This window comes from Sesamum indicum, linkage group LG9, assembly GCF_026168435.1.
Source record: "Sesamum indicum cultivar Baizhima isolate 11 linkage group LG9, ASM2616843v1, whole genome shotgun sequence".
Lineage (NCBI taxonomy): Eukaryota > Viridiplantae > Streptophyta > Magnoliopsida > Lamiales > Pedaliaceae > Sesamum > Sesamum indicum.
Genome location: NC_142665.1, coordinates 23,682,641 through 23,804,465, shown reverse-complemented (window position 1 = coordinate 23,804,465; position 121,825 = coordinate 23,682,641). Strand labels below are relative to the sequence as shown.

Sequence of the window (121,825 nt, the reverse complement as noted above, 5' to 3'; positions counted from 1 at the left end):
AAACTTTTATTTATTAGGTTAATTGTAATTAGACCCCCTTTAAAAATATAAACTTATACTTTCCCCCCAGAAACATATTTTGAAATTACATTTACACTTCTTCTGAAAATTCTCTATTTATAGCTCATGACTCCTTTCAATTAGGATTTGAACAAAAAATGCTATTTATTCTCTATTTACACTTCTTCTATTTATACCTCAATTTGTCACTTGTTATACCTCATGACGTCAGCAAAAAATATTATATTTTCGTGTATATTTTTATACTTATAAAGATATGAATGTAATATAGATACATAGAGTGGTTAACACCCACTAGAAAAAAAAAAAAAAAAAAACTACTATACATTACCTATAATGATAGTGGTTATGACAAAAAGTATGGTAAATGACTACTTTAACTATAACTAAATAAAATCGATGCAGAAATTAATTTTTTCATCATGAAAAAATTATTTGCCACAACTAAGAACCATAGCCAAAATATTTGCCATGACAAGGCTGCAACTCGCCTGCATGAAGCCGGAATCACTAGTAATCGCCGGTCAGCCATACGGCGGTGAATTCGTTCCCGGGCCTTGTACACACCGCCAGTCACACTATGGGAGCTGGCCATGCCCGAAGTCGTTACCTTAACCGCAAGGAGGGGGATGCCGAAGGCAGGGCTAGTGACTGGAGTGAAGTCGTAACAAGGTAGCCGTACTGGAAGGTGCGGCTGGATTACCTCCTTTTCAGGGAGAGCTAATGCTTGTTGGGTATTTTGGTTTGACACTGCTTCACACCCAAAACAAAAAGAAGCAATTAACTGTAGTTAATTGTTATATTTTTTCTAGTGACCTTTATAAGTACAAAATTATAATATGTGATAATATTGAATGAGGTGTAAAACTAAAAATTTAGAATTTTTTTTTTTGCTAACATCAGTATTTTTTCATCAAAATCCTAACAAAAAGAGGGACATGTATAAATTGTAAATTTTCAAATGGGGGTGTAAGTGAAATTTTAAAACTTCTTATGGGAAAAGTGTATTTTATATTTTCGAAGGAAGTTTAAGTGTAATTAATTTTAATTTATAATTAATATACAATTATACAATATCTCTATATAAAACAAAAAAGAAAGATTAATGATAAAAGAAATCAAGTAACTTTTTTAATATTATCACTATCTCAAACTTTTATTTTGACAAAATAATGAGTTGTATAATTTTTCACTCAAAATTACGCCTCGTATTTGACTTTTTTTTCCCCTGAAAAGACTTCCAAATTTAGATTATATTTCTTAAAATTAAAACTATTATTTTAAATTAAACTATTGCTTAAATTAATTGGAAGTACAACGAATCTTTTAAAATATGTTACAATTAAAATATTTTATTGTTATTTAAAAAAATACAAATACCCTGTATAAGTAACGATTATTTAACAAAGACTATATACAATAAACTGTCATGAGAAGGTATATGTTCGACGATAATTAATTTTAAAAAAATATTTGCGACTTTTTTTAAATAATAATAAAATAGTAATAATTAAAATAAATCTTAAAAATGTTTGCTGTAATTTAATTCTGAAAAGAAAAAGAAATAGATGGAAAAGAGGAGGGTAATTTGGGGAAAAAGAGTTATTGGTTAAGGTGAGAGAGGAGGTGGAGGTATTGGAGTCAAGAAAGGAAAAGGGAATAATGGCAATAAAAAGAAAAACTTTCCAGAAAAGTCCAGTCCAAGAGTACGGGAGATGGCCCACTCTTTCCCTCCTTTCTTCTTTCCAGCAACCAATCCCTATCGCACCCCATCTATATTTATTACTCCTCCACTCTCACTCTCTCCGCGCGTCCCCCCACCCCCCAAATTTATATTTCAAAATTAAATAATCACAACCTTGTACTTAATTTCTAATGTAATTGTGCGGGAAGAAAAAAAATGAAATAACCCAATGTTTTATTTATATTTGAGATGGATCTGAATTTAATTCTCGATTAAACTGACATGACGGATTCGAATTCAAAAACATTGTAAAGAAGAGCATAATTTCATGTACATGACAAATTGAAGAAATGTGAGGGCATAATTAATTACCAAGGCTACAAAATCATGTGAGTCGCAGGTGGTCAGTGTCCAAATCATGAAGTTGTATACATACAAATCATAATTTTCCCCATAAAGAAATTGAATATTTTAACTAACTTAGTGCAATTTTCTTCCAACCTCCTAAATAATTTTATGTTTCCACTGTAAGTAATAATACACTGCTATTTTTGTTTTTGCTGAGTTCGGGTGGTCTCTCATTACTCTTGTCTTGTGTTGTGTACAATTTTTAGATTATTGAGAGGGACATTCCATAAGTTTTACATAGTTGGTGGAGCAAGTAAACGTTAGGAAATTAATTAACATTAAATTTGAACTCATCTTAATTTTGACTCAAACCACGTAATATGTTGTCGTATCTGCTAAAAAAATTAATAAATATTATATTTATACGACTAGTTTCTTCTTGAATTGTCAGTTATTTTATAAAAGATGAACACTTTATAAAAAGTGAAATTAATAGAAACCTTTTCGTAAGAGAATATATGACATGTTGATTTAAAAAGAATATATTAATTTGATAACCACTATTTATTATAGACCGAGGAATTAGAGTAGCTATTTTTGATAGACAGAATATGAGTTGATAAACTAAAATATCCTTACTAATACCTATATTTATTTTCAAATGAGCATCTTAGTTAAATTTTCTATTTATGAATATTTAAATTTAATTTATTTTATTAGTGTTAATGAATCTTTCTTTTTATATTTTTTCTATTATATTTTAAAATTAAAAAACAAATAGCGAATGAGCTGTGGTTGCTAGTTTTTATTAAATATAAATAAAAGGCGAAAAACGTGATTGTGGAAGTATTTTCTTGTGGTATGACCTCACTAAAAATTCAAATTATGTATTAATATTTGAAATGAATGATATATAAATCCTTTTTATATTTATATATAAATATATTAGTGAGTGAAAAGAGGTGGTGTGTATGTTTCAGATATATTTGTCTGTAAGCAGTGGGCAGTCATCAATCATCAATCATCAATCATCATAGGAAGGAGGCGTGAAGGGGGAGCGCGTATGTGTATGTGTTGCGAGGAGAAGATTGAAATTTGAGTAGAAAGGGAATAAAAGGCGAAGCCAGCTCACTCACCCCAGCTTCTCATAGATTTATACATGGATTCGCTGCATATCATTTCATCATCCTTAATTCATTTAACCACAAAAAACAATTGCTTATAAATCCTAAAATATTCCTTCACATACGAAATTTGTAAGAAGAAGAAACTACGACAACAACTGGCCCTATGTCTGGTCCGGGATAACATACATATGCCCTAAATTCATTGGTTGTTCAGACAAAAATATCCGAATTCCCACATCAATTTTACCAAATAAACCCTCTACTCCCTCCAAAAAATAATATATATATATATATATATATTCTTATTCCTTCCCTGAAGAAAAGAAATAATTTTTATATATGTATATATCTCTTATATATGCATATGTGGGGTGGGGTGGGGTGCAATTCCAATAATGGAAGTGGGACGAGGGTATGGTTCATTAAGTGTTTTCCCCAACTGGAACCGAAACCTTAAGGTGGGTCTCACCCTCACACTCACCTCTTTCTATATTTATAAGAATGGCCATCTCTTTTTCAACGCATTTTAACCTACCTATCATCTTATCCACACATTTATTTATATATCTCCCATCGCATAAATCCACCAACTACCTTCATCCCTTTGTCTTCTACTCCTTCTAAATCCCTCCCCAACAACAACAACGTTTGTTTCATCTCTCATATAACAATATTTATCATGCAAAAATATTTAGGGATACTTACACGGTATGTTTTTTAGATTTTGTGTAATTATACCTAAATTTTATGTTGGTTGCAAAATGACATCTAATATCTTGATGTTTGTATAAAAAGATCATTTCGTTCGTTAAAATACATCGATTTGCTACTATTAAAGAAAAAAAAAATGAATGAAAATCTATATTTTTTCTCAATTGACTTATTGCAGGTCATTCTTTTTTTCTGACAGATGACCCTTAAAAGGTGAAAGCGTACCTTATCACATGCATTAGCGTGAAAAATGTATATGAATAATTTGATCAGAGAAAAATTTGTTTGATTTGCAATAAATTAGTAATAAATCAATCAAAGATAAAAATATATTTTTATCCAATTTTTTCTAATATCGACAAATTTTATGATTTTTGATGATTGGATGGATCTATTCGTTAGACAAAAATAAAATCAGGAATATTACATGTAACTTTTTAAATTATAAAAAATTTATGTATAATTACACCAATTCTCGATTATAAACTATAGCTGAGATCATAAAATATACACACTATTCATTAATACTTGATCCCCTATAAAACCAGATGGAATTTTATTTTATTTTCAGCTATTAAACTTCACTAATCGAAACATTAAATTTGGAACCGCATTCTGTTCCAAGTTTTAGTACTGAAAGGCTATTCGCTTCCGCCCGTACGGAACTGGGCCAATCAGCTTTTTTGGCTTTCGTCAAGATATGATTGTTCGTATCTGTTTGCATGTAAAATGTTTTTTGTGGGCTGCCTGATTCCGCTTTTCCATCCCTAATTAATCTATTTCTAATTTCTAACATGCTTCATTGTATTTACTGGTCTTATAGTTAGGGTTTTTTTTTTTTTTTTTAATTTTTTAGATTGGAATTTTACTTTGTAATAAAAATACTCATTGTATATTGCTTTCTAGATAGGTTTTTGTTTAGACAGAACATGAGCTTTTTTCAACTTGTACATAAACGCTTAGACACAGACGGTGTTTACTTATATAAAAAGAAAATAATTTATTGTAAATATGGGATTCTATGATACTAATTAGTCTAAAACTACACCTTCGAATACTAAGTTCAATACCGCCCGTCACCTTAAATCAATCGAAGACGAGTACTAGGATACAAATATGCACAATTTTAACTCTTTCTAAACTTCCTACCTCTATTCCTATAGTCTATTTTTGAAAGTTTTAAAATTTTAAGTTTAGAAAAATCACAACAATTCATGTAAAAATGAACATAATTGTCTGCGGCTCGAGATCATATGACCTCTTATAATTAGTCGTTCCCAATGTGCAAAATGTCTAAAAATTAGAATAAAGAGAAGATGTGGTGTAGACACAATAATAGACAACAGGTCTGGTATGTAATCCCGTGGGTTGGTAATAAATAAGGTATGTTTGATTGAGGAAGGTCCCATCGCGTACGTTGTAATGCCTCAGAACATCAACAGACTTTCTTCCTAGATATGGCATTCAACTTGTACTTCAATTACCCTTTTCATCTACATGTATGCATGCACAACCATTTTATGTGAACCAAAAGAAAATAAACACTTGTGTCGGCATACGCTAATGTGTACCAATCCAAACAGGACACAATTATTGGAGTCCTTCCCAATTATGCCACTCCATTTATGAAACAATAACTATGGACCCATTTGGAATAGTGTTATTATTATTTTGAAAAACAAAAGAAAAAAGAAAAAGGGTTTGCCTTTTGTTGGTTGTTCAAAAATTCTATTACCAATTAGAGAAATTGTGGCCAGCCGTTATATACAGTGTGACCAAAACGATTGAAGTCTCGTGCTTCCCTAGTGTGTGTATCGTGTTGTTTGACTCCCTATAACAAAAGATTAGTCGAATTTGCAGGAATTCAGTCGATATCCACCAAGATGAGGTGTTGGGGGTTAGGGGAGTGTTCATGTGCCTGCAAAACGGATTTTATAAAGTTTTAGAATTAAATTTTAATAAATTATTTTTGGGAAAAAAAAACCCTTGCAAGTTTATGAGTTGTGAACGTCTATATTTAATAGCTTAGCAGACCTATTTTACATAGGAAAAATCGTGTTTTATATCCCACAAGTTGATTTGGTATTTTGTGATTTTGGCCGTATTACTTTTGAATTCATCATATCACATCCCGCAACTACACAAGAAATTACAATTTCAGTTCCAACTCTTAGTTTCATTAAATTTTTGATAAAAACGGCTTTAATTCCCATCAAGACTTAACGAATCTCATGCCATACACATGTTGTTCGTCAGAAATCTAATGGAATTAAAATTTCAGACTAAAATTACAAATTCTTTGAAGTTATATAATGCAATGTGGTTAGTTAAAACATAAAAAATCACTAAAAAACTAATTTATGGGGACTTAAAATACAATTTTTTCACACTCTTATTATAATTAATAGCCGAGTGATGAGTACTGTAATTTAAATTTTTACATACCAAATTATTACCTATACGTACCTCCATTCATCAAATTGAGGTATAATATATATGAATGTAAATCTTGCCATATGTGTTCTTTCTCTCTCTCTCCACACAGAACAAAAATCGTCTCGTGTATGTAAAATTTTCAAATCGAAAATTTAACAAGATGGGGAAGAAAATAAAGTACATAACAAAAAGCCAAATTGAAGATTGCTACTTTAAGTTGTAATATTATATAGCATCTTTCGCCCCACCATTCATCTCATCTATCTTTATTATCTCTCACGCAAATTAAATAAAATTTAAGTTCAAATCTATTTCCAATATAGTCCTATACTTTTGTAAATTGAAAGATTAATTTTCCTCCAGTGTATAATTTTCTGGGTCTGCAGATGTCGCTCATAGTTTGTCATTCAAGAAACCATTAAAAAAAAAAAAAATGGTAGCCAAATATATGCTATAGGGATGGGAGTTTATAACTCAAATTCAATAATTTCTAACAATTAGACGAGTCCGGGCACCAGAATTGTATAACTCATTGAGAATTGTTAACGGGAACGAAATTAAGATTTTTTAGATTGAAACTTTTGCTGATGAAACGTTCAACATTACAAGAAAATGACTCAATACCTACGAAAAGAATTAATTCTAAAATTAAAATTGAGCTAATTAGCAAGTAAAATTCTACTATGTCGCAAGGAGCACATGTCTTTGCTATTAGGCTCATTTTCTTGTAGCGCAATCAGCTCTTCTAACCAAGTAAACAATGACTAAATTGCATTTTGTAACCTGTATATTTAGAAGGGGGTGACATTTTAAAGTTGGTTACGTAAAATGCAATTTAGCCCACATCATTCACTAATTTCCGGTTGTTGCTGTATTGCTCGTGTCGTTCCCTTTCTTTTAACTTACATATTAATTTCTATTAAAAAATTGAGATAACTATATAATAAAAATGGAGCGTCCTTTGAAGCAAATGGGAGGGTGTAAAATTAATCAAGAATGTGAAATAATTCTGAATATTGTACACTGACAAAATTAATTATTGGGAGGTCCAATTAATTTTTTAGGGCTGAGCAGCAGCAGCAGCAACTCCAATTTCTGTATGGTGTCGTAAATACTGGTCCAGTACGTGCTTTTTATGGGCATCGCTACCTTCCCAAAAATGAGCTGTTTTCTTTCAAATTTCAACTGCATTTACGGATCCCTATTCCCTCCCACCACCTCCACAACTTAGATCTCTTTTATTTCCGCACCAAACCTCTTTAGTACAAGCTGAATTATTCCGCCAGACAATTATGTGTTTTTCTCTTACCAAAATTCTCTCTGTGGTTTAAATATCCCCCCCACGTGTCCAATTACAATACAAACCCCTTTCAATTCACACAAGTACGTTCCCATTATTTTTGATGGTGTGAAGGACAATAACATTGTCTATTATTTTGCCTAAGTACATTATTATACCAAGCACAATTAATTCTTCATAATTATCATATATATATATATATATATTAAATTGCGCGTATGACCATGCATGCAGGGGTCGTTGTTGCCCTTTAAAAACCCTAATAATGAAAGTAGTCTCATTTAATGTTCTCCTTCTTATGTATTATAACTATTATTTTGATTTTCAACAAGTATTATGCTCAACGGCAATGTTACCTAACAATCTCAACGGTAATTATTATTATTATTATTTTTTTACATAAAACAACGTGGTAATTGATTCATGTACCTACTAACCAAACATGCAATAATCAGGAGTCTATTTGTTACAATTCCATTTTAGGTATTTCGAACATATTACTTTATGTATGTGTAAGGAGTTAGACATGCATATGAATACCCAATGTCAGGTCGTGAAAAAATTTAAGTTTCCATAACGTTAGAGAAGCATGTGAATTTAGCAATGTTGCCTGGATTTGAATGGATGGAGTGGTGTGTGTATAAATTGTGAGATTCTCAATGCGTGGACCACCCATGCAGCTTGCACACACATGGATTATCAATTAATTAGTTGGTTGCCTAATGGGTGCAGACTGTAAATTATTTGATATCTCAGCTACCAAATGCACCATCAAAGCACACACACTATTCACCTGTATACTTAATAATGACAAAAAAAGAACATCCCTATACATTTATTTGAACATCATCTACACGATGAGCTGTGAATCATTAGACGGGATGTAATGATTTTTTACAATGAAATGTTATATCGAGTATATATGAGTTAACGTTTGACAGCCCGCTTAAACATCGCACATGAGCTGTTGTTAAGAGATTTTATAAGTAAAGACTTGGCCAATAATGAGAAGGCCTAAAAAAAGAATAAACGTAATGGAAGCATGAAGGCTTTAGACGGAAATCAAGTATATGGTCCCAAAACAAAACCTCGACAAGGACAACAGCAACGTAGTCACTAATGGTTGGGATATTTGAACCGGAGATATATAGGTAGCTAGTAACGTAGCTCCAAACAATGACATGAATTGAATTGAAGGGTGAGAGATGTGAGTTGTTTGGTGCTGAGGTAATAAACATGGAGATAACAACCTGACTTGAGAAAAAGCAAGCGCACAGAGATGTAACCTAAATGTTGCTTGTTTCCTATCCATTTTGGCGTAACAACAATCCCAATCCCATTGTTTTGTCAACTTGGAAAAGGAGAGGGCAAACAAGTACGCTAGGGGACCATCGACAGACTCATTAATTCCCACACAATGTGGGGTGGGGGTCCGACTCATCTCAACCCGCCAAATATGATTTAATGATTGAAGTTTTGGGTTGCACTTGATTCATACGAGGATGTAAGCTGTTTGGTTAATCACGACTTGGGATATGGGACTGGGCCCCTCCCCCCCCTTCTCATTTCATATATATATATATATAAACTAATAGAAATAGGCATATGTCCAAAACCCTTTACTCATACTAGATCTGAGCTATTCTTTGCAACTAGTTCATTTCTTCTATATATAAATAGTTAAGTTGCAACTTGCATCATGCTTGCTGAATAAACTAACATGAGATGCAAATTTAACTATGGCTTTTGCCATTGATGATTAATAGTACATATGGTCGCGATGTGTGGGTTGTTGTATCGGGTTTGGATCGTTTGAATCGGGTACTTAATTAATTCTAGTTGTATAAAATGTTATTTAATTATGAGATTTTGATTAATTTGTTTCCAAGTATATAAAAAGAATTTGAATTAAAAAAAAGAGCTATAAATAAATAAGATATAATTCGAATCCAACACTCATAAGTCAAGTAGAACCCTAGATCTGACTGATCTAAAAATGACACCGGTCAGTCCAAAAACATTTGGTTCAGAACTGACTCACTACTCCTCATAGTTGGTCCTAGGCCTTTAAATGGTTTTAATTGAGCTCATTTTTAAACCCAAACTCAGACCAGCCTTGATGTGCCTAATAATTATTTAAATTAATAGTGTTGTTTTATGAAATGAATAAATAGTAAATAAAATCAAATAAAAAATATGACTATAAAAAATACTTAAGACTATATAATAATAATATATAATTTGACTAACAAATTTACAATAATAAACTTAGATAATAACATATCCAAAAAGGACTTAAAGTAAACTTTGAAAAAAATAAACTAAGAGTACTGATAACATAATGTACTAAAACTCTAGAAGTAGAATAATAAAGATAAAAAATATTAGAAATTTCAAAAGTATAAAAAATTACTAAAATAGTCAACTTAGGTGGCGTTTATTACACCTGGTTAGATTGAATTAGATAATTAATTAATATAAGTCAATCAAATATTTACATTGAGGCTCGGGACAATTCGTTGTGCAGCCTCTATAACTCAATCCCCCAGTGGAACTGTGTTAAATAATTGGCAAAGAAGCCCGATCTAGTAAGGGTGTAAAATATCCATTTTGCCCCATTCTTTTTCCCCAGCCCCCATGTTTTCTCCCCCTCCCCCTTGTGCCCTCTTCACCAACCATCGCCCCCCGGTCTTCTTCCCTCCCCCTACCGTCTTCTCCCTTCTCACCACGTCGCCAACCAACCCTGACCCGCCGATCGTCTTTCCTGCCGCCTCCACCTCCCTCTTATTCTCTCCACTGGCCCCCTTCCAAACTATTCTGTTGGCTGATGTCTGTCGTCTTCACTACACCCCCTCCCTCCCTTATTTTGAAGTTTCAGAGTTCTTCTTCAAAGAATTTTGTTGTTCAAAAGAAAAAGAATTAATCTTACACAATTACTTTTTATAAATTTATCTTTCATATAAAAATAAGAATAAATAAGTAAATTGCAAGTTAATCTTCATACCATACATGCAAGTAAACATGAAATTAGATAATTTCTACAAAACAATCAAACCAAATAAACTCCATATAATTAATTTTGAATTTTCTTTTATCACACTTATTAATAAATTGTCATGCAATCCAAATAATTCATACTTGAAGTAAAGGCCATATTAAATTAATAAAATAAAAATTATATATCGTGTATTATTAAAAAAAAAAAAAAGCTTAACATGCCAGGATCAGGACTAGGAGGTCTTAGATCACTGAATCGAACTGATCAATACTTGGAATCAGCCCAATCAAACGAGTGTGGTCAAACTAATGCACTTTTTTATTGAATGAATCGATCGTGAGTGAAGCTGCGCAACCCAACTTTGTGTGCATCTTGAGTTGGAACCAACAACTTGCACTAAATTATCCAATTCTAATTGAGTCGGGCCAAAATCCAAATTATTTGACCCAAAAGCCCATCTCTACTACACTAATACAAACAGTGTTACAGGCAATAATTCCCGGTAAACGTGTATCTACCAGAAGCCCTGCTTTGAACAGGCTTGATAGGGACATGGGCCAGGAAAAAACAAATCCCATATCCAACTAATTGGGCTTGGTCTATTGAGGCCGAAGCCCAAACAATAATCTAGACTGGACCTAACCAAAAGTTAACTCTAATATTAGAATAAAGTGACTGTTATTTCAGCTGAAGAAAAAAAACAAAAAGAAAGGCCTACTTTTTTTTAAAATATATTAATTTATGGGGTATTTTTTATATTATATATTAATTAATAAAAAAGTATTTATTTAAATCAAGGCCGTCGATCCAAAATATCTACATCTATTCATAGATAACTCCAAAATACACCCATTACCATTTTGTAAATTTCTTTGAAGAAAACAAAAAGTATAATATAATAAAGTATACATATAAATATTCAGTTTTGTAGCCTAAATTCAACCAACCAATTGCGTTTACTCCCAACAAGGCTTCGAACACTCCGTCGGAGCCACTGCCATTACTCCACCGCCCACCTCCGTCCCTTCCTCCACCACTCCTTCTTCCCAAATTACCAAAATGACCTCGATTTCCAGGTTGGAACTTCTCTCCCTCTCTCTCCTCCACTCTGCCTCCACCGCCCGCCGCCCCCATCAGATGCCCTGCCGCTTCATCTGCCGGCCCGCCCCGAAATTCTCTCCTCTCTCCATTCTACCCTCTGCGTCCAACCAAATTCCGGGTCCTGCCAGTCCCGTATCCGTCGCAGCCTCATCCACATTACTTGCCAACTCTGTTCCTGTAATACGTCCTTATCCACTTGACTCTGTTTCATTTAACCCGTATTTAGAATTGCTCAGGATGTTCGTGTGTCCCCTTTTGAGTAATTTTGTGGTCTGTTGGGCAGCCAAGAAATGGAGTTTATACAGTGGGTGATTTTATGACGAGGAGAGAAGATTTGCATGTTGTGAAGCCCACCACAACTGTGGATGAAGGTTTCATAGTTTTTTGTGCCAGATTATTTGGAAACAATTGATGCTTGTTAATTTTTCCTTTTCTCGTATTCATTTATCTATTCGTGGAGCAGCGTTGGAAATGCTTGTAGAAAACAGAATAACTGGTTTTCCCGTGATTGATGATGACTGGAAGTTGGTAAGTTTGCTTTATTTTCCCTGTTTTTTTTTTTTTGTTTTTTGAAGCATTTCTAGCATTTGTCACTGCAATTGAAGCTGTCCATCTCTTGGAACAATATATTTACTGTTAGTAATTTGTTGGTTTTCTTTTCTGGACTGGGAGTGAAGTAACTTCAAATGTTTTCATTTTTCTGATGACTGGTGGTGTTCCAGGAAAAATGGTTTCAGCAGAACTGAATTATTGTTGGACATATTGCATTTAACACTTAAAACAAGTGAAACTGGGATCACTATACGAAGTTTATTATCAAATGATTTCTTGGTGCGACCGAAGGATTCGGGACCCATTCTGCTCTAGTAAAAGCTGTATGTACCAAACCGTGAGTTAAACCTTGAAACATAATAGTTTTCGGACTGATCTGGCAATCATAATTAGACAAGATGAAAGAACTCTTAGTGAAGATGATCTGCTGCATTGTTTCTTTTGTGTAATGTGTACTTTACTTGCATGAGATGGAAATCAAGCTCTGCAGATGATGAAATGAGTTATTGCTGCTAATATAGGGCCACTGGTGATGATGCATGAACTCATTGAGTAAGAAGGTAGACTTTCTTTCTAGGAAATATTGTAGAAAGTTGAATTTTAAGACGCAGAGATAAGTCTCTGAAAAAGAAAGACCAATAGGGTACGAATAACATTATTTAGTCACATATGGCTGTAAAGTCTTCAATATCATTTCATATGTTATTATTCTAATGAAAAGTAGAAGATTTTGACCCCAAGATTACCCTGTTTCTCATTTATAAAGTCTTCTTTGCCACTCTTAAATAAGATTTAATGTTTTGTAATTCTGAAGCATTATTAAACCGGTACATTCTGCAGGTTGGTCTAGTGTCAGATTATGATCTATTAGCACTGGACTCCATCTCAGGTGCTGCCCATTTTCATTTTCAATTCATATACTTAATTATAACTTTGCATTGTGTCATCTTGGAGAATTACGAGGTCATTTTTCCATTTATCTTCATGTTAACTTGTTAAAATTGCCACCAGAAACTCCTTCTGGACTGACCATGTATGATTTATGCAAGTTGAAGATGAGTTGATATGTTCCTCAGATTGACCATCTTGTCAATCCTACATGTGTTGCTATGATCTATTTCCTAAATACTTTCATATACATGTTTGCCAAGACACTTTATGGTATATCAGACTTTAGAGCAGCAACTGTGGAATTGACCATGTAAGGTTTAACAGTTACACCTAGTGCCTATTTTGTTTTAATTGGGTATATTAACTAAAACCCAGAATTTGAGAGACCATACAGGGTGGCTAATAATTGATGACAATTTTATGTTTTGTTTCCACTGTAGAATATAAAATCTGCTATGAAAGTCACTTGTGTGTATAGTCATTCTTATATGATTGAATGCATGATTAACCCTGAGGAACCTCATAGAAGTTGAGAATTGACAATTCGCAAAACTAATGGTATAGTGAAAAAGTTTGCTTTGCACCATCAGTTTATCTGGTAATGTCTTTATTAGGTCCTTTGACAGGATGGGTGTCAATGTATAAAAGGCGCGAAGAAATTTATGTTTCTTTAGTTCATGCATTGATCTGAAGAAACATTCAAAATTCATTAACTCTGTGCATACTTTGTCTTGCTTATAGACCAAGACAATCATTTGTTAACATGAGAAGAAATGCGTGTCACCATCAGGTACTGGAAGGACCGAAACAGGCATGTTTCCTGAAGTTGACAGCACATGGAAAGTATGTTAGTGAATCTCTTCTTGAAGTGCTCATGTTGCTCTTTTTATACCATTGTTAATCATATCATGGTTCTCTCCTTCTATGTTTGAGGTGTCAATTACAAAATTGATATTTCTGAGGGGAATAAAGGGGATGAGGAAAAATGCGAAAAACTGACAGCACTATGCTTATTATTGCCTATCTTCACTATTTAGCACACTCTGCAAGAGACAAGAAGTAATTTAATCATGTTTCTGTATGTTAAGATCTAAGCATTTTGTTAGTAACATAATTGAAAGTCTTTTTTCTTGTTTCTCTATGTTGACTTGTATTTATCCTTAAACACTGACTTTTCTAAAATTACTAAAACTTGAACTCTTGGGAAAGATAGTTCACTATAAGGTTGAAGGAAATGATGACTGAGGAACCCTCCTAGACTATTTCTTCACACCATGGCAAATCCATTCATTTAACCTCCTGTCCTTGATTATGACATTGGAAATATAGTGAGGTTAGATGACTTTACATAAGGGACATGTGTAGTTGGCTTGTATGTGTTCTTAGGATTGCTTGTAATGGTTATATGTTTCTTCTAGCTAAGTACACAAATCCTCCCCTCTGTTACTTTTAGGTTGCAGAGTCCAAAGAAATATGTAATGGAAGACCAAAAAGACCCCAAAAAACTTAACATATATGAAATTATCCATCAATTTTAAATGATTAATATAAAGTTACTTTTTCAATATGTGAAGAACCAAAATTCGACTTTGGAATTTTTTTCAAACTGTACATCTCTTAAATGGGACATCACCTACTATTAAAATAGACATTCCACACATTAGTGCGATTCGAACCCATGACATATAATTGCATGTGTAGAATACATATAATTACAGATCCAGGTAAAAATAATGCTCTCAAAATAACTTCTTTTGATTTTCTTTTTTAACTAGGATTTGTTACCTTGTACTAAAGAGCGTCTTTCTAACAACCCTTAGTCTTTCAATTTATTTGAAAACTACGTGTCTGAGAATTTATAAACTATTAATCCTTAGGAAGGTAAGAATCATTTTTACTAGTTGTTGGAGCACACTCAATTTGTGTACATACTCAAAGTTTTTATTGTATTTCATTAAGTAAATGAAACGAGAAGGAAGATCAAATGAATAATTGATCAAAATCGGTAAAATGAATTAACTATAAATGTGTAATTATATTTAATTATATGAAAGAGAATAAAATAAAATAAAGAAACGATTGTAATTGATAATTTCTTAAATAATTTTTATTAATTATAAATATGCATTAATAAGATATTATTTATAGAAAAAATTGAAGTGATGGTAATATGTTGTGTAAGAATAAGTATGCTTGAGCGTATTTTAGTCAATATATATTTTGTCAACCAAAGGTAGTTACTTTAACCCCCTCACACTTAATAAATAACTTGTAATTTGTGGCACACCGTATCTGTGTGCAAGTTCTATAATACTATTTAAAATAAAATGTTTATTAATAAATAAAGTATACACAAAATAATATTAATATTAGATTTATAAATAATTATGTCAAAAAAGATACATAAAAAAGTAAAAGAAGTAACTATCAGAAAATAGTGGGGGAATGGGAAGTTACATGAATAAATTAAGAAAAATAAATTAAAAATATAAAACAAACCAGACTGAAAAAGGAGATACACTAAAAAGGTGCTCTCCCGTAGTAAGTGTGGCACATCTTATGTATGTCCATAATTTTTAAAGATGAATTATAAAAAAAAAATTATATAAATTGTATTATTAATTTTTGTAAAGTAAAAAGGCACCTAAAAATATATGTTAAGAGAATAAGTTATTATAAATATTTTGATTTATAAAAAAATATTGACAAACAAAAATAATAAATAATGCTAAAGAAATAAAAAAAATGCATGAGAAAAAAAAATTAACTACCAAAATGTGGTTATGGAAATTCTTGATGATAAATGGAGGAGTTAAAAATAACTTATTAATTTAAAAAATTTAAAAATTCAAAATTAAGTGAGAAACCAAAAAGGTACTTTCACTTAATAATAAAGTATAAATAATATAGATGTATAAAGATCAATTTTATTTGTCCCTGGCATTACCTTAAAAAATCGATTTCATAGATATACGGATAGGGGTATTTTTTCTTTAAAATAAGATTTTATTAGAAATTTTGGCCAAATAACACAAGAGGGCAGGTAAATGCAAAATACCTGACTAATACCATTGATAATTTTACCAAGTCCTTGCAAAGTACATCCTCATAATCAAACTTAAAAGAATGGACAAATTGTAGTTGTTAGATGCCCTATTCATATTAAAGAGCAACCTAACAAAAGCTGCAGACTTGAAGACTGCTAATGTTTTGGCAACTGTTTTATCATGTGTCTGGTGGTTTTAACGCTACAAAGTATTTATCACTTACAAGGTTATTCTAGACTGAAGTTGGACTGGATTCGATTGCCAGTCCTGCATGCACATGTGAATTCATTCACTGCTGATGATAAAACATATCTGTTAGTATATAACTTGTTCTGAGTGGCTGGTGTAGATAGTCTCTATAACACACGCACATGCACGCGCGTGCACACACACACGCACACATGTGTGCATATTGTGCTGATGACGTAATGCCGCTTTATCCTTAAAATTGTCATGTCTGTGGTTCTAACTAACCCACTTCCGCAGACATTCAATGAAGTACAAAAGTTGCTTAGCAAAACCAACGGACAATTGGTGGGTGATTTGATGACACCAGCTCCAGTTGTGGTTGATGAATCCACCAATCTCGAGGATGCTGCGAGGTAATCACTTTTCCTTGATTTTTGCGGCTTGTCGCGATTCCTTGTTGCATTCCATAAAGTAGGAACCAAAATTTTGAGGCGTTTCTTGTCAGGTTGCTGCTTGAGACAAAATATCGCCGCCTTCCGGTTGTGGACGGTGACGGTAAGCTGGTGAGAACCTGTTACGTCATTTTTTTATGCACGTTTTCTTTTTGTCACAATTAAATTCCTTTCATGTTGATATATATGCTAATTATCTTGATCTTTGAAGGTTGGAATTATCACTAGAGGAAACGTCGTAAGAGCTGCCCTACAAATCAAACGAATGATGGAAATGGCATAAGCATTTGGAAGTGTCCAATTCGATCAAGCATATAGATTGAATGTGACGTGCTGAGGTACTTGTTCCAAACTGGTTTCGGGGAGAACTGCCACTGCAGAACTTGAACAAGCAAGATTAGCCCATCAATCTTCTTTTTTAGTGTATATTATCTTGAAACCTACACATGTACAATTTTGGCATGCTATTAAATTGTGAGTTTAAAAATCTATGCATGTGAAGTATTATTTTTGGAAAATAAACGAAAACAATGATGGAAGTAGAAGTAGACAGTTGTGTGTAATTATTAATATCGACCTGCTTAGTTTAATTATGAGGCCTTAATGATGAGTTCACCATAATTACATTAGTTGGATTTATCATCAACATCTGATAGCTGGTATCTAACATTTCTATTCATCCATGATTTGGCCGGTGGTTGAACTGCAGAATTATTGCTTTGTTTATTCTGTAGCTTATTATTTTACAGGGGTTTCGTATTGACTCTTGGTTTCTCATACATCAATCATCAAACAATGTCCAATCAGGATCGTATATCATAGATTAGTGTTGCATCTGGTATTGCACTTTGTCTATGCACCTCCAATTCCAATAGCACGAAGATCCTGACTGCAAGGAAGTCGGTCTGCATTATGGTATCATGTACCAAAACTTTTGTACATTTTGTCATCCGCAAATGTGATGATAAGATGTATTTCTTGAGAATTGGTGTGAATTGAAGTCTCAATTTCTCCCAACCCAATTTTCACACTGCACGTTGATGAACAATACTTGTCTCCCATTTTCTAAGCTCAAATCAAATCAATTCTTCTGGTGGGGTAGTGCGAAATTAGCCTTCAAGATTCATATTCGACCCACATTCTTGCGTATGTACATGTCTGTCTGAACACACGTGTGAAAATGTAAAATGACCTTGACTTCAACATATACTCGTTCTCATTTCAGCAAAGGAAGTTCAGTTGACATATCCAGATAGAATAAATGTCTAGTATAGTAATAACTAATAAACCAGGACTGCCCACTCAAATTTCTCTCTCTCTCTTCAACATGATCGCAGAGGCTATTATTATTAACAACAAATAATGGGACCAAAGGGTGTGGACTCAACTCTAATATATATACATATAACAAACAGCTAGTAATTAACCTCGAATTCATCATCAATTGGGGACCTCTATTTTGACATTAAACAAATCATCAAGTTTGTCTGAATCGAAACGAGCCCACCCCTAAAGCAAAACCTTACATACATTCACACACGCATACACACTGTACATATGACTCTGTATCTCAATGCTAAGTAACCACTAAATTGTACACGAACGCATGTATCACATAAACACATGCCATAGATTAGCTACAAGTTTCTCGCCATGAATTGATGCTTCATATTTTACAAGGTAACAAAGCAAATGAGTCTCTGTTAATAAAAATATATAAGTTATTGATGTAGCAATTCTTTTTGCCAACAAGGTTTAGTTTAAATGCCAAAATCCATGCATTATAAACATAATATAATGGTTTTCAGCTCATCATTACCTTGATTTGTGTCTATTTTGAAAACGAAATTGAGGTTTCATAAATATAAAATAGCTAGTCCTCAATTCATACGATTTTCATAACGTTTCGATTTTAACAACAACCAGTTGTTCTTAATAATTGAAATTCATAAAACACGTATAATTAATTTACTTATATTATATAACAAGTATTTAAAATCCATTAATATAAATTGAAAATGAAGATTATATAGTGTAAAAGCAGGCATGGAGTGCGGGTTGTCGGATTGGATGTTGTTGCTTCATTTTTCATTAAAAGATAATATTATATATTTTATTTAGAAAATATTTATATACATATGACGTATAAATTAAATTTTATATATAAAAACTGGGATGATAAGTTGTAGTAGTAGTGCAAGTTGAGGATGTGATTTGACATGGAATTCTTTCTCTCGGTCTGTCTGTCTGTGTCCGAGTCTCTCTCTCCCACGGCTGCCCGCCTCTTCTCTGCGGTGGCGCCCACTCTTCTCCTCACATTCAAATTTCACCGGAAACACAACCAACTATATATAAATAATTCATGCTAATCCAAAATCTCCTCATCCAACACAAATTCTAATCTAATATCTTCACTACCCAAAATTTTTACTTAAATTAAGTTTGATCCTATCAAATGAATTACATAATAAATATAATTGATTAAATCACTTACATATTTATGATATAATAAAATTTTGGTTTAATTTATAGTTTTTCTGTTTCCATGTTACAATAATTTATATTTTTATTAGTAATATAACAAAATGAAAAATACATACTCACAATTCACATTTGGTGTGTGTGCTTTTTGCCAGTTGCAATTTGCAACAAATATCCACTTGCACCAAACTCGAGCAATGGTAGGTCCCTTAATTGGTGTTCCCCGGCCCTCCTCCTCCTCCTCCACCACCACCACCACCACCGCATCCAATCATCACATGCAAGCATTCTGTCTTGTTAATTCTGATCCAACCAACATCAAAAACCTCTTTAATTACTACTAACAGATTAGATATATATATATATATATATATATTCACATTACTTGATTTGTTCAACATTACAGCCCGCAACAACAAAACTGTTCTATCCAAGAAACATGAAAATTACAAAAAGAAAAAGAAAAAAGAAGAAGAAATTAAAAGTAGAAATTACTAAGATACCTAGTCCTGACTGCTGCGAACTACGAGGTGCATGATGTTACCATACCACCCCTCTGACGACATACGCTAATTAAAGAGATTAATAATTATAATTACTGGTTAATTGTCTCAGTTCTTCACCAGTCCTCAGCACTCGGGTCTTCGGGCTCCGGCTTCTTATTCAGATCAATCTCGTCATGGAACCAAGAGGGTTTCATTGACAGATCATGATTCATTGCATGGGTCCCCTGAGCCGTGAAGCCGTTGGTCTGGAGAGCGTCCACTCTCGCGCCCACCTCCGCCGCCTTCTGCCTTATGGCGTCCGCCGACAGGTCCTGCAGCACCCCGCCGCCGACGGTGATTTCATCAGGGAAGTTGAGCTTCGCAGTGGGGCCGCGCAGGTAGTACACGGCCGTGTCGTAGGCTCGCGCCGCCGCCACGGGGGTGGAGTAGGACCCAAGCCAGATTCTTGATCGCTTGTTGGGCTCCCTAATCTCAGCCACCCACTTGCCCCACTTGCGCATCCTTATACCTTTATATGGCTTGTCGCCCCTCCTTCTGGCCACACCTCTCGCCGCTCCGCCGCCACCAGAAGCGCCGCCACCCTCCATTTGTCTCTGGAAAACCCACCTCTTGATGTACTAGTATAGAATAATGATTTGTTCTACAGGGGTGCCTGTATAAATAAGAGAGGGGGCATCAAGAAATGACAAAAAGAGAAACGAGAGGCATGCTGTGCAGTCTGGATTTTAGCGTTGGTTTGGTAGTCTGCGGCTTCAAGGCTAAGGCTCTTGTCATCTGGGCGAGAGGCCACGTTTGTTTTCCCCTAAAAGCAAATTTTATGAGCCAAAACTAACTTACAAAATGCACCGACACCCACCCACAACCTCTCTCTTTTCTCTCTCTCTCTTTCTACAATCTCACACCCCTCCTCCACTCTTGTTTCTCTCTCTACAATATATACTTGCATATACATATATATATATATATAGAGAGAGAGAGAGACCTGTAGTGTACGTTTGAGCTGCTATACGTATGTGTGTATTTATAACGTCAGCCTCTCTATAATTTTAGTGTGTAGGCTAGCTAGGATAACAGTGTAAGAAAAAAAAGCATGGGCGTTACCTCACAAGAAAACACACGGTGGTTGGCCGCCATGGCCGTATATGGTATAGCTGAGGCTGAGGTAATTGCAGGCGGGCGGAGGAGATGCCCCACCTCTCTACAATTGGAAAAACCCCCTTCTGGATTATAAAGGAGCTAGTAAGTGGTGTTGTTTAGAGAGAGAAAGTGGGAGGATGATGATTAATGAAAAATGAGAGTTTAATATTGGGTAAGTAGTTGTCATTAGTTGTGTGGTGGGGAGCCTCAGAATTGTTAATTATTTTGTTAATCAAAGATGGCGCAAGTGATTATTGCTATCATTATCTGTCCTTCCTTTCCTATTAGAAACGGAAGAGGGGGAGGGGTTAGGGGTAGGTCGGTGGTCGGTGGAGAGATAAATACCGTTGTCACTGACTTTCCCACCCCCCTATTAACCATTTCATTCATTCTTATACTCTTTTTTTTTTTTATCTTCAAATTCTTATATACCTAATTAATTCTAAACTTTGTCAAGAAATCATTTACATTATTTTTGGATCCAGAGATATACATTTAAAACTAAATCTTTTAAATTTATCCATTAAAATTATTTGGATGATTCAGCATTACAAAAAATTCAGAATTCTTGAATTTTTATTTTAAATTATATGAAGTCATTTGAAATCAATCTTTCCTCCAGTCCAATCCACAAATCCAAATCTTGCATCCAAAAATAGCCTTAGATTAAATGTCTTTGTCTTACAAATCATGTTCTAGACAAAAAAGAAAAAAAAAAGTTAATACGCATGCACATAACTTAGTTTGTTGGGGCATTATTTAGGTTTTATTTTTAAATAAAGACGTGTATAAACTTGGTATCATATATTGAGGATTTCAGTCTGATCGATCCAAACATAAGTATACACAAATTCTCCATATATATATATATTTAAATATTTTTACAATACAATACTAAAGATATCATAATATTTAAATTTATGAAAAAACTGATTCCACATCACAGATAATTAAATTATATATATATATATATATATATAACGTATGAAAAACTGTTAGGAGTGTGTGTCAGGAGAATCCAATTTCGGCTATATTTAGATTTTTAAGATTAGCAGCAGGCTGAAACGCAGTCGTTTGGTGAGGCAGGATGAGGGTCAGTGTGGGTCTTCTCACGTGCGGTCCCCCACTTGTCAATTTTAATATATTTGCTTTTATTCCCCACTCCTCTTTTAACATATTACTATTCCGTACTTACATATTTCCTGTTTTTTAGATAGTTTTCAGGTTGGAATTGTAGTAGCCCATTTTACCACTGTATTTATTATAATTATTTTTAATTTATGTTAATATTATAATTAAATATCAATATATTAATATAATTATATAATTACATTGAATAATAACACATACGGTACCCTTTTTTAAAAAAACAATATCTGCAGTAAGTGGAGTGTTTAGTCTGTGAATGGATCAGATTTTGGTTAAAATATGAACTCACTATCCATATGGGATCCAAATATATAATTACTGCAATTATCTTAATTTATTTATTAAATTTGAGTCAATAAGTCAGTAAAGTCTTTTATATCTGTTGATTTACATATTTAATAAAATAATAAGCTATTACAGAGTTATATAATGTGAGAAAAGATATTAGCATATTAGAATTTTGAATTTATAATTTTTATCGTTATGCTAAGATCTCATCACTTGAATACAAGTTATGACTTGAATAGTAATTACCACTAAATTTTTGAATTATTCCTCGGATTATAAATATTATGATAAATTAATTTTGTTTATTGCAGTAAATTAAATATTTGTCCTAAGACTTAAATTTTACAATAAGATAATCAATAGTATTTTTTATTGTTTTAGTTATACGCTAATGTTTTGTCTCAACTGAAAAATAACGGCTAATAGCTACCACGTAATCATAACAAGAAGAAATTACATCTGTGTAAATAAATTTGAAATGATAATTTTCTAATTGGAACTAATATACTGCAATATATATATATATATATATATATATATATATCCATGTGAGATGATGTAGAGAATAATTAAATTAAGTTGGAGGGTGGTGTTAATTTTGCAGGTAATTAGGATGAGGAGATGATTAAATAGAAATTAATGAAGATTAATTAGAGAATGAGAATGAATTATGATGATGATGATGAGTTGGTGATGGATGGCATATGAAGCTTAGGAGGACAACTTTCATCTTGATACGTTAATTCAAAGGTCAATCCCATCACGTGCCATATAATCCAACTGCTTACAAATTAGATATTATTAGGATTTGGATAGCTTTTTATTTTTATCACAAATTAAGACTTACTCCTCTCTCCACTTTCTTTAATTTTCTTATGTAAGAAAATATTTCTTGACCGAAAATTTTATATTAGCATACTATATTTGAATTTTTATGTGTTTTTCTCCATGTAATTGTTGATTAGTTTGATTTTTGAGCATTCACATGATATAGAAATTATGATTTTTTTGGCATTTTAATCATATAACTTACTATAGTAGTAATTTAGATTTGTATGATTTTAATTTTTACAATTTCAGGACAAAATTGATCAAAACTTTCAAAGTTGGCCAAAAGTATGATGTCAATATTTGGCCAACTTTGAGAATTTTGATCAATTTTGTTATAAAATTGTGAAAGACTATTTTACCACCCTAATAAGTTTTTTATTTTTTAAAATAAAAGCATTGAACTATTGTTTTTCTGAGTAAATTGATTAAGACCACATCAATGTCAAATATCTATATCTAACAACTACTAACAATATCGATGAGATTCGAATTCATGATCTTAAATCATGGTGACTCAACTTTAACAAGTTATAGGATTAGAAATACAATTAAACCTTAATAAAATATGGACTATTTGAAGCCAATTTTTTGCAAAAGAGTCCTAATAATGATGGGTCTATAATATTAAAATAAATTATACGAGTTGTGTCTCGATTGTATATTGTACTTTGTTTTCAATAAAATGATTCAATTAATACAAGTCCAATATAATTAGATTTAAAATTGCAATAATTGTTTTAAACAAAAGGGTGGGTTGTGTAGCCAACTCCCACCAATGTAAAATGTGATTCTTTGACTAGGATGAATCATTTATCAATTTGTTTATACGTACTTACAAAATTATTAATTTAATTTTAATTTCTACCAGTTGTCTACAAAGATCTCTCTACGCATTTTCAAAAAAACAAAAAAAAAATCATTTCAAGAAATATTTATGCAAAATTCAGAAGAAAAATAAAAAGAAAGACTTTGAAGAAATAAAAATCAAGATTCCAGGTTTAATTAATAATTGGGGAATCCGAGTCCAAACCCTACTGTTGGGCACGTATTAATGGCACGAATTAGAGTAATGGTTGTGAATTATTCAAATGATTTAGATAATTCTTTTGGAATATTATTAGTAGGTATATATTATTATTGTTGTTGTTGTTGCTATTATTATTATTTGCATCATGGATAATTAAAATTAAGAAAGCTGACTATCTCTCATAATGCCTTCACAGCCAATTATGGTGTTTCATTTCCATCTTATGAGTTATACCTAACAACCCCTTATAATTATTTAATCCATAAATTCTTATAACTATAAAAAAATATATGATAATAGCATAAAATAATCTAGCAATATTTTAAAAAATAAAAGTTATGGCTGCTCATTATCCAAGACTTTTTGTTAGAAGTCTGGTATTCAAATCTTGAATTTGTGTGTGTGTGTGTGTGTATTCAGTACGAGAAAGAAAAAAAGAAAGAAAGTTGGCTGGAATCGAAATAGTCGAGGAGAAATTCATGGTGGAAAAGGAAGTAGTGAGGGTGACGTCAGTTATTAACAGGGGGCTGCTGCTTTTACAGGTCACACTACGACATTACACTGCTAAGGTTGGGGAAATCTGCACCAAATCTTGGGACTAGACAATTGTTTAGTCCCATAATTCAGACATCACCCATCCCACTCAATTACTGGCCACCGTAAAACATATTTTCTAGGTGGGACTTCATTTCATTAGATTTCAACTAATCAATCCATTTATTATGTAGTTAATACATAAAAAAAAAAACAAATAAATGCAATGCGAGCTAAATAACAATTTTCTCAAATTACTGTTGAACATTATTATACTTCTTATGAGTTTAATTTTTTATCGTAAAAATTTAATGGGACTAAACATACATTATGATTTATTTGTGTTCTGAATGAATCAGGATTTTAATACTTGATACGATCATATACAGTGCAGTGTGTCTATAAGTTGGTTATAGAAAATAACATAACTTGTATGATATTCTTTTCTTCCAATCACTATTTTTCAAAAGTAATAATGAATTTCATTTTTTTCTTTTCAAATCGAACCTAATTCGAATTAAAAATAAAAATTATTTTTAAGGAGGGATGAGGTAATAAATTAATATTGGCGCCCAGTTAATAGTATGTGAGTAGAAGATTGGGGAAAAAGGAAAGTCAAATAGTTGGTGAAGAAAACAAGAGGGCACAAGCACAACATTAATCATCTTCGGCCCCTTTTCTCTTCCTACATTTTGACAAATTCGAGGCATCGTTGTTGTACTACCCATATTATATTATGTATCTGCGTAGAGAGAGATGTTGGCAATGGCCAACAAAACACACATTTAGTTATCAAAATTACTACCAAAATAGCGACATCATTCATGGACTAACATACGACAAAAATTTGCATACAACCAGAATTGTTAGTTGAAACCTAGGAGAGGCTATGCTTCTTTTCTTTTTTTCTTTTTTTTTTAATAAATATAACATATTTTTATGTTCTGAAAATAAAAGATACGCTCGAAATAGTTCAAGAAATGTTTCCTTCAAAAAGTAATTCTATTTCTCAATCATACTATCAATTTTCAATGTTTTTTAATTTTCTCAAATTCTATTTTTAAAACCCAATCTTTATTTATGTTTTCAGATTTGAAGCCAGTGGACCAAATACGTTATCGTTACAAGAAAATGTTTAGACACAACTCTGTAAAAAATTTTACAACTAACTCGGCCAAATACATATGTACTATTTCCACATGACATTCCTCAAGAGAATCCTTTACATGCATTTTTTCGGAAAATGCTTTCACAATCTGGCAATGGGAAGAATCCAAACACAGTGTCCAAGCAGCATATCACTAGAATTCTGAAACGGCAGATTATTTACAGTAATTGTGTGTATAATCAAAGAACACATCTTGTAAACAAATGCAATGCAGTCGATATATTTTGAGCAAACTATAGCAACACGGTCTGAAAGACCACAACCCATATAAGTTCAGACATGTCTAAATCCTCTTCTCTATCAGACATGCCTAAATCTCTTAATAATAATTCAGGAGGTTAAATTACAAACAATATCTGCTACTGTCTAAATTAAGCCATTCTATAGTTGGAGAAGTATAATTAAGTACAAAGCTACAGTAAACAGCAGCTGGTGCATTTATCTGATGAGAGATTTGCTCTCTTGACCAATCACGCACAACAACCAGCTCAAGCCTTTTCATTTATTATCACCCGCTTGTTACCTCGATTTCTTGCTCCGCAATCCCATTCGTGATTTTGCAAACCTAAATTCTGGGTTAAGCAACTGCCTTATACTCACATAAAACAACAGAACCAAGAAGCTAGTTCTAAAGCAAGCAGCAGCCTGAAATAATATTAGGAAAAGAAAAGGCAGAAATGGTTAGACGAGCAACTTGCTCAAAAGGATACTCCAACCGCATCCCTTCACCAGACGTTGAGGAATAGAGTACTGTGCCTTGTAGATGACCTAGAGCCTCAGTTGAACATGCAGTATCCTGTATAATGGGTATAGCAATTTTCAGTTCATGCCAAAGAAAAAGGAAAATAAAGGAGAGCAAAGATAGATCCCAAGTTCATGCTAAAAGAATAAAAATAAATAGAATAAAAGGATAGCATTGGATAGACCTCTCAAGAGCATGATAAAGTCATGAAACGCATATCAAAAAATAATTTAGTATTGATCATGAAAGATAAATGTTTAAGAAAAGATGGAGGCAATATACCTGAAAGTCAACAAATGCAACAGGAGCTCCATAGGTGCTTTGCATCTTCAATTTTAAAAATCCACGACATCTATAGAAGGTCAAAGAAAGTAAACAATTGTAAAATTCTATCTCTATCACCATCCAGGTTGAAAAGTGTACTAGAAGAGACTTCCAGAAACCTTGAAAACACTTGCATCAGCTCTTCCTCAGAGCAGGTTGGACCGAGATTAGCCACGAATAGTGTTGGGCATGGAGTATTGCTCTGCATATATTGTGGGAAAGACAAAACTTTATGCACACAACTCAACCTTGAATTAAACCAGATATGCAGATCCTCATGAAATACCAATACAGCAGCATAAATAAACAAATGAAAGCAAAATTCAGATAGAAACAATCACCTTTGTGCCAACACAAGAAAAAGCAAAAGAATCAAGTTGGGCTTGTACATGCACTTTATGAGCTATTGAGGGGCCAACTAAATTTAGTCAGTGAGCGGCTTGAATATTTCAGATTCCTTATTGATTCTTGTAAATATGATTTGAGCTCTAGCATCATGTAAGCTTGACTGAGCAGCCAAGCTTTTATGAGCTTAGACATAACCACATTTCGAGTTGTTTAAGAAAACATGGCGTCATCAGCACTCTCTAGTTACTGTAACAAAAACAAACCAACAATTGTTTGTGTAGTTTTGCACAATTCCAGTAGAATGCATTGTTCAATTTTTTAGGGGAAAAATATGACAGTTGCTCTAACAACTCTGGATGAAATAATAATTTTGTATAATGCCTTCAATTTGGACAATGTTACATCTGATATATGAGTGACTTTTAGCCAAGTATGAACAATAAAAAAACAAAAAGATGACAGCTGAAGTGAAAAAAATGACAGGATATATCAGCCAAGAGCTTCAGTCAGATAATTAAATCAGTGAAGAATTCATCACAAGAAGTGGACTTTACCGATTTGTTAGCAGCCTCACTCCCGGATCCACCTTCAACATTTCCAAGACTGTAAAAAAATAAATAACTATTAGAAGCACCACTCTATTATTTTGGCCTACTAGACTTAACTAAGTATTCTAACTCAGAAAATAGGGCACGTCTCAACTGCTTCTGTTGGCCCCCGACCTTTCAGCTAGAAGTAGTCAATTTTATTGTTTTCCTTTGACAAATGCTATTAATAATCATTAAACATAAGTTCAACAGACATATAGAAGTAATCACTTCCCAAGTAGTAGAAATGTGCATGAGTAGTGCAGATGACCTTTGTGTGGAAGGATAACCAATCGTGTTGTAAGCAGAATTACCCATTCCAGGCATGTGAACGCTCCCAACACCTGCTAGTGCCCAAGCGTGCAAACATGTGTAATGTGAGCTCTTAGAATATTGTGTCCTCCATGTGACTAACTAGCTAGAGCCTCAAAAGAGATCAATAAGTACCATTCAAGAAGCAGGGTGGGTAAATGAATAGAGCAGACAAAGAGTGAGATCCAAGTGTAGATAGTCTTATATACATTGCACATTTAAACATAAGGGCATAAATTACCGGGATCATGGCTCCTCGAGAAAGCAGTAGATCCTTTCAATCTTTTTTCTGAACCTTGTCTCTCATCATCTGATTGTGAGAATCAGAATTCAGAAGATTAGCCACTAATAAAAACACAACAGGGGAAACAAGCAGAAATGGCAAAAAAATGATTCAAGGTGTAAGTTACCTGCTCTCAAGCGCTTTGATCTGGAGTTGGATTTTGCTAGATCAATATACAAAGTTGAACCTTTTTCAAGGTCAAACACCATCCCCTGAAAAAGGCCATTTTCAAAATTTCTACTGATTGTGATCCTTAATTAGTTTTATGTAAAAGATATAACTAACAAAAAATTAACTTGAGTTTAGAGTTGCACAATCCCATATGAAGAAATAGAAGACCAGGAAAACACCTTAACCTGCAGCTGGTAACAGTGAAGCAACTGAAGAGGCTGAGATATAACATTCCAGACACATGTTTTTACAAAGGGAATTTGATATTTGGCTTTTTTCTCATGCTATTATAAGTTTTGCAGTTAACTATTATTTCCAACTTTTGCTCAGGGTCTTATAACTTCACATTGAGTGGAAATTTACCCAAATACTGTCTGCTAAAACTTCACACACTTATCAGGAGTTCAGAAAAGTAGCATCCTTCCTCAATGTCATAAAGTTTTTCTCTCTTTTCAGTAAACAGTCCATGCAAAACTTCCTGCTATAAAAACGAAATCCTAAGAAAAGAGGAAAACCCAATAATTAACATGTTCTGCTAAACTCCTCAAAAAGCTCCCCTTCCACAACCCCAACTAGGGCTTTTTCTGGCAGTGGTTCCATTTTCCCATCGGTAACTAATTCTCTATTTGACCATCGGACAGATATCCAAACCAATCATCAGCTATACATGAAGGATCTTACATATACATGTGCAGGGACGATTATACTAATATCCACAAGGAAAGCATGTCTCAGAAATGGGAAATATAATATTAAGAAGATTGCATTCAAGTACTAACAAGACACTCTTAGGAAGTCTTACATTGAGCGCATGCAATGCCATGATTGCTGTCTGTTGATCCGCAAAAGTTGCAAAAGCAAATGGCTGAAAATGCATATATCTCACACATTAGAATGCATAAGAAAGTACAAGAATTTATGAAACAATTGGAGGTTTAACCAATCAACATAAATTGTTCATCTGTTGTATGTTACATGCTGTCAATTCAAACTTGAGAGGCACAGAAATCAGTTTAGAGAACAGAAGCCCTGAACAAGAAGGAAGTAAAAGTTATTAAACAAGACTTACAGCTCCCAGAACTTTACAGATACTAAACAATGTCGATTTAGAGAAGCCATGCTTTTATAATTCTACAGCTTAACCCTGCCTTACATCAGACACAAGCTTGGATAATCTTAAAAGCCATTGATCTTAGTAGCGGAAAATTATGGCCTCACCCACAAAGCCATTTTTTTCCCAAGGCCCCTCCACTTGGAACCAACACAGTAGAAGTATGAGGTCAAAAGTTTAAAATGCCATATACATATGCGAATGCATAGCAGAACGGGGGTTGCAAATTTCCAGGATAGTAAGTGAACTTCATTTCAGCTCTTTAATACATTTTCTTCTTTTTGTTTCACATACCCTTAATTCCATTCACACTCTAGGAACTAAAGAATAACGCCAAAACCTAATTCCACAATTTCATTCTTCGAGCCTGGCTCCAGCAACCAAAAGTCAGGAAAGACAGGTTGAACAATCATAGTTAGCTCGCCTGAGCTCCACTTCTTCTATATAACACGAAAATAAGAAAATAAAACAAGCTAGGTAGGCTTAAAATATAGTGCGGATACGTACAATCCCGTGCCTACCTGATTGTTAGATGAGGTTGGGGGACGGAGATTAGAGGACTGGTATCCCGGGAATTCACGAAAGAGATTGTAGATTTCTCGCGGTTTGACATCCTCGGGGAGACCGGCCACGAAGAGCGTCCGCACTTGATCATGAGAAGACTGTGGGTAAATGGGGGGAGCATAGGCCACGAACTGGGGCTGAACGTGAATAGGCTGAGCCACCGGGGAAGGCTGCGGGTGCCCCGTCCCCGGAGGAGGCGGTGGAGGTGGCTGATAATAAGGGTGGTGGATTGGAGGAGCGTAGTAAGCAGTAAGGTCGTCCATGGAGGAGGGATGAATAGGTGACGTGGACGTGCCCTAGGATCGGAGACGGAGACCGGCTTCCTGTGCTGTGAAGGCGAAGAAAAGGGATGGAAAACGAATATTTTAGTTTTGGGCCGATCAGGAAAAAGGCCCATATGAAAAGATGAATGATGGGCCTGGGCCATCTTAATTAAATTAATAGTTTGAATACTGCAAGTCTTTGAAATTAAAACAACAAATTAATATGGTTTGGGTTGATTCAGTAATTAAGAATACAGTAATGTGCAAAAGCATTGAAAAGTCTCATATTTGTTAAAAGGTTAAATATATATATATATATATATATATATACCAATCTCGAAATATGCCTTATATCATAAACAGCCATTAAAGTTTAAAAAAATCTACCTCACTCAATGTCAATAATTCGTTAGACTATGCTAATGTAGCACTTAATTAATTGATAGATCAAGTTTCTACCTTTTCCATGAAAAGTAATTGCCTTGTTTTAGTCAGCTAAATAATTCGAAAAATCTCATATTTGTTGAAATTATTATTTATCTTTAGACTCAAATCATATCAAATAATGTATGTAATTGCCTTTTCTAAAAATTCAACCCAAGGAACCAATTCTCCTACTAATAAATTCAACAGTATATCTCTTGGGTTTGACAAGTGTAGATGTAGAATTGTTTTATATTCATTTAATTAGTTAGAGGAAAATATAATGTAATCTGAGTTGAGAATTAAAGACAAAATTTTCAGTTATCAGCATCAGAGGTGAAGAAGCAAGGGGGTAATGCTAATGGATGGTTCCATCTTCCAACATGGGATGTTTTCCACTTTATCCTAGGCAGAACGCACTTGAACTTTTCATAAAGTAAAATAAAGACACAAGTCTACCAGTAACAGCACTATCAGACATGAAACATAGCAACTCTTACTCTTAACCCTTATCAGTACACTGCATATTCATTCAGAAGGGGAAGGATGTTCAAACTAAATGTGGGCAGAAATTGATCTATTTTGCAGATACAATTTTTCTTACAGGTTAATTCCCTAGCAGAGTTGGGATTGTCTGACTTGGCCTATTGGATTGACACCAAAGTCTAAGTACAAGATATTAGCATGCAGATGAAATGAATAAGCAAAAATTAGTGCAAATGTAATTTTACAACTTAAAAGACACCACCCCAACACAATCAGCTATCTGCTACCATTTTTCACAGTAGGAAGAACTACATAACTTTAAAGCAACTCGTTTAGCCCAGACCGTGATCTCAACGCACTATGCAGGTTCAGCTATTTATCGCTAAAACACACACCAACATTGCCTTGCAATCCACTGTGGTATGCAATAGTCTTTTGTCCAGATAAAATACTTTTTCACAAAGAACTTTGCCTGAGACCTAAACAACAATCAGAAAACTGAAGAAATTTGTATTCAGACGAGAGGTGGATACTGCTTGGCCTGGCTTCGAACCCTCTTGTTGTATTCAACTGAATCCTGCATCCATTAGATGGTTCGGAGTGTAAATTTAGTCATTACATATCAATGTTGGAAGTTGGAACTAGCTTTCTATCTATTACAATAGCTGGAGGCTGCTTTTACGCTCGGTTGGCAAGGATCAATGTAAAAAGGATGGTTTAAGTTCAGGAAAAGCTCTCATTACCTGGATGAAAAGATGGTATCCCTCAGTTTGTGCTGGATCAGAAGCATTTGGCTGAACCAGCAAATCCTGGATGCCAACCAAAATTTGCTTCACTGTAATTGCTGGGCGCCACCCCTGGCCAGAATAAAATGAAGGTTTTTATTATAAAGGAGAGCAGCAAATGATTGGCCACTGTGCAAGGAGCATGCATGAACTTACACTATCTTCATTGAGGATTGACAGACAAACAGTTCCTGATGGGTACACATTAGGGTGGAAAAAGCCTTGTGGGAATTTACACTTTGGTGGTTTGCTTGGATAATCTTCACTAAAGTGCATTGTGAGCGGATAATAACCACCCTCCCAATCAGTCTGCAACAACAGGAGAATTAAACATACAAGCTAACCAAAGTAAAGAACAAATTGTGATAATGATGCTATAAACACTGCATTGTAGCTAAATTCTATGGAACCATAACCTCAACTAAAAAGACAATGACTGCTACCCATTCTCGGAAAAAGTGCCATTTATCCAAGAGAAAAGATAATAGCAACTTCCAGAGATTGGAAAAACAAGTACAAAGAAGAAACAGGGGCGTCCCATGGCCACTGACTAGGCAATTGAGCAACCAAAAAACCAAACTGAAACCAATTGCCAAATTACTTAGAGCCAGTCATTCCGTAAACATTGGCAACATTTGACTTACACTAGAACCTCTATCTCAAACTAACCTTTGGCTAGCGCAATATATCAAAATACCTCTAAGAATCGGGATCTTTTATTTTCGATAGAGAACCTGAACGCTTTCCCTAATGCAATCCCACATGTTTGTAGTAAACAATATAAACCAAGAGCTTGTGAATTTGATAACTAGCCTTTTCTAGGTGAGAGAATTTTGGATCTCAAATCATTACATCTTTGAAGTGCACTTGTGAACTAATTGGATCTTTGTAATGCTCTAGTATTAACTCTAAATAAAATTAGACATCTTCATGATATTGAATGCTAAATAGGCACTCATTGCATGCAATAATCACATATTATCTATAATGAAGTAAACAAGGTAGAGAACAACTCTATCATACTACAACAGAACTATTACACAAATCAAACAAATATAAAGATATTCAAGCTCTATAACAAGCCGTCGGAACGTGATAGTTCATCCAATTGATATGGTGGTAAAAGAACAGGAAGGTCAAGGTGAGGCTGAATATGGTTTCTCCCACCCTCCGACTTTAACCTGTTGGCACTTGAAACACCATCATTAACTCTAAATCTTTTTTCCAATAAGTTTTAGTAAGTGAAAACGGTCACTTCGGAACATGGTTATCACTGAGAAAGACAAGTCTCTTATCAGCATGGTAAAGGGAAGTCCCTTAGCCCCATGGTGATTTAGGCAAGAACAGTTTGAGGTCCCAATTCTCCAGCAGAATGCTGGCAATTGGAGTTTGTTTTCTGAAATAAACAAAAACAAATTGTTACCTTGATACTAAAGGACCGTCTAAACATTGCATGCAAATGCTTTTGTCCATTATTGATGTTGTGTAACACTCCATTAGTAACTAAAGCAACTTATGATTTAACGACTGATTTAAAAAGCAGATAAAAGAGACTATGCATCATAAGTCTTGTAATGTATTCCCTATTTGCAGACTATGATTATCTTGTATATGATGATGCATTCAATTTTCCTATGGAAAATGCTCTTAATCAGTTAAGCAACCGCGGAACAGAGCAAAACCAACATCTTAGATTCTTAAGGCGCACAAAGTGCACGAAGCACTTTCCAGTACTATCATTCAAATGGGATAAAATAATATACAATGAATGTGTCAAAACAAGCAAAACAAAGCCCAAACCGCTAACAAATAAAAAAAATAAGTAATGGGGATTTAGGTAATTACTTATAAACATCTAGTTGGAACTTATCTAGCTGCCACAAGATAGAGTAGATAACCGACACTCCAAAAAACAAACAACCTTTTCTTTCTACTAACCAGTGTTTTAAAACTCAACCCGCACCACCCGACCGCTGACCGGTCTATAAAATGGGTTGGGTGAAAGGCAAAAATCTATGGGAGCCAAAAACCGTGTTTTTTTTAGAGAACCGGCCGACCCGACGGTCAGACAGCCGAACCGGTCGACCCGGTTCCTCGGTCATGCAAACCGGCCGGGTCTTGGCCTATTTTAAAAATAGGCTTAAATCCTAATTTGTTCCCCTTTCTTCATTTTGGGTGTGGCTTGACTTTTATTATTTGAATTTCTTGTATTTTTATACTACATTTGTTGTATTAGGTTATTACATATCTACTTTATGTTACTTAATTATAAGCATATATTACTAAAATATTAATTGTAAAGAGAAAAATATTTAAAAGACAAATTTTTTAAGTATATTTATATTATTTAATTATTAAAATTATTTTTTATTTATTTTATAATTATTTGTTACATGTATATGGCGTCAACGGTTCCACCTCGGTTGGACCAAAGATTGAACCAGTGACAAGTAACCCGCTGAATTTTCCGGTTTGATGACCGGGTGTTAAAACATTGCTACTAACATAGCAGTAATTGTGCACAATATTGATTTCATCCGGAAAGGTATTCAACAATTAGCAACCACTTCAGTTAGCCATATGCCTTTAAATCAGGTTCAAACAAATGACGCACAAAATTTTACTTTTATGCTTTCAAAAGCAAACCAAAGATTCTAATGAAGTTCACACCTATGTACCCTTAACCAACACAAATGCATCCCATAATCAAAGAATCAATAATAAGGATAAGTTACTGAGAGCAAGGTTGAACAGTAAGATTCAGAAATACTTACCCCGGGCTTACCAGGGATAGTGCAATGCCACACCATCAAATTCACAGTACCATCAGGCAGGGTCTCTGGTTTAGCCACAAAACCCTTCAAAAGCCCCGCAACAACAAATTTAATCAGAAACCATCAAGATAAACAACAAAAGGAATACAAATCACCCCAGAAAAAGAATTTAAAAAAAAAAAAAAGGAATTTCCAAGAAACGTGATCGAACATGGGGATGATTTTTCCGCCAGGCTTTGCGTTCCTCCGTGAGTCGTCCACGAGCAATCCCTCCAGACATTCTTTCCCAAAAATTCTCTCTCTCTCTCTCTACAATACGAGCAGCAATCCTTCTTTGAAGGTGTTACTCGTACTCGGGTTTGGCTTTTAAAAGGGGAGAGTGGAGAGGAGGGGAAGAGGGAGACAATTCCCTCTTTGTTTTTTTCTTTTCTTTTTTATTCTTTTTCCCTGGGCTGAATCTGCTGCTGCTGATGGAGGGATTGGACGGTACGGATTGAATGTCGTTGGCTTGGTGGGGGTGAAATAAAATATTAAAAAAATAAATGCTGAACTGAAAGCGTTGGATTTTGCTGCCTATATTTCTCTCTGCTCTTGAGTTGAGGTCATTTATTTATTATTATTTGTTGGTTTTAAAGCGGAAAAGTCAAAGTGCGATTTTTTCTTAAATCTGTGATTCTAGCGTTAAAACCACGCCACTAGGTCTAGGTGGGTGCCCTCACGTGCAAAACGCGTGCCCTGTTGCAAGTTGCGAAACTCTACCCAACCCAATCCGCCCCATCACAAATCTTTTCGTAACTAGTGTTTGTTATATTTTCAAGATTTATAATTAAAAAATATTTATCAATTTAAATTCTTTCAATTATTTTAGTGTATTTTATTAAATTCTGATACTCAAATAGAAGAACAATTTAAAAATAATCTGAAATAACATAATTTCAAAATAAGAGATAAATAATAAAAGAGGTAGGAAAAACACAGAAATAAAAAATATTATATGGATATTATCTCTTTACCTTGAGTTATAACTCGTGATCAATTTTAAATTTATTTAATACAAACTTTTCTAAAATTCTTTTTCTAATTTTGTTTAATTTAAGTTGTTATAGAATAAAAAGGTAATAATAGCGCCATGTATCTATAGATGATTTTTGGAGTGCTTTTTAATATAATTTTACAAGAATATTTTACATATATATATAATCTTACTAAAATGTTATTCTCCTTGCACGTGGATTACCGGCCACTGTTCTTCAGAATTTCAATCGAGAACAAAAAAAATAATAGTTTTTTTTTTCTTCACATTTACATAATTATAAGCAAGCACACAATAGTGTTGGAATTAATTTTATAAAAATCAATTTTGTTAGAATATATTCTTGGAAAGCAAAACACAAAAGTAAAAATATTAAAGTTGAGCCCAGCCCAATAATTTCCAAGCTTGGAGCCCTCGAGAAAAGGGCCAATATCCCCTCTATAGCCCAATTCTTTCCCAAGTGCAAGAATCCCAGGTCAAGAATAACCACCATGGCTATCATCCATGATCTCCTTTATATTTGTGATCATTTTCAACACTTGCCACATGGTCGGTCTCTGTTCTGGCGACGTCAAGCTACAAATGCTAGCCACCTCGACTAGCATTCTAAGCCGCATATCGTCCTCACTATCGTCGTCCCTCATTGCTCGGACCCAATCGGCCATGTCGGGAGGCGCAAGGAACGGGTGCTGGGATGGCGGCTTGCCCGTCAGCAGCTCTAGTAAGAGGACACCAAAAGCGTACACATCGGATTTGGGAGTGGCTCTGCGTGCAGAATTTCGGATTTCAGGGGCCCTATAGCCGGCAAAATCAGGATCGTCGTCTGATGAGGTGTCTGCAAGAATGGCGAGGCAGTAATCCGTGATGCAGGCCTCAAAATCGGAACCCAGTAGAACATTGGAAGATTTGAGGTTCCCATGGACGAGTTTTGATGCTTGGTGGATGTAGGCGAGGCCCTGAGCGACGTCTTCTGCAATTTTCAGACACGATGTCCAGTGCAGAGGCTTCGCCCTGGCTGATCTTGAACCTGAAATTTACAAGTAGGCATAAACAAGGAGGATCCAAATAGATCAAAATACATTACCAGATTGTCTATTTACAGACACAGCAGTTAAAGAATTTAACTCTTTTAACTTAATCAAAACTCATCTGATAGGCAAATCGATCCATGACCAAACCCCAACACAGATTACACACATTACAAGATTAACATTGTTCAAGATAGTTCAATGCTATGCCCTTATGGACCAGTGCTGTGTTCCAATGTCACATGACTAATGCAATGCTTAATCCACTCAAATAATCAATTAGGTGCGACCCTAATAGAATATACTACAACTACAAGAAAACAAACCAAGAATGTTAGAAAATTCAACTGTCGTGGCGTATCACCATTAGACCCCACAAAAGCAAAGCCATGTTACTGCCTGTGGCGTCAAAAAATACCAAGAAATATTTTTGAGTTGATCTCAGCACCACAATTGTCGGTAGCAACAAAGCTAGTGGCCTAGTGGGAACCCATTTTCCATCTAAAGCCAGGAACTGTAAAAGGTCTCTGCAACACTGATTGATCCACTAAGGCTACAGCCATCCATCCACACTCAGAAAAGAAAAGCTATCCAGCCCCTCTCACCATCACACATCTCATCAACAGGTCCCCATACCCTCCAGTCCATCACTTCCCCCCACCCCCCGGCCATGACCAAAAACACAGAAACAGGAAGAAACAGAACCTGCAATTTGTTTCTTTACATTCAGACAAAAACAAATTTAATCTCGACTTAGTTATTGCCCAAGTTGAATTTTGGCTTTATCAACTCAAGTTCAAAGTTATAGGTTAAGTAAAAACAGTTACAGAAATTTACCGTGGATAAGACTGAAGAGACTCCCATTGGGCTGATAGTCGAAGATAATCAACCTTTCCTGTTTAGCCTGAAAGTAAGCTCTGACAGGAACCAGATTGGGATGCCTCAGCACGCCAACGGTTTCCATATGTTGCTCGAATTCCTCTGCACTGGTAATGGCGGTTTTACATGCATCCAGTCTCTTCACAGAGACAATCAGCTGATTGACCATGACAGCTTTATATGTTGTACCAATGGTGCCTCTTCCCAGTAGCTCGGCGGATGCCCGCATTAACTGTTCCAATGTGTACACTTCTTCCTCCCCTGAACAAAATATTAAATTTCCACTTTTCGTCAATCTTTTCTGCTGAGGATCAGATTTCAGTTTCTTGGATTCAGAGTTTTCATGAGGATTAGCATTTTCAGCTTGGTGTGGGAAGAAAGTTGTGTCCTTTGGAGATTTGGTCTTTGTGGTTTCTTCAGTGAAATTAGTATCTACTTTTCCGTCAAGCTGCTGTCTTTCTTCGCTTTCTTCTCTTTTTTTCCTGATTAAAGCCACGAGACTCAGAACAGCTGCTGTTAGGATTAGAACCCCTGTTATAAATCCTAAAATTAAGCCCACGTTTTTATGATGCTTTTTCGCATGAGAACTATCACTCAAACCTCGCTGTGACTGCGCATTCTGCAGAAGCGGCGTCGGTGGTGATGTTGCGGTGGCGCCGCCGGAAGATGAGTTAAAGAAAGGGGAATCGTGGCAGGGCTTGTTAATAATCTCCCCACATAGATTCGGATTATACATGAACGAAAAAATCTTGAACTTTTTGAGAGTTGGGGTGACGGGGACTGGACCGGTGAGGTTATTATTTGAAACGTTGAACACTTCCAGCGTTGTCTGATTCAACGGAGGAATAGGCCCGTAAAACCGGTTCGAATCCAGGCGGAGATAACCCAAGCGGTCCAACGCCGTCAGATTTCCCGGTAGGATACCGGTGAAGTTGTTGTGCGACAAATCAAGAAGCAAGAGACGGTGGAGCGACAAAATGGAGAGAGGAAAGGTTCCGGAAAAATAGTTGTGGTCTAAGAAGACGGTTTTGAGATTGATGAGAGGGGAGAAATCAGGGAGGGGGCCGAAGAGAGAGTTGTTTTGTAGACTAAGTACCCGGAGCTGGTCGAGGCGGCTGAGGGTGGCGGCCGGAACGGTGCCCCGGAGGCCGAAGCTTTGAACGACGTAGCGAACAACACGGCCTTGGGCGCATTTGACCCCTCGCCATTGACAGTAGTCGAAGCGTTCGTTCGTAGTGTAGAGGAGTTTGTTATCTAAGTCTGCCCCCGACTTGAATGCTAGCAGTGCGACAGCGTCGACCGGAAGCGAGGTCATCGAGTCAGCATCTCCGCCGATGCAAATGGTCGTGGAGGAGAAGCTGAGAACAGACACTACGAAAAGGAGGTAGCAGATGTTTTGTAGCATGTTGGTGATTTGACTAGCGTTTTCAAAGTCAGTCGGGACTAAAAGGAGTGAGTTGTGTTTGAAGAATGGGTGGTTGTGGGTGGAGGGTGGCAGTGATTGGGAGGCATTTGGTGTTTGGGAAGGGGTGGCGGTGGCTGAATGGTGGGGCGGAGGGAATATAGTGGTGGTGGTGGGAATTGCGGAGCAGCTGGCGGAGACTGAGAACAGTGAGTCAAAAATGTCACGTGAAAGTGGAAGAAGTGTTTGAAAAACTGGTTTTTGTTTGGGAAGTGCGGTTTTTTCTTACAACACTCCGTGATGTCTCCCCAACTGAAATTTGCTGATGTTTCAAATGTGATAACACTTTTCAATCAACTTAAAAACGTCTTTATGCATTCCTCCCTTCAAAGCCCACTTACAAAGTAAAAATATATATATATATATATTTAATTAGTGTATTTAGAAAATAATTTAATATTCATAATTTTACTAATAAACCACATAAATTGGTATGAAGTTGTTTATTTTTTTGGCTCAAATTATTTTAATTTAAATAATTCAAAAGTATAAATTATAAAATAAAAGTATTCTTTTCAATTTAATATTAAAATTTCAGCTTATTTTCAATAGTATAATGATAAATGTTTGAAATAAGAATTTGCAAACACTGGTTTAACCTTATAAACTCTTGACCAGGTTTCCGTTTCCCGTCTTGTGAACTAATTTATGAAGGTTAGTTTGTGAAAGTTTTATTCCAATTAAGTCTAACTAGAGTTAATTAATAATAAATAAAACAATATAATATTTATTATATAATTCTTTTTTTTACCACTAATTTGGTAAAATAATAAATATGAATCATTGGTTCCAACATCTTCTATAACAAAAATTATTGCTTATATAAAAAGGGCTAAAAACTATAATAACATGGCATTAATCCTTATGTACAATTATTGAATTACCATACACTATATTTGATTATTCATAATAAAAGTAGTATGAGAAATAATCATCACAATCCTGAAGAAATTATTGTGTTTATTTTGCTAATGCTTATTTTTTAAGGAATTCACACTTTCCATTAATGTCATTTCCCTGCTTCACCAATACATTTCATAATTATGCTATTTTTATTCTCAATTTAATTTTTTAATTATATATTAATTGGACCCTGAAATATTTAACCTTATATTTATTATTGTGTAATGTCATGATCCCCGTGCCAAATCAAAAAACATGCTTCACTATACAAACATAGATTATTCCTTACATTATAAATAGCAATGTCTTGAAAATCATTGCAAACCACTACTATCTACAACCAGTTATACGAAACTAATACGGAAAATTTAAATCTTATTCATAATTAATTAAAGTTCACCGTGATTTAACTATTGCCTAAATATTTGACAGAAACAAGGGCTATTAACACACCTATGATTAAGTAATGTTAATTTCTTAGTTTTGATTGTTGTAATAATAACAACAAAAAATCATATTTCTTTTAATAGTAATATAAGTGTCTGGGTAATTTTTACTTCTTCCCACAAATTTGACATAAAAGCAAGTGTATATGGACAAAGTTGCTTGCTTTTCTGTTTTACTCTATTTTCTGCAATCATTCATCGGTTTGACAAAGTTGTGTTGCTTTTTATTTGATTTGAGCTGTGTGAAGGTTGTGCGTGCTTTAATTCTAGCCCAATTTTCATTCGGTTCAACTCAATTAATTATTTGACAATTACAATGTACTTATTAAAATGATCAATTATATAACAATTGTAATACACTTGCTCTATAATTGATTTAATTCCATCAAACTTGATTCGGATAAAAAAAATTCATTCGTCAATTTTATTACACTGATATATCTCAATTCAAACACTTAGGAATTTTGGTTTGAACATAGTTTTGCTACCTTCAAATTAATTACACCGTAATTTTAATATATTTGATTAATAATTAGTGTATAATTTAAAAATATTACATTTATATTTTTGTATGTAATTGATCCAGTTTAACCAAATTTAATTTAAATCAACTAATGGAGCACACTTAATATGTGTAGGAAATATAAGAAGTGGTATGAAATATTTTAAAAATTACACATTTGACACTCTAAATTGATGTTGGTTAATAGTTTTTAATTTTTTTTTTTAATTAAAAGCGATGAATTATTATCGATTGAAATAAATCGATTATAAATCCTTCATGTCTAATGTCAATATCTAATAAAGACAAAATAATAATCATACTCTGATCAATAATATCAGACAAAATAAATTTAAAGAACACATATTATTACAGTAGACAATACATATTATATAGTCGAACAACATCATATATATATAATGGGGTTCGAACCCCCTTAATTTCGCCAAATTAAATTAGGTTTCGTTATTAAAACTCTAAAAAGCACACGAAATAAATTCCTTATGGGCTTACGTTTAATTGAATAATATTAATTTGACAAAAGAAAATATTGATGACAGGTCCAGCCCACTTATGGGCCCAAAAGTTTTCCACAAGGGCCAAATAGGCCTTGTGTGCTCCATTAAAGTAATGGGGCTGGCCCAGTTTCCACTTTTATAATAGCTATTAATTAAATTTATATTACTATCTATCTATAAGAAGGGCGGAATTAACTTTCGTCAGCCGAAAACTAACACAAGACAGCTCGGAGCCCGACACCATGGCTACCGACTTCAAGTCTATCCCTTTAATCGGTAGTTTCCAAGTTTCCCTTTCAATATGTAATAATAATTGTAGAAATGAGAATTTCTAGTAATTTTCTTTCTGTGGATTCAAGAAAATTTGGAGAGTTGAACTGCTTAAGGTACTGGCTCAAGATTGTTTTGTTTCTTCACTATGTATAGATATCAGTCCGCTGGTGGAGAAGGGGGATGATCCGAACTTGGCCCAAGATGAAGGCGTGGCAGAAGTTGTTCGACAACTGGATCGTGCTTGTAGAGAAGCTGGATTCTTTTATGTGGTAATCTTGTCTTATCTTCTTGTTTTCTAATGAAATAATGCAATGTTGTAGATTTTTTTGTAGTACTTGATTTCTGTTATTTGTTTTGGAACAGGTGAGTCAGGTTATATGCTGAATTTGTAATGTGTATCTATGCGACTGTGATTGCAAGTTTGTGTTTTTCTTGATTCTTTCTGATTGTTGTGGTGATGGAATGCGTTTCTGCAGAAGGGGCATGGAATTCGGGATTCTCTTCTTAAAGATATTAGAAGCGTATCGCGTCAGTTTTTCCATCTGCCTTATGAGGAGAAGCTCAAAATCAAACTCTCTGCGGCAACTGGATACAGGTTGCAGCATGTAATAATATTTCAGTGCTTATTTCTTCCATTATCGTCCGAGTGTATTGTGATTGATATGATTTCTTACCGAAGATGCCATTGGATGCAGAGGATATCAACGGGTTGGTGAGAACATAACAAAAGGCGTGCCGGACATGCATGAAGCTATTGATGTATGTTGAGGTTCTACACTATGTTGTAATTAGTTAGTGCTGCTTCCCTGATTTTTCAATCAGTGGAATCAAGTAGATAATATGATGTACACCAGTCTTAACTGCATGTCAATTTGTGATCTGTAACCATTTTCATAGGTAAGTTTCACATGGACACACCCCTAAACAGATTATAAGCTTAATTCCATAACGTAAATAGTAATTATGTGACTTTCAGGCTCTTGGCACCACATTACTCATTTTGACAGAGTTTGCTCTTCATATCCTGTTAACTAAGCTATTACCGGAAAGGGAGATGGCGTAACGAAGTAGTTGCATTGCTCTAAGCATAATATACATGCATTCAAATTATATAACTGATATGTATTTCTTGATCTTGTTGTATTTGTAACTACTAAACAGTGCTACAGAGAAGTAAAACCTGGAATGTATGGAAGGCTTGGTGAAGCTATGGAAGGATGTAATAAATGGTATGTACCCAGATCTAGCAAATAAGACATCAGAAAAGCCAAATTCTATTGTGAAAGAGATAAAAGTATTTTGTTCTCTTGCATTTTTTATTTAATAGAGATCTCTTGTGCCTAGCCGAGGGGTGTCAGAGGTCTTCTGGTATTATTTTTACATAGAAGGGTCTCTCATAATCCTTAGGCTCTTAAGAAGATTTCCAAGTGAATGATTTAATAACTCATGTTTCTAACCTACTGAAGTAATGTCTGTCGCAATTGATTACAGGAGCTTGCCAATTCTAGTTCAAATATATGTATAGAAGATTTTAGTGTTTTGAAGTCATGTTGTTTCAGGGTGTTAAACATCTAGCTCTATTCCTTTATTTTGATGGACCATGGTATGAGAATATCCACCATCTCTATTTTCATTCCACAATTCCAGAAGTTATGCGTTAGCATGCATGTTATGTTAATTTACAGTAAAGCTTTCAAAATTAGCATGCAATAGTAGAGCTCAGCAAAGCTATTTTTAGACTTTGTCAATGTATTTCATTTATGCTTGTGGAAATTAGTTAATCTCATTAACAATATTTTTGCTCGAAAGCATGAAACCCGTAGCACTCATTGTTACACTAATTTAGAGGAAGGAAGGGGAAGAAAGAAAATACACCACTGAGGAACAGTGCACCATGGCTCTTAGTAAACAAGAAAGGAAGTAGTTTGACTATAGGTTTTGCCATCTTCTTGCTTACTGTAATTAGCTTGTCTAAAACCTGAGTACTTTTCACAAGCTTCTGATAGGCCAACTTAATTTAGATTATCTATATGACTTATTGAAGTAAGAGGAAGTTTTATTTTCTTGTGCTTGCTGAATCCTTTTTTTTCCCTATGTGCAGGCCGAGTGATCCTCCAAATTTTAAAGATTTAATGGAGGAGTATGTCAATCTTTGCACAGGTGCTTTAGTGATAATGTTTGATATGTCTTGAATCTGTTCTATGTCTGCAACCTGTAACAAAGAACAAATTACATGATTATAGATCTATCTAGCAAGATCATGAGGGGGATAGCTTTAGCATTGGGTGCGCCGATGGATGTATTTGAAGGGAATAGAGCTGGAGATCCATTTTGGGTGCTTCGTGTGATTGGATATCCTGTTGTCCACCATGCAAATGGCCAGGAAATGCCGAAGACAGAAACTGATGTTGGATGGTAACTCATTCTTCTGCTGTTTGCTTAGCTCTTCTCCAGTTTCCCCTACCTCTAATATGTGATGTTTCCATGCTTCTGCATCGACCCATTTCCATTGATTCAATAAATCCAGTGGAGCACACACGGACTACGGTACTGTTTTTGGTCATTCAATGTCCATCCTTTGATGCATTTGTTAATGCACAATGATGATCTTTTGCTCGTCTGCAGGTTTACTGACATTAGTTAATCAGGATGATGATATAACTGCATTGCAGGCATGCCCTTTTCTTACCTTTGGCTATTATGTTTTCAGGATCATATAAATTTTCTTCTTGAGAAACACGTTCTGCTCTTTGATTATTTTATATAAAACAAACGATTAAAATGGTTGTAATTGAACAAACATGATCTGTGATTTGCTTGCTCAAGTGGATGTTTGAATATTGGTTAAATGCTCCAATTATTAAAGGTGAGAAACAGTAATGGGGAGTGGATATCAGCGCTACCTGTTCCTGGCACATTTGTTTGCAATATCGGTGACATGCTGAAGGTATGCCGTGCGCAATATATCTTTCTAGAATTTGTTATGCTCTGTCATATAATATATATACATATAATATAATATAATATATATATATGTACATATATATTCTAACTATTGGGAAGTGGCAGATTCTGACAAATGGTGAATATGAATCAACGCTGCATCGAGTCATCAACAACTCTCCTAAATATCGTGTTTGCGTTGCATACTTCTACGAGGTGAATCATGCTCCAACATTCCTATGAATGTTTGCATGCGCGCATATGCTAGTACAGTATATCCTCTCTAATCTGGGCAGATTAGGAATGGCAATATTATTATGTATTTTCCTTATGTTTGCTTTTTCCTCAATGATCAGCCAAATTTTGATGCGGCTATAGAACCACTGGATACCTGTGTTCAGAGGACTGGCGGCACCAAGAAGTTTGATAGCGCCGTTTATGGAAAGCATTTGGTCAGTAAAGTGCTGACCAACTTTGTGATGTAGGTCGTTGCCTGTATTGTTTCCTTTCTTTCACATTTTTCTCTTTTCCCCTTATTTTGTTGTGGTTGAGAGTATTTTCTAGCTCAAAAACATGTTACTAAAATGTACCCAAATGTCTGTATTTATCTTGGGGAATTGCTGTGTACGCCATTTTAGTGTTTTATTCCTACTGCTTGGTTTGTGCAGATTATTTATCAAAATAACACTTTGTACGTTTCTCATCAATTATCATTCTTAATAAATTCATGTTATCACTAATTAAATGAAATATTTCATAAGTACACTCTTGATTCATCTTCATTTCATAGTACAATTATTGCTCGGCCTATGGTCTATACACCAGCCTCTGTTCGAAATGAAGCTGCAATAGTTATCAATCTGTATAGATATATCAACTACAGAATTTCAAACCATCAGGGAATGAAAACTCTCCTGCTTCAATATTGCTTCGACCATCAAATTCCGTGTTCCTGCGCTTTACTAAGGCTGGTGGTTCTGTAAAGCTGCGTACGAACGTGGTTGAGCCATCAGTTTCCTGTCTTCAGGATATTCTTCCGGCGACTCATGATTATCAATCTTGCAAGGCATATAATTGATGAGTGATTGCGGATCCGGGCAAGACTGTTGATTCAAGAAGAAAGTTTCACATTCTGCTGCGCTTCTCTGTGATGGGAGATCCAGAATACAGTTCATGCTTATATCAAGCTTCTTGGACATGATCAGCTTCCGACACTTGGGTCCAACCTGCGTGAAGTAATTGAACTTCAACGTCAGCTCGATGAGGCTTCCCAGATTGCACAAGGGTTCAGGCACCGCCCCGTAGAGCTGATTGTATGACATGTTGAAGAACAACATATTTTTCAGGCAACCAAAAGAGTGGGGTATTGGTCCCGTCAAATGGTTCGCGCTGGCATCGAAAACAGTGGCCTTTTGCAGCAAACCTATCTCGGGGGGAAGACAACCCGAAAGCTGGTTGTTCCGGAAAAGGACTTCCACCAACGTGTTTGATGTTTGGCCTATACTTTTCGGGATCTGACCGGTGAATTTGTTGTTTGCAAAGATGAGATACCGAACAGGAGTTTTGCCGAGGGTTTCTGGTATGTCTCCTTCGAAGTGATTGTTGTTAAGAAAGAGAACATCAAGATCTAGTCTGAATACCTCTGGTGGAAGTTTCCCTGTGAGCTGGTTGAACCTCAGATCCAAGAATGTGAGATTGGTGGCAGCTAGAACTGCTCTTGGGAATCCTCCAGAAAGCCTGTTGTTGCTCAAATCGAACTCGAAAAGAGACGGGATCTTGGAGATCCCGGACGGGACTCCGCCCGTGAAGAAGTTGGTGTTGGCATGGAAGACAATCAAGTCTTTGAGCCCGCCAAGGAAATTCTCTAATTTAAGTGGTTTACCTTTAAAACGGAAACCATTGAATAAGACATAAGCAACTACAGTCTTGTTGTCCCTGATGGTGGTATCACATGCGAAGCCCCTGTATGCATGTTTGTCCTTGCATATTCTGCCTGTCCAGGTTTTCGTAATGTTAAAGGGGTCTTCTGTTATTGTTCTCCTGAATCTTTCTATGACTTTTACTGCCATTTGGAGCTCCAGGGAGAGGGGAGGTTCTGTATTAATTGGCGGCGGAGGAGGAGGAGGAGGTGGAGGTGGAGGAGGAGGAGGAGGAGGTGGTGGAGGAGGAGGAGGAGGTGGAGGTGGAGGAGTTGGTGAAGGGCATTCTGGCTCTGGAGGTGGCGGAGGAATAGGTTCGGGGCATACAGGCGGTTCGGAGGGTGGAGAGCAGTCTGGACAGTCTCCATAATCAGGAGGATAAGCTCCTCCTCCCCCTATTATAACTTGTAGATTCTGGTTGGTGTTAATATTTGCATTGAGTTGGAAGAATAGTGAATGTAGTAAGATGAATGAGGAAACAATGGCTAATAACCCTCTACGCCCCATCTCCACTTTCACATCCTCATCACCTTCCTACAAACCTAATTATATAGACACCCAAAACTACCAATCCCTCCTCAAATATCTTTATTCAAATTAAGTTTACTTACACCAACAAACTTACACTACTGTTACTTTAGTATTAGACGCTGTTTGGCTAAACTTTTTTAAAAATATAAAATGTTGGATCTTATTTTTAAAATTAGTTCTTAAACCGTTTGGATTTAATAAAATGTCATAGTTTATAAGATGTTTTCACATATTATTACAAATTAATTTTTTTAATAAGAGAAGAATGTAAGTTATAAGTGGAGTATAAAGTAGATACACAATAAATAATATAATCAACAATTCTCACATTCTTTAAAAAGAAATTGAAAATATATATGCTTAACCAAAACTTAAGTGTTTTTACGAAAAAAATGATTAAATTTAAATATTTTATCATATTTTTTAAATAAAATATATTCAAAAAATCATTTAATTATTCATTTTATCTAAAAGAAAAAATAGTTAATAATTTAATTTTATTATAAAATTACTAAAATCTTTTTATGAAATTATTTGTGTATTTTTTGTACTACTTCATTACTTAACTTTGAGTACGTAAAATATAATAAGAACATTTATGCTATTTAATTTACTAATTTTTTATTACTTCATTATTAGATACTTTTTTCAATTGAGAAAATTTTAATTAAACTTAAAATATAAAATTATTAGAAAAAAAATTCTTTGAACTATATATATAATACAAGGGCAAGATTGTCCAAAAATTTAATTATAAGGGGTAAGTGTTACATTTGTTAGTTTAGGGGATAAGTGTTACATCAAGAATAGTTCAGGGGGCAAAGTGTATTTCACCCTTTACAATATTTTGAATTTATATCAATAGTAATTCTTTTTTAATATTTAACTATAATAGTTTATTACTAAAAAGTGAAGCATTTTTTCTTTTTCAAATGCAAAAATAAAAAATAAAAACAATAAAATTCTTTAAAATTCAAAAAAGAGAAAGAGTATGTGTATTTGTGAGTAAGAGAGAGTCTGTGTTTGTGGGTGGAATTAAAGATATTTTTGTCTAACGACATATCTTACAGAGCTTATAAGACATTTTGAAAAAAAATTAGATATGTGAACTTTTCTTTTAAAGGGCTTATACGACAAAAAAAATATCTTATTTTGAAAGTTTATAAATTATTTAAAAAAAAATCAAACACTTTCTTAGTTATGTAATTGATTATTTTCTTTATGATAAATAAAATAATAAATATGATACACTCGTTATTTAATTAATTAGTTTGAATTTAGTAAAACCCCAAAATTGGGGCTAAAATTTGGTGTGGGAGCAATATTCTCTGGCTCATAATATCTAAGTGTTGATTGGTGCTGAAGAAGCCGACAGTTGAGGGCATAGTAGTAATAATAACTTTGGGGACATGGACTTCACATTCTGTCCTAAAATTAAATTTTCCTCCAAAATGAGGCCATAAATGTGGTAGAGAGAGTAATGCAGTTGAAGTTGGAGGGTTTTTTGGTGAGGTTTATTAACACTCATAATTGCATCTTACTCAGTTCTCTCCCGCATCCAACATTATTGCATTGGGTCCTACTCCTGTGTTGACGTAATTTAATTTTTATTATTTGATATTTTCACATTCCATAAATATATAAAATTGGAAATTCTTTATTTCATTTCATTCTATAAATACAATAAAAGGTTGCATAAACACAATTGGCCATGTTTCTGGTCGTGGTCGTAATCGTGATTGGGACCCCGACCTTGTAATTATATAATTAATTTAAAATTACACATGCAAGACGTAATTCCTAACTAATGCGCATTTTTTTACTAATGTCAGAATTTTTATACAAAAACTAATAAAAAGGGATCGGGTGTAAACAATAAATTTTTGAAAGGGGTGTAAGTGTAATTTTACATTTTTAGAAGGGGTTTAAGTGTAATTTAGACCCTTTTTATTATAAGACACATATAAGTTTAGTGATACACCCTCTTAATCCTGTGGACCATTCAACTTCGGATCATTTGTTACTGCTATTAGGTGCGATATCTTGCTTTTAAGCTTTATCACACTTATAATTAGTGTCGTATTATACCGAGCTGATTAATCTTGAATGATCCACACCCATCATTCATCAACCTTAATTCTGGATCCAATACCACTAACAATGATTGTGTATATATATAAAATGAGGCAGAAGATGTAATAGAAAATCCAATCTTCAATTATTTGGTCTTAACATTATACAATTTCTGTAGCCCAATTGTGTTTTTTGAGTTGAGTTTTCATTTACAAGTGTGGTATATGGTGCCAAAGTCAAGTTGACCCCAAAACTTGTCTCACATGGCAAAAAGGGTATAGTACTGTCCTTCAATCACAAAAGCAAACACAAACAATGGTCCCTCACGTGTCAGACCAAAAGAGTCAAGCAGCCCTACGTACGGACGTTACAGTAATGCTCTTATCCTCACTTCTCTGTGGCTAAGGTTCATACCCTTCCAACCCATCCTACCCTTACAAACAAACTTCAGACGTTGCACTTTTAACTTCTTCCCGATCCGACATTATTCCACCCCACTTGTGGAGAATATACCTGCATTTTATGATCTTTTCATGAATTTTTATAAGTTTTTTAAATTATTTTGTAAGATGTTTGAAATTTTATAAAATGTTGAAAATTCATGTTAATTCTAACGAAATTAATGGCAAAAAAATTGTCCTTGCTAACATGTTATAAAATTCATGAATATTTCAAGAACTTGGTGGGTGTTTGGGTGAGCTCATGAACTTCTTATAAATTTAAAATATCCCATAAGATATACAAACTTACAAGATCTTGCAAAAAGGTTTAGCCAAACACGATATTAATAAACCCCCCAAAAAAAGAATAAAATCAGCTCTTATTTGATCTAAATGTTCAAACACAAGCCCGAGTTCTGAGCCCAAACACTTGAACAAATTCAAATAATCCGAACATGAGTCGATGTATAAAACCGGCCCAAGTCCGATATGTGAAGACTGGGCATGACCGGGTTGCCCCAACATGTTTTATTGTTTATAAATAAATGGGATGGGCCCCAACATTTATTATTTCAATAAAAGAGTTTGAATCCGAAATCCTATTTATTTGTGGGTATTTTACATCCATCTACTTCTAAGTTTATGTTTGTTGTCTTTTAATGTATTCTTTGATGCGAAAAAGTTAATGATTGTAATTAGTTTTAATTATTTTAATATATAGGATAATATAATTAGTAGCTTTTATAAAAAATAACCCACTGATAAATTCTGATATAAAGAATTTCTTATATGTTAGTTCAATTGAAAAACACGAGACAGTCCCACTAGATCTATGTTTGTCCGAAATTTGATTTTGAAAACATTAGTTTTATTTTCCTCCACAGAACTATAAGCTATTATGTTTTCCTCTTATGTTGCGTTTGAATTGATGGTTAGAAAGTTAAAAATTTCAGATTCATTAACAATAACAATTCTTTGTAGTTGTTTGAAGAATTTTATGTTAAGAAAAATTCAGATCGGTTAATTTTTATTTTGAATTAAATTTTAAATTGATTTAATATAAAGTAATTTAAAATTATTTTTTCGAGTTTGTTGTTCAAATATAAATCCATTCATGTAAACGAAGCTTGGATTTGTAGTGTGTTAATGAGGTTGCGGTGACCAAGATTTTAAAATGTATCCAACGAGTTTTGGACCAAAAAATGTGGAGTGTGTATTAATTGGGCATAGTCACGATGAATTTAGTCAGATAATTTTTTAAATTATTATAAGAAAAAAAGTGGATCAACTCAAAATATAGCATATTGTGTACGTTCCACCTCCTTAACTTTGAAAAAATATAAAAATATCACAAAAGAAATAATATAATAATTAAACACTTCAAGATCCACGTTTTTTTGTTAGAACAAAATAGGACCTTTCAAACCCCATCCCGTATTATGTCATCCAATATATTCTGGATCAACGATCTTCAGTTGTTCGCGTCACTCTAATATGATTGAGTCAGATAACCTATACATATAAATACCCTCAACCCCTGAATTACATACAAGTAATAATCTTACATTTATTACAATGATGTCTAATTCGAACCGACATTCCAAACCTGTAATTATAGTTATAAACAACATTTGCACGAGAAAATTCTAACTCGAACTTAGATCGGATATTAAGAATAAAATGTCTATGTGGATTTAATTGGAGTAAGTAATTGCCTATTCCAATCTATTAATAACCAAGACAAATCTTGTCAACATTCTCATACTCGGACAGCAATAGGGTTAAAAGAGAGCGTAGGGCCCTTGCGAGCTACGACTCATCAATCAAACAGCTGCACATTTTGACTTAGCAATACTTCATTTTTCCACATAAAGAAAAGGTTGGGGCTGAAGTTAAATGCCCTTTACGCCAACCATACTTTGAAAAATTTTAATTCGAATTAAGGTTGATTAAATTCAAATTAATTTATATTAAGTATAATACATTTGTTATATAATTTTAAAAAATAATTAATTACATAATAGATATATCATATATATTATTTAATTAATTGATTTCAAGCAAATATGATTTTTCCATATACTCACCTCACACTTTTCCACTCAAATTAACCCAACCAAATTACACACACATACGCTCAGTAACTTTAAGAGCATTCGGCCGTCCCAACTGCCAACGTCTTTCTCCACTGATAATTTTCTTCCCCAACCCTCCTAAATCTCATCATTAGCTTTGACCATGTGCTTTTCTTTCACTACTTCATTTTGTTTTCCTACTCTCTCTTTTTTTTCTTTTTTTTTTGAATAATTATAGTTTTTTTTTCTAAAATTTGATATAATTATATCTAAATTTTTTGTGATTTGAAAATTTATATTTTACATTCTTGATGTTTGCTTCACTATAATTAATAAGTTTATCTGTTCATAAAAAAAATTATTAAATTTACTGATATTAACAAAAAATTGAATGAAAATTATATTTATCTACAATCAACTTATTACAAGTCAAATAAAATTTTCGACTAAATTACCCTTATAATGGTGAAAATATACCTCCCACATGCATTAATGCATGCACACGTACGAGGTAATTTGGTCAAAAAAATTTATTTAATTTGTAATAAATCAGTAATAAGTTAATATGGATAAATATATATATTTTTTAACATTAGTAAATTTGATGAATTTTGATTAATAGGGAAATTTAATTATTTGACGGGACAAGCCTTAGTGGTACTAAATATAATTTTTCAAACCACATGAAATTTACTTGTAATTATACTAAATCTCAATGGAGGAAAATGTTATTATCCCTATTTTCTTTTGCTCAATTCAAAAGCGGAAAAATAAATAAATTTACTTATAAAAAAAATCCTGATTTAAATCTATTATCATAACTCCCACTATAATAATGAAAGAAAAAAACATGTCAGAAATTTTCTAACTCACTAACATTGTAGTAGTCAGAGGGCCAGCTGACCGACAACTTTAAATCCCAAGATTAGGGAATTCTCAGAATTAAGACCAGAAATCTGTCGAGATTTGAGCCAATTCAAATCCCCAAAAGATGGAATCAGACAAAAGAAAAAAAACAAAGGACAAAGAGCTAAAAGCAAAAGCAAACTTCAATATAATAACTGACAAAAAACTTGGATATGATCATATAATCCCCACCTTAATTTTGGCTTTAGAAATATGCCAAAACACACCAAATCCACCACACACACACACACATATATATATATATAGTATGTATATGCGCTTTTCTTTTCTTTGATAGTTCACATTGGCGTAGAACGATTAAAGAAAGGAAGAAAAACAGGGAATTCAATCCAGCGTTGTACAAGGAACAAAACAACTCAACAAATTAAGTAACCTTATCTCCTTCGAGATAGACAGAGCGATACTATGAACTCCACGTAATTAATTAGTACTGTCTGCTCCTAATAATTAAGATACATCCATTAATGAAGTATTTATCTAGGAAGACTCTAAAATCAAGGTACTAGGTGTTTCTGCGTTGACGGAGATGGCGTGATTGTGCTCTCCTTCGTAGGTCACAATGAGCATCGTGGGATCATCCACAGCCCTCTCTACGTGTTTTCTAGCTGGGCAGCCTCTCACACTACTGCACTTGTAGTAACCCCTGTTGCATGCACGTACCGTCACATGCCCACAATTAGCTTTGCTCCTTAATTACTTCAACATAGTGTATTCTGTATATATGTGATGGCCGATGCTTCTAGTTGGAATCCTTACATAATTATAAGTATATCTGTTCTATATTTAACATTCAGTTCGACAAGAATCATCAATTACACGGCCGTCCACCTTAGGCATAACGGTATGTCTTTGTGGTCGTATCAATAGGGCAGTCAAAAACAAATTAAGTTGAACTAAAAATTCTTATTTAAATCAGGTTCGATTGGACCAAATTAATTATAAAATAAATGTAATATATTTGTCAAGTGATTGGTTACTCTTCTTGAACTATACACCAATCATAAACAATTATTTTGTATTTGCTATATAATTGATTTAGGTTCAGCCAAACCTAATTTAAGTTAAAAGTTTCTACTGCATTAAAGTTGTCCAAAATCATCATATTCAACTAATTACAATTAGGGTAAATTAGTACAAGATTTATGTATAGATTACCTAGGATGTGGGGAACCTTTGATGGGCTTCTGGCCGTACTTTCTCCACGAGTAATCATCAGGTGGGATGTCAGCCATCTTCATGCTGATTGCCGGAACCCTAATCACCCTCTTTAGTCTCAGTTTCCTGAAACCATCGAAATCACGAGCTACGCTTAATTAAGAATAATCAGATAAATGGAACATTGCAAGAAATCAAGAAAGAGTGCCCTAAATAAGTATGAATTTAACCTTCTCTTGGAACAGTGGCAGCGGCTGGTGGAGCCGCTGCACTTGCCGGAGACGCCGTTCTCCGACGAAGCGCACTTCCTCTTAAACGAAGATGAAGTCGAAAGAGGAGGCTTTCCGGCAGAATTCGAGACCTGAGAAAGAGTGCTGATTATCTGAAAAGCCGAGGAAGAAGACGGCTGCTGCTGCTGCTTGCTGATTTCCGTGTCAGCGCCAGTCAACGACGACATAAACGAGTTCGCGCGAGAAATCACCGGCGAGTAAGAGAAGCTGATCGTCTTCGAACCCGATTCTTTCAAATTCTCCAGCTTATGATGGTAATCGGGAGGAGGGACTTGTTGAATTGGAGTGGGGCAGTAGATTTTAGTAGAGTTATCAGTAGAAGTGTTGGGAAGTACAGAATTGGGAGACGAAGAAGACGACGGCGGCGGAGAAGTCGCCACAGGGGCTCTCCTGAACCGGGCGTGCCCTGTTCGGGTCCGACCCAGCAGAGAAATCACCCTCTTGAACTTGTTCACAGCCGCATCCGCCACCGCCACATAATCCGTCTCCATTTTGGCGGAGGATTTCCGTTGTCCATCGTCTGAAGAAGACAACAACCTGATGAGCTTTTCCACAGTCTGGAGACCAGAAGCAGCTTCTTCGGCGGCGGTACCTTCTTCGGAGGGTGAAGAAAAGCTGTTGCTGCGGTAGTTCATGATGAGGTCGACGGCCATGGCCGGTAGCCGGAGTAATTCTATGAGAGGAGGGTATGATAGGAGGATGATGAATCCATAGAAGAAGGAATGGTGGGCGGGGGAGGGGGAGGGGGAGGGGGAGTGGGAGTAATAAAAGGGTCAAAATGGTTAAAGAGAAAAAGGGTGGAGGATGGCAAAGTAAACAGTAGGTGACTGACCAGTCACTTTAATCTTAACATCTCTGCCTCGTCAAATTTAGGTGCGAATAAGATTGGTCCACCCTCTTTAGGGAGATTGGTGTTTCATGTGTGTGTTTTTTCATTACCACCAAGCTGTTTTTATAGGTATATAATGAATAATTTTTTATATTTTAAAATATATTATAAATTAAAATAAAATATATCAATTAATATATTATATTAAAATAAAAAGGAAAAAAATAATTTATAATTAATATAAAATTTGAAAAATTGAATCAGTTAGTTATCATATTAGTTTAAGAGCATTTTTTATCTCACGAAAAATTAATGTGGATATCTTATTAACCACCATTTATAAATATTTAGATCCTCTCATTTCTATATTAGCATATATATATATATATATATATATATCCAAATTTATGTTTCTTTTTATTTACCCTTTTAAATATATAGTTGTTGTAAACTTAAAATATAAGATAAAATGAAAAGTTAGATTAGAAATCAAAGGTGTTAGGAGAATGGGTGGTTGCATTTCATATTGTTGGACTATAATTGAAGATTTATGATTTTAAAAAATAACAAAAAAATATTATTGTATGGTCGTTGTTATTTTGCTTAAATTTTTTGTTATTTAATTAACTCAAGATAATTTTAGCACTGATATAAATCTTTGCGAAAAAACTATAAGTTTTAAGTAAAATATGAAGAACCCACTTATTTTTATTTTATTTATAATAATAAAGGAACGTATTAGATATTGTCGAGGAACAAACATATATAATTAATTTCTTAACTCATAATAAAACAACTTTATTAAGAAATTAAAAAGGAAAAATTATTTTTCTCGTTCTTTAATTTTATACTCTATCAAATTTATTTATGTAAGTATGTCCATTAACTGATTAGTCCTGTAAGTTTGCAAAATGATTAAATTGAGTTCGATTTAGGATTTTCTTGTGAATTTTCCGAGTACTTTTAAAATTTATGTCGAAAATTACACGTGTGCCAATTTTTTCTGAATTATCTAACCACTTATCCAGTTGTGCCCTCCACATATAATGAGATGTTGGATTTTATTTTAAAAATAAGTTCCTAAAGTGTTTGGATAAAATAAGATGTTTTCACATCTTATAAAATGTTAGGGTATTTGGTATAATAAGGTCTTTAATTTGTAAAATGACTAAAAAAAGCATGATGCCATTAAAGTCAAATAAGTTGTTATTTCTTGACATATTTTATTTTAAACTTTCATAAATAGTACACATTAGTTTAATTTTAAATAAAAATTTAATAGATAATTTTTTTACAATAACAAAAAAAGATGATGAATTATTACCTAAACTTTTGAATAAAAATAATATATATACATTCATGCTAGTCGAATATTAATATAGATACATAATTGATATTTCTTTGTTAATATAATGATTATTTCTAATCATATAATTTATAATATTTTGAATTTATATTTTTTAATAAATATAATATCAGTATCAATCTTATTTTTATTTAACTATAATAATTTATTATTAAATAATGAAGTAGTTTCTCTTTTTCAAATATTAAAAAATTAAATCCTAGAGAGAGTGAGGAGAGTGTGTGTGAAAAAGAGATTGTATAAGTATATGAATAAGGATGCTTTTGTTTTATAACATATTAATTTTATATAACTTATAAGATTTTAAAAACAAAAGTTAGAAAATTAATTTATTTTTAAAAAAAATTATAAGATTCAAAACGTCTTATTTATCCAATTTTATTTTTTCATCACAATTTTAAAGGTTAACCCGTACTGTTCGAACTAAGATTGTTGAGGGGACTCCGTCTCCAACTTAAATCTCTAACTTCATTTACAATCTCGATCCAAATCATTTACACCCATTCGGCCCCTCACTGTTGTTACAGACATTTTGCTTCATCTCTATTCTCTACCACCATTTAGTCAAATCTCACACCTAACCAAAATCTTAGCGATCAAAACTCCATAATTCGAGCTAGCAAAAATTCAGAAGAAGGTGGGACATCTCGCGACTTGCTAACATTCTACATCACTATTTCTTTTCTGAAAAAAAAACCTTTAATGATTAAAACTTGAGATTTTGTATTTTATTATAATTTATAAATTTCAATATAGTTTGTAATATGGAAATATTTGTATGATAAATATAATAATAATAATTAAAAAAGAAAAAGAAAAGAAAAGCTTTTCTGGCGGGGGGAGAAAGAGGTGGAATTAGTCGTGGAAAACAAACACTAGGGACAGTGAGGTGAGGCATAGCGTTTGAAATTTTGTGGAGAGAGAGATGAGGTCAAAGATGTGGCCCAGCGCCGTCCGATTCCCCATATCAGCGATGTATGAGTTTGGAGCATTGCTTGTTTGCTTACTCACTAAAACTATTGACTGCCAAATTCTTCTTGGCAGACGACTAAACTAGTACATCCCCGTGACTCAAGTCTTCTTTTTCTTTTTGCCTATCTTAATATCAATTTTTACCATATTTGATAATATTATAAATATCTTTTTATTTTATAAAAAATTATTAATATCTCTATAATTTTAAGTTTCAATTGTCGTCCAATAACTAGTTCAATTTATTAATTTTTATTTAATGGCAAAGTGGAGGGTTCGCATTCAACAGGATTTTTGTCTATTTTATAATAGTTAATTATTTATTTTATTAATAATAATTGTTGGTCAATTATAAATCATTATCAATTGTAGTAATTCATATATTGATTATTTATATTATTAGTTATTGTGATTTGTAATGTAATAAATATAATCAATTACACTCAAAAAATAATTATTATATAATATAAACACAAATGTTGGTAGGGTTTCACAAGTTGTCATTGGGGATTTAATAGATTTTGTGTAGTTGAAAGATTATTAATTCAATGAAAACCCGGTTCACATCAAAATACTATTCTGCAAAATGTTTTTATTTTCCAAAACTGTTCCAAATTCAAACCTAACAATCAACGTCCATCACACCAAATCGCTACTATTAGAAGAAACCCGGCTCATCTTTTGGCCGGTTATATGGAGAAATGTGATTTATTTTAATGACTCGATTACAATTATATGTAACTTTAGTTATTAATGATTAATTATAATTACCAGTATTAAATATTTATACAAATAATTATATTTTTTTCTTTTGAGGTTTGGTGTGATTATACCCTATGTGGTTTGAAAAATTATATCTAATACTCATGAGGTTGCTTTTGTCTACCAAGGGAATTCATCCGTTAGTCAAAATCATCGAATTTGCTAATATTAACAAGAAAGATGGATAACAATTGACTTGTAACTGATTAGTTACAAGTCAAATAGTTCTTTTTGTGAATAAATTGTACCATTATACATCTTCACACGTTAATGTATGTGAGGAGGAAATATCTTCAACATTGTAAGGGTAATTTAGTCGAAAAAAATTATTTGGCCTGCGATAAGTCGGTACTGAGTCAGTTGAGGGTAAATATTAAATTTGATTATTTTTTTAATATCATCAAATTTAGTAAATTTTGACTAATTGGGGACCTACATATTAGATGGAAGTAAACTTTAAGAATATTAGATATAATTTTTCAAACCACATAAAATTTACGTGTAATTACACCAAACTTATGAAATTTGAATTTCGTCAACTAATTAATGACAGCTGATTGGGTTACAGGAAGATATAATAGGAAGAGTAAGTATATAATTTGGTGAAGGTGGGGTTAGGTGACTAAATGAGCATGCCTCCGACGAAACTTTATTCTCAAATGTCGTATTGCCTCCCTGGAATTTGGGTGAAAACAGAGCTGATCAGTCGCCATCCTTCAACAAGAGACGCCCTGGATTTCAAACTGCCAGAACGACTCTTGCCCCCTAAACAGACAAAACTCCGACGAGAATCATACTATACAAACTCTCGATTTTTTAATATTTAATTTATTTCTTGGAATGGATATGATAAGTGTGTTGAAAATTTTAGCCACTACTATTCTGCGGAATTTGCGCTACTTAATCCACTGCACACTCCACAACCTTAGTCAAATTAATTACTTTTCACGTTGTTGGCTTCATAAGAATATATATGTATAGGGCCTTGAGTGAACAATTATTGATAGATTGATGAGTTCTTCCATCATCAGGCGGAGGCGGAGGGAAAAGTTGGAGGAGCATGACAAGTTGCGACTTCGGTTAATTCCGACCATAAGTCCACAAAGTAACGTAATTCACTTTGCTTTATCAACTTCAAAAGTCGCCCCGCAAGTTCCCTTATACGTATGTAGGACACGCTTTTAGAATAAAGTTGGACCACAAGACATCCTTAATTATTCTTTACTTACTAATGCAAAACTTAGATTGTTTGCTAATTACTGCTTTTCCAAAAGGTACACCAACTCATTCATACTACATACCTTAGCATTAGTTCTTTTGTCTTTTTTAGCAATAACCTTGTTGAGTTTATTATTATTCATTCTTTTTTTTTCTTTTTTCTTTTTAAAAAAATATGTTCATGTCCTTATCTCCACGTCTTCCACCACTATCGAGTAAATTATTGATGTTGTTGAACGACTGTATATTATTATCTTATAGTGAAACTTTTTACATAAATTTTTGCAAGTTTTTAAAATTATTAATTTTTGTAAAGAATGACAATCTTGATAAAAATATGTTACGTCTTTTTATCGTTTAATAAAAATAAAACCTAACGTCTCTTCTATGATAGAAGGAGTAGAATGTAAGAAATGAACTATTCATAGTCGTTTTCGTTGGTGTTTTCCAGACTCCTACTACACTACATCCATTGTATATTATACGAATTATAACATTTAGCTACATGTAATTGTCTGGTTAATAACATTTGTCGTAGCAAATTGTTATTGACTACGATTACGCAATGATTGCTCGCTGTGGTTTTTAAGAAGGTGGCTAAAAGTCATGATAAATATTTTGGTCTTGGCTCTTAGACGTAGCAAATAATTTTTTCATGACGAAAAAATTAATTTTTTTTATCGATTTTATTTAATTAAGTTAATTGTAGTCGTTTATCATGATTTTTAATCATGGCCACTAATATTGTAGCTAACAGTATCTTTTTTTTAGTGGTAAGAGCATAGATGGATGGTGTTACTATTTTTTGATAGAAATAGTGATTAGATATTACATCAATATTAATAAGTTAACAAATGCATCAATCCAATTAATAAATTCACAGTACAATAAACTGACATTAAGTGAAATAAGTATATATTGCAATAAACTCACATTAAATGAGACAAAGACTCACATATTTTATGAGACTCGAAGAATAATCTCGAATTTATTCACGAGACCACGATTTTTATCTCTAGACTAAACCATTATTGGTGTATGGTCCTACTACTTAGTATATGAAATGAAACGTGAGATCTGAGAAGTTGAGATTAAGAGAGCCATAGCATGTCCCAGTCCAAAGAAGAGTCTGTGTTGGACATCACCTACGTACAACTGAACTGATGTCGCAATTGCCAATGGGCCACGTTCCCTTTCTGGGCCTCAATTTAATTTTGGGCCTTAATCAAGAACTAAGAAAACACTAAACCAGACTGAAATTTGAAAAGTTGTTTGTACAAATTAAATCCGATTAAATTTAAATTTTTTATATAATAAGTATAATACACATATCATATAAATAGGAAGCAGATCAGAATTGTGATTAGACACAATTAAAATCTAGTAATTTTTTCTTGAGGCGATTGTTTCTTGATCAATAATTAAGAATTGAGAACACATTCAAAAATATATATATATATATATACATATATTTGGTGGATATTAAATTATAAATTTGAATTGAATTGGGAATAATACTTTTTACAGTATGCTTCCTGCCTTTCCTCATCAAGGAATTAGGGAACACGTATTTATTGGCTGAAAACGAATTCCATTATTGCTATTTAAACACAAGATATCCCAAATTAACAAATGGGGTCTGTGGTATGAAGATCTAATGGACCATAAAGGAAATTAGTCCTAACTACAACCATTAAAATTATATGTTTCCTAATTTGCCCCTTGCTTGTTTACTATGTAAGTGTCCAAATTATGCAGCTACCACCTCTTACATGATGAGACAGGTATTCCTACATTTCTAGAATGTCAGCTGATTAAGTTGAGACAATTTGAAATTTTTATTAGAAAATATTGCATCCTTATTATTATTATCATTTTACATCTATAAAATGTATAGAAATTGTTCTAACATACAAATAATGTGACTTTATATGCGTTGATGCATATATTCAAGCTACAAAATGAGATAAAATATAAATTTATAATAAATGGATGAAATTCGATTTATTTTAACTTCATTATGGTATATATTCAATTTTCCCTTATTATGCTCATTTTTTTTGTTTTCCCCTTTTTTTCTATATATGTAAGGAATGAAAGAAATCTGATGTCCCAACTCATCTGAATCTCTGATTAATCACTTTTAACCTAATAAAAACACAGGCAATCATCATTAATCAAACATTATTATTTACACACTAAGCCCAAAAATGAAATGCCTAAACTAACCCTTCATCACATCCCCTGGCCTTTTGACAGGTGGAATTCAGCAACCAATTGACCCTAGATCTTCTCCTCCTATCTTCCGCCCATGTCCGATTTTTCACTTAATTTTACAAATTCCCCCCTTTTTCCTTTCCTAATCAACATTTTATATTTCCTTTCCGCCCCCGATTTCCGTGGGGTTTTGATCTGTTGTGGGGAATTGAAGAAGCTGATGATGAAATGGAAATGGAAGCTGACAGTGAGCTAACAATTGAATCGTGAACTTAAAGAAATCTCGTCATTAATCTCCCAACCAACCCCGTTTCTTCCAAGACACTCCGACACCCATTTCGCTTTTTGGTTGTTTTACTCACCCAATTTTGAGTCTTGTAAATAATAGCAGTTGTTGGGTTGTTGGCGGAGGAGGAAGAGAAGAAACCCGGAAGAAAAAGAGGACGGAATGAAGCAGCTGACGGCGTTGCAGCAGCAGGGCCGCCGGAGCAACAGCTTCCGGAACGCATCCTCGCCTCTGGACGCCACTGTAGATGGAGCAATCAAATCGCCCGCGACGATTTTTTGGCTAGTCCTCCATGGGCTTTGCTGTTTAATTAGCTTAGTCCTGGGCTTTCGATTTTCTCGCCTCGTGTTTTTCCTCCTTTTCTCAACTTCTTCCTCTCCTTCCGCCACCACTATATACTCGGCCCTTCAAACAACGTTGCCGTCTTCCGGAGTTACGTCGACGCCGGAGAGGAATGTTTCCGCCGGCACCGGTGGGAGTAGAGTGGTGGTGGGGAGGCATGGGATACTAATAAGGCCGTGGCCGCATCCGGATCCGGAGGAGGTGATGAAAGCACACAGGATAATTGAGACGGTTCAGACAGAGCAGAGGTCTCTGTACGGGGTTAAGAATCCTAGAACTGTGATTGCCATCACGCCAACTTATGTTCGTACTTTCCAGACGCTGCATCTCACTGGTGTGATGCATTCTTTGATGAATGCGCCCTATGATCTCATTTGGATCGTAGTGGAAGCTGGTGGGGCCACCAATGAAACCGCCTCCCTGATTGCCAAGTCCGGATTGAGAACAATCCACATCGGATTCAATGGGAAAATGCCTGTTTTGTGGGAGGACAGACATAAACTAGAATCAAGAATGAGACTGCATGCTTTGAGGTATCTTGATATGTTTTCCAACCATATATCATTGATTTTGTTTTAATGCTGAATTAGTTTGGGTAAAAGTTCTTACAGTAAGATGTTAGTAGTACAGAATTTTTATGTTTCATGGTGTTTGAATTGCAGAATAGTTAGAGAACAGAGGTTAGATGGGATTGTGATGTTTGCAGATGATAGCAACATGCATACTTTGGAGTTGTTTGATGAGATCCAGAATGTGAAATGGGTAGGTGCAGTTTCGGTTGGAATTCTTGCACATTCGGGTGGTTCTGAAGAAGGAGAATTATCGATGGTCCAAAGAGATAATAATGAAACAGATGAAAAGAAATCAGAGGTGCCTGTGCAAGGTCCGGCTTGTAATTCTTCGAACCATTTGGTGGGGTGGCACACCTTCAATACGTTGCCGTATTTGGAGAGGAGTGCAAGGTATATTGGTGATAGGGCAGTTGTGCTGCCAAGGCAGCTGGAGTGGGCTGGGTTTGTATTGAATTCAAGATTGGTGTGGGAGGACAAACTGGAGAAGCCAGTTTGGGTTAAGGAATGGGAAGATGTTGATAGGGATGGGGAAGATGTTGAAAGTCCATTGTCCTTGTTAAAGGATACTTCAGTAGTAGAGCCTCTTGGTAGCTGTGGACGCAAAGTTTTGTTATGGTGGCTACGTGTAGAGGCAAGGGCTGACAGCAAATTCCCTGCTAGGTTAGTCGTCTGTGATTTACTTTCAGAATCTCAAATGTTGTGGCACTTTACAAACCTAATCCTTATAATGTATTTCATTTGCCTGGGTAATGCTTGTTTTGTTGTTTTATTTTTTCGAAAGCTGAATCTTAAACATTACTGCTTGTGATTTTTCCTCATGATGCATAATCTCTGGTGTTATAAGCCATTTATGAAGATCAGACATTTTATATTAAGCATCTCCTTTGTGGACTGATGAAGCAATTGTTGTTCTGTCGTGAAAATTGACAGAATACATAATGTTGTTTCGAGATAGGCAGTAACTTTTAGATCTGCTAGTATCAGGCTGTTCCTTTCTTTGATGTTTAACTGGAAGCAAGGATCAGTTGGACTTAACCAGAGAAGTGCTGTAATATTTGGAAGTCCATATGCCTTGTGTTGAAGCTGTTAAGCCAATGAAGCTCCCTTTTATTGACGAATTATTTGTGCTAGTTTATGTTGACCGGACAAATTTTCTGGAGGCTGGTTCCTGAAATCTAGGAATTGAGATGCCAGATAATTTTATAATTTTTGCTGAGTTATTTGGGTTACCATTTTGACCTCCCTATAAAGTCGACTGTGGACTTTGTCAGCTTCGTAAATTTTTCACCAGTTATATATTTTAGAAGAAATGACTACATTCATAGTTACATTCATTGAGTTTAATTCATGCGATGACTTGTAAAACTTCACTCAAGCAGAATAGTAAGACTTCATCTGTGGCACACTTCTAGGGCTGTGAAATCGACATCTTTGGTCTGTTCTGGTGTTTAAAGGAAGATAGGTGGGATCTGAGCCAGCCCATGTTGTCTTTAATCTTATGAGCAACAGTATCATTTTTAAATGTGCTACTTGGTTATGAGCAACAGTACCTATACACTGTATACACATGTTCATGAGCATAATCAGCTTCGCTAAATACATTTCTTTTCCCCACACAGATGGATAATTGATCCTCCATTAGATATCACTGTCCCGGCAAAACGCACTCCATGGCCAGATGTTCCTCCTGAACTCCCGTCTTCTGCTGAAAAGGTGGTCACTATTCCTGAGAGCACGGAGAAGCGCCCAACCAAGAGCGGGTCAAGAAGAAAACGCAGCTCCCGTAGCAAGAGGAAGCACAGTGCAAAAGTGTTAGATGACCGTCTTTCTACAAGGAATCCTGGAGATAATTAGAAACTTTTTCATCAGTAATATCTCAGATTTTGTACCACTCTGTGAATTACTCATCGTGGTTATGGGCAAACCTTCCGCGTCACAAGCTCAGAGCCATGAAGACAGGACTTCTCATCTTTCTTCATGAGTACTGGAAGGCATATGTTACATATACAATAGCAGTTGATAAATACATATAAATTTCTGTCTTGTGCCATGAAGTATTTCTTAATCCAATTCTTTTCCCTCCATTTTTGCTGACTAGTTTTCTCGTTTTGTACTAGAGTTTTCTCTTAGTTCTGTTATATTTACTGCTTGGTGGAATGTGCACTTACTTTCTACCAAGTTTTATGCATAAAAGTTTTCAAATAGAAATCATACAGTTCTGCTTCAAGTGTGCATATGATCTATCTTGCTTTCTGTCCAAATTGTTTTGAATTAATGGGAGGAAATCGATTGGGAGCAGAAGCTTCATTACGTGGAACGAAACAGGCCTTTCCGATAACTCGTTTGCAAATTTCGAGGGGTCCCAAAATTAGCTTCCTAGGTTTTCAGACAAGCATTAATCAAACAAGAGACTAGTTTAGGCTTTGGCGAAATCTTGTTTTGGGCTCAAAAACAAGTTTAAGATTTTTGCATCTTTTCTTTCAAATTTTATGATTCTTAGGTACTCAAGTGGACTGCTCAACATGTTGTCAGTGGCCAGTTTGAAATTTTACTGTAATTTCATGACTCTTTTCCAATATATACTACTTACTAAAAAATAAATAAATAATGTAAAATCGACGTCGCACATTTTAATGAGTCATTGTCTGCACATGTTGTATGGGACTTTATTTCTGATCTTTGTCGTGGGATTTGTGGATAATGGGGATTTAGTAGGAGGGATGATGCATGCATGACTAGCTTATATAGATTTTGATAGATTTCGGTTTCCAGCTATTACATGAACCCCACACGCCCTCAATCATTCTCTTACCCTGCAACATTTGAAAAAAATAACAAACATATATAGTAATAAATAGTAGCATGTGCAAATTATCATTCATATGTTTTTAATCCCTGCATCAAAACACAAATTTGTCACCACCAATTAAACAGTTGGGATCTCTGCCTCTACAAAATCTACGTCAATTATATGTTTTAAAAAATATTTATACGAAATATAACATTATTTTGCAATAAAAAATTTGAACAGACAATCAAAGTCCTAAATGGTACCTATCATGCCAAGCTCATTAAATCTGAACTCAGGCCACATCAATTGTATATTATTTAGTATAGAGTTATGAAAGTTCACGCCCGTTTCCGTTGTAGATTAGATTAAACATTTGCTTGTCGAAAAACAAAAAGAATAGATTAGATTAATCCATTGACATCTCAGTTACAGCAGGCTAATGATAATTAATGCTAAAAATTTTGAAATAACCTAAATCATTGTGTTTACACTCATAAACTTGAATGCATAAAACGTGTGGGATCTGTTAATTTCAAGAAGGGTCCAGCCTCAGCCTCAGGCAGCCTGCCCTGGTGGATTAGGTCAAGTTCAACATCACATTACATAATGATTACCTTACAAACTACTCTATTGACGCAATTCAAAAACATCATAGCTTTAATGTAAAGCTAAAAGGTTAAGAATTTTATTCCCTTTCCAGAGTTTTATCTACAAACAGACAGCCAGAATCCAAACAGCACGCAATCATTTCAAAATGGTTGCAGTTTTCAACAAAGAGCTTCTCAGTTGGTACCTTATCACCCTCAAGCTCAATCAAGCTGTGGAAACCGGGCTTCAAAATGCTCAAAGTCCCACAAATTCAAGATCCATTGAGTTCCCGGAAACGGTCAAGGCTCATAGACAAGAAAATCAACTGTCGTCGAACTCGATTCAAATCTCTGCCCAGGATGGAGAAACGGGCCAGGTTGAGGAGTCGGGCCAGGCCAAGCCTGTGGAGTCTGAGTGGGTGGTTAGCATCAAGGAAAAGCTTGATCAGGCACAACATGACGATGCAGCAGGGGCATGGGCCAAACTCTGCATCTATAGGATCCCCCACTGCCTTCGGGACTGCGACGACAAGGCCTACATTCCTCAAGTTGTATCCTTAGGGCCTTATCACCACGGCAAGAAGCGACTGCGCAACATGGATCGGCAGAAATGGCGGGCCCTTCACCATATACTTAAGCGGACTAATCAAGATATAGAGCTTTATCTTGATGCTGTTAGAGAACTGGAAGAAAAGGCTCGGGCCTGCTATGAAGGCCCGATCTGCCTCAGCAGCAATGAGTTTGTGGAAATGATGGTGTTGGATGCGTGCTTCATTCTTGAGCTCTTTCGTGGTGCAGCCGGGGGATTCACTCAGTTAGGTTACTCGAGGAACGACCCGATTTTCGCTATGCGTGGTACTATGCATTCCATCCAGCGTGACATGATCATGCTTGAGAATCAGATTCCCCTTTTTGTACTGGACAGGCTATTTGGCATCCAGTCTGGTAATCCCGACCAGAAAGGGATGGTTGCCAGGCTGGCGCTAAGGTTTTTCGATCCATTAATGCCGACGGATGAACCATTGACAAAGAGTGACCGGAGCAAGTTGGAGTCATCTCTTGGAAATGCAAGCACTTTTGATCCATTGACAGAGCAGGGTGGATTACACTGCCTTGAAGTTTTCCGGCGCAGCCTGTTAGCCATTCGCACTGGGCCTAAACCCACACCCCGAATTTGGATTAAACGGTGGTCGCACACTAACCGGGTGGCGGACAAGAGGCGGCAGCAACTCATTCATTGTGTCACCGAGCTGAAAGATGCAGGGCTCAAATTCAAGAGAAGGAAAACTGACAGATTCTGGGACATAAAATTCAAGAATGGGATCCTCAAGATACCTCGGCTCTTAATCCACGATGGTACTAAGTCGCTCTTCCTTAACCTCATCGCATATGAGCAGTGCCATTTGGACTGCACAAATGACATAACTTCATATGTAATCTTCATGGACAATTTGATCAACTCACCGGGTGACGTGAGCTACTTGCATTATTGTGGGATTATTGAGAATTGGCTGGGGAGTGATGCAGAGGTTGCTGACCTCTTCAATCGCCTATGTCAAGAAGTGGTTTTTGATATTAACGACAGCTCTCTTTCGAGGTTGTCTGAGCAAGTGAATCGGTACTATGATCACAGGTGGAATGCTTGGAGGGCTACTTTGAGGCACAAATACTTCAATAATCCTTGGTCGATTGTCTCTTTTTTTGCTGCTGTGGTGTTGCTGGCTCTAACATTTGCTCAGACATTTTACAGTGTGTATGGTTATTATAGGCCGCATTCTTGAGCTGAGTGACTAGACCCTTTTTGGATTTAACTCCAGATTACAATTACTTCGCCATACATCGTTGGCTGCAAATCATCTGCTTTTTTTTACATACTATAGATTTGGCGAACTTTTGCATTGTTTTCTGTTCTGCTTCATTTTTGTGTGAAGGTAAGGTCTGTGAGAGAGAGAGAGAGTCACTAAGTGATTCTTCATTTTAGTGTTTTCTGAGAAGAGCAGATGAATGATATAATTATTTAACATGCATATGAGAACTGTAGTTTCCAAGTAAAGAGAATAAAATCCTATTCATTCCATCTTGTTTTCGTTTCTTTTGGCACATGATAATCATTCCCAACTAAATTAAATTTCATTAAGTACCTTTATCTTTTTCCTTTGAGCTGAAAACAGATTATCTAAAAAGTTGTCTAATCCAGTCTAGTATACTGATACCGGACCTAGATTTGTAGTGTATAAAAATGCCGTTCACTATAAAACTGATGATTCAATGGCCAACATACATTATACAAATTCTTCCTTACAAAGGATTTTTGGATAAGTTAGACAAGAAAGGATGCCCGGACAAATTTATCAACCTTGGCCATCTTTACTTTGGGTGGCTAATCACCCTTTATGTTTTGTTTACTTCATTTTTTGTCGGTTCGTGATTAGTGCCTCAAGCCAAGTATATGATGTGATTTTTCCATGATATTAATCACAATTTAATACATTCTATTTTAATCAAATCACCCAAAGTAAAAGGGGCCTGGGTTTAGTCGTGTGACCTTCAAAAGGTTGCCGACTAATCCAGAACAAAACAAGAATGGGATAATACGAGGAAAGAAATCCTTGCACGTTACTGTCAAAATGAATCGTTCTCAAGAACCCGTGAACTTACTGACTTGGGAACAAATTTCGGCTCTCAGTTGAAGGCTTCCTCTTTCCATCATACTGCTGAAAAAGAATAAAAGGAACATCTTCAGATTGAGGACTAAGCCATGAGAATGCACAGGCAACTAAATTTTGAACTACAAAGGCGGGTCCACCTGCAATCACGTACACTCGCACCACGTACAAGACTGCGGTGCAGACAAAATGGGATCCACCGGTAAGAGGATGGGCGGCGTAAGGTGCTGGTACCGCTGCAACACTGTGAATGGCCACTGTGACACGGCGGCGGAGGCCGTTGTGGTGGTTTGCACATGGCGGAGGAAGTGGAACCACCAGGTGTGGGCTCCATTTGGATTACGGTGACGTAATTAGTGTCAGTTCTCTCAGCCATTGCGAGTGTATTACTGCTAGCAACCTGCCGGCGGAGGAGGAGGAGGGAGGAACTTTCATTTCATTTTAGTCCTTGAATTTTAGGAAAAGTGGCATTAGCCTCCAACATTTCAGAAATTATGAATTCATCCCCGCGGAGATGGGAAACCGGAAAAAGCATCCGGAACCGACACGTCATCATCAAAGTTTCCTTGGTAAAGAGCATCCTCCTTTGACCGTTAAAGTGGTTTTGGATCTTCTAGGAGCCGTGAAGCCTGCCGCACTGAATCGTAGCTCATGTCAAATAAATACTTGATATTCAATCAGATCACAATCTAATTAAAAGGAGCTCAGAAGTATCTTAAAATTTCACTCCATTACTATGCAAATTTTCAGAAACCAATTTTAGACTGTAGATACATTCTCCATTCCACCTTTCTCATTTGAAGATTTAAACCTCAGAAGTTGTCATTTTGAAGAGGATTTGCCCTCGCATTCGAGGATACTAAGCGGAGGTTTCTCAATCTTCAATCAAGGTGAATTAATTATTTCAAAAGTTGAAGGATTTTGTGAACAGATCTGAATTTTCTGCAGCTTTTAATCTTCTGCTGTCTTTCTGTTATGGCCGTCAAATGCAGCTAGCTTTTACTCGTTTCTTAATCCACTTAAGTCTTTATTTTGGGCATTCACTTGTTTGCATGTGGTGCGGTGAAGAATTACGCAAATCGAGATTAATCTGACCTTGATTTCTTCTGTGTGTTAATCGCATTCTACGGAAGTTCTTACTAGTAATTTCATTTCCGGGTACAGTTAGTCTCAATTTAGTGGCATGTACTGCCAGTCAAAAATGTCCAAGAAAGTTAACGTTTTGAACACTTATACAAGAAGAGCAGTTCTTAAACTAAATATTATCAAATTTATTGTTCAAAATTCAGCTGACGGTTCACGAATTTTTCGGAGTTCTAAGTTTTAATAAGATTGCTCATAAGGCTAAAGAGAAGATTGAACAGGCAAATACATTATTTGATGATTTAGTTATAAACCTTGAAGCTAAGCAGCACAACAGCTCCAGTTATACTATTATGCATTTCACATTCATTTTAAATATTTAGTGCGTAAAAGTGAAAATAAATCTGGCATCAAGGTAAAATCTCTTCACAAGCACGTTTTGAATGCATATCTAGTTAAAGCTGGTGTGTTGTTATATCCTATATGAACACGTGGAAGAAGAAATGCACACATGTCATTTGGTGCTACTTGAATAAGGAACGAAAATGACACTTCTGTTCTGTAACTTATCCATGTACTATTATGTTTGATCGAGATAACATACTTCTGCAAAATAGTTAAGGCTTGTATTAGATTTACCTTATTTGAATTTGAGTCTCTATTAGATAGTGGAGGTTAAACCTGACATTTGTTCTTTATTGTATGTGAAATACCAGAATGGACTCTGAAACTGCTGAACCAACTCCATCACTGCCTGATAAAAGTTCTGATATTGGATCTCCACCTACCACTGTCTCGGAGAAAAAAGGTTCTGATGTTGCATCTCCAGTTTCTATTGTCTCAGAGAAAAAAAGTTCTGATGTTGGATCTCCACCTTCCATTGTCTCGGAGAAAAAGAGTTCTGATGTAGAATCTCCACCTTCCATTGTCTCGGAGAAAAAGAGTTCTGATGTAGGAGATCCAGCTTCCATTGTCTCGGAGAAAAAGAGTTCTGATGTTGGATATCCACCTTCCATTGTGTCGGAGAATAAGAGTTCAACACAGGATTCATCTTCTATGCTGTCTACATCAACCATATCTTCTTGGGCCAAAAGTCTGAAGCTTCCACAGATCCAACAGGACTCAGAGAGTGCAAATCCTGGAAAGTTCACCTTTTCACGCCTTGCTAGTGGGATTGGACTGCAGATTTCTTCAAAAGCATCTGCATCAACTGAGAGTGCTAACAACAGCTCTGCCTCTGCACAATCAGGTGCTATTGAATCATTCACGAAAGGGATAGTTGACTCCTCTTTAAATGCTGTGAAGGCTGTGCAAGTAAAGGCAAGACATATTGTCTCACAAAATAAGCGCAGATACCAGGTAGCCAAACTGTTATGCTCTGTAATCTCTAGTTGGAGAAGAAGTAATTAGGCTTCTGATTACTTCCATTGTATCAGACAATCACTAGGTTGTCATTTCTTTGCACTATCATCTAGCAATAAGATGTATCATCTAAAATATACAATTAGAAATATTTCAATGTATAATATTTGTGAAATGTTTACATGTGACTGTTAATTATTTTAGATTTTTCATGTGGCGAGTCATATCTGTAATGCAACACCTTACTCCTATTATTTACTAATTTTAAAATCAAATACAGCAGTCTGCACCCAGATTATGTTATTGGTCATCTTCATTCTTTCCTTTCAAAAGGCTGTCTTTTGTACTTTGATTTAAGAAAGCAATCGATTCTTTTGCACCTGATCCTCATAATTGCTCTGTCTCTCTTAGATTTAAGAAATAGTTGATGTGGTTAATAAGTAAAATTTTCCGGTTTCACCTGTTTTTAGGAGGGAGGATTTGACTTAGATATGACATATATAACTGAGAATATAATTGCTATGGGATTCCCTGCTGGCGATCTAAGTTCTGGCCTATTTGGATTTTTTGAGGTAAGGCTCCTTTAATTGTTCACATTCTTATTCAATTTTCAGTCTCTCTTAGAAATGTCGTTGAAACATGCAGGGATTCTATCGGAATCATATGGAGGAAGTGATCAAGTTCTTTGAGACTCATCACAAGGTACCTCTGCTGAATCTTTAAATGTATACGCTGAAGAACTTTTTTTACATGATAAATCCACCTTAAAATAGCCCTTTTCCAGTTTGTACTTGGGGCTGGTAACATTTGATCCTCTTTTTCCACTCAGCTCTAAAGGCCTTCTCTAAAGTTAATCCACTACTTTGTTTCTCACATACCATATAATTATGAATGGCTGAGCCTTTAAACAGTTTAGTTGATGGTTTAGGGGGTCGGAATGGATTACTAAGAATGATAGAGCTGCCATCCTGATTCTCTTCCCATCTAAGAAATACTTTTGAAGTGATTATTAGGTTATTCTTTGCTTTCCTCTTTGAAGTATAATGTTATAGACCAGAGGTCTTCTGTTCACAAATAGGTTATGTTAACATAACACACAGAAAATTTTACTGAGAAAAATGCAAGAAAGGATCCTCAACTTTATAAAATGATTGAAATCGTAATGCAATTATAGCATAGTCATTACAAGAGAGATGATCATCTTAAATTCTTAATGTTATTCTGCAGATTGATACATAAGCATTCACCGGCAGACACATGGCATCTTTTCATGTCACTGCTTGTCAAGAGTTTAGAGTGCTTAACCCTAGTACTTGAGGGAGAGTAGAAATAATCCTGCTTCATTCCCATTACTACCAATTACATGTTTATCATGCTTTGTTGACATCATAACTGTGTCATACTTCATTAACTTTGAGGTGGGAAAATTGCCAGTTCCTTTGGTGAAAAGTGGGAAGAAAAATTCTGGTGATAATTTGGAAGCAGCTTCATGTAGTGATAAAAGTACCTGTTTGCTGCTAATGGAGGTGCAGATCCTTTTAATTGGCAGTAACAGCTGACAGTCTCAGCTAGAAGTGGTGTGGTATATTTGGCAATCTTTTAAACAGCTGTCTCACAGACATAACTGATTATGCCATTAAGATCAATAACTTAGAAAGTAGAGGTCGCTGTGGGCATGGAGAAGCCTAGACATGGGCTCTAAAAAATCTGCCAATAATATTAGCATCTGATTATAATGAAATATGCCAGCAAGCTCCTACATGTAACGCCTGAGAGAGAAGAGGAATATGATGTAAAGAAAGAATGTGGCTAAAATGGTCGAAATTTTATACTTTAATGATCTAGCACTTTTAGCTCTTTGAGTCTAATTTTCTAATATTTTTGCTGAAGGCCAGTCGCTGAACAGTATGCTTGTGAAGAATCAATATTTAGCCTCCAAAGTTTATTAGCATATTTTACTTTGGGAATAACAACACCTATTCATTTGGGAACTAAAGATGATTGTGGTTGATTTGAGTAATGTACCTAGTATATTTTTCATATAAGGGCTTATGCTGTTGGTGTGGTGTTGATACTATTTACGATGCTTCTATCCAGTTGACCATATTTCAATTGTTCAAATTTTTATGTTAAACAAGTTTTGTTTATGCAGGGAAAATATAAAGTCTACAATCTTTGTTCAGAGAGGTTATATGATGCTTCACTATTTGAGGGAAAGGTATGTTTGGCGCACAAAAATTTACTTGAAGCAGAATCGGAAGTGTTTGCAGTTCTTTAAGTCACTTTGATAAGAGCAGTTGAATTTTTTAACATGCTATTATGCCCCAACAGGATGGCATCACTTTGTTTCACTCATTGGTAATCTCTGACAAGAAAATTAGACTATCTTCCTTTTGAGTTGAAACTAATCATATGACTACATTGATAAAGAGCACTCAATTCCTACATTAATACACTTCTGCCTCTGTTCGCTATCCAGCATTCACCATGCATGGTCAGTTGATTTATGAAACCAATGCATTGCCTTGCTTGTAATATTCACCCTTATGACAGCCACCATTTGATTTCTCCCCTTTTTTCCTTTTGTGATTAGCAGCATATGATGATGTGCTGCGAAAAATGCTGATGTTAATCCAAAAACTGAAGAATGTAGAAAGATAACAGTCCACTCCCGCTCTTAATGTTGGGAAGGGGTTTTGGATTGGAGATGGTAGCAGGGGAGGCCTTTGAGGCTCAATATTCTGACTTAGGGTGGGCATGGTGGTGAAGGTTGATTGTGGAGGTGTTGCCACAACTTTGTTGAAGGCGCTGTAGTTCTGTTTTGGTCTTTAGTTTTGTAATGGATGAGATCATAGAAAGAAAAATCAAAATGAGGAAACTGAACCCTAAACTGACAACTAAATAGTGGTTTTCTCAGTTACTTTAGTTTGATGCGTAACTTAATTTTTCCATAAAACTGAGAAGTTCAGTTGAAAATTTGGATGAATTTTAACTTAACCTAATCAAGTAAGCCACATGCACATCTCTGAGGCTGTGCCTATTTGGTTCACCTTTTGTTCAGGTTGCATCTTTCCCGTTTGAAGACCACAATTGCCCTCCTATTCATCTTATAAAATTGTTTTGTCAAAGTGCTTACTCGTGGTTGAAGGAGGACATATTAAATGTGGTAGTTGTCCACTGTAAAGCTGGGAAGGCAAGGACGGGACTGATGATTTGTAGCCTTCTACTGTTCTTAAAGGTGAAGCTTAAATCTTAATCACCAAAAACAGAAAAATTGCTGATTTTGTTCTACGGGCATGATTAGCTACTTTCTGACCATTGTTATTTTGTCCCTCACCACAGTTCTTCCCAACTGCTGAGGAGTGCATTGATTACTATAACCAGAAAAGATGCGTGGATAGCAAGGGTCTTATTCTTCCAAGCCAGATTGTTAGTCAGATATTCCCATATAAAATGATTCCTTGAAAAGGCCTATAGAATACAAGCACCTAACTATTTTTTTTATTATATCAGAGGTACGTGAAATATTTCGAGCGAATCTTGACACAGTTCAACGGTGAAACTCCCCCTGGACGTAGGTACTTTCTGATGATTCATTTCCCAGATGCATTAGGTTGTTTGCATCAAGATATTAATTGCGATATGTTGCAGGTGCATGCTAAGAGGATTTCGGCTTCACAACTGCCCATATTGGGTTAGACCTGCTATTACAATATCTAATCATAATGGTATGAAATTAGATTCACTTTTTAACTTCTTTCATGAATTGAATTGTTTCGCCAACTTTTTAGCTGTATTCATATTCTTGTCTGTGTTCTGAACTCTGTTCAGCCTTCACTGCATTTTACTAGCTTGACATTTTGGTGTCCTATTCTCTTGATCCATGGTTTCAGTCATTTAACCTAGATCATATAAAAAAATAATCTAAATTAGACAGGTTTCAGTGTTTTCTGGAAATGGAAGCATAAAAATAAAAATCTCTACTGTTGATACAAGATTCAAAAGAACCCTAATTATTTTTCAGAAAATTTCAATGTGTTGATTTACTCAAAGAAATTGAAGGAAAAAATGGATATACAAGGGGAGGAACCTTGAATGAGTTCTTGCCTGTGCTTTATTTATTGAATTGGACTCACTCGAGGAATGTTGGGGAGTGAGGGCGACTTTCACGAGCATTAAGTACAAGAAGGCTTGCGCTCAAAGAGAGACCAGCCGCTTGGTCCTCACTACATCATATTGGTAGAGTAAAACATTTGTAACTTTTTCCCTGGTTATTGAGTTCTCTTATTGCATATACCGTAAATCCCACAGCACTGAAATCTCTGATAAAAGTGCCAATTTCAGTTTACCTTGATACACTATTTACATGGGCTGATAGAGATTTTCATCTCAGTTAAATCATCTGTGATATTTCCCAACAGTCCTCCGGGATAGCTTAACTCATCATAGCCTTACAAGTAAAGATTATATTTTACAGGTGAGTTGTTTTCGACGAAAAAGCATCCAAAAACGAAGAATCTCATGGTAACTTTCTTTTGAGCGCTTTTTTGGTAGTTTTAGTTAATGGATTCATACAATGCCTAGGCTTCTGATCTGTAGCAATTGAAAATGTCCTCTATCTTATGTGGTTGTGTGGTAGAGTTATTTGATATCTTATTCAATTATGTTTTTGCTCCTGGAGGAGGGTCATCACTATTTAACAATAGGCACGCCTTTTTGCAGCCTGAAGACTTCTGGATCCGTGCACAAAAGAAGGGAATTGTGGTTTTTGCCCTACCAGGAGAACCTGGTCTAACTGAACTGGTGGGAGACTTTAAAGTTCATTTCCATGATCGTCAAGGAGATTTCTACTGGTATGCATATTGTTATTCCCATGCTATTTCCACTTGATAGTAGCCAGGCTGGCATTTTATTAATGCATCCAGGATTAGTATGACAGTTCAGTTTAGAAATGAAGCCTCTATCTGATGATGTCATTAAAAACTTGAGAGTTATGGACATCAGGGAAGAAATGCTTCTTATAGAAATGAAAATCGAGAACTTTTTGTGGTCAAGCTGCATAGCTAGTATAGTAGTGTAGAAATTTCAGATCTCTGCCCCTTACATTGCCTGTCAGTTAGTGAGTGAGTTTGTATTTTTTCTTAATACAGTACATCTTGAAACTGCTTTGTACCTGGTAAACCATGCCATTCGTCACAGTATTTCTGTCATTGCCCATTTATTACTTTCAAGGGGACCTTTTTATCTCTACTAGAAACATAATTAATGTAATTGTTTACATGTATTTAGTACCATTTATGTTTGTATGCAGTTGGATGAACACTACAATGATGGAAAATAGAGTGATTTTAGAAGGTTCCGACCTTGATGGCTTTGACAACGTAAGCTCCTTCTGTAAGATCATTCATTTTTCTCGAGGTCTTATGATACAATGATACTATCCAGCCATGAAATATGGTGACCCCTTGAAGAATTACTATTAGATCCCCAATGATTATGCAACCATCTTTCTTATCTTTTTCATTATTCTTTAGTTTTATACCTGCCTTGGTAACACAGTCTAATGACTGTTCTTGCAGAGAAAATTGCCTTCCCCAGGTTTTCAGGTGGAAATTGTGATGATAGATTATGATGGAACAATTCCACCCAAAATGAAAACTGATCGTAACAAAAACAATGGGGATGGAAAATCGAGAGATGCTCCTTCTAGTAGTGAAAATAAAGCTAACTCTCAACAGAGTAACACCTCTAGAAAACAAAACAATGAAGATGATGTATTTTCTGATAGCGAGGGGGAAGAACCTGCTTCAAGAAGCACAATGAATCAAACCCTCTCTGCTGCAGGAACTGCCCGACATTCTGAATCTGGCACCAAAGATGAGCACATCCCCACCATATCTCATCAAACTGAACAACTATCTCTGGGTCGAGAGTCCACGAGCTCCCAGTCTAGAAATTCCCGTGAAATGAAAATCAATGTGGTGGAGAGAGCTCCCACAATCCCTGACTTGGACACCACTGATATCAAAGCCATTGCCGCAGATGCTTCGGTTTTCAGTTTTGCAGATGATGAAGATTATGAAAGTGAGTGAAATGGTGATGAGAGCCAATTTCTGCTAATGGGGCATTTCAACATTACTGCTTTTAATGGGGCAGGCAGATTGGCAACTGATGATTGGTTTCATCTCCTCGCTCTCAAATCAGCTGAAGTTTGACCTTGTGCATCCATAATTCATGTATGAATGCCATTTTAGTTTTCAATTGCATGTAATATGTCGTTGTCTGTTTCTATATTTTGGGTCTTTGCTAGATCCCAGCATCAGGTGCTTTTTGAGAGAAAATGATGTACTAGAACTTTGTGATGTTGCAGTCCATCATCAAAATACATGCTATATCATGGACACTATTGCACTTTGCTACGGTTTTTCATATGCCTTGTATTGGCGATACCTGCCGTGATCTCACAAGTTAACTACCACAAAATTCAGGTACAATTTATGAAAATATCTCCAACAGAAAATTTAAGCTGGGAGCACTTTGTCCATGGACCCTTCAAAGAACTCAAAATGAATATTTAAATACACTGATACAGAACAATTACAGCCGGCTTTTCTTATGAAAGAAGATAATGTTGATGCAGCTCTATTTCCACCCTCCAGCAATTCAGGCATACGATTAATCCTTGCAGCGGTACGAACACATTTTTTGAGTTCCAGGCTTCTCATAGAACAAAGCCTTAAAGGTAACAAACTCTCCTTTGACTTCTAAATATAATGCCACTCTTTCAGACCTCATAAAGCACGCATTGAGTGTAAAGATTTCCATCTCATCTTGCTAAAAAACAATGTTCCTCTGGTAATGAACATGTCTCTCTCAGACATTTTCATGCCAATGCTCAGAGTCCTTGTTTCCGAGCAAGAGCAGCAATTATTTTATTCAAGTTTGATATTTCCTGATCTCTTTTACTTAGTTCTCCCTTCAATCTCTCAATCTCTTGCAAATGTGTCTCACACTGATGCCTGCAGTGACTGGAGTCCTCAAGTTGTCCTGATGTCTGGTCTGTTCTCAACTTCTTCAATACACCAGCAGTGTTATTGTCATCTTCAACTGACCTCTTCTTTGCTAACTGGCCAACAGAAAACTCCGGTACAATCTTACAAACACACAAAGTACCAGATGTTCCTGAATCAAGCATAAACTTGACAAGCTTTTGTGGTCGACCACACGAGTCCTAGCAAAAGATTAGATAGAAAAAGTTAAAGTACATAAAGAACAGAACGGGTAAAGGTACTCCGCTCCACCTTGGTGAAAGAAGAGTACTGTGGTTAATAGAATTATGATGTATTGTTACATCACATATACTAGAAAATCTACCCTACCCCTTATGATGCATGCTAAAGGATAAATACATGAGAGCATTACAAAGCGAAATGTACATACCTTTTCTAAGTCACCCTCGAGATTCTCAAACGCTTCAATTGCTTCTTGCTTATTTTTGAATATTGCAAAGGCCGAATATGTATCTCTAACTTTTTTATTCGCCTGCAGAGATAATTTATCAAATGGCAAACAATGACGTTCGAGAGTTTCACTGTCCACCAGACTGGATGTCCAGAAGATAAAAAAACAATATGGCAAAATGTCATGATAGTAAATTTTCATGATTCGATGTTAACCACTGTTTCAGCAACATCTTACATTTGCACAACACTCTCCCAAAAGAACCATTTCCATTTTCACTTAAGGCATTTCCTTAGGTATACATACTACTAGGAACCGACAAAAGGTTGTGAAAGGCAACTTCAAAGAGAAATGAGAGAAAATGTTGATTATTGGTAGAAAATCGGCAGAAGGCGGTGAAAGGCAGCTAAAGAGTAAATAAAAGAGTCGAATTGTACAAACCTTAACTTCAACAGTAAATTCCCCAGGAAGAATACTATTCAAATCTTTGCTATGAAGAGTAATGGGGATCCTATGCACCAGCAATTTTGCTATATCTAACTCCTTCACCTAAATCAGAAACATATTATGAGTACATGTCTCAACTCTGATCAGTAAGCACGAAAAATCAGTAATTCCTTGAAGCTACCTCCTCGGTTACAACATCATCAATTCTTCCCTCTAATCTGGCTAAGACAAGCTTCATTGCAGCACATGCATCATCTAGACAGTTGTGCGGATTTCCCTTTTGCCGGAGCTCATAACCTAACATTGCCTGGTGTACACAGAAAAAGGAATAGGTCACAAATGCTATACCACCACAGCCTGCATCTTGTAAGTTTGTACCACAACACTAGTAGAAAATATATAAAGATAAGTAATACTTTAAATTTGTATAGCAAGATTAACAGTCTTTTGCAGTACTGAGGGAAGGGGGGCATGAAGTTCACTACCTCAGCAATTAGTCAATAACCACACACCGTTTTACAACAGGGTTTCCACATAACATTTACATATTAGTAAGAGGAGAATAATGTGATTTAGGTAAATGCATGGATAAAAAGTCACCTTACACAACAAACTCAGAGAAGGTTTCTTGTTGGTCGGTCCATTTGCATACTTGAAGACATAAGATGTGTCAACAACTCTTGTGTGGTCTAACTTCAATGCTTCAAATAAGAAAAACAAACGAACAAAAATCAAATACAAAATATATCAATGAAAACACACAGAACCAGACTTCCAATTCTACAAGAGCCCCTGTGACAACAGGGGCCTACAATTGTTATTTGCAAAACATGGAAACAGAAAATTAAGATGACAGTTACAAAACTTACCTTGAAGATCATTATTGAGACTGTGACCAACTAAAATGGTACCATTGGACAATAACTTCTTCAGCAATTTCTGTAATGTGAGACATAAAACTAAAGAACAGTCAAGCCAGAATGTACGTGTATATATGTTGCAGACAACTAAAAAGTTGAATAGCATACCTGCACATCTTTCAAAGAATGAGTCACTCCATCTAAATCTTTTGCTGAGATTCCAGTTATCTCTGTCCGATAATCTGCAATTGCTTTATCTGGGTTTACTACTTCATCAAGTTTAACCTAGATTAAAAAGAAACAGAAGTCCATATTTTACCTCAAACCGATCAAATTTGCCCAGCAGGTGACCATTCAAGTATAGTGCAGAAAAGTGACAAGTGAATACCTGTAAATTGCGGTCTACAGCACACACCTTCACCAAAGCTTCAGTGCCATCTTCACAGAGGACCATCTCACAGTCAATGGCAATCATGTCCACAGACTTCAGGGCTTTTGACTTTTTAGTGCGTTTTATGACCAACCATTCCTGCTCCAGCTCGAGATCAAGAAAAGACAAGCCAAATCAACATATATGTATATGCATGTATATAAGGATACAGGTTCAAGGAAAAACATTCTATCGGTTAACTCTGTCACAAGATGTTAAGCAATTCCAAGTTGAACCATTAGCTTACTAGAGATATTTCAATACGAAAATACAAAAACAAATTGCTACGATGAAATAATCATTAAGTAATGACAAATTTGTGAATTTATTTTTACAGGCTAAGTATGCGTACAGGGAGAAGAAATTTTGATATACGTACCTCCTCATGTGAAGGGAAGGAATAATCAATAGGGTACTGAGGATGCTCTAAAGTCAAACGGACTAGCTTCTGCATTGACACAAACAACTGACTCTTAGAAACACTATTCAGTGGTGCAGCAAGAATTCCAAATATCATGTTCCTTCATTGTAAATGAATATATTTGACTCGGACCTGTTCAGCAGTTTCATTATCAGGGGATGTTTTCTTAAATTGCTCCACATCTTCACGGTTGCGATGACATTGAATTACTTTCTTGAAAAACTGCAGTACAACATGCGATAGCATTGTTTTCATACCTTTAAGAGCAATCGGTCTCCTTATTCTTTAGTCATAAAAAGAAAAAAAGATGACGAAGATAGGCGACTCAAAATTACCTTCTGATCATCATCTTGCGTGAATGTTTTCAAAAATGCAGCCAATGAATCAACAGACCTCCTGGACGGGTCACTCAAGCTTGCCCCAAACTTCTTATCATAAACTTTCAGAAACTCCTTCCAGTGACCTTTACTCCCAGCCATTCCTCTCTTTTGCGCCAATTTCACCATTTCAACTAACACCTAATAACATCAATAGTCAAAAACAGCAAGCTTAACATATTTTTCCTGAAGGATTAGGTATGATTTCATACCTATGAAGCACGGAAGTTAACCACATTTAACGAAACAAATTCTCAAACAAAGATTTTGAACTCTATTCTAAGCTTCCTAAGCAAGCACATAGACTCAATTGTATACAAACACAGGAGACAAAAGCCTATAAATAGTACATGAAGTGAATAAGATCCATGATAGAAGATCTCATGCCGACGCAAAACCAATTAAAACTTGCCTCCTTTTTCGCAGACGCGATCAATTCGTCCATAACTAGCGATGAAAACGAAGTCACTGAAATTTTGTATGGCTTCCGACTTCGCGAGCAGCGAGGGAGATTGAACGAGAGAGGAAGAGTGTCTATGCGGTTGAAGAAATTGGATTAGGGTTTATGCATAAGATATGAAGAGGGGCTGGTGAAATTGAACTAGGGTTTATGATTATCCATCATTAACGAATTTTGCACCCAAGAGTTTCAGCTTATTGTCAATTTAGTCCTTTGACTTTCCCGTTCGCCTAATTCAACCGTATCTGTAAGTTGTTACATCTTATGCTTAGTTTAAAATTTCTTATAATAGTTTAAAAATATGTTAAAATATTTTATTTAACTCAAAATAAATTCAGTAAATTTATCATTATGGACCAAAACCCTAAATCTATCATTTTAATATACTTTTTTTAATTAAACGATTAATGCGTTGCAACTAAATTATAATGAGACAATGTACATTAATCCTAATATAGAGATACTGTTTTATTTTTCTCGGTATTTTTCCAAAAATAAAAAGAGAATTTATTTGAGAAGGAGAAATGTGAAAAATTATGAATTAATGATCTCAGTGGGGGTAGTGAAATATTTTATTATTTTTTTGGCTATAAACCCTCTATAAGACTAGGATATTAAAGACTAGGGGAAATAATTTGAAAATTATAATTTTAGAATAATTACACCGTCCTGCTCTGAAGTTTAATATAATTATGCATATACTTTATGTGATTCAAAAAATTATGTCTAATACCCTAATATTTGTTTCTATTCAATAAATAGATGTTTTCGTTAGTCAAAATTTAACAAGTTTACTGATATTTATAAGAAAAAATAGAAGTATATATTTACCTTAATTGACTTATTATTGATTTATTGCAAGTCAAATAATTTTTTTTATGACCAAATACCTTATCACATGCATTAACGTGCATGTAATAAGTTAGTTTGGTCAGAAATATTTGTTTGACCTGCAATAAGTTAGTAATAAGTTAATCGATAATTAATATGAATGTCCATTCAATTTTTATGTTAATATAGATCAATTTCATGAACTTTGACCAACAAAGTGATCTATTTATTAGATGAAAATAAATATTAAAAATACTAAATATAATTTTTCAAACCACTAAATCTACATATGATTACACCATACCTCAAGAGAAGGGCGGTGTAATTACCCTTATAATCTTTAATGATAGTCCGTTATTAGTTGATTGATAATCATTATTAATTATTACAAAATTCTAATTATTAATATTCATGATAAATATTTCTAATGTTAAATGCATTTTTCGCCCTCTAACTATAGCCCATTCCCATTTTGGTCCTTTATCTATTTAGGGTTTGAATTTGGTCCTTTATGTATTAAAATTGCTCAATTTCAGTCCTATTTTGGCCGGAAAAAAACCAAGTCTGCCGGAAATTGCCTACGTGGACAATTTAAATTGGGGCTCAAACCTGATTGGTTTACATTTTTATGACATGGCATTTTTTGAATTAAAAAAAAATAAATTACATGGCTTCTTTATCCACGTCACTCCAAACAAGCCAAATACTCTCTCAGCAAATCCCCAAATCAAAACACATAACACTTCTCCAAATCAAAATCCGTCTCAGCAAATCAAAATCGAAATCCCCAAATCAAAACCCGTCTCCCCCAAATCGAAGAAATCAGCAAACCCTTCCCCCCCAAATCGCCTTCAAAAATCAGACGAAACACTGGTCCACGATGGTGATGAAACGGCCTGAGCGTCACTTGGGCTTGCCTCCACCTGTGTACCGTAAGTTTTCTATGTTTCAAAGTTGGTTTTTTTTTTGTTGTTTTGTGAGTTATTTGTTGCTTTCCCTCCGCCTTTTTGTTGTTTATTGCTTGTGTTTTTTATTGCGTGTGGTCCCATAATGTTTTTTGTTTAGTATATGGTTGGCATGTGTTGTCTCTTTCCAGATATTGTTTATTGCTTGTGGTCCCATATTTTTTATGATTTTTATGTTTAAAATAATGCTCTGTCGTACTGTTACTGTTACTGTTGAATGACATTGTCTTTTTTTTTTTTCTTAAATATTGTACAGACCCTAAAAGTGGTTCTATTACACTTTCTTTGCACTATGATGGTGTAGCCATACATGTTCCCGAAGGAAAGTACATAGGGGGTAGTGTATGTAAATTTGACTATAATTGGGGTTGATGGATGTCACTTGAAAGGGCCTAATGGGGGTATTCTTTTCACTGCAATAGGTGTTGATCCAAACAATTGTTTATATCCAATTGCATATGCTGTTGTGAATAAAGAATGTAGAGAGACATGGGAGTGGTTTCTAATTGTTTTGAAGAATGATCTTATTATAACTAGAGAATATGAATATACATTCATGTCTGATAAACAAAAAGGCTTAATGCAAGCATTTGAAGAAGTTTTCCCGGGCTGTGATCACAGATTTTGTGTGAGGCATTTGCCTAATAACTTTAAACAAGCTGGATTTAGGGGTTTAGCATTCAAAAATGCACTGTGGAATGCTGCCAAGGCATGCACTGTTGGTGAGTGGAAAATAAGGATGCATGAAATGAAAACTTTGTCACAGCAAGCTTTTGACTGGTTTAATGATAAACCTGCTGTTCAGTGGACTAGGTCTCACTTTAGTGAGTCATCTACATGTGATATGTTGTTGAATAATGTGTGTGAGACTTTCAATGCTTGCATTTTGGATGCTAGAGACAAACCAATACTTACGATGCTTGAATGGATTAGAGAATATCTTATGAGAAGGCTGCAAGAAAATAGAGATAGGAGTGCAACAAAGTGGAAGAACAGATTGTGTCCTAAAATTGAACAAATCTTACAGAAACATGCAAATAAGGTGTCTAATTGTATGCCCATCAAAGCTGATGATCTCCACTACCAAGTATCTTGTTTTGATGGTAGTCAACATTGTGTGGATCTTGGGTCGAGGAGTTGTAGTTGTAGGAAGTGGCAACTGTCAGGTATACCCTGTAAGCATGCTTGTTGTGCCATTTATCATCAAAAAAAGGAGCCTTCAGATTATGTGGCAGAGTGTTACACAGTTGAGACTTATAGGAGAGTGTATAACCTTGTCATACTACCAATGAGTCATGTGGCCTTGTGGTCTGAGTCTTGCATAATTCCTCCTCTACCACCCAACTTTGGAAGGGGTGCAGGGAGGCCTCCAAAGGCAAGAAGAAGAGAACCTGATGAGCCTACATTGAACAACAAAAAGAAAAACAAGAAGAAACAAGTGCAAAAGCTCAGAAGGCATCAGACCATAATTCACTGCAGAACATGTGGGGAACCTGGGCAAGTGTCCAGAAAGAGTACCATTTCCAACACAAGAGGTTAAAAAAACTTGCATTTTCTTTTTTTGTTTTCTGTTTTGCAAATGTAATAATTATCTTCTAATTCAATTTTAACCTTCACTTTTGCAGATGCCTGAAGCAAGAATCAACACACAAGGCTCAAGTACAAATACAGAAGGCACAAGTACTAATACTAGAGTAAGAAAACATTTGGACACATAAGTCAAGTTGCTTACATTAAATACATGTGTATTTGTTACTATATTATAATTGTTTAATGTTAATATTGTCACTGTGTTAATGCTGTTGCTGTTGGATAAGATTGTACTTATAGATGTTAGAAATTTGTACTTAAGATTGTACTTATAGATTGTACTTATATGCTGTTGCTGTTGCTGTGTTCAGCTTCCTTTGAGTAGATTGGTTATTTGTTCCCTTGGTATTATATTGTGATTTTGTTTTAAGCTGTAATTATTCTTCACTACATTGAACTTTTGTGCTGAGAAAAGAAAAGGATTATTCTGGTTCTATGGTCCTGTAAATTGTAGAAGTAGGTTAATGTTCAAAAATTTGGCAAAGAAATTTTTACTTAGTGATTTCTGTAACAGGATGCCAAGAGAAAGAAAAAAGCAGCACAAAAAACTCAAGTTGGCAAACAGATGGCAAACTCAACTGTAAGTTTAAGTTTCTACAGTTTTTTTGAAGTTTTTTTTTTTAACTTAAGATGGCAAACTCAATATGAACCAACAGGAAACAGAAGGTGCTACCATTCTTCCACCTTTGCCTCCTGAAGAAGATCCCATGGACGAACCAACTGTTGATCCATGTATCACACAAGTTGTAGCAGCTCCAGTATACAAGAAAGGTCCATCAATGTATCAACAACTGCAACAATCAAACCAGCACTTAACCTTACAACCTAGAGTCCAAATTCGAGCACCTCCACCTATGATTGGCAGCCAAGGATTACCAGTGTTTTTCAACACATCAAGAGCACCACAAGGAAACCGTGCTGCAATAAGCAGAGATGGAGGACAAAAGTTTTTAGGTTTAAGCCAGATTAGTTCATTAGATGATTAGTTCATTAGGTTGACAATTGTAAATTGTTGTTTTTGGTCTTTTTTTATGTAACTACAGCTGATTGCAAAAACTTCACAGCTGATTGCAAAAACTTCACAGCTGATTTTGTTTTTGCTCTTATTTCTGCACATATGTTTGCGGAAACAATGAAAAGTTGCTCAATTCTCAATCAATGAAATTCTATAAACCTTTCGTTTATCAATGTATATGTGTGTTTCTATTGTCAGCTTCCACTATTTATAGAAATCTATACAGGTGTAGTGACATAGTCTTTTAGTAACAATAGACTTTTTCAGTCAATAAAATTTTAGTATTGGAACTTCAATTGTCAAATTTTCCAGAAACTGAAGCATTTTGAAGCATTTTGTTGCAAATTTTCCAAGCATTTTAGCAAATTTATAGAAACTAAAGCCGTGATTCTTCTGGATTCTCATATTTTGTTCCAATCCACCAAGCATCTGAAAATACTATTTGAACAGAAGAAGGTTGCATACAAGACTTGAGCCTCACAAGAAAAATAAAACACAGGAGATACGAAGAAAATAAATTACTAGACATTTACAATTGTACATTACCAAATATCATTTCAAATCAAAACCAAATACACTTGTACATTTGATAATTGCAAAGGAATATTTTCCTTCTACTACAACAGCAACAACACAAAATTTACCTACCTATTTCAACAACCAATACAAAATCATCAAAAGCAAAGCTAAACCAACAAAGATTTTTTTATTTTTCTTGTTTCTCTTCCTCAGCACTTCAACCTCTGCTTCCAGGCCATTTATTCTCTTCAACAAACCTGGAATAATGGCCCTAGCCCTTTGGCACATTGGGGGATCCTCCCATGCAAAAAACCTACACCCTCCTCTTTCCCGAAAACCACAAAAATAACCCTTTAAACACAGCAAAAAAAGAATTTTTTTAGAGAAATTCCAAACCAAGGTGGGTTTTCTTACCTTGTACTACCGACATGAGTGAAACCTTCTCCCCGGGTTCTCGTTCGTCCACACGGTTCGCATCACTATGGGTTTTCCACAATGACACTCGTTCGAACTTGTAACAGCGGACATTGAAGGAATTTTAGAGAGAGAAGGCGATTTGGGGGGGAAGGGTTTGCTGAGTTCTTCGATTTGGGGGAGACGGGTTTTGATTTGCTGAGATGTGTTTTGATTTAGGGATTTGCTGAGAGAGTGTTTGGCTTGTTTGGCTTCTTTATCCACGTCACACAGTGATGTGGATAAAGAAGCCATGTAAATTTTTTTTAATTCAAAAAATGCCATGTCATAAAAATGTAAACCAATCAGGTTTGAGCCCCAATTTAAATGGTCCACGTAGGCAATTTCCGACAGACTTGGTTTTTTTCCGGCCAAAATAGGACTGAAATTGAGCAATTTTAATACATAAAGGACCAAATTCAAACCCTAGATAGATAAAGGACCAAAATGGGAATGAGCTATAGTTAGAGGACGAAAAATGCATTTAATCCTATTTCTAATACTACTTTCACTTAAAGTTAAAAAACCAAAAGAGAAAAAAACAATTTCCAAGTTAAATTTCTGCCGGAGACCTCATTCCACAAAAGGTCCTACAAGGCAGCACAAGTTTGTAACAAACAAAATCTCCAACCCTAATCCTATGCCATCCAAACACCTTAAAATTAGCCCAATAACTAGTGGCTGAAATGGTCGAATTTTGGGTACGAACTAGGTCACAACAGGGCAAGTCCTATTGTGCACATCGTAGAGCTCGGAGAAAGTTTCGCGTGCATATGCTGCTCGACGCATAACTCGACCCGTGCGCAAAGTTAAGCGTGTTTGGACGAGAGTAGTACTTGGATGGCTGACCCCCTAGGAAGTTCTCGTGTTGCACCCCTTTTTGCGAGCCATTGCTCGCGTTTGTCAAATCTTCAGGCTTTTTTTTCTCTTTTTTTCCGCTCTCTCTCGATGACTCCACGGACTGCTCTAGAGGAATGGGCCCAAGGTGGTGCGTGGGGGGCCCATCGAACTCGACGAACGATAGAAAATGGGCCCGAATGCACCCAAAATGGCCGAATTTTAGGTACGAACTGGGTCACAACAAGGCAAGCCCTATTGTCCACATCGTAGAGCTCGGAGAGAGCTTCGCGTGCATATGCTGCTCGGCGCATAACTCGACCCGTGCGCAAAGTTATGCGTGCTTGGGCGAGAGTAGTACTAGATGGGTGACCCCCTAGGAAGTCCTCGTGTTGCACCCCTTTTTGCGAGCCACTCCTCGCGTTTGTCAAGTTTTCAGGCTTTTTTTCCGCTCTCTCGGTGTCTCCACGGACTGCTCCAGATGAATGGGCCCACGGTGGGGCGCGGGGGGCCCACTGAACGCGATGAACGATCGAAAATGGGCCCGAATGCACCCGAAATGGCCGAATTTTGGGTACGAACGGAGTCGCAACAGGGCAAGCCCTGTTGTCCACGTCGTAGAGCTTGGAGAGAGCTTAGCGTGCATATGCTGATCAACGCGTAACTCGACCCGTGCGCAAAGTTAAACGTGTTTGGGCGAGAGTAGTACTAGGATGGGTGACCCCCTGCGAAGTCCTCGTGTTGCACCCTTTTTTGCGAGCCACTCCTCGCGTTTGTTAAGTCTTTAGGCTTTTTCTCTCTTTTTTTCCAATCTCTCTCGATAACTCCACAGACTGCTCTGGATGAATGGGCCCACAATGGCGTGCGGGAGCTCACCGAACGCGACGAACGATCGAAAATTTGCCAAATGCACCCGAAATGGCCGAATTTTGGGTACGAATTGGGTCACAACGGGGCGAACCCTGTTGTCTGCATCATAGAGCTCGGAGAGAGCTTCGCGTGCATATGTTGCTTGACGTAACTCGACCCGTGTGCAAAGTTAAGCGTGCTTGGGCGAGAGTAGTACTAAGATGGGTGACCCCCTCAGAAGTCCTCGTGTTGCACCCCATTTTGCGAGCCACTCCTCACGTTTGTCAAGTGTTCAACCTTTTTTTTCTTTTTTATCGCTCTCTCTCGATGACTCCACGGATTGCTACGAACGAATGGGGCCCACAACGGCGTGTGGGGGCCCACCGAACGCGAAGAACGATCGAAAACGGGTCTGAATGCACCCGAAATAGCCGAATTTTGCGTATGAACTGCGTCAGAACGGCGTGAGCCCTATTGTCCACGTTGTAGAGCTTGGAAAGAGCTTCGCGTGCATACGTTGCTCGATGCATAACTCAACACGTGAGCAAGGTTAAGCGTGCTTGGGCGACAGTAGTACTAGGATGGGGTGACCCCCTGGGAACTCCTCGTGTTGCATCCCTCTTTGCGAGCAACTCCTTGCGTTTGTCAAGTTTTCAGGCTTTTTTTCTATTTTTTTTCGCTCTCTACCAACGACCCCACGGACTGCTACAGATGAATGGGGCCCACCGAACGCGATGAACGGTCGAAAATGGGACCGAATGCACCCGAAATGGCCGAATTTTGGTATGAACTGCGTCAGAACGAGGCGAACCCTGTTGTCCATGTCGTAGAGCTCAGAGAGAGCTTCGCGTGCATATGCTGCTCGACGCGTAACTCGACCCGTGCGTAAGGTCAAGCGTGCTTGGGCGAGAGTAGTACTAGGATGGGTGACCCCCTGGGAAGTCCTCGTGTTGCACCCCTTTTTGCGAGCCACTCCTTGCGTTTGTCAAGTTTTTGGGCTTTTTTTCTATTTTTTTTCGCTCTCCCTTACGACCCGACGGACTGCTACGATCGAATGGGTCCTAGGGCGGCGCGCGGGTCCCACTGAACGCGATAAATGATTGAAAACGTGCCTGAATGCACCCGAAATGACCGAATTTTGGGTATGAACTGCGTCAGAACGGGGCGAGCCCTATTGTCCACGTCGTAGGGCTCGGAGAGAGCTTCGCGTGCATATGCTACTCAATGCATAACTCGGCCCGTGCGCAAGGTTTAGCGTGCTTGGGCGAGAGTAATACTAGGATGGGGTGACCCCCTGGAGTTCTCGTGTTGCACTCCTCTTTGCGAGCCACTCTTCGCTTTTGTCAAGTCTCCAGGATTTTTTTCGCTCTCTCACGATGATACTCCAGACTGCTACGGACGAATGAGGTCCACGGTGGCGCACGAGGCCCACCGAACGTGATTAACGATCGAAAATGGGCCCAAATGCACCCGAAATGGCATAATTTTGGGTATGAACTGCGTCAGAACGAGGCGAGCCCTGTTGTCCATATCGTAGAGCTCGGAGAGAGTTTCGTGTGCATATGCTGCTCGACGCGTAAATCGACCCATGACCAAGGTCAAGCGTTCTTAGACGAGAGTAGTACTAGGATGGGGTGACTACCTAGAAAGTCCTCGTATTGCACCCCTTTTTGCGATCCAATCTTCGCGCAGGGCCCACCAAACACGATGAATGGTCGAAAAATGGGCCTGAATGCACCAGAAATGGCCGAGATTTAGGTATGAACTGCGTTAGAACGGGGCGAACCCTGTTGTCCACGTCGTAGAGCTCTGAGAGAGCTTTGCGTGCATATGCTGCTCGACGCGTAACTCGACTCCTGCGCAAAGTTAAGCGTGCTTGGGCGAGAGTAGTACTAGGATGGGGTGACCACCTAGGAAGTCCTCGTGAGCCACTCTTCGCTTTTGTCAAGTCTTTAGGTTTTTTTTCTATTTTTTTCGCTCTCTCCCGACGACCCTAGGACTACTACGGATGAATGGGGCCCACCGAACGCGATGAGTTGTCAAAAATGGGCCCGAATGCACCCGAAATGGCCGAATTTTGGGTATGAACTGCGTCAGAACGGGGCGAGCCTTGTTGTCCACGTCGTAGAGCTCGGAGAGAGGTTCGCGTGTATATGCTGCCCGACGCGTAACTCGACCAGTGCACAAAGTTAAGTGTGCTTGGGCGAGAGTAGTATTAGGATGGGTGACCCCCTGAAAAGTCATCGTGTTGCACCCCTTTTTGCGAGTCACTCCTCGCATTTATCAAGTTTTTAGGCTTTTTTTTTCGCTCTCTCCTGACGACCCCACGGACTGCTACGGACAGATGGGGCCCACGACGGCGTGCGGAGCCCACCAAACGCGATAAACGATAAAAAAACGGGCCTGAATGCACCCGAAATTGCCGAATTTTGGGTATGAACTACGTCAGGACGGCGCGAGCCCTGTTGTCCACGTTGTAGAGCTCGAAGAGAGCTTCGCATGCATATATTGCCCGACGCGTAACTCGACCCGTGTGCAAGGTTAAGCGTGCTTGGGCGAGAGTAGTACTAGGATGGGTGACCCCCTGGGAAGTCCTCGTGTTGCACCCCTTTTTGCGAGCCACTCTTCACGTTTGTCAAGTAGTCAGCCTTTTTTTCTATTCTTTTTCGCTCTCTACCGACGACTCCACGGACTGTTACGGACGAATGGGGCCCACGGCGGTGTGCGGGGCCCCCCGAACGCGATGAATGGTTGAAAATAGACCCGAATGCACCTGAAATGGTCGAATTTTGGATATGAACTGCGTCAGAATGGGGCAAGCCCTGTTGTCCATGTCGTAGAGCTCGGAGAGAGCTTTGCGTGCATATGCTGCTCGACGCGTAACTCGATTCGTGCGCAAGGTCAAGCGTCCTTGGGCGAGAGTAGTACTAGGATGGGGTGACCCCCTGGGAAATCCTCGTGTTGCGCCCCTTTTTGCGAGCCACTCTTCGCGTTTGTCAAGTATTCAAGCTTTTTTTCTATTTTTTTCGCTCTCTCTTGAGGACCCCACGGGCTGCTACGGACGATGGGGCCCACGGCGGCGAGCAGGACCCACCGAACGCGATGAACGGTCGAAAATGGGCTGCACCACCCAAACCCACACCCTTGGATGTCAGCCCACTCACCTCTTTGGTCCACTCTTTGGCTCAGCCCAACTCATTGACCCGACCCACTTATTCGTCCCGAATGCTGTTATATTTATTCTTTCCTCCTCTACAGTTGTAACCCTAAACCTAAGTCTCCATCACTCTCTCGCCTCCTCGTCTCCATCTCCCTTCGCTCTTTGTAATATCCGTCGTCGTCTTCTCCTCTCAATTTCTCCTTTTGTCGTCTTCTCTTTGACCATCATCAATGGCTCCTCCTGCAATTGTTTCCCAATTGCTTCTGGTGAGAAAGATAGACAGAACAAAAACCTTTTTCCCCTTTCCCCTATTTTGCTAATAATATTTTTTGTGAACTATCTCTTAAGTGGAAATCCAAGTGGTTGACTTTTTTTTTTTTTTTTAATAAACACCCGAAGGTGGGGGAGGCTTTTCGGGATCCCCATCCCTTCTTCATTGAAAATAAAGAATAGTACACATTACAACAAAATCAACAAATAAGGAAGTAGGAGTACTACTCCTTTACATTTTTGCACGACCTCAACTATTCTGTATCTTCCCTTTCTTCTTGTTGATTCGATTTGTCTTTATCCTTGGACCACACGAGGTACTCCTCTGTTTCATCACACGAATTTTCACCTCCGTATTCTTAACCAAGTACTCTGGTATCCCATCTACGAGGAATTGATTTCTGGGCAGTTTGTCCGGGGAGGCCAGCTCTTGTAACAGCTACTCCGCCGAGTCTATATCGGCAGGGTTGCGGCTGGTCAAGCAAGTCGGATCAGAGATCTTCAATGGCATGACATTAGTAACCAAACTCTCATCCTCATCTGAATTCTGTTGGAGAAGCATTGTAGCATTTCCCACTTGGGTCCAATTTCCTTCGGCCATTTTATTTTTCGAATTCTCCTCACCCATTTTTCCATCCTCACCCATTTTTCCATCCTCTATGGACAAGTTCCTTAGTGGTGCGATTTGGATTTTTGCAATCGGTGTATAATTGTCGGCTTTGTTGGTTGTGGACTATCTGTCACCAGATCTGACATCTGAACCTGATATTCTGTTCTCATTTATCCATTATTGTCTTTTGTAAATCTGTAAATATTTATTAATATTATTGTATATTGATTTGTAATATTAAGGGTTTTTCATAACCCACGCTCCTTTGTTCAGTTAAATTAAGGTTTATTATTTGAGCTCACTGCTGAGGGTTTTCACCCAACACCCTTATCTAAGATTTCTAGTTCCAACTGTTTTTACCTGCCACTTGACCTTTCATTTTCCCCTTTTGTCTAGTAATACTTATTGCATTTCTCGAGCTCTTAATACCACCAAGAATCATAACAGTGACATAGCAAATCAGCAAACTGCAGTTAAGAAATTTGGATACAGTATAGACATACACTAATCAAAGGATTACAGGTAATCTTGTCAAGATACAACCATAACAAGAATCAACGAGTAGGATGGGGGGACATACAACCATAACAAGAATTCAATAGTAAGAAGAGCGTGAGAAGGGAACAGGCAGAGAGGGGGAGGGGGATATGAGTAACAACTTCAGGTTGCCAGGCGAACTAGTGAAGGCATTTCTGTCGTTACTAGTGAAGTATATGTGTGCTTGACCTCCTACCCATTGTAGGGATCTCTTGAGAAACCAAGTTTGGCTGTCTTCGGAATGTCTGAAATCCTTTCAAAAGCAAGAGAATTACAGAAGTCAGTTTCGATGTCCCTCTATGAACTATCACATGACCAGGCATACCATCTGTTGAATCCTAAGCATCCCGCTGTCCAAGTACTGGAAGATGCTCATGGCAAAATACCTCAAAGAACTTTCTCATGTAAGAAAAATATGATTATATTTCCCCAAATAAATAGGACTTTCTGAAGTAACAGCATATGCCTTTATTACTCATGTTCATTCTCGTAATGTCTTTTGTAGGTCTCTGTGAAATCTATCTCGAAATTTCATAATATATACTTTAGTCAGGGTAGTTTATAGAATAGTCAAAAGTTACAAACAGATCAACCACGCAGCCATAGGGGCTTGATGGTGCATATATCATCTGAAGAAGACTCACTAAAGACCGAGCTGGTGAACAAGATTAATTTTGTTGATTTAGCAGGTTTTTAACTCGTGAAATCTTCATCTTCATCTCCATTTGATAATTATACCCACACTTCTAATGACTTAAATAATTGTTTACTTTATTTTGTCTTCAGTGCAATCTTATAAGCTAGAAGGACCCCAAAAAAAATAGCAGAGATGGAATCACACCTGCTGAGAGTAATAGGATAAATAAATCAGTTTATGCAATACTGAATGTTGTTAGTGCCATTAATGCGAGTGAGATTCAAGTGCCATATCGGGAAAGTAAACTCACTCGAATCTTACAAGACTCCCTTGCTGGCTCAAGTCATGTATTGCTTGTCACATGCTTGGTATGACTTTTTCGAAATTTTACTAGTTGTGTTTGCATCAATTATTTGTTTAGACATCTTAAGTTCTTTATAACCTAGAAGTTGTATTAATTATTTCTTAATTTTCTGCTGGATGCAGAATCCTGTCTTTTGTCAAAACTCTCTTAGCTCAATAATTTTGGTTTCTCGGTCATGTCGAAGCACAAGGCAAGTATTGACAGACTTTAGTAGTTTAGCAAAAGCGAAGGTGGTTTCGTCATGAAAAGTGGGAAAACAATCTCTACTTCCTTATGTGTGAAAAAGCAGGTTGGTTGCAGCCAGCTCTCTTCGGCCAATCAGGCTAGTTTCATCTTGAAGGGAAGGTAAAACTACTTTCATCTGAGGTAGGAGGAAAATTAAGTTGGAGTTTCTATTGATATTTGTCTACTTTGTTTCTTCAAGGAAACTCTTCGGTGAAGAAAAAGTTGTCACCACTAAGTAGGTATCCTTTCTAAAATCATCCAATTTATCAAATGCATATTATTCCATTTTATCCTCCATATTTCTATTTTCCATATGTACATATCTGGCCTGAAAACGAGATGCTTAAATATTACTTTTAATAGAGAATTGTAATTTTGTATGTCCGGATATCAATTAGCTTCTGGGGGGGGAAAAAAGTGCTCTTGGTTCAATGTATTTGTAACATGGCTGCCATTTACTTTTAGCATTATTTTGGGAAAACTGCGAATAAGACGAATAGTCTACAATTGATAATATGTTGTGCAGACTATTCGTCTTATTCGCAGTTTTCCCAAAATAATGCTAAAAGTAAATGGCAGCCATGTTACAAATACATTGAACCAAAAGGCTGTGGTGATGAAGATGGAAAACACTTAGTATTTTCACTTGTTGGCGGAATCCAAAAGGCTAAGGTACTCACAAACATGAGAATGCTGCCATCACAAGGAAATACTTATTCAGTAAGACAACCATAAACCTCAGTCATATACACTATGTTGTAGGATTGTCATATACCTTAACCCCGGAATCGCGATTGCTGAAATTACCCGGAGGGCTAAATTCCATAGCCGAAATTTTTGGTTCCACAATATCGTTGTAGCATAGTTGACTGCTGTATGATGCAGTTGCCTCCTCTGGCATCTTAATCATCAATGAACTTGATGCACATAATGTCTTTAACTTGTTAGATATTTCTCTAATTCTTTCACTGAGTGTCAGGGATGCATTGCTTTTCTAGTGTACATGATTGTTTGCTTCACATATTGCATCTGAATTAGCACCCAGAGTAGATCCCACTTTGAGGAGAAGCCTCCTGAGGGGGAAAAAAAGTGCTCTTGGTCCCAGAAGCTAATTGATATCCGGACATACAAAATTACAATTCTATATTAAAAGTAATATTTAAGCATCTCGTTTTCAGGCCAGATATGTACATATGGAAAACAGAAATATGGAGGATAAAATGGAATAATATGCATTTGATAAATTGGATGATTTTAGAAAGGATACCTACTTAGGGGTGACAATTTTTTCTTCACCGAAGAGTTTCTTTGAAGAAAAAACGTAGACAAATATCAATAGAAACTCCAACTTAATTTTCCTCCTACCTCAAATGAAAGTAGTTTTACCTTCCCTTCAAGATGGAACTAGCCTAATTGGCCGAAGAGAACTGGCTGCAACCAACCTGCTTTTTCACACTCAAGGAAGTAGAGATTGTTTTCCCACTTTTCAATGACGAAACCACCTTCGCTTTTGCTAAACTACTAAAGTCTGTCAATACTTGCCTTGTGCTTCGACATGACCGAGAAACCAAAATTATTGAGCTAAGAGAGTTTTGGCAAAAGACAGGATTCTGCATCCAACAGAAATTTAAGAAATAATTAATACAACTTCTAGGTTATAAAGAACTTAAGATGTCTAAACAAATAATTGATGCAAATACAACTAGTAAAATTTCGAAAAAGTTATACCAAGCATGTGACAAGTAATACATGACTTGAGCCAGCAAGGGAGTCTTGTAAGATTCGAGTGAGTTTACTTTCCCGATATGGCACTCAAATCTCACTCGCGTTAGTGGCACTACCAACATTCAGTATTGCATAAAGTGATTTATTTATCCTATTACTCTCAGCAGGTGTGATTCCATCTCTGCTATTTTTCTTGGGGTCCTTCTAGCTTATAAGATTGTATTGAAGACAAAATAAAGTAAACAATTATTTAAGTCATTAGAAGTGTGGGTATAATTATCAAATGGAGATGAAGATGAAGATTTCATGAGTTAAAAACCTGCTAAATCAACAAAATTAATCTTGTTCACCAGCTCGGTCTTTAGTGAGTCTTCTTCAGATGATATATGCACCATCAAGCCCCTATGGCTGCATGGTTGATCTATTTGTAACTTTTGACTATTCTATAAACTACCCTGACTAAAGTATATATTATGAAATTTCGAGATAGATTTCACAGAGACCTACAAAAGACATTACGAGAACCAACATGAGTAATAAAGGCAGATGAAAAAGGCATATGCTGTTACTTCAGAAAGTCCTATTTATTTGGGGAAATATAATCATATTTTCTTACCTGAGAAAGTCCTTTGAGGTTGATTTTGCCATGAGCATCTTCCAGTACTTGGACAACGGGATGCTTAGGATTCAACAGATGGTATGCCTGGTCATGTGATAGTTCATAAAGGGACACCGAAACTGACTTCTGTAATCCTCTTGCTTTTGAAAGGATTTCAGACATTGCCAAGACAGCCAAACCTGGTTTCTCAAGGGATCCCTACAATGGGTAGGAGGTCAAGCGCACATATACTTCACTAGTAACGACAGAAGTGCCTTTTGCATAGATAAAAAGAAGAAAACCTGGATGGTGTATGTTTTGCCACTTCCCCTTGCCCCAAAAGCAATAACTGATGCATTTCGGCCATCAAAGATGTCTGAGACCAGGGGTTTTATCTCTCTTGAGTATATTTCACCAATTTCTTCATCTTGTTCGGAGCAATAATCGAGCTCATACCCATCCTTTTGACTAATAAATGACCGCAAACCAAAAGAATCAGACTCATTTCATGCTCAAAAATCAATAATCCAGCTCCATCCAATTTAACACTTGAGTATTATTTCCCTACATACTTAAAGATGCTAACAATTAAATGACCGGAAAGAAACAGAAGACCGCCCAAAAGAGCTTCTATTTAGTATACTAATAAAATTTACAATTAAAAAAAGCCATATGGACAATTCAGAAATTACTTTTAAAGCATACACTTATTCCTATTCACACACAAAGTCTTTATAAGGCACAAGGCACTGAAGACCATCTTTAAAATCCCTTAAATAAATAATAGAAAACCAAGTTGGTATGCAATCACTATCATAGAATTCAATTTCCAACTTAAAGGACAAAATACCTGATTAAACTCAGTATTCCCTTAACATCAATAAAAAGAGTTCAGACTAACTTCATATAGATCAAGAAAGTTCGGACTTCATCCCAAGAAACCAAGCAGAAAACTAAATGAAAGTTCCCAAAAAGTACCTCCAAAACCCCTGATTTTCCCAATTATTCCCACTTTTCTAGCGGGGTTGAAGCAGGTTTTACGTTGTTGGTTTCTGCCATTACAGGAGGTATGAACAAAAGAAGGTTCTCGGACTCGAAAATTCTAGATAAATTTCTCTGTCTGCACTGTTAGAGGGAAGTTGAGCTCGACTCTGTAACTTCAAGCTCGAGCTCGAGCTCGACACTCTATTCTGGAGCTCGAGCTGCCGAGCTCGAACGCGAGCTCGACAAACACCAGCAACAAACAACAACAGAACAGCAACAAGCAACAAGAGAACAACAAAAACAGACTTTTCGTTGGTGATACATTGGCAAAAGCAATTCCAAATATTTTTAGTTTGTAAAACTTCTATAACTTTAGGTTGTAAGATAAGATTTTTAGGATATTTTGCACCAGTCAATTGCAGAAGCAACCGTGTGTCAACAGAGAAAGAAGGATTACCTCGTCGCCGCGCTCGTCGGCGACTTGCCTTTCTAGTTGCCGTGAATTTGGGGGCTAGGGTTTTAAGATGTTTGGGGAAGAAATAAGAGAGGGGAAAGAATGGAGGTAGAAAGAGAGAGAGAGAGAGAGAGAGAGAGAGAGAGAAAGGAAGAAGGGCTTAGCTTTCTCTGGAGAAACTGTCAGAATGTTAAGAAACTGCAGCTGACGAGCTGCGAGAGTATTGGAGATTACTCCTCGTTTTCAAGGTTTCTCAAGTGCTTAAGTGGTCTTCAAGAACTGGAATTAACAACTTGTCGGAGCATAATCGATGTGGTTTTGTTGAATTTGGCTGAAACTTGTGTTTCAACGATGAAAAGAAAGAGAAAGAGCGTTTTTGACTTTTGGTATTATTATTATTATTATTATTATTATTATTATTATTATTGTTATTATTATTTAAAATTATGAGATCGCAATCATAAAATTTTTACATAGATTTAGTTGAAATTAATATATGTTTACAATCTGCAAAATTTATATATTTATAAATATTAGTATAACATTGATATAACTATCATTTTATATTATTGAACAACATGGGTTAATCGGAACATCAAAATTCAGATCAGACCGTTAGATATGATAAAACTTACAAAAAAATATATTTGGTAAAGTTTTAGACTTATTGGATATACGGATGTCGAGATATCGTATTCGAAACATAAGATTAATAATTCAAGACGGTGTATCGTTGAATCAAGCCATGTGATTTTAAATCATACCGTCTGATATGATCTAATGGACACAGTCTTGTATATATTTAAATTTCGTATGAATCAGGTGCTCGAATTTTAAAATATCGTAATTATTGATTAAACTTTTTAATCTCATTATATATAATAAAATAATAATTAGAATTGTTCAACCATCATCATCATCATCATTACTATTATTATTATTGTTTTAAATCATGAGATCAAATTATAAAAATTTACGTAGATATAGTTGAAATTAATATGTTCACAATTTGCAAAATTTATATATTTATAAATGCTAGTATAACATTGATGTAACTATCATCTTACATTGTTGAACAATATGGGTTAATCGGACCATCAAAATTCAGATCAAACCGTTAGATATGATAAAACTTACAAAAAAATACATTTGATAAAATTTTAGACTTATTGGATATACGAATGTCGAGATATCGTACTCGAAACATAAATATAATCATTCAAGACGGTGTATCGTTGAATTAGGGCGTGTGATTTTAAATCATACCGTCTGATATGATCTGATGGACACAGTCTTGTATATATTTAAATTTCGTACAAATTAGGTGCTCGAATTTTAAAATATTGTAATTATTGATTAAACTTTTTAATCTCATTATATATATAATAAAATAATAATTGGAATTGTTCAACATCATCATTATTATTATTGTTGTTGTTGTTGTTATTATTATTATTATGATTTTTAGATTAATTCATAGAAATTACTAAATTTTGACATAAATTTATAAATAATAAAAAATCATAAGTCAATTACTTGTCAATTTAAAAAATGTTAACGTAATACAAATATATATTAAAATATAACATAAAGTTCTATATATAATATTAAACAATAATTTTAATTATAAAAATATTATAATTTACTAAGTTGTTGATTAAATTTATTTTTGTATAAAGATTTAATGTACAACTAAAAGTACTATAATTTATTATTATCTAAAATAAAATATATGATATCAATTAATAATTATAATATATGGTCAATTTTGATAATAAAACTGATCAAATATTAAATATAAAATAAAATATATAAAGAATTCAAAAATAAAAATATATATTAAAAAAATAAAAAATATTCACCAGCTCGCGACAACCTTCTTTGAGCTCGAGCTCGAGCTCGAATTTTTCGAGCTCAAAGTCGAGCCGGCTCGACTCATCTGCCACCCCTTGCGGAGATGAGAGAAGTATGAACTACAATAATGGAAGAAAGGATGAAATTATTTTTAAAATGTAAAAAAAAAAAAAAAAAAGAAATAGTGATTACTCAGGCATAGATCAAGTATCCATGCCAATATTTGCCAAAATCATTAATTACCTCGCATACTAATATTTGCCTAAACCAAACATAATAACAGAGCGTATAAACCATAACAGAGAATACAACACAAAAAATTTGCAATATATTAAGGAGATTTTGACATAAGCATAACGCAAAAATACTGCGATTATCAATTAATACAACCAATATAACTACATTATATCCAGTTCATGAACGAGTGAATCTCAACAAATTCAAACAAACCTACACAGAGTCCAAATACCACTGAACAAAAACATTAACTAGCAGAAATTCGTACATTAATTCATAACCGAATAATTGCCAAGGAAAAACAAACATCCAAATCAACAAGCTGAGAAAATGATCGAATAAAATAGACCTAAAAATAAAAACTGAGCCAGCAACTTGACGTCGAATCGATTAAAATCGCCGCGCCACAGCAAAAAATCAGAAAATAAATAAATAAAATAATAAACAAAAACTACTCTAGGGTTTGAGGTGAGGTGACTGATCTGTGATCGGCATGCGCGCTACAATTGACAATAGCGAAGACGCTCACGTACCGGTGACCGGGTAAATCGCCAGTGATTGTCGCCAATAGAAACAGCGTTGCATACAGGAAAACGAGAAGAGATTGTTATTCACGTATAACTAGAGCTTGTGTATCTAGGGCTGGCAACTGGTCGAGCTCGACTCTGTGATTTCGAGCTCGCCCAGGTCGAGCTCGAGCTCGATACAGTATTTTCGAGCTCGAGCTCGTGAATTTGTTCCAGAAATTGCAGCAGAATGGAGGCGGGAAGGGGAGGAATTTTACAACTTTACATACAAAATTTTTCAGAAATTTTACTAATGGATAATGGTCTTCCATACAACATTACAACTCTTACAAAAGCAAACAACAACAACAAGAATTAAACAAATCATTGTCCGCTGAAAACACACCTAAACCCAAGAAAAGGAAGAATAAGTAAAATGCAACAGAGAAATAAAGATTACTTAGAAGTCATACTCGTCGCCGTCCTCGTTGCCGACTTACCATCCTTGTTGCCGTGATGTTGGGGCTAGGGTTCTAAGAGATGGGTTTGGGGAAGAAATGAGAGGAGAAAGATAGAAGCTTGAGAGAGGGAAAGAATGGAGAAGAAACAGAAAGAGGAGGAAGAAACGAGAACAAGAGAGAGAAAGTGAATGGGTTTTTGACTTTTGACTTTTTGTATTACTATTATTATTATTACTATTATTATTATTATTATTATTTTAAATAATGAGATCAAATTATAATATTTTTACATAGATATAGTTGAAATTAATATATGTTCACAATTTACATAATTTATATATTTATAAATGTTAGTAACATTGATGTAACTATCATCTTATATTATTGAACAACATGGGTTAATCGGGCCATTAAAATTCAGATCAGACCGTTAGATATGATAAAACTTACAAAAAAATATATTTGGTAAAGTTTTAGACTTATTGGATATATGGATGTCGAGATATCGTACTCGAAACATAAAAGTAATCATTCAAGACGGTGTATCGTTGAATCAGGCCATGTGATTTTAAATCATACCCTCTGATATGATCTAATGGACACAGTCTTGTATATATTTAAATTTCATATGAATCAAGTGCCCGATTTTAAGATATCTTAATTATTGGTTAAACTTTTTAATCTCATTATATATATAATAAAATAATAATTAAAATTATTCAATCATCATCATCATCATCATCATTATTATTATTATTATTATTATTATTATTATTATTTTAAATAATGAAATCGAATCATCAAATTTTTACATAGATATAGTTGAAATTAATATATGTTCACAATTTGCAAAATTTATATATTTATAAATGTTAGTATAACATTGATGTAACTATCATCTTATATTGTTGAACAACATGGTTTAATCAGGCCATCAAAATTCAGATCTGACCGTTAGGTATGATAAAACTTACAAAAATAATACGTTTGGTAAAGTTTTAGATTTATTGGATATATGGATATTGAGATATCGTACTCGAAACATAAGAGTAATCATTCAAGACGGTGTATCGTTGAATCAGGCCATGTGATTTTAAATCATACCGTCGGATATGATCTAATGGACATAGTCTTGTATATATTTAAATTTCGTATGCATCAGGTGCCCGAATTTTAAGATATCGTAATTATTGATTAAACTTTTTAATCTCATTATATATATAATAAAATAATAATTAGAATTGTTCAACCACCACCACCATCATCATCATTATTATTATTGTTGTTGTTATTATTATTATTATTATTATTTTTAGATTAATTCATAGAAATTACTAAATTTTGACATAAATTTATAAATAATAAAATACTTGTCAATTTAAGAAAAATATAACGTAATACAATTATATACTAAAATATAACATAAAGTTTATATATGTCATATTAAGTAATAATTTAATTATAAAAAAAATTATAATTTACTAAGTTGTTGATTAAATTTATTTTTATATAAAGATTAAATATATAAATAAAAGTACCATAATTTATTATTATAAAAAAGTACTAAAATCAAGAATTTGTTATAAAAATGGGAGTGAAAATGAATATCTTGTTTACATAAATGAATATCTTGTTTTGTAATTAATCTTTTAGTTCATGTTTGGATGGAATGAGAATAATTAGATTTTGGAAAGAGTAATATTCTTTTGGGAGTACAGCTGTGACGACATATTTTGGTCACTTGTAATTTGGGATGAAGAAAGTAAAATCAGTATTTATGTTCTTTAATATGGAATAATGATTTCCTTATCCTTATAAATCTAGAAGAAGAAAGAAAGAATTAGGAATAAGCATTGCTTCCAGGAAGCTATGGCTTTCAGTCTCTCACACACAGAAAACTTAATTGGAGAAAACATCTAAGTGGTGAACAGCGAATGAACCAACTTAAAGTTCATAATCACAATGGCAAGAATTGGGTAATTTAGTTGAGGGTGAAAGTGGTAGGTTTCTGTACTGAATGTTTTGAATGAAGAGGTACAAACAAGTGTTCATGTGTTTTGCTGCCATTCCTGAATTGCATAGTAAAGAGCATAATTAGGAAGAAGATCACAGTTGTCAAGCTTCAGATTTGTCATTGGGGAAGTCTTGTGACCACTGTTGAACCATCCCCTTATGACCACTGTTGACTCCTGGAATCCATGCATGATGAGGTAGAAGTTAACTGCGACGAGTGGCACAGTTCTCTCATTGGCTCAAGTACAGCCCAATTTCTGAGGCAAGATCTGGCCGATCCATGGGATCCTTCTCGCAGCATCTCAAGGTCAAATTAGCTAACTGCTTCGCTTGCCTAAGTGGCCACTCGCCGGCTGACGTGTCTAAGACAGCATCCAACTTTCCTCTTTCCATAGCACATTGAACATCCCTGATTACGCTCATAGCTGGCCTTGCAGTTAACAGTCGTAGGATTACAACCCCAAACGAGTAGACATCAGATTCGGTGGTAAGCTTCCCATTCTCCAAAGATTCAGGGTCCATGTAAGCTATTTTCTCTGCATCATTCTTACTACCTAGTGTGTGAAAACTGGAAGGATTCTCATCCTCGGATATCAAATTATTGATACCAAAGTCACTTATTTTGGTTTCAAAGTTCGCGTCAAGAAGAATATAAGAGGGTTTTAAATTTTCGTGCACACGAGTCGAGTTACGCGTCGAGCAGCATATGCACGCGAAGCTCTCTCCGAGCTCTACGACGTGGAAAACAGGGCTCGCCCTGTTGTGACCCACTTCATACCCAAAATTCGGCCATTTCAGGTGCATTTGGGCCCATTTTCGATCGTTCGTAGCGATCAGTGGGCCCCCACCGCGCCGCATTGGCCCCATTCGTCCGTAGCAGTCCATGGAGTCATCGGGAGAGCGAAAAAAAAGAGAAAAAAAAGTCTTAAAACTTGACAAACGCAAGGAGTGGCTCCCAAAAAGGGGTGTAACACGAGGACTTCCCAGCGGGTTACCCATCATAGTACTACTCTAGCCCAAGCACGCATGACTTTGCGCACGGGTCGAGTTAGCCGTTGAGCAGCATATGCACGAGAAGCTCTCTTTGAGCTGTACGATGTGGACAACAGGGCTCGCCCTGTTGTGACCCAAGTCGTACCCAAAATTCGGGCATTTCGGGTGTATTTGAGCCAATTTTTGATCGTTCGTCTCGTTCGGTGGGCCCCCAGCGCACCGCCGTTGGCCCCATTCGTCCGTAGCAGTCCGTGGGTCATCGGGAGAGAGCGGAAAAAAAAAAAGAAAAAAAGCCTTAAAACTTGACAAACGCGAGGAGTGGCTCGCAAAAAGGGGTGCAATACGAGGACTTCCTAGGGGGTCACCCATCCTAGTACTACTCTCGCCCAAGCATGCTTAACTTTACGCACAGGTCGGGTTAGGAAGTACTCGTGTTGCACCCCTTTTTGCGAGCCACTCTTCGCGTTTGTCAAATTTTCAGGCTTTTTTTCTCTTTTTTTCCGCTCTCTCTCGATGACTCCACGGACTGTTCTGGAGGAATGGGCCCACGGTGGCTCGCGCGGGGGCCTACCGAACTCGACAAACGATCGAAAATGGGTCCAAATACACCCAAAATAGCCGAATTTTGGGTACATAGTAGATCACAACAGGACAAGCCCTGTTGTCCAACCCTAATCCTCTGCATCCAAACACCTTAAAATCAGCCCAATAACTAGTGGCTGAGATGGATAAGTTCGAGCTCACAACCCCATAACTAGTGGCTGAGATGGATAAATTCCAACTTACAAACATTCTTTGTCATGCACTTTACAGCAACCATCAAAGCTGGCTTTGTTAAAACTTGAGACGCTCTTTCTTTTTGACTAGTCAGATGGACTGTCCAACTTTCAAGATTTTTCTGGGTTCTGTTGGATGATATAGACTGTGCCACCAATGCTCTGCGTTGCACCCAACTTTGCAGTTTAAAAAGGGTTTCCTATTCCTTTCTTGTGTCCAGGAATGAAGAACACATATATTCAACTTTACACAGATGTATCACCAGAAACTAGCCAGAAACTGTGGATTCAGCACTCAAATTACACTGGCTGCACAGACCCTTGCAGCAGACCTCAGGGATCCATCTGGATCGATGAGGGAGTCATTCGAATGACAAGTTAATGCTACGGTGATGTACAATTTCGGAAGCTCCTAAATGAAAACAGACCATTAATGATCAGAGAAAGTTTAGTCTGGATGATCATCTTGTTAGAAAACATAAACAGAAAATATGACAAAGTATCATTTTCATGTATGACGGTTTTCCTATTTATATATTCCAATAGATCAAGATTGAAAAAGAGCAACAGGACAATTAACATAAGCTGACAACATTAAGTTAGATAGCAACAACTAAAAGACGGCTTAGCTTCAGCATAATGGACTGATTCAAAGTCAATGAGAATTAAAACAATCAACTACCACACATTTCAAGTCATAGAAGTACAGCATGTGAGGAAGATTAGCAATTGAAAGCTTTGGAAAATTTATGTAAGATCCCTTTCAAATTGCTAGGCAACAAAACTGAAATAACCAACAAATCCAGGCAGCAATACTCATAACAACCTTCTGATAGCAGAGAAGTAGGATCCAAAATATCTCGAAATTAAAGAAGCACTGATGCCAATTTGCGGTTGAAAACCTAAGCTGATGAGACACTAGAGAAATCATGGTGCAAACCTTGGACAGAAACAAGAACAATATTTTACCATGTGAGGTGGAAAAATATAATCAGCAACAAAGATTAGGTAAATAAAAACAAGCATGCAGAAATCAAAGTAGAACGCTAGAATTTCCTTTCTACATCAGATGCCACACCACAAACATCACACCTATAACTCCAGCATGAAACACCCAGTACTTTTTACACATAGAACATTCGTCTTTTTCAAAAAGCTGCAAATAGCAAAAGCAATCAAATACGACAAGTGAACCAAGATAATCTCAGAGGTGAGTTTTCATAAGGATATTTTGCTAGGCTTATATAAGGGTATGAATCAAAAAGTCCTGTGAGGGAAACCAAGACAATCCAAAACACCTACAAAATGATGGTCACATTTAAGACTAAATTTTGCCTACATTGTGAAACATCTCAATAATGGGCATGTCATATGAATAAGCTATTGAACAGCCAGAGAAGACAATCATTGAACAAAGTATAATAGAAAGGGGGTCTAAGAAGTAATTAAGTGGCAGGATTACATATGACAACCCATAACACTGATGCGCAACATACAAGAAGACAAGTCAAATACAGATTGTAGCCACTCCTGGTAGAATAAAGACAAACATTAAAGACTGAACAAGCTCCATAGATTTCCAACACTCGTCCATTTCATTCGTAAGCTATCATTTGAACCACCAGTCCCATTTGTGACGTTCACAGGTTTCCAACACTCGTCCAGTTCATTCATAAGCTATCATTTGAACTACCAGGGCCATTTGATAATCTTCGAAAAGCACAAGCAACAAGCGTCCTTCCAGAAAAAAGGCTAAACCTTGACTTAGTGGGCAATCGACCTCCATTACTCGTTGATGGAGCACCAACATCTGCAGCAACATTTCCACCATTACATGCTGCTCCACTAACTATTGGAGGGAACTCTACCCCCTCATCCTGTGCTCCTCCGTCACTTGTGCTTGCATCCAAAGCCTCAGGTTCTATCTCATCTGCATCCAAATTCACAGACAATGTTACTCTCCTCGCCCTCAGCCAATCAGCAACTTCATTAGTCACTCCCCTGCACTTCTTAACTTTAATCTTCACCAAATTGGGACAACCAAAGGCAAATGCCTCAATGCCAGCATCCGTCACACGACAACCCTTTATACAAAGCTTCTTCAGCGCTGTACATTTAGCTGCAATACATGAAATCTCAGGATCTCCAATGGTTTCACTGCCGCAGAGCGCCAATCTTTCCAACTTTTGACAATTAGAGGCCATCACCATCAAACTCATAGAACTCGGGTTCACCCCAATAAGCACCAATTCCACAAGATTCACACTATTCTTTGCAATGGCAATCAATCCCTCATCACCTATCCTATTCGTCCTCCACCCATCTATATGGAGCTTTCTCAAAAGCTTACAATTCTCGGCAATCGCAGATATCCCATCATTTGAGCAATCAGGGGCCTTCACCAAATGAAAGATCTCCAAATCCGGGCACTTAGAAATTGCCATTAGTCCCACGTCACTCACCTGCAACCTCTCCAAATGAATCTCCGTCAAACAATTCTTCCTCATAGTAATTGTCTCCAACAATCTATCCCAATCCCCCAGACACCTCAAAATCTTCAAAGTCTTCAAATTCTTGGATCCAATAATCAAGGGCCCAAAGCACTGCCCATTGTAAAGCTCTTTAAGCGTGATTGATTTCAGGGACGAAGCAGCAATCCCAGGACCAATCGGTTCAGCCGTAGATCCATCATTAATTCCCCGTAAACGTTTAACAGAGAGCTCCTCCAGGGAGGAGCAGTTATTCAAGAGCGCGTTCATGCCTTTAGCTCCAAACATACAGGATCCACAGGAAAATTTGCGTAAAGATTTACAATTTTTAGCCAAAGCGAACATACCAAGGTCAGAGATTTCGCGGCATCCCCGGAGCTTGAGCCGGGTGAGGTTGTGGCATCGGAGGGAGATCAAGGTCAAAGCCTCGTCGTTTATGCTGACGGACTTACGGTCGCAGCGGAGGGCGAGTTTGGTGACGGAGTCGAAGCGCTTGAAGATGGAGGGGAGGTGGTCGGCGACCTCCAAGGAGGCATTGAGAGCAAGGCGGTGGCGGCTCTGGCCCTCCACGGAGAACCATCGTCGGCAGACCAAGGAGCAGCGCTTCCTGTCGCCGGAGCTAAGGGATTGGAAGATCAGCGCCAAGCATTCGTCGGGGATCTCGGAGGTGTAGTCGAGTTGGTTATTGACGCAAACATCCTCGGAAAGCTGGGAATTAGTGTAAGTGGGACGGAGGTGGTGCAGGTCAAGGTTGGAACTGCGAAAATGATTGGAGGCGCCGGGAGAATAGGGGTGGGCGGAAGCGGCTTGGCCCATTTCCAGATTATTTTACGAAGGCGAGCGGGAAACACGCGCCGCCGCGTAGAAAAGCAAAATAGGAGGTGAGACAAGGGTGTGGGATTAGGAGAAATCCAGATATGGGATATAACTGCAAATTTCGTAGCTTTTAATACGGGGTGGGGTTGGGGGGGTAGATATAGTAAAGTAAAGAAATTTGACGCGTCAAAAGCGTATCTCCTGGGTTTGTGCGTGAAGAGGCTGCGCGTCAACCCCACGGCTGTTTTATGGGAGTGGAATAAAAGTGTGTGAACTATGAACCAATTATGGAGAATTTAAAAGCCAAAATGTTATACGTATTTCAAAATGGGTAAGCAAAAACTTATGAAACCAAAGAGAGAGAGAGAGGGGGTGCTGTTGCCCATACCCATAACGCATTCCCAATTCTTTATTCTAATTTACTATCATATTTAATATTTTATACACATATATTAAAAAGTCATTTATATGATTTATAACTTATAAAAAATTAAATTTTATGTGTATAATATATTTTTTAACTGTACAAATTTTACAATATAATGCATATATATAACAACATACTTGACCTAGAATTATTTCATAACTAAATATTGATCAAGAAAAAATAACTTGAACTGTTCACATTTTTTATAGAAGCACCAGTCACATGATTACGTTGAAATTTTTATAATTGAAGAATATATCGAATTTATTATTATATTATTATAATAAATTTATATAAAATAAAATAAATATTATATCTCAATGAGATTCGAACCAATGATTTAAAATTGAACATCAATTTCATTTTTTTTATAGTACAACAGATTATAAAAGAGATTTAAATGAATTAGCTGCGAGACTTTTCATACTTTGCGGCTCGACTTGGAAATCAGACCCCGTCAATTGATTTTGTATGTGACCTGTTTTAGAGTCTTGGTCGACTCTCAATAGACTAATTTTAGGAAATAATTAAAAAAATGTTTTCTACTTCAACATTTATGTAAGAGAAAATATCTTTTTTTTTTTTTCTAAATGTAGTTTAGAATTTTCCTATTTTTTCTTGGTCGGTCTCTTTTCTTTTATTATTAATCTTTTAATTTGTTGGGTAGAATTCCATAAATACATAGATTTTTAGTTTGACTAAATCATAATCGAAATTAACTAAAAAAGAATATAGTTAAATTACAATATACTGGAACGTTGTATTAAGAACATAGAAATTAATGAAGTAATTTATATTTTTTTTTCAAAAGTAATATTGAAATCCGTTGATATTGGTTGGATTTTAAATCCACCAGAAAATAGGTATAAAATCTAACCAAGTCAATAAAAGATTCAAAATTTGAGCCAAACAAGTTAGATTCATTTCAATTATAAATTTTTATGTTCACAATACTCAAAATTCATTTATTCAAATGCATCTTAAAATTATTATAACACTAACAAAAAAAAATATATTATTCTTTACCATATAAAGCATCAAGGTTACAATCAAATAAAATCTATTTAAAAATTTAAGTTTTGACCATAATTAATTAACATTTGTTATGCTTTTAATCATGATCAAAATATTTGCTACGCCTAAAAATTATGGCAAATATTTTCGTCTCACTTGCAGCCGTTGTGGTAGTCTTGATTAATTAATTAATATCCGCTACGATATTTTACTTTTAACTATGATAACTAACCACAGTGAAAAACTATATCTCATCAAATGTCAACTGAACATTTGGTATTCTTCTAATAATATACTTAACCTAGACCTAATTCTTAACTACATAGTTATGTTTATGTGAACGACTTGCCCCTCGCAGGAACCAAATAATTAGGATCATATTTTACTGTTAGTTGATAATTACGATCAGAAACACGACCTTAAACACCACGGAAAAATCGTATTATATTTAATTTATTGAAGAAAAAAAAAAGAAAGAAATAAAACTTTTGGACATCAGAAGCAGAATTATTTGGTGACTAGAGATGAATAATTCTGTAAGAAATAGTCATAGACATACATGAAAACGAGATAACTATAGTTGTTTATTTTATTATTAGATGCCACGAATAATGCAGTCCATGTCGATCCACATATATCTTGTATTTTGTTGCATCGGATACCAGCCGAATTCGTTCGGGTTTGTTTACTCCGCCGGGAATGATTGATCGCAGAATACGTCCCCATAATTATGCTGGGTGGCCGCCACGTTGTCTTCTGCTATATGCTATCTTAATAATTTGGAGTCTCGCGATCCGTTCACTTTAGGATATGAATTATTTATGATAATAGAATTAAAAAATATTATATCGATTATATTATACTTATCTAAATTATTTGAATAATATAATTTTAAAACTCTTGAATTAGAAATGAGCTTCTATATTATAAAGTGAATATATTAGATTGTTTATTTAATAGTTTAATAATAAAAATTAAACGAGCCCGAGAGTGCTGATGGAAAGTAGAGACAACTCTGGAGCACAGTGCACAAAAGTTTTCACTCATTGGTTCTCCCTTTTTCCTTTGTCAAATCTTGACAATTTTCTTTTTAACTTAGTTATGTTTTTTTTTTTTGGGGGGGGGGGGGAATGTATGCCCTTTATAAAATCTTGTAACATCCAATCATTTTATTACGTTATTTTTAAAATAAGATATTTAATGTTGGTTGAGTATGTCGAGAATTTTAAATTAAAATATAAATATTATATTTTGAGATTTCGACCTTATTATTAGAGTAAGACATCTTAATTTACTTTAAATCTTTTTAAAAAATAATTTATTTAAATGTAAAGTTGTATTTGACCACTGTGTGTTCATTATCTTTTTCCCTTTAAAGAGGATCAAAGCTCCTTCTGAAATTGAAATCTATGATCTATTTTTCACAAGAATAAGATATCATCATTAAACCATTTGATTTACCCTATATTAGACCGTCGTGCTAAGACATAAGAGCATATTTTGCAGTAAATTAGTTTCCATTTACTTTCAAGATAATATAGTAGTTGTTTATACCAATTTTAAATTGACAAATGGTAAGTAATTAATTATGATGTATTTGGGTATTATTAAAAAAAGTGAGAAAGAAAGAAAACGAATTCATGAATCCAATTCTAATGACGCGTATTACCCCAAAAGAGAAATCGTTATTTGAAACCAATCAATTTTTCAAATGGAAGAAGTGAAGAGATGATGGAGATTCAATTCAAGAGGCTGTTTGTTCAAATACGTTGTAGGAATGATAAGTGTGGGAGGGGTCTAGAGGGGAGGGGAGGTGGTGGTCCAAAATCCAAATCAAAGAAGAAGAAATGGCGTGACATCCTTTAATTCATTCTTCTTGACTCCTTCAACGACGCTTTCAGGTCACGGGTTTTACGCTTCTTTCACTTTCCAAATAATTTATATTAATTCGCTTTAACTGTAAGGTTCATACACCCCCACATCAACCACCCACAACTCTAATCATCTTACCAATGCTTATTACAACCAACCCATCATTTATATATATATATAGGTCTTATTTTATAATCAATTGTCTCAAGGGGAACAAGTCAAGTGTAATGGACTGTGTCTTTCTAAAAGTATGAAGTGTTCATGCTAGAACAATAAACGCATGACTTGATTACGGTGAGTTATTAGATCCACTTTTTATTCATGGGGTATGAGTGATGAATAACAATGATGAATAACATATTATTTTATTATATATATAATGAGATTAAAAGGTTTAATCAGCAATTACGATATCTTAAAATTCGGGCGCCTGATGCATATGAAATTTAAATATATTCAAGATTATGTCCATTAGATCATATCCTACGGTATGATTTAAAATCACATGGCCTGATTCAACGATACACCGTCTTTAATGATTACTCTTATGTTTCGAGTACTATATCCCAATATCCATATATCCAATAAATCTAAAACTTACCGAACGTATTTTTTTTGTAAGTTTTATCATACCTAACGGTCAGATCTGAATTTTGATGGCCCGATTAACCCATGTTGTTCAACAATATAAGATGATAGTTACATCAATGTTATACTAACATTTATAAATATATAAATTTTGCAAATTGTGAACATATATTAATTTCAACTATATCTATGTAAAAATTTGATGATTCGATTTCATTATTTAAAAATAATAATAATAATAATGATGATGATGATGATGAGGATGATGATATCATTAACTTATACATGGTATTGGAGAGAAGAGACTATGTCAATCTGTGTAAGTGCATGATATGAGATGACATTGTGTTGAAGAAATGCCAGCACTATGTGACATGAAAAGATTGATATACCTTCAGCCTTTTCAACTCTTCTCTCAAAAAATAAAAACAAAAAAAATATTTAATAACTTGTACTATATCAAAGAAACATCCTAGATATACAATGACAAAAAATTGAGCTCATATTCCGAAGAAACTAGTAGTCAAATTTTCATAAGTTAAAGTTATAGGCTGTGTATATTTTCAATTGCAGACTATTCTTCTTATTCGTAGTTTTCCCAAACTAATGCTAAAAGTAAATGGCAGCCATGTTACAAATATATTGAACCAAAAGGCTGTGGTGATAAAGATGGAAAACACTTAGTATTTTCACTTGTTGGCGTAATTCAAAAGGCTAAGGTACTCACGAACATGAGAATGTTGCCATCACAAGGAAATACTTATTCAGTAAGACAACCATAAATCTCAGTCATATACACTATGTTGTAGGATTGTCATATACCTTAACCCCGGAATCGCGATTGCTGAAATTACTAGGAGGGCTAAGTTCCATAGCCGGAATTTTTGGTTCCACAATATCGTTGTAGCATAGTTGACTGTTGTATGATGCAGTTGCCTCTTCTGGCATCTTAATCATCAATGAACTTGATGCAAATAATGTTTTTAACTTGTTAGATATATCTCTAATTCTTTCACTCAGTGGCAGGGATGCATTGCTTTTCTTGTGTACATGATTGTTTGCTTCACATATTGCATCTGAATTAGCACCAAGAGTAGATCCTAGGTGGTAGATCCCACTTTGAGAAAAATCCTCCTGAGGGGGAAAAAAAAGTGCTCTTGGTCACAGAAGCTAATTGATATCCAGACATACAAAATTACAATTCTCTATTAAAAGTAATATTTAAGCATCTCGTTTTCAGGCCAGATATGTACATATAGAAAACAGAAATATGGAGGATAAAATAGAATAATATGCATTTGATAAATTGGATGATTTTAGAAAGGATAATAATAATAATAATAATGATGATGATGATGATGATGATGATGATGATGGTGGTGGTGGTGGTGGTTGAACAATTCTAATTATTATTTTATTATATATATAATGAGATTAAAAGGTTTAATCAACAATTACGATATCTTAAAATTCGGGCACCTGATGCATACGAAATTTAAATATATTCAAGATTATGTCCATTAGATCATATCCTACGGTATGATTTAAAATCACATGGCCTGATTCAACAATACACCGTCTTTAATGATTACTCTTATGTTTCGAGTACTATATCCCAATATCCATATATCCAATAAATCTAAAACTTACCGAACGTATTTTTTTTGTAAGTTTTATCATACCTAACGGTCAGATCTGAATTTTGATGGCCGATTAACCCATGTTGTTCAACAATATAAGATGATAGTTACATCAATGTTATACTAACATTTATAAATATATAAATTTTATAAATTGTGAACATATATTAATTTCAACTATATCTATGTAAAAATTTGATGTTTCGATTTCATTATTTAAAAATAATAATAATAATAATAATGATGATGATGATGTGGATGATGATATCATGAACTTATACATGGTATTGGAGAGAAGAGAGTATGTCAATCTGTATAAGTGCATGATATGAGATGACATTGTGTTGAAGAAATGCCAGCACTATGTGACATGAAAAGATTGATATACCTTCAGCCTTTTCAACTCTTCTCTCAAAAAATAAAAACAAAAAAAATATTTAATAACTTGTACTATATCAAAGAAACATCCTAGATATACAATGACAAAAAATTGAGCTCATATTCCGAAGAAACTAGTAGTCAAATTTTCATAAGTTAAAGTATAGGCTGTGTATATTTTCAATTGCAGACTATTCGTCTTATTCGCAGTTTTTTCCAAAACTAATGCTAAAAGTAAATGGCAGCCATGTTACAAATACATTGAACCAAAAGGCTGTGGTGATGAAGATGGAAAACACTTAGTATTTTCACTTGTTGGCGGAATTCAAAAGGCTAAGGTACTCACGAAAATGAGAATGTTGCCATCAGAAGGAAATACTTATTCAGTAATACAACCATAAATCTCAGTTATATACACTATGTTGTAGGATTGTCATATACCTTAACCCCGGAATCGCGATTGCTGAAATTACCAGGAGGGCTAAGTTCCATAGCCGGAATTTTTGGTTCCACAATATCGTTGTAGCATAGTTGACTGTTGTATGATGCAGTTGCCTCCTCTGGCATCTTAATCATCAATGAACTTGATGCAAATAATGTTTTTAACTTGTTAGATATTTGTCTAATTCTTTCACTCAGTGGCAGGGATGCATTGCTTTTCTTGTGTACATGATTGTTTGCTTCACATATTGCATCTGAATTAGCACCAAGAGTAGATCCTAGGTGGTAGATCTCACTTTGAGAAAAATCCTCCTGAGGGGGAAAAAAAAGTGCTATTGGTCACAGAAGCTAATTGATATCCAGACATACAAAATTACAATTCTCTATTAAAAGTAATATTTAAGCATCTCGTTTTCAGGCCAGATATGTACATATAGAAAACAGAAATATGGAGGATAAAATAGAATAATATGCATTTGATAAATTGGATGATTTTAGAAAGGATAATAATAATAATAATAATGATGATGATGATGATGATGATGCTGGTGGTGGTGGATGAACAATTCTAATTATTATTTTATTATATATATAATGAGATTAAAAGGTTTAATCAACAATTACGATATCTTAAAATTCGGGCACCTGATGCATACGAAATTTAAATATATTCAAGATTATGTCCATTAGATCATATCCTACGGTATGATTTAAAATCACATGGCCTGATTCAACGATACACCGTCTTTAATGATTACTCTTATGTTTCGAGTACTATATCCCAATATCCATATATCCAATAAATCTAAAACTTACCGAACGTATTTTTTTTGTAAGTTTTATCATACCTAACGGTCAGATCTGAATTTTGATGGCCCGATTAACCCATGTTGTTCAACAATATAAGATGATAGTTACATCAATGTTATACTAACATTTATAAATATATAAATTTTACAAATTATGAACATATATTAATTTCAACTATATCTATGTAAAAATTTGATGATTCGATTTTATTAATTAACATAATAACAATAATAATAATAATAATAATAATGATGATGATGATGAGGATGATGATATCATGAACTTATACATGGTATTTGAGAGAAGAGAGTATGTCAATCTGTATAAGTGCATGATATGAGATGACATTGTGTTGAAGAAATGCCAGCACTATGTGACATGAAAAGATTGATATACCTTCAGCCTTTTCAACTCTTCTCTCAAAAAATAAAAACAAAAAAAATATTTAATAACTTGTACTATATCAAAGAAACATCCTAGATATACAATGACAAAAAATTGAGCTCATATTCCAAAGAAACTAGTAGTCAAATTTTCATAAGTTAAAGTTATAGGCTGTGTATATTTTCAATTGCAGACTATTCTTCTTATTCGTAGTTTTCCCAAACTAATGCTAAAAGTAAATGGCAGCCATGTTACAAATATATTGAACCAAAAGGCTGTGGTGATAAAGATGGAAAACACTTAGTATTTTCACTTGTTGGCGTAATTCAAAAGGCTAAGGTACTCACGAACATGAGAATGTTGCCATCACAAGGAAATACCTATTCAGTAAGACAGCCATAAATCTCAGTCATATACACTATGTTGTATGATTGTCATATACCTTAACCCCGGAATCGCGATTGCTGAAATTACCAGGAGGGCTAAGTTCCATAGCCGGAATTTTTGGTTCCACAATATCGTTGTAGCATAGTTGACTGTTGTATGATGCAGTTGCCTCCTCTGGCATCTTAATCATCAATGAACTTGATGCAAATAATGTTTTTAACTTGTTAGATATATCTCTAATTCTTTCACTCAGTGGCAGGGATGCATTGCTTTTCTTGTGTACATGATTGTTTGCTTCACATATTGCATCTGAATTAGCACCAAGAGTAGATCCTAGGTGGTAGATCCCACTTTGAGAAAAATCCTCCTGAGGGGAAAAAAAAGTGCTCTTGGTCACAGAAGCTAATTGGTATCCAGACATACAAAATTACAATTCTCTATTAAAAGTAATATTTAAGCATCTCGTTTTCAGGCCAGATATGTACATATAGAAAACAGAAATATGGAGGATAAAATAGAATAATATGCATTTGATAAATTGGATGATTTTAGAAAGGATAATAATAATAATAATAATGATGATGATGATGATGATGATGATGATGATGGTGGTGGTGGTGGTGGTTGAACAATTCTAATTATTATTTTATTATATATATAATGAGATTAAAAGGTTTAATCAACAATTACGATATCTTAAAATTCGGGCACCTGATGCATACGAAATTTAAATATATTCAAGATTATGTCCATTAGATCATATCCTACGGTATGATTTAAAATCACATGGCCTGATTCAACAATACACCGTCTTTAATGATTACTCTTATGTTTCGAGTACTATATCCCAATATCCATATATCCAATAAATCTAAAACTTACCGAACGTATTTTTTTTGTAAGTTTTATCATACCTAACGGTCAGATCTGAATTTTGATGGCCGATTAACCCATGTTGTTCAACAATATAAGATGATAGTTACATCAATGTTATACTAACATTTATAAATATATAAATTTTATAAATTGTGAACATATATTAATTTCAACTATATCTATGTAAAAATTTGATGTTTCGATTTCATTATTTAAAAATAATAATAATAATAATAATGATGATGATGATGTGGATGATGATATCATGAACTTATACATGGTATTGGAGAGAAGAGAGTATGTCAATCTGTATAAGTGCATGATATGAGATGACATTGTGTTGAAGAAATGCCAGCACTATGTGACATGAAAAGATTGATATACCTTCAGCCTTTTCAACTCTTCTCTCAAAAAATAAAAACAAAAAAAATATTTAATAACTTGTACTATATCAAAGAAACATCCTAGATATACAATGACAAAAAATTGAGCTCATATTCCGAAGAAACTAGTAGTCAAATTTTCATAAGTTAAAGTATAGGCTGTGTATATTTTCAATTGCAGACTATTCTTCTTATTCGTAGTTTTCCCAAACTAATGCTAAAAGTAAATGGCAGCCATGTTACAAATATATTGAACCAAAAAGCTGTGGTGATAAAGATGGAAAACACTTAGTATTTTCACTTGTTGGCGTAATTCAAAAGGCTAAGGTACTCACGAACATGAGAATGTTGCCATCACAAGGACATACTTATTCAGTAAGACAGCCATAAATCTCAGTTATATACACTATGTTGTAGGATTGTCATATACCTTAACCCCGGAATCGCGATTGCTGAAATTACCAGGAGGGCTAAGTTCCATAGCCGGAATTTTTGGTTCCACAATATCGTTGTAGCATAGTTGACTGTTGTATGATGCAGTTGCCTCCTCTGGCATCTTAATCATCAATGAACTTGATGCAAATAATGTTTTTAACTTGTTAGATATTTGTCTAATTCTTTCACTCAGTGGCAGGGATGCATTGCTTTTCTTGTGTACATGATTGTTTGCTTCACATATTGCATCTGAATTAGCACCAAGAGTAGATCCTAGGTGGTAGATCTCACTTTGAGAAAAATCCTCCTGAGGGGGAAAAAAAAGTGCTATTGGTCACAGAAGCTAATTGATATCCAGACATACAAAATTACAATTCTCTATTAAAAGTAATATTTAAGCATCTCGTTTTCAGGCCAGATATGTACATATAGAAAACAGAAATATGGAGGATAAAATAGAATAATATGCATTTGATAAATTGGATGATTTTAGAAAGGATAATAATAATAATAATAATGATGATGATGATGATGATGATGCTGGTGGTGGTGGATGAACAATTCTAATTATTATTTTATTATATATATAATGAGATTAAAAGGTTTAATCAACAATTACGATATCTTAAAATTCGGGCACCTGATGCATACGAAATTTAAATATATTCAAGATTATGTCCATTAGATCATATCCTACGGTATGATTTAAAATCACATGGCCTGATTCAACGATACACCGTCTTTAATGATTACTCTTATGTTTCGAGTACTATATCCCAATATCCATATATCCAATAAATCTAAAACTTACCGAACGTATTTTTTTTGTAAGTTTTATCATACCTAACGGTCAGATCTGAATTTTGATGGCCCGATTAACCCATGTTGTTCAACAATATAAGATGATAGTTACATCAATGTTATACTAACATTTATAAATATATAAATTTTACAAATTATGAACATATATTAATTTCAACTATATCTATGTAAAAATTTGATGATTCGATTTTATTAATTAACATAATAACAATAATAATAATAATAATAATAATGATGATGATGATGAGGATGATGATATCATGAACTTATACATGGTATTTGAGAGAAGAGAGTATGTCAATCTGTATAAGTGCATGATATGAGATGACATTGTGTTGAAGAAATGCCAGCACTATGTGACATGAAAAGATTGATATACCTTCAGCCTTTTCAACTCTTCTCTCAAAAAATAAAAACAAAAAAAATATTTAATAACTTGTACTATATCAAAGAAACATCCTAGATATACAATGACAAAAAATTGAGCTCATATTCCAAAGAAACTAGTAGTCAAATTTTCATAAGTTAAAGTTATAGGCTGTGTATATTTTCAATTGCAGACTATTCTTCTTATTCGTAGTTTTCCCAAACTAATGCTAAAAGTAAATGGCAGCCATGTTACAAATATATTGAACCAAAAGGCTGTGGTGATAAAGATGGAAAACACTTAGTATTTTCACTTGTTGGCGTAATTCAAAAGGCTAAGGTACTCACGAACATGAGAATGTTGCCATCACAAGGAAATACCTATTCAGTAAGACAGCCATAAATCTCAGTCATATACACTATGTTGTATGATTGTCATATACCTTAACCCCGGAATCGCGATTGCTGAAATTACCAGGAGGGCTAAGTTCCATAGCCGGAATTTTTGGTTCCACAATATCGTTGTAGCATAGTTGACTGTTGTATGATGCAGTTGCCTCCTCTGGCATCTTAATCATCAATGAACTTGATGCAAATAATGTTTTTAACTTGTTAGATATATCTCTAATTCTTTCACTCAGTGGCAGGGATGCATTGCTTTTCTTGTGTACATGATTGTTTGCTTCACATATTGCATCTGAATTAGCACCAAGAGTAGATCCTAGGTGGTAGATCCCACTTTGAGAAAAATCCTCCTGAGGGGGAAAAAAAAGTGCTCTTGGTCACAGAAGCTAATTGATATCCAGACATACAAAATTACAATTCTCTATTAAAAGTAATATTTAAGCATCTCGTTTTCAGGCCAGATATGTACATATAGAAAACAGAAATATGGAGGATAAAATAGAATAATATGCATTTGATAAATTGGATGATTTTAGAAAGGATAATAATAATAATAATAATAATGATGATGATGATGATGATGATGATGATGATGGTGGTGGTGGTGGTGGTTGAACAATTCTAATTATTATTTTATTATATATATAATGAGATTAAAAGGTTTAATCAACAATTACGATATCTTAAAATTCGGGCACCTGATGCATACGAAATTTAAATATATTCAAGATTATGTCCATTAGATCATATCCTACGGTATGATTTAAAATCACATGGCCTGATTCAACAATACACCGTCTTTAATGATTACTCTTATGTTTCGAGTACTATATCCCAATATCCATATATCCAATAAATCTAAAACTTACCGAACGTATTTTTTTTGTAAGTTTTATCATACCTAACGGTCAGATCTGAATTTTGATGGCCGATTAACCCATGTTGTTCAACAATATAAGATGATAGTTACATCAATGTTATACTAACATTTATAAATATATAAATTTTATAAATTGTGAACATATATTAATTTCAACTATATCTATGTAAAAATTTGATGTTTCGATTTCATTATTTAAAAATAATAATAATAATAATAATGATGATGATGATGTGGATGATGATATCATGAACTTATACATGGTATTGGAGAGAAGAGAGTATGTCAATCTGTATAAGTGCATGATATGAGATGACATTGTGTTGAAGAAATGCCAGCACTATGTGACATGAAAAGATTGATATACCTTCAGCCTTTTCAACTCTTCTCTCAAAAAATAAAAACAAAAAAAATATTTAATAACTTGTACTATATCAAAGAAACATCCTAGATATACAATGACAAAAAATTGAGCTCATATTCCGAAGAAACTAGTAGTCAAATTTTCATAAGTTAAAGTATAGGCTGTGTATATTTTCAATTGCAGACTATTCTTCTTATTCGTAGTTTTCCCAAACTAATGCTAAAAGTAAATGGCAGCCATGTTACAAATATATTGAACCAAAAAGCTGTGGTGATAAAGATGGAAAACACTTAGTATTTTCACTTGTTGGCGTAATTCAAAAGGCTAAGGTACTCACGAACATGAGAATGTTGCCATCACAAGGACATACTTATTCAGTAAGACAGCCATAAATCTCAGTTATATACACTATGTTGTAGGATTGTCATATACCTTAACCCCGGAATCGCGATTGCTGAAATTACCAGGAGGGCTAAGTTCCATAGCCGGAATTTTTGGTTCCACAATATCGTTGTAGCATAGTTGACT

The 121,825-nt window shown here is 35.4% G+C and overlaps 12 protein-coding genes, 1 long non-coding RNA gene and 1 pseudogene across 16 annotated transcripts; 5 read left to right on the top strand and 9 right to left on the bottom strand.

The window, feature by feature from the left end:
* The first annotated feature begins 11,552 nt into the window (after positions 1-11,552).
* On the top strand, positions 11,553-17,478 carry LEJ2 (Cystathionine beta-synthase (CBS) family protein). The gene is made up of 8 exons (XM_011100807.3): positions 11,553-11,903; positions 12,010-12,097; positions 12,190-12,254; positions 13,119-13,167; positions 13,960-14,012; positions 16,703-16,818; positions 16,911-16,968; positions 17,069-17,478. The coding sequence occupies exons 1-8, from the start codon at positions 11,685-11,687 to the stop codon at positions 17,138-17,140; spliced, it is 720 nt and encodes a 239-aa protein (XP_011099109.1). The 5' UTR covers positions 11,553-11,684; the 3' UTR covers positions 17,141-17,478.
* Positions 17,479-19,691: 2,213 nt separating this feature from the next.
* LOC110013149 (ethylene-responsive transcription factor ERF008 pseudogene) lies at positions 19,692-21,136 on the bottom strand (annotated as a pseudogene). The gene is made up of 2 exons (XR_002288295.2): positions 20,946-21,136; positions 19,692-20,496 (listed from the first exon to the last, which is right to left on the bottom strand). The product of XR_002288295.2 is annotated as an ethylene-responsive transcription factor ERF008 pseudogene (transcript).
* Positions 21,137-26,171: 5,035 nt separating this feature from the next.
* Positions 26,172-31,648, bottom strand: LOC105177598 (RNA-binding (RRM/RBD/RNP motifs) family protein). Of its 2 annotated transcripts, XM_011100806.3 has the most exons (10): positions 30,378-31,648; positions 29,548-29,610; positions 28,702-28,786; positions 28,533-28,601; positions 28,251-28,323; positions 27,947-27,995; positions 27,164-27,246; positions 27,003-27,072; positions 26,689-26,774; positions 26,172-26,543 (listed from the first exon to the last, which is right to left on the bottom strand). In XM_011100806.3, the coding sequence occupies exons 1-10, from the start codon at positions 30,681-30,683 to the stop codon at positions 26,498-26,500; spliced, it is 930 nt and encodes a 309-aa protein (XP_011099108.1). In that variant the 5' UTR covers positions 30,684-31,648; the 3' UTR covers positions 26,172-26,497. The 2 variants fall into 2 exon arrangements, with proteins under 2 accessions (XP_011099108.1, XP_088740928.1); XM_088884802.1 differs by having other exon boundaries at positions 26,172-26,774.
* Positions 31,649-31,785: 137 nt separating this feature from the next.
* LOC105177597 (SUMO-conjugating enzyme SCE1) lies at positions 31,786-35,715 on the bottom strand. The gene is made up of 5 exons (XM_011100805.3): positions 35,363-35,715; positions 35,152-35,235; positions 32,534-32,686; positions 32,336-32,449; positions 31,786-32,169 (listed from the first exon to the last, which is right to left on the bottom strand). Exons 1-5 carry the CDS (start codon positions 35,429-35,431, stop codon positions 32,107-32,109), a joined length of 483 nt encoding a protein of 160 aa, XP_011099107.1. The 5' UTR covers positions 35,432-35,715; the 3' UTR covers positions 31,786-32,106.
* Positions 35,716-36,482: 767 nt separating this feature from the next.
* Positions 36,483-39,810, bottom strand: LOC105177596 (putative inactive receptor kinase At5g67200). Its single transcript, XM_011100804.3, has 2 exons — positions 38,050-39,810; positions 36,483-37,211 (listed from the first exon to the last, which is right to left on the bottom strand). The coding sequence occupies exons 1-2, from the start codon at positions 39,494-39,496 to the stop codon at positions 36,661-36,663; spliced, it is 1,998 nt and encodes a 665-aa protein (XP_011099106.1). The 5' UTR covers positions 39,497-39,810; the 3' UTR covers positions 36,483-36,660.
* A 2,294-nt stretch (positions 39,811-42,104) lies between these two features.
* LOC105177595 (2-oxoglutarate (2OG) and Fe(II)-dependent oxygenase superfamily protein) lies at positions 42,105-45,845 on the top strand. 2 transcript variants are annotated; one of them, XM_011100802.3, is made up of 12 exons: positions 42,105-42,198; positions 42,349-42,464; positions 42,672-42,790; positions 42,891-42,954; positions 43,357-43,424; positions 44,297-44,355; positions 44,439-44,610; positions 44,723-44,742; positions 44,821-44,867; positions 45,062-45,142; positions 45,265-45,354; positions 45,495-45,845. In XM_011100802.3, exons 1-12 carry the CDS (start codon positions 42,165-42,167, stop codon positions 45,621-45,623), a joined length of 999 nt encoding a protein of 332 aa, XP_011099104.1. In that variant the 5' UTR covers positions 42,105-42,164; the 3' UTR covers positions 45,624-45,845. The 2 variants fall into 2 exon arrangements, with proteins under 2 accessions (XP_011099104.1, XP_011099105.1); XM_011100803.3 differs by having other exon boundaries at positions 42,172-42,198; positions 42,672-42,800.
* Positions 45,846-45,890: 45 nt separating this feature from the next.
* Positions 45,891-47,602, bottom strand: LOC105177594 (uncharacterized protein At4g06744). The gene has a single exon (XM_011100801.3). It carries the CDS (start codon positions 47,562-47,564, stop codon positions 46,101-46,103), a length of 1,464 nt encoding a protein of 487 aa, XP_011099103.1. The 5' UTR covers positions 47,565-47,602; the 3' UTR covers positions 45,891-46,100.
* Positions 47,603-53,400: 5,798 nt separating this feature from the next.
* LOC105177653 (putative WRKY transcription factor 7) lies at positions 53,401-55,453 on the bottom strand. Its single transcript, XM_011100875.3, has 3 exons — positions 54,489-55,453; positions 54,259-54,384; positions 53,401-53,746 (listed from the first exon to the last, which is right to left on the bottom strand). Exons 1-3 carry the CDS (start codon positions 55,199-55,201, stop codon positions 53,581-53,583), a joined length of 1,005 nt encoding a protein of 334 aa, XP_011099177.2. The 5' UTR covers positions 55,202-55,453; the 3' UTR covers positions 53,401-53,580.
* Positions 55,454-61,993: 6,540 nt separating this feature from the next.
* Positions 61,994-65,196, top strand: LOC105177593 (beta-1,4-xylosyltransferase IRX14). The gene is made up of 3 exons (XM_011100800.3): positions 61,994-63,073; positions 63,203-63,772; positions 64,732-65,196. Exons 1-3 carry the CDS (start codon positions 62,361-62,363, stop codon positions 64,964-64,966), a joined length of 1,518 nt encoding a protein of 505 aa, XP_011099102.1. The 5' UTR covers positions 61,994-62,360; the 3' UTR covers positions 64,967-65,196.
* A 1,255-nt stretch (positions 65,197-66,451) lies between these two features.
* On the top strand, positions 66,452-68,567 carry LOC105177592 (transmembrane protein, putative (DUF247)). Its single transcript, XM_011100798.3, has one exon. It carries the CDS (start codon positions 66,658-66,660, stop codon positions 68,269-68,271), a length of 1,614 nt encoding a protein of 537 aa, XP_011099100.1. The 5' UTR covers positions 66,452-66,657; the 3' UTR covers positions 68,272-68,567.
* A 373-nt stretch (positions 68,568-68,940) lies between these two features.
* LOC148787013 (uncharacterized) lies at positions 68,941-69,437 on the bottom strand. Its single transcript, XR_016067463.1, has 2 exons — positions 69,297-69,437; positions 68,941-69,204 (listed from the first exon to the last, which is right to left on the bottom strand). It is a non-coding gene; the product is annotated as an uncharacterized LOC148787013 (long non-coding RNA).
* A 148-nt stretch (positions 69,438-69,585) lies between these two features.
* On the top strand, positions 69,586-78,030 carry LOC105177590 (phosphatidylinositol 3,4,5-trisphosphate 3-phosphatase and protein-tyrosine-phosphatase PTEN2A). Its single transcript, XM_088885308.1, has 13 exons — positions 69,586-70,046; positions 70,956-71,598; positions 72,072-72,173; positions 72,247-72,303; positions 73,754-73,819; positions 74,663-74,839; positions 74,944-75,030; positions 75,115-75,179; positions 75,253-75,329; positions 76,079-76,125; positions 76,324-76,454; positions 76,913-76,982; positions 77,181-78,030. Exons 2-13 carry the CDS (start codon positions 70,957-70,959, stop codon positions 77,691-77,693), a joined length of 2,034 nt encoding a protein of 677 aa, XP_088741434.1. The 5' UTR covers positions 69,586-70,046; position 70,956; the 3' UTR covers positions 77,694-78,030.
* LOC105177591 (small RNA degrading nuclease 1) lies at positions 78,008-82,232 on the bottom strand. The gene is made up of 12 exons (XM_088885309.1): positions 82,010-82,232; positions 81,556-81,738; positions 81,353-81,442; positions 81,179-81,247; positions 80,758-80,898; positions 80,538-80,654; positions 80,379-80,448; positions 80,110-80,210; positions 79,691-79,816; positions 79,504-79,611; positions 79,042-79,143; positions 78,008-78,832 (listed from the first exon to the last, which is right to left on the bottom strand). The coding sequence occupies exons 1-12, from the start codon at positions 82,040-82,042 to the stop codon at positions 78,497-78,499; spliced, it is 1,476 nt and encodes a 491-aa protein (XP_088741435.1). The 5' UTR covers positions 82,043-82,232; the 3' UTR covers positions 78,008-78,496.
* Positions 82,233-106,916: 24,684 nt separating this feature from the next.
* SKIP2 (SKP1/ASK1-interacting protein 2) lies at positions 106,917-108,970 on the bottom strand. Its single transcript, XM_011100795.3, has one exon. The coding sequence runs from the start codon at positions 108,823-108,825 to the stop codon at positions 107,191-107,193; it is 1,635 nt and encodes a 544-aa protein (XP_011099097.1). The 5' UTR covers positions 108,826-108,970; the 3' UTR covers positions 106,917-107,190.
* Positions 108,971-121,825: the final 12,855 nt, after the last annotated feature.

Coding starts and splice junctions, on each gene's coding strand:
- LOC105177653 (XM_011100875.3), bottom strand. CDS start 55,201: ATGGCCGTCGACCTCATCATGAACTACCGCAGCAACAGCTTTTCTTCA. Junction 54,385..54,488: donor TGCCACTGTTCCAAGAGAAG/GTTAAATTCATA, acceptor CGATGGTTTCAG/GAAACTGAGACTAAAGAGGG. Junction 53,747..54,258: donor AAAGGTTCCCCACATCCTAG/GTAATCTATACA, acceptor TGCATGCAACAG/GGGTTACTACAAGTGCAGTA.
- LOC105177594 (XM_011100801.3), bottom strand. CDS start 47,564: ATGGGGCGTAGAGGGTTATTAGCCATTGTTTCCTCATTCATCTTACTA.
- LOC105177596 (XM_011100804.3), bottom strand. CDS start 39,496: ATGCTACAAAACATCTGCTACCTCCTTTTCGTAGTGTCTGTTCTCAGC. Junction 37,212..38,049: donor TCTCTTCAGTCTTATCCACG/GTAAATTTCTGT, acceptor TGTAAATTTCAG/GTTCAAGATCAGCCAGGGCG.
- LOC105177595 (XM_011100802.3), top strand. CDS start 42,165: ATGGCTACCGACTTCAAGTCTATCCCTTTAATCG. Junction 42,199..42,348: donor CAAGTCTATCCCTTTAATCG/GTAGTTTCCAAG, acceptor CACTATGTATAG/ATATCAGTCCGCTGGTGGAG. Junction 42,465..42,671: donor AAGCTGGATTCTTTTATGTG/GTAATCTTGTCT, acceptor GCGTTTCTGCAG/AAGGGGCATGGAATTCGGGA.
- LOC105177593 (XM_011100800.3), top strand. CDS start 62,361: ATGAAGCAGCTGACGGCGTTGCAGCAGCAGGGCCGCCGGAGCAACAGC. Junction 63,074..63,202: donor ATGAGACTGCATGCTTTGAG/GTATCTTGATAT, acceptor TTTGAATTGCAG/AATAGTTAGAGAACAGAGGT. Junction 63,773..64,731: donor GACAGCAAATTCCCTGCTAG/GTTAGTCGTCTG, acceptor TTCCCCACACAG/ATGGATAATTGATCCTCCAT.
- LOC105177597 (XM_011100805.3), bottom strand. CDS start 35,431: ATGTCTGGAGGGATTGCTCGTGGACGACTCACGGAGGAACGCAAAGCC. Junction 35,236..35,362: donor GGCGGAAAAATCATCCCCAT/GTTCGATCACGT, acceptor GGGCTTTTGAAG/GGTTTTGTGGCTAAACCAGA. Junction 32,170..32,335: donor GATACCATCTTTTCATCCAG/GTAATGAGAGCT, acceptor TAATGGATGCAG/GATTCAGTTGAATACAACAA.
- SKIP2 (XM_011100795.3), bottom strand. CDS start 108,825: ATGGGCCAAGCCGCTTCCGCCCACCCCTATTCTCCCGGCGCCTCCAAT.
- LEJ2 (XM_011100807.3), top strand. CDS start 11,685: ATGACCTCGATTTCCAGGTTGGAACTTCTCTCCCTCTCTCTCCTCCAC. Junction 12,098..12,189: donor CACCACAACTGTGGATGAAG/GTTTCATAGTTT, acceptor TTCGTGGAGCAG/CGTTGGAAATGCTTGTAGAA. Junction 12,255..13,118: donor TTGATGATGACTGGAAGTTG/GTAAGTTTGCTT, acceptor TACATTCTGCAG/GTTGGTCTAGTGTCAGATTA.
- LOC105177591 (XM_088885309.1), bottom strand. CDS start 82,042: ATGGACGAATTGATCGCGTCTGCGAAAAAGGAG. Junction 80,449..80,537: donor ATTCTTTGAAAGATGTGCAG/GTATGCTATTCA, acceptor CTCACATTACAG/AAATTGCTGAAGAAGTTATT. Junction 79,612..79,690: donor ATGATGTTGTAACCGAGGAG/GTAGCTTCAAGG, acceptor TTTCTGATTTAG/GTGAAGGAGTTAGATATAGC.
- LOC105177598 (XM_088884802.1), bottom strand. CDS start 30,683: ATGGACGACCTTACTGCTTACTACGCTCCTCCAATCCACCACCCTTAT. Junction 29,611..30,377: donor CAACCTCATCTAACAATCAG/GTAGGCACGGGA, acceptor ATGCATTTTCAG/CCATTTGCTTTTGCAACTTT. Junction 27,996..28,250: donor GGTTATCCTTCCACACAAAG/GTCATCTGCACT, acceptor ATTTTTTTACAG/TCTTGGAAATGTTGAAGGTG.
- LOC105177590 (XM_088885308.1), top strand. CDS start 70,957: ATGGACTCTGAAACTGCTGAACCAACTCCATCACTGCCTGATAAAAGT. Junction 71,599..72,071: donor AAAATAAGCGCAGATACCAG/GTAGCCAAACTG, acceptor ACCTGTTTTTAG/GAGGGAGGATTTGACTTAGA. Junction 76,455..76,912: donor CGTCAAGGAGATTTCTACTG/GTATGCATATTG, acceptor GTTTGTATGCAG/TTGGATGAACACTACAATGA.
- LOC105177592 (XM_011100798.3), top strand. CDS start 66,658: ATGGTTGCAGTTTTCAACAAAGAGCTTCTCAGTTGGTACCTTATCACC.